Here is a 144,179-nt window from a genome sequence, read left to right as displayed (position 1 = left end):
GGAAATGAGACTCTTCCGCGACGATCCAGCCGATTGAGGAAAACACCGGCTTACTTACAGGACTATGAATGGGGAGGAAGCAACAAACAAACACACGGGGGTGGAAGCAATCCAGGGGAAGGGGAAGGGGTGTATTATATGTATATAGTTCATTAAGTGGTTCGTAACATGAGGTAAAAGCGTTGACAGGTGGACATGAGGTAAAGCGCTTGACAGCCGAACACGAGGGAGTTTTGACAGCTGTCAAAACTCCCGACTCACGCAGGCGCACTAGTTGACAGCTCGCAGCTGTCAAAGCAACACAAGCCGCCAGCACGAGGAACCGAACTGTCAGGCGTTCCGCGAAGCTGATTGGAGCGGAAGCAAAGCGGGAAAAAGATCGGCCGGTGATTGGACCTGACGACCGGCGCCAGACTATAAAAAGCCGAAAGGCTCCTGTTATTGTTGCTCTGTTCTAATAAATCTGTTAAGGTTACCAGCTGTCTTGAGTGGTCTGTTCCAGCCACTTCAGTAGCAGCACCATGCTTCATACTTGGAGATATCTATAGCCTCTCTCTCTCTCTCTCTCTCTCTCTCTCTCTCTCTCTCTCTCTCTCTCCCTCTCCCTCCCCCCCTCTCCCTCTCCCTCTCCCTCCCCCCCTCTCTGTCTCACCCCACTCCTTCACACCAAAACCAGGCTTTAACCCAGGCAAGGATTAAAGTACCTACCAAAATTAAGAAGCACATTTATTATGTGGGCCATTTTATCAAATGAATTTTTAACTGCCTGATGACAGCAGCAAAGACACTGTCTAGAGAGAGGTCAGGGGGCCAAAGAGAAAGGAAAGCAGCTGCTTCCTTCAAGTGCACAAAGGCTTTCACAGAGCCCCCATCGAGATCCCCACATCTGGCATTACTTCCAGTGACCAATCTTTCAAAAACAGTTAATCTCAAATTCTGGCTTCATACCTTAAGAGGGAATCAGAGAAACTGGAACAAGGCTACACATGCAAAGCTGGGAAACTATCCAAAGTCACTCTCACTTTGCTTCCTCTTTCGCCTGGACTTGTTGTAAACTTTAAATCTGTGGCAAAGTGGGGATCAAATCTTAGGCTGACTTTTGACAGTAGAAAAAGGGAAACAAAGTCCAAAGAAAGTTTTGACAGCGCGCACACGCACACACACACACACACACACACAAATCCTTTGTGTGAAAAAGAGGAGAGCAAAACCCCAGCAAGTTTTGACAGATGGCTAAATATATATGCCTAGCCATCTGTCAAAATTATCTGCCAACCACAACAGTATTATTGATTATAAATTATGCATTAGTTTTATGCATGTAGGAGATGTCACAGACATTATTTTATCACTTTAGTGGATCATGGTATCAGAAAATCTGAGAAGCCCTAGGTTACATTCTTAGCCAAATATCCAGGAATCTATGCAAACATTTCTGGATCACAACATTATGGCTCTAACCTAAAATTAGGCAGCTTTCTTCAAATGCTAAGAATCTACTTTGTCAATTAAAAAAAAAGAATAAATTGTGGTCCCCTATCCTACAATAGGGACGCGGTGGCTCAGTGGGTTAGGACGCTGAGCTTGTCGATCAGAAGGTCGGCAGTTTGGCGGGTCGAATCCCGAGTGCCGCGTAACAGAGTTGAGCGCCTGTTACTCGTCCCAGCTTCTGCCAACCTAGCAGTTCGAAAGCATGTAAAAATGCAAGTAGAAAAATAGGGACCACTACGGTGGGAAGGTAACAGCGTTCCGTGCGCCTTTGGCGTCTAGTCATGCCGGCCACATGACCACAGAGACGTCCTCGGACAACCGCTGGCTCTTTGGCTTTGAAACGGAAATGAGCACCGGCCCCTAGAGTCGGAAACAACTAGCACGCATGTGCGGGGGAACCTTTACCTTTACTTTATCCTACAATAGCAAACCTGAATGTGACTGAAATAATTAGCATACAAGACATATAGAATCACTCTGGTCCCTTTTTCTAATGATTATGTTATTACACACAGACATACACAGACACACACATATACTTCTGTGTTAATTCATTTAATGTGAATTGTTGTTGTTGTTTTAAAAAAGAAAGAAACAACTGAAAGCAATAAAAATGAAGAGAAGTCACATTTTTACAGGTATAATTCTTTTCTTGAAAAAAAAAGTTTGGGTTCCTGGGAGAAAAACCTAACTACATTTCCTTATGGAGGTTTGTAAAGGTAAGTCCTCAACTTATGACTACAATTGAGCCCAAAATATATGTTGCTAAATGCGACATTTGTTAAGTGAGTTTTGCCCCATTTTGCAACCTTTCTTGCCACAGTTGTTAAGTGAATCACTGCAGTTGTTATGTTAATAATACAGTTCTTCAGTGAATCTAGCTTCTCCATTGACTTTGCTTGTCAGAAGGTCGCAGAAAGTGATCACATGAACCCTGAAACACTGCAAACGTAATAAATATGAATCAAATATGCCAGACATGACCATGGGGATGCTACAGGGATCATAAATGTGAAACACAGACATAAGTCACTTTCTTCAGTGCCGCTGTAACTTAGAATGGTCACTAAATGAACAGTTGTAGGCTGAGGACTGCCTGTTAATTCTCCAGTTAAAATAAGTTAATACAACAATTAACATGGTGGCAATAAATGGGAAATAGAATAGAATAGGCACCATATACCCCTACAACCTAAACAAAAAGTGCAAAAGTGAAATGGAAAACAAACGTTCCTGTTGGTTTTATTGTAGAACTGAAAGTTTAGAAATTAGTTTAATTTAAACTGAAATGGAACAACATTCAACATTACATGGAAAACCCTAAACTGGGATTGTAGGACACATTTACTCATCTGCTACCGATGAGCAATTTCCACTGGAATGTAGATTGACTGTGCCTGCTGCATTTGAAGAGGTTTCTGAAAAATTGCTGCATGTTTCACAAGAATATAACATCATTCTTCTATCCATTAAAACAGTCCTTCTTTTGTCATGCTTCCCCAGAAGCCTGGAAAAACATGTGACTGTTTAGGGAGCCAGTTCAAAGTTAATGTAACTTTTATTTTTATTTATTTATTCAGTTTATAAGGCCTCCTATATAGATATATAACCCTGAATGGCTAATAATAATAATAATAATAATAATAATAATAATAACAACAACAACAACAACAATAATAATAATAACAATAATAATAATAACAACAACAACAATAATAATAATAATAATAATAATAACAATAATAATAATAACAACAACAACAACAATAATAATAATAATAATAACAATAATAACAATAATAATAACAACGTTGTTTGAACAATGTTCAAACTTTTTACAAGAATACTGGCAAATTCAGTATTCAATCATCAGATGGAAAACAATTTATATCTCGCAGAACAAAAAGGAAATTATAAAAAATCAAGAGGAACAAAAGATCAGTTGCTCATTGACAAAATGGTACTTAAAAATGCAAAACAACGAAAAACAAATTTAAATATGGCATGGATTGATTACAAGAAAGCATTTGACTCATTACCCCACAATTGGATTAATGCATGTTTGGAAAACTTTGGAATCAGCAAAAACATCTGCACATTTTTGAAAGCAAATATGCAAAAATGGAAAACAGTTCTAACAGCAAATGGGGAGAACATTGGTGAAATCAACATCAGACAACGAATCTTCCAAGGGGACTCACTTTCACCACTACTGTTCAACATCGCATTAATTCCATTGACAATAATATTACGAAACACAAAACTGGGATACATCTCAAGCCAGCATGGTAAGATAAACCATCTACTATACATGGATGACTTAAAACTGTATGCGAAATGCCACACTGAACCTGAATGAATACTCAACACAGTTCAGCTGTTTAGCAGAGACATCAGAAGTGACTTTGGACTTGGAAAATGTGCTATATTATCCATGCAGCAAGGAAAAATGAGAAAAATAGAAGGAATAGAACTGGGAAACGGAAGTATTATGAAAGCACTAGCAAAGGATGATGGTTACAAATACCTAGGCATATTGGAAGCAGATAACATTTTGAATGGAAAAGTCAAAGAGTCAACACAAAAGGAATACATCAGGAGAGTCCGCAAAATACTAAAATCAAAGCTGAATGCTGGAAATAAAATTAAAGCCATTAATACATGGGCAGTTCCAGTGATACGCTACCCAGCTGGAATTATCAACTGGACTTTGGCTGAATTGGAACACCTAGACCGGAAAACACGTAAACTTTTGAATATGCACCATGCTCTACATCCACAAAGTGACATCGACAGGTTGTACCTGCCAAGAAGAATAGCGTGCAGAGGGCTACTGCAAATCCACCAAACTGTAGAAGAATGGATCTTTGGTCATTCGGGTTTTTTCCCACGTAGAATTGAAGGTGTAAAAGCAACGTTTTGACGGAATCCCATCCATCATCCTCAGGCTGGTGGCTTCAGCTTCCTTCTTCTGGGAGAAGAATGTGGTAGTGGCTGTTTGTTCCTCTTTTTTAAACTGCCAGAGGGGGTGTGTTCTGTGGGTGGAGGTGTGCTCTGATTGGGTGGGGGATTAGGTGTGTTCTGATTGGGTGGCAGTGTGTTTTGAATGGGTGTGTGTGTTCTGATTGGTTGGGGGTGTGTTTTGAGTGGATGGGCTGGTCTTTATTAGCAATTTGAATATATATATATATATATATATATATATATATATATATATATATATATATAATGCTTGTTAACTATTTAGATTACCTTGCTAGGCCCCAAACATGGGACAAATCTTTATTTCCTGTTTCAACCTAACCGAAGGCCATCCACAGGCAGTAGTCACAACAGTGAAAGCTCATATTTGTGTAAATTTTAGATTGCTAACAAAGAATTAAAGGGAGACTGATATGCATTTCAAACTTATTTGTTTTCATCAGTCAGTCATACCCTTCTGAGATTCGAACCTGGGCTGATTGCACATTAGGCAGTTGTTTTAACCTCTAGGCCACAAGCTCTATCTCACTTTGTTAGCTGAGAAGCAAGGGAGATATGTGTTAAATGCTTGTTAACTATTTAGATTACCTTGCTAGGCCCCAAACATGGGACAAATCTTTATTTCCTGTTTCGGCCTAACCGAAGGCCATCCACAGGCAGTAGTCACAACAGTGACAGCTCATATTTGTGTAAATATATGCTGTCCATACAAAGCTTTGGTTATATATATATATATATATATATATATATATATATATATATATATATATATATATATATATATATAGGGACGTGGTGGCTCAGTGGGTTAGGACGCTGAGCTTGTCGATCAGAAGGTCGGCAGTTTGGCGGGTCGAATCCCGAGTGCCGCGTAACAGAGTGAGCGCCTGTTACTCGTCCCAGCTTCTGCCCACCTAGCAGTTCGAAAGCACGTAAAAAATGCAAGTAGAAAAATAGGGACCACTACGGTGGGAAGGTAACAGCGTTCCGTGCGCCTTTGGCGTCTAGTCATGCCGGCCACATGACCACGGAGACGTCCTCGGACAAACGCTGGCTCTTCGGCTATGAAACGGAGATGAGCACCGGCCCCTAGAGTCGGAAACGACTAGCACGCATGTGCGGGGGAACCTTTACCTTTACCTTTATATATATATATACACACACACATACACATATACATATACATATATATGTATACACACACATTCAATTTTATTTTCCCATTTCTTCCACAAACAAGTCAACAAATATATCGCCATACATAAATACATACTCATAAGTTTGGGTGCTGCTCGTCCATTTCCCCTTTCACTGTATCCACCCTTCTTCTCTCTCTTCCCTCTTCTCTACTTTCTTTCTTCCTTTCTCCTTTCTTTCCTACTTCCCTCTTCTTCCTCTCCTCTTTCCCTCACCACTCCCCTCCCATTTCTCCCCACTTCTCCTCCTCTTTCCCTCCAACCTTCCTACTTCCTTCCCCCTCCTCTACTCTCTTCCCTCTCTCCTCTCCTTTCTTCCCTCCCATTCCTCTTCCGATACAATTCAGGGGTGATGTCCGAGCAGCTCCTCTCCTTAGATTTTCAATGTCTATATTAGGTATGATAATATCCTTATCTCCTCATTTTTCTTCCATATAAATTAGTGTTAGCTGTCTTTTAAGCATATTCTCTTTTTCACCCACTCATAAAATTTTCCCCAAATTTCATAATACTCTGACTCTGTCTTATCTTTAATTATCATTGTTAATCTATTCATTTCCGTACATTCCATTATTTTCCTGATCACCTCTTCTTCTGGAGGAGCTTTCAGTGTCTTCCAGTTTTGTGCAAACACAATCCTAGCTGCAGTGGTTATATGAATAATCAAATATGTGTTCTCTTTGCTATATTTCTCTGGTAAAATACCCAACAGGAATATTTCTGGTCTTAGTTCTATATGTTGTTGTATCATCTTTTCTATCCATATCTGATTATATTCCAGTAGGTTTTAGCTTCTGCACACGTCCACCACATATGATAGAAAGAGCCTGGTATTTCCAACATTTCATAGATATGTCCTTAAACATTTTAGCTAGTCTTTCTGAAACATATGCCACCTGTAGAACATCTTGTACATATTTTCTTTATACGCTGTCGCCATTGTCAGTTTATAGTTTCTTTCCCACAATTGCTGCCATCTATCTAATTCAATCGTATATCCAAAATTTCTTGACCATTTTATCACTGACTCCTTAACTTGCTCCTCCTCTAATTCCCTATATAATAAGTAGCTATACATTTTTTAATCCATTTTTCTTCAGTTCCCATAAGTATTTCATCTAACTGTTCTCCCCAAATTAAAACCATCTATTTTAGCATCTTTTTCATATCTAGATTGTATTTGCGTTCTCATGTACCAATCCATCTTTATTCCTTGTTCCTCTAATTGTTGTTTGGTTTTCAGCTTCCCCGTGTCTGTTAGTAGGTCTTTATATCTTATAATGTTTCCCATGTTAAACATATTGGGGTGTATTAACGCTTCCATCACTGAGAGCCAATCTGGAATCCTCAAGTAATGCTTCCTCTTTATTTTCTCCCAAACCATCAATAAAGAATTCCTGATATGATGTCTCTGGAAATAGCTGTGTATTCTATTTTTCCCGTACCATATGAATGCATACCATCCCAACTGTACATCATGTCCCTCTAATATCAATAATCTAGTATTCCTCAGTAAAATCCATTCTCTCATCCATGACATTACTGCAGCCTGGTAATATAATTCCCAATTAGGTAAGCTAAACCCACCTCTGAGTCTTGCATCCTGTAACATTTTTAGATTAATCCTTGCCTTTTCCCCTGCCAAATATATTTCAAAATTATTTTATTTAGGCCCTCAAAATATTTATTTTCCAATCTTATTGGTATTGTTGAAAACAAAAACAATCGTGGTAATATATTCATTTTGATTATTGCAATCCTACCCATTAATGATAGGTGTACCTTTTTCCATTTATCCAAATCTACTTCAATTTGTCTTTTCAATTTGTAATAGTTATCTTCTTTAATTGTTGTACATCTTGCTGTCAGGTGAATCCCCAGGTACTTCTTATCAGTGAGTCCAGCAGCTGTCATTCAAAGTAACTTACTCTCCCTTTTTTTCTTAAACTTCACGGGTATTCTCAGCCGAGATACTTGATTCATTGCATTCTTTTGCCTTCCATTGTTATCCACCGCTGCAGTTCCAGGAGAGGAGCAGTTTAAAAATCCGCTCCCCACCCCCACTTCTCCACGGCTTCAAATTCTTCTTATTTCCCCCCCCCCACAGTTTCCAGTATTTAAGGATTCTCAATGTTCTCACCCAGGCAATCCTCCAAACTTACTTTCAAGATCTTCCAAGTGGCCTCCCTGGATTGTGATGGCTCGCAATGGCCGTTTGACAGCTGCTGGTCCGGGAAGCTTCCGTCGGCTCTCCAGGAGGTTGCCAAAACTGTACCTCCCTTCTTCACTGTCCCTACAGGACAGCTCTGATCTGTCTGAAACTCAGACAGATCCCCCAAACAGCTGAAAAGCAACAGTCCTTCAGGAGCTTCCAAAGGATGTTGTCCCGCCACGGCACTGGCGCTGGCTCCGCCTGCATGGACAGCATTTGAAAAACATTGAAGGAAAATGTGATAACAACTTGACATGGGCATGGCTTAAGATGGGAACCATCAAGAAAGAAACAGAAGGCTTAATACTGGCTGCTCAAGAACAAGCACTACAAACTAATGCCATGAAAGCGAAGATACAAAAATCTACTGACAATCCAAATTGCCGACTTCGCAAAGACAAAGTTGAAACTGTTTCACATTTAATATGTGAGTGCAGCAAAATCACGCAAACTGATTACAAAGCTAGACATGACCGAGTTGCTAAACTGATCCACTGGGCATTATGTAAAAAATACGACTTGCCTGTGTCCGAAAAGTCGTGGGAACATAGGGTGGAAAAAGTTGTCAAGAATAAGAGGGCAAAGATCTTGTGGGACTTCCGAATACAGACAGATCGTCATTTGGAACACAACACAACAGATATTGCACTCATAGAGAACTGAAGCGTACAGTTGATTGATATCACTGTACCAGGAGATGCCAGAGTTGCAGAAAAAGAACTGGAAAAAATTACAAAATACCGTGACCTGGCCATCGAAACTGCACGATTATGGATGAAACATGTACAAGTGATACCCATTGTCATCGGGACAGTGGGAACTATGTCCAAAAACTTTGCAAAATACATCAAGAAATTACAGCAAAGCTACAAAAAACTGCGCTACTCAGAACATCTTACATTTTAAGGAGATACCTGGTTGATACCTAGGATGCTGGCAGCAGCCCGTGTCAACCATTGGTGCCAGTCAATTTGAGTGTTCAGTTGACTGAGTTTCATGTTTTATGAATAAAATTTTATAACAATAATAATAATAAAGTTGGAAGGGACCTTGGAGGTCATCTAGCCCAACTCCCTGCTCAGGCAGGAAACCCTATACCACTTTGGACAAATGGCTGTCAAGTCTCTTCTTAAAAACTTCCAGTGTTGGAGCATTCACCACTTCTGGAGGCAGGTTGTTCCACTGGTTAATTGTTCTAACTGTCAGGAAGTTTCTCCTTAGTTCTAGGTTGCTTCCCTCCTTGGTTAGTTTCTATCCATTGCTTCTTGTCCTTCGCTCAGGCACTGTTGTGATTCACCGTCAGCCTGTGGTTCCGGCAGCTGAGTCGGATGATTCTGAAGAGGAGGAGGAGGAGGGGTTTGGAGAGCCTTTGGTGTCAGAGGAAGGTTCTGATGTACTGCAGAACTCTCAGCCTGGCCCCTCCCATCTTGTTCCTCCTCAGACTCAGCTGTGTGAGCATGAGGGATTGGAAGAAGACGATCCACAGCTGGCTCTGTTCAGGGATGCTAGGAGCAGGAGGCAATCTAGCAGAACAGAACAGAGGAATGCAATGAGGCAACTCGGGAGAAGGCAATGAGAAGCCACACCTTGGGACTGCTGATAAAAGGGGAATGTGTGGTAGGTGCTGGTTGCTGAAGGCAACCATTTGAAGATCTTCTGCTAGAGTCCTGGTCTGTTATTCTTGTTTAACTCTTGTTTAACCTTTTGGTTTAAGTCTTGTTTGAACTTTTCATTTAACTTTTGTTTGAACTCTTTGTAAATAAATTTGGTTGGGTTTTTTCCAGCCTGTTGATTATAAAAAGGGGTTGTCTCTGACATTCAAACAGGGCCGGTCATAGGCTGGAACAGAACAGGCGCTTTGGAAAATAGCTTGACTCCGTCTTCTTTGTGGCAGCCCCTGAGATATTGAAACACTGCTATTATATCCCCCCTCGTCCTTCTCTTCATTATACTAGACATACCCAATTCCAGCAGCCGTTCCTTATATGTTTTAGCCTCCAGACCTCTAATCATCTTTGTTGCTCTTCTCTGTACTCTTTCCAGAGTCTCAACAGCTTTTTTACATCATGGCGACCAAAACTGGATGCAGTATTCCAGGTGTGGCCTTACCAAGGCATTGTAAAGTGGTATTAATACTTCAAGTGATCTTCATTCTATCCCTCTGTTAATGCAGCCTAGCACTGTGTTGGCTTTTTTGGCAGCTGCAGCACACTGCTGGCTCATATTTCAGTGATTGTCCACTAGGACTCCGAGATCCCTCTCACAGTTACAACTATTGAGCAAGGTACCCCCTATACTATACCTGTGCATTTGGTTTTTCAGACCACACGCTGAGTACGGCCAGTCAGCCAGCTACAAATCCATCTGGTGGTGATGCTGTCTAACCCACATTTTTCTATCTTATGAAGTAGTAGGTTGTGATCTACTTTATGAAATGTCTTACTGAAGTCCAAGTAAATTATATCCACAGCATTCCTCTGATCCACTAATTTTGTCACTTGGTCAAAGAATGCAATAAGATTTGTCTGGCATTCTGAACAAACCAATAAATAACCAACAATATAGCAGCTGAAATAAAAGATCAATTAATACAGTCGCTATAAGGGTTCAAACCCCAGGTTTGTTAACAAAAACCAGGTCTTCAAAACCTAATGAAAGGTCAGAAAGATGAGGACAAGTCTAATATACCGGGTGATGTTTCAGAAAGTAGGTGCCACAACAGAAAATGTTTTCTGTCTGGGTCCTGCCAGAAGATACACTGTAAGTATCCAAAGTATGTCTTTCTTATTGGATGTGACTGGAAAGATAGATTCAACTAGGAAAAGACAGTCCTGCAAATAACTGAGCCCCACGCCACTTTGAATTGAACCTGGAAGCATACCAGCAACCAATGCAGCTTGCAGAGCTGAGGTATCACATGCACCAAACAAGCACAAATAACTGCCAAACTGCAGCATTTTGCATTGGCTAAAGCTTCTGAATGCTCTTCAAAGGCAGCCCCATTTAGAGTGAATTGCAGTGGCCCAATCTGGAGCCTCCTGGTCCAGAAAAGGCACACAACATGTAGGCATGCATAGGTATTTTTATGCAAAAGATGAGTCCAGAAAGATCCCAAAATTGCATACAGGTTTTACCTGGGATAGTAGAACCTCATCCAGAACTAATGATAGAAAATCTGCAGAACTAGGAGGCCTTAAAACCCAGAGCAACCCAGTCTTGCTAGTGTTGATATGAACTCTGTTGTTCCCCGCTATAATAGTATGTGGGAATCCCCTTGGAAGTCAGAAGCAACAGTCACAAAGTAGATAGCAGTCAAATGGCAGCTGAATCTGTAAGAAGAATGTGGTTATGGCAAACCTCTCAGAGGGGAACCCCCCCCCCCCCCCGGTTTCTTGGACTGTAAAGGTGAGAGGATGGAAAGATGTACTTTCAAATTTGCAAGATTTTGTTAATTTAAACTTTCAATAAATTTAGAGCTAATATTTGGGGCTATGCTTCTTTTCTGGACAACTTCACAAAGCTGACACCCACTTAGCAACCCACAGTCTCCAGATATTAAGGCAGGACCTACATGGGATCACTTGGACAACCCAGAGTGAAAGTTAGCTGCATATTAATAAATGCCTCATCCTGAACCCTTGGATGACCCCACCCAGTAGCTTCATATAGATGTTAAATAGAATGGGGGGGAATATACTGAATTCTGCAGAACCCCACAAAGCAGAGCTGCAGGTTGAACCTCTGCCCTGCATCAACACCAGCTGGAACCAGCTCTAGAAGAAGGAGCAGAACACTAAAAAGGAAAGATAATAATTTTATTATGCCAACTATCATTGGATTCCAAATTACAGAAGAAAATGGAACATTGTTACAGTAAAAGGTTTATCTCTAGATCAGACATGTCAAACACAAGGCCCGGGGGCCGGATCCGGCCCGCAAAGTGGTTTCATGTGGCCCGCGAAGCCACCCTGGAAACAGTGAGGGAACGGCCCCCACTGCCTTGGCCCTGGCCCAGAGACCCTCCTCCTGTCAGAGACCCTCAGATCTGTCCCACTCCTGCCCAGGCCCCCATAGGCACCCCTGATGCGAATGATGTAGAGCTGGCCATGCCCACCCAGTAGGCCATATGTACTCTAGCCACGCCCACCCAGTAGGCCATGCCCACCCTGGCCATACCCACCCGGCCCCTTGAGGGCAACCGCAATGCTGATGCGGCCCTCAATGAAATTGAGTTTGACACCCCTGCTCTAGATCAATGCTTCTCAACTTGGCAACATTAACATGAGTGGACTTCAAGAAGGTTGGGGAATTCTAGGAGTTGAAGTCCACTCATCTTACAGTTGCCAAGGTTGAGACACACTGATGTAGAATATTGGATCCCCAACATAAACAGGACAATTACCTGTTAATTGGATGGACTATATGTTGATTGGCTTGTCACTTCCTAAAAAGCCCCATCTTTTTCCAGAAGTTGGCCATGCAGAGTGATAAAAAGTGGATTCCCAATTAAGCAATTAACTTCAAAGAGATTACAGCAGATACTTTAACTGTTAGCTTATCGTTGTGAGGTTTTTTGCTAATAGCACAGGAAAGAATATGTTACTAAGCCTTGCATCAATTCAGGCAAAGACAGAGAAGGAAGTCTGCCTTGAGTTGACAACAAATGGAAAAAAAAATGTTAATGGAAGAATCTCTTTGCCTTGATTCACTCAAGAACAGAAAGATATCAGGGGAAAAATTTTCCTTTGGAACCAGACTTTTTAGTCTGGTTAGTCAAGGAATGAAGTGGGGGGGGGAAACAATGCTTTATGGAAATTTTTATTATCCTTTACAACCCGAACCAAGCCAGTGATGCCCTCGATGTGATGTCCCGTTGCTTGGAAGTGGTACGGATTTGGATGGGGAAGAACAGGCTCCAGCTCAACCCGGCCAAGACTGAGTGGCTTTACGTACCGGCATCTCGACTTGTCCAAGAGGTTCCATCTTTGGTTATGGGAGGAGAGGTGTTGCCTCCCGTTGATAGGGCGCGCAATTTAGGCGTCCTTCTGGACTCACGACTCAGTTTTGAAGATCATATTGGAGTTGTGGCCAGGGGGGCATTTGCCCAGGTTTGCCTGGTGCGCCAGTTGCGCCCCTATCTGGACCGAGATGCCCTACGTACGGTCACTCATGCACTCGTTACCTCTCGGATAGATTACTGCAATGCTCTCTACATGAGGCTGCCCTTGAAGACCACCCGGAGGCTTCAGCTGGTGCAGAATGCGGCTGCGCGGGTAGTGATGGGAGCATCCCGATACTCCCATATTACACCCCTCCTGCGTGAGCTGCATTGGCTACCAGTTGTCTTCTGGGCGAGATTTAAGGTGCTGGTACTTACCTTTAAAGCCCTACATGGCTTAGGCCCGGGATATTTGCAGGACCATCTGCTGCCGGGGACGACTTCCCATCGCCCAGTGCGCTCACACAGAGAGGGCCTCCTCAGGGTGCAGTCGGCCAGACAATGTCAGCTGGCGACCCCCAGGGGGAGGGCCATCTCTGTGGGAGCACCAGCCCTTTGGAACCAACTCCCCCTTGAGCTTCGGATGGCCCCGGACCTCCGGTCCTTCCGCCGCGACCTCAAAACTTTTCTCTTCCATCAGGCTGACCTGGATTGATGATGGGTTTTTAAATATGTTTTAATTTTTAAATTTTTAACTGTGTAGTTAATTTATTTTGGGGCTGTTATTTAATTCTTTTTTAATTTTTGTACTGTTGTTTTTTATTGTTGTTAGCCGCCCTGAGTCCTTCGGGAGATAGGGCGGCATATAAGTCCCAAAAATAAATAAATAAATAAATAAAATCTCTAAATAATTTGTACTTGGATTAATATGTGGATCTGAACACCTTCATGGCTCAATAGGTGACTTTCTCAAAAGTTTGCATTGGCAAGTTTTCAGGTTGAAACTATGAAAATCTTTCTTAAGGAAAAAAAAGGCACACAATAGTTCAGAATGCATAGGAATTTAAAAAGAAAAAAGAGGACGACTCCTGAAAAGAAATACGGTTCGCCCTTCCCGAAACCAAGAGAGATTAACCCTACTTGTTTGTAAGCACTGTCATGATTCAACTTATGCTGCCTGAGTCAGGCCACATAACAATTATGGGTGTGTGTATGTAGGATATCCCCATTATCTACAATCTTTCCATTATGGGAGATTCTGTTTTCTGTGCCCTTCGGGAGAAGCTCCTACCAGCCTCTGACATCTCTGATGGCGAAAAGGAGGGAAAACAGAAACCTGGGAGAGGGGGATGTTATCTCATGACACTGCTTTACCCTGACTTCTAGGTCACTATGAAATATAGCAGGTAAATATGACCCAAGAGAAATATTATTTTCAGAAGAAAGCAAACACCACTTGGAATTTCCAAAGGGAAGACAAATGACCAGATATGAAAGCAGTTTTTAATTATGTTTTTCCAGCCAAACCAGGTTTCCTTTTCTTGAAGTTTTCTTTCTTTTTCTAAAAACAGCTTGTTGAAAAAGATCCTAGCCTTCTTTTTATCATGGATGGTGGGGAGGGGGGGGTGGGAAGTTAAAAGTGCAGTGCTACGTTTTGAAACCACCTGTGAGCTCACGAAAAAAAGCCCTCAGACTTTAAAGAAACACATACAGTGGTGCTTAACCAAAAGAGTCAGACAATTTCCTGAATCACCACAAGAATAATTTCCCTTCAGTGTTGGGGAGATGACTCAACAGAATTGGCAGCTATGCAAATAACCTTCACAAAGTTTGATGATTTAAAAAAAAAGATTTCAAAGAGGGTGTTTGCTTTCAGGAGGAAAAAGTTCAATGTGACTCAAAAGCGTAAAATTGCAGGATGTTTTTTTTATTTATAAAGCTTACTTCTGTATGAATTTGGATCTATTTGCGGTAGGGCAAGGATGGGTATATCTAAACATATTCAAAGCTGGAGGGTTGCAGAAATGGAGCATTTGGGTCAATCTCACTCTTTTATCATTACACATTTCATTTTCATTTATTTGGTAAATGCAACTCTATGATTCAGGGACATTAATTCTTCCATTTAAAAGTGGAAAGCAGTTATCTACCCACCTACTGAACTGAAAGCTTGTCATGGTGTAATGTAAGCATTTTAAACTAAAATCTTGCAGTCTCCAAATGGAAGTTGGACTGCTTGATTCTGAACCCATAGCAATTTGTATGTCGTCTTCAAACCTCTATGCAGAGCACATCAGAGTAGTCTAATCTAAAAAAGATAAGACTTTGGTAATTGTTCCTAGGTCCTCCTGCTCCAGGTAGGATTACAAACTGGCACACCAGCCAAAGCTGGTGAAAGCCACCTAGTCAAAGCCTCCACTGCCCTTCTAGTAGTAGCCATGACCATAGAATGACCTAAGTCACAGACTTGTTCCTTTATGGGAAGTCTTACCCATTCAGAATAAAAACTGGATCCAAACAAGAGTCAGAAAGTCTCTCCCCAAATAATACTTCCATCTTACAGTATTTTTAATAATTTAATTTAATAATTTAATTTGTATACCGCCCTTCTCCCAAAGGACTCAGGGCGGTGAACAAGGCAATACATAATAAAAAACAGAATACAAAAATTAAAAAGTGATTAAACCATTATGCCCGTAATAATTAATACATATTAAAATTAAAACTATTTATAAAAACCCAACCCCATCCCGTCAGACCAGGCCAGCTTGTTCGAAAAAGAAGGTTTTGAGATCGCGCCGGAAGGAGCGAAGGTCGGGGGCCATCCGGAGCTCGACCGGTAAGCGGTTCCAAAGGTCTGGCGCGCCCACAGAGAACGCTCTCCCCCTGGGGGCCACCAATCGGCATTCTTTGATCGGCGGCACCCTGAGGAGGCCCTCTCTGTGGGACCGCACTGGACGGAGGGAAGTTGACGCCGGCCACAGGTGTTGCCGTAGGTAATCCGGACCCATACCATGAAGGGCTTTGTAAGTCATCACTAACACCTTGAACCTCACCCGGAGAGCAACCGGTAGCCAATGCAGCTCGCGGAGCAAAGGTGTAACATGGGAGTATCGGGAAAACCCCAAGACAACTCACGCGGCTGCATTCTGCACCAGTTGAAGTCTCTGGGCGGACCTCAAGGGCAGCCCCATGTAGAGAGCATTACAGTAGTCTAGACGAGAAGTCACGAGCGCATGAGTGACTGTACGCAAGGCATCCCGGTCTAGATAGGGCCGCAACTGGCGCACCAGGCGAACCTGGGCAAAGGCCCCCCTAGTCACAGCTCCAATATGCTCTTCCAAAGAGAGCTGTGAATCTAGAAGGACCCCCAAGTTGTGAGCCCTATCTACGGGGGGTAATAGCTCACCCCCCATGGCCAAAGATGGAATAATCGGAATTTCCCGGGATGCCGGCACAAACAGCCACTCAGTCTTGTCAGGGTTGAGTCGAAGCCTGTTCCTCCCCATCCAGACCCGGACCGCCTCCAGGCAGCGGGACATCACGTCGAGGGCATCACTGGGGTGGTTTGGGGTCGAAATAAAAAGCTGGGTATCATCAGCATATTGATGATACCCAACTCCGAAACCACGAATGATCTCACCCAGCGGCTTCATATAGATGTTGAACAGGAGAGGCGAGAGAACCGATCCCTGAGGAACTCCACAAATGAGAGGCCTGGAGGCCGACCTCTGCCCCCCTGCCAACACCGACTGCGAACGTCCCAGAAGGTAAGAGGAGAACCACTGGAGAACTGTGCCTCCCACTCCTAACCCCCTGAGACGTCACAGCAGGATACCATGGTCGATGGTATCAAAAGCCGCTGAGAGGTCTAAAAGGACTAGGACAGAGGAGCAACCTCTGTCCCGAACCCACCAGAGATCATACACCAGCGCGACCAATGCCGTCTCCATGCTGTACCCGGGCCTGAAACCCGATTGGTACGGGTCTAGATAATCAGCTTCATCCAAGAACAAAGGGAGCTGCTGCGCCACCACACTCTCAACAACCTTCGCCAGAAAGCGAAGGTTGGAGACCGGACGATAGTTGTTTAAAATTGCTGGGTCCAAGGCAGGCTTCTTCTGGAGGGGTCTCACCACCGCCTCCTTCAAGGCGGCGGGAAAACTACCCTGACTCAAAGAGGCAGTAATCACTGCCTGGAGCCAGCCTCGTGTCCCATCCCGGGCCGCATAAGTCAGCCAGGAGGGACACGGGTCCAACAAACACATGGTGGAGCTCAGCTTCCCCATGATCTTGTCCACTTCTTCAGGAGTCACAGGATCGAACTCTTCCCAGATTAAATCGACAAGGCCGCCCGTATCCTCATCGTCAGACTCTGCCCAGTCGGAGTCCAAACCGGTCCGGATCCGAGCGATTTTGTCCGACAGAAATCGACTAAACTCCTCGGCTTGACCCTGCAAGGGTTCCTCCCTCACCTCCTGATTAAGGAGAGAGCGAGTTACCCTAAACAGGGCGGCAGGGCGATTATCTGCGGACGCAATGAGGGTGGCAAAGTGGTTAGACCTAGCCACCCTCAACGTCGCGAGATAAGTTCTCGTAAACGACCTTAGTCGTAACCGGTCGGATTCGGATCGGCTGGATCTCCAACAGCTCTCTAGGCCCCGTCTCCGATGCTTCATCTCGCGGAGCTCCATGGAGAACCATGGGGCCCATTGGGATCTGCGTCGGGTCAAGGGCCGCATGGGTACAACTTGGTCGAGTGCCTCTGTGGCTGCCCTTTCCCAGGCTTCCACTAGGGCATCGACCGAGCTGTGAGCAAAGGAGGCAGGTGGGGGCCCAAGTGCCGTTTGGAACCGCTCAGGGTCCATAAGGCGCCTAGGGCAGAACCATCTTATTGGCTCAGCAACCCCACGACAGGGAGTGGCAAAACGGAAGACCAACTGCAGGAGATGATGATCGGTCCATGACAGGGGTGTATTAATTGGGGAAACCCCCCCCCAAGATCATCTAACCACCGTCCGGATAGAAAAACCAGATCGAGTGTGTGACACCCCCCCGTGAGTTGGGCCCAGAATAACCTGCATCAGGTCCATGGCCGTCATGGAAGCCATGAACTCCCGAACTAACTCAGATGATCCCCCCAGGGATGGTAGGTTGAAGTCACCCAAAACTATAAGTTTGGGGAACTCAACCACCAACCCTGAGAGGATATTGAGAAGCTCAGGCAGGGCTGCTGCTACACGACTAGGCGAAACGTACACCAGCAGCAAGCCCAACTGAGCTCTAGGGCCACATCTCAGGAGGAGGGACTCACACCCGACTATCTGGACCATGGTGGCCTCCCGCGGGCATAAGGTCTCCCTCGCCACTACTGCCACTCCACCGCCCCTACCCTGAGCCCGAGGCTGGTGCAGCTTTTTCTTTCTAATCCAGTTCTTCTTAGCAGCCAAGCCCCCTGTCAGGCCTTCCACAGTATCTGCAGCCCAACCCAGGGTTGCTGTGTCTATCTGAGTATCATTAACTTGTTGAATGCTAACCCGAACCAAGTCTCTTTGGGTTTTTTATATAGATCTTTAAAAAGCAGGAGTGGGAGAAACAAGCCATGCAGAGTGCCAGAAAAATGTAAAGCATCACTTCTCCTCTACCTTTCAACTGGAACTAGCCACTTAGGAAGAAATAGAATGATCCAAGCACAATGCCTCCAATTTCCAGCCCTTACAATAGTTCAGAAGGATCTCACAGATGATTCAGACAGTGCTGAACTTAGCTGAGAGATCTAACAAAATTAGGAAGGTCGCGTTACCCTCATCTAGGTTCTAAAGGAATTCAGATAATCCAGTTTGTCTAAAGCCCTCTGCAGCTAAAGTCCTATCATTTCTCAACCATCTTCCTTAAAAAAGGGAAGACTGGATACTGGACCATAGTACAGATAATCCTCGACTTACAACAGTTCATTTAGTGACTGTTCAAAGATACAACGGCACTGATTTATGACTGTTTTTCACACTTAAGTCCACTGCAGTGTCCCATGGTCACATGATCAAAATTCAGATGCTTGGCAAATGGTTTATATTTATGACGGTTGCAATGTCCTAGCTAGGGTCATGTGACCAGCTTTTGTGACCTTCTGACAAGCAAAGTCAATGGGGAATCCATATTCACTTAACAACCATGTTACTAATTTAATAAATGCAATGATTCACTTAACAACTTTGGCAAGAAAATTCGTAAATGGGACAAAACTCACTTAACAAATGTTTCACTTAGTAACGTAAATTTTGGGCTCAATTGTGGTTGCAACTTGAGTACTACCTGTATTCTAAACCAGCAGGATCCAAAGAGGCTTTCTTTAAGCGGGAATACAAAACTGAGTCTTTCAATGAAGCTGACATCACTTCCTCTCCCAGTGAGGAACTGACAACCTCCCTCACTACCGGTTTCATACAGCTAGCCATCTGATTGATTATCAATCTACTCTACAGACGGTAGAACTGATCCTAGAGATTACTTGATTCACATCCTCAGAATCAACAAACCAAAAATAATCCCAGGTAATATTGCAAGACATTTTTTTCCACTAATTTCCTCAGAACCTGCCCATGTAGAGTCCAGATTTAAACAAATTTGAGTTATTTTTATCAGCAAGATGTTGCACAAATATCTACCTCCAGCAATCCATACATTGAAATACATCCCAGCCAGATCTCCAAGGTATAGCTGACTATTCAGCTACAAAGAGCTAGGCTTGTTGCCTTGCGTTGCTGTCTGCTGAGGGAACTCACAAAACCGTCCTCTGTAAGTACTGTGACAGGTAGCTTTTCCCTCCCACACTGCTCACCTGGAAAAATCTGCACAAATATCAAAATCAAATTAAAAAAGAGGTCGGAAAATAAAAACTTTTCTCCTGCCATGGTTTCACAACCCAGAGAACCAGGAACTCAAACCTATCAAGGCCCAGTTTTTAGGTTCACTCATTAAGTAGTTCTACAGCCAGCTGGTTTAGCTACTTGGGTGTTTTCAAGATGAGCAGCCCTTTTCTCTGCCCTTCTCATTTTCCATTGTGCAACCACTCAGCTATCCCACAATGCATTTATTACAGACTATGCCTATTGAATTTGCCCCATAAGCTTATGATACTAATTGGATGGCACTTACAAGTTTCAGAACAAACTTTATAACCAGATAGTAGCACGTCTATGAAGATTCTCAGTCATCTCTGACTGGATGGTGGAGAATGGAAGGATTTATACTCCTTGCAGACAACTGGTCATTTTCATTCTTTTAGAGAGTCTGTAGTAGCACTCACCAAATGAAACCCACCATTAAATCAGAAAGTGGAGAGGGGACTTTAAACTATATAGTGCAAATGTTTATGTTATGGTCTGTTATTTTTGAATAAATATCATTGCAGGCAGCCTATGGACTATGTTTGATATGCCTGATGTAATGAAATATCCACAAACAGTCTATTTTCTACAGAATGATGTATTATAAGAAAATGATATAGCTTACAATCTGAAATAAGCTGATTTACCCGAGCTAAGGTTTAAAAAGAATCTAGCCTATAGCATCTATTTAAATAAAATTGATTTTAAATTGTGGCATTTCTCTGTACTTTGCATATAGTTTCTTCCATCACATTTCTTAATATATCAGCAAGCATAAGGACTTTCTCTGGAAAAATGATGAAAATCACAGAATGCCTTGGAAACCACATAAACTTTAAAGTCTGTGCATAATGAGCCCTTAAAATAAAATGCCAGTGTTTAAAACAGAAGCTGCATGGCAATATATGTTACAAATCTAAAATTTCAATATATATTTTCAGTTTACATAACATTTGTTCATGTATCACTTATTTCTTCTGGATATCAGCAAACTACAGTTTGTCTTGTACAGCATTACTCATTCTTGCATAGCTTGGTAATAGATCAATATGGACAGACATTTCTAGGATTTGATGTAATATAGCATGTGGTGAGATTTAAAATATCTAGTGCCAATTTCGTTTCTTCTACATCAATATTCCCCAATCTTGGCAACTTTAAGACTCGTGGACTTCAACTCCCAGAGCATCTAAAGAAGGGGATGGACATTCTGTCAGTCTTCCATATATACCTGGAAGATGCATTAATACATTTGCTGAATTTTTTAGCTACTGCTGCTAAGAGGCATTCAAAAAGAGGAAGAAGAAGGCCACCACTAACTCCTAAGAAATTAATGAATGGAGGAGGAATGTTTTGCAATGTCACTTCTAAGCCATCCCAGGAATCTCGCTCTGGTCTAAAACTAAATTAAAAGTGTCCTTATCTACATTTTTATCTACATACATGTACATGTACACACATGGCAATATTATTCCACGTTAGTAAATAAAGAAGAAATTAGATTCATTCACACTTTCATGCAATCCTATCTAATTCAAAGATTTCATACTCTTACCCAGAACAAAATGCTGCTACTTTTTGTTACGTGCATTTTTTTGGTATTAGAAATGTACACAAAATGTACAGGGATGTGCATAATAGGCTCTGAAACACAATGTGTTCATTTGGTGCTCATTAAAATAGTATAAAAATGCACTAAATACAGGGAAAGAGTTTGAAAAGATATACGGTAGACGTTAGGCAAAACTCCAAACAAAGTGCAGACATGATGAAATGTGCATGAAAATTCATTTAAATTTTAGCACCAACTTTACGAAAAATACAACAGATACTTCCCTAACAAATCAGTACATTTGTTAGGAAGAACACAAGAAATGAAGGACACAGACAGGACTTTCCAGATTTGATCAGGCCTACATTGGCTCCAGATCATTTCTATTTCAAAATTCAAGGGGGTGGTTTTCACCCATAGAACCCCTTCTTGGTTTGAAACCTTAATATCTAAATGAAAGTTTTTTCCCATGCATTCCTACCTATTTGAATGCCTTCCCATGCTAAGATATGGTGAGTGGCTATCCAGGAGCAGTGAATGCCAAATCTCCCTCTTCATTTATTATCCTTCTCCACATCGTTAGTCTTCTAAACTTCTTAATTACAGTAGTCTTTGTTCATCAATCCTAACTGGGACTGGCAATTCAATTGTTAACCAAAGCAGTCACTAAGTGAAACCCTGACAGTATTTTTAACCTTACTTCAGTTTTACTTTACAGACCAGAGAAAGTCAAAAAGTTACTTTCTAATGGCCATCTTAACTGTGAATGGTCACTAAACAAAGCAGTCAATAATCAAGGAGGCTTTACCTTGTTGGGATGTTTTTATGATGTTGTTTTAATTCACTGTTTAATTGTGGCCTTTGGAATTTGACATGAGGAGCAAAAGCTTAAAAAACAACAACACATAGACATAAAGCTTTAGGCTGATAGACCGGATTTATGTTTTGTACTTCTTTTGTACTATTTTTGAGTCATTTTTGTACTTTTCTGCCTCTCTTCTGATGCTTTAGGTTAGTGTTTTTTCAAACTTGGTAATTTTAAAATGTGTGGACTTCAACTCTCAGAATTCCCTAGCCATCATGCATCTTGAAGTTACCAAGTTAAAAACATTGTTTTAGGTTTAATTCGTGCTTCTGAATCCTTTAGTGAATTTCTATCATTCTTACCGTTACCTTCCTGTACTCCATAGTTTAAAATTTAAAGCTGTGTATGGTTTAATTCCCCAGCGGTTATCTCTCAGATAACTTTCAATGCTTTTGTCTTACTTTTAATAGACAATAGACTTCAAAACTGATAGGAATAAATGTATTTCTCTTTATCCCTTTCTTGTTCCAACTAATTTATACCAAAACAGAAGGTGAAATGGAGCAATTGCTAAAAATAAAATCATAAAAGACTCAAGCGTAAGGTCATCAGGAAATGCTTCCTCTTAATTAAGAAATGGCCAATTGCCATGCTGAATCTTGGAAAAAGCCACGAGAACCACATGGCTACTTAAAAGAAGAGAAGCTGCTGAAGAGAAAAAAGGAGAGAGGATGTGGTTTGTACTTTTGGTGGGGGGTGTGGAGACAAGAAAGCAGGCAGCTTATTTGTGGGGGGGGGCAAGGAATCTTCTTCAAAGACTTTGGCTTCTATAATATATATTTTAAGTGGGTTGCATGCACAGCAGTTTGTTATTACTGGAAGTTATTGCTTATCCTGAAGTTACTTTTGAAATGTTTTATTTTCTTCCCCCCCCTTTTTTTTTGCAACCCACTTAAACGACCTCCTTTCATCTCCTTTGCCTGCCTTCCAAAATTCTGTTCCTTAAAAGGAAATTTTCTGTCTTGCACATTCTGCATGGAAAGTAGCACAAAGGCTGGATATGGGAAGCACACCTGGAAATGTAGGTCACATGGTGGGAAAAAGCAAGTTGCACTCCACTTTCATTGTCAAGAATTTTATCAGTTGCTCCTCTCGCTGGATACTTGCTGACAGATGCAGTTTTAAGTCTGGATAGGGGGCCACATGTTAAAAATAACATATTGAAATACGATGGCAGTACGCAGCTGCTTAAATATTTAGCTAGTGGGAGATAGCGCGAGCATTTTCCAAATGTTTGGAAGTCTTCAGAAAGATGGTGGCATTTTTCAGCAGCAGCAGGACTGGATATCTTCAGTGCTTTCTTTGGGAGCGTTGGTGTTCTCTGATTAGGAAGAAAACCACCAGAGTTTTTTTTTTCTTCCCCCAAAGCCCAGTTGCTCTTGAATCAGCTGCATTGCAAGCAGTGTCATCATAGCTGCATTCCAGGAAAGCTGAGGTTTTTACTGAAACCAGATTGACAAGACCTTGGAAGCCTGTAATTATGCTGCAATCCTGTGCTAAGAAGCAAACAGAGCATAGTTGCAGGTTTCTAGGAAGGGTCAGAGTTTTCTGGCGACTTATGACAAAATTAGTTCCATCAGGTTGGAGGTTCTCCACTTTGCCTTCAATGACCATGCATTACACTAGTCAAAAGTAAAAGGGTAGCAGTGTGAAAGAAAGGCGTCCTGGAGGTAACAACAGATGAATAAACAGAAGTGGCTCCTTCTTGCTGTCTCCGGCAATTCAGACACCCAGAATGCACTTCACCATCCAGGCATGGCTTTATAGAAGAGGTAACTGCTACCCTTCAGCAGTTTCAATACACATGAACTAGAGAGGGCTAAATGGAAAAGCTGTAAACAAGTTATCCTGTTTCTACACTAGCAAAAAACTTGCCCACGTTTCTTTTGAGGCAGCCTTTACAATGTCATTAATGTTCCTTCACAAGGCAGAAGGTACAATTCAAACAAGAATGTCTTCCCTCATTTTTCACCCTGGCAAGATATCCACTAGTAAGAAAGCTAGACCCCATTCTGATGTCCTCTTGTGTTCCAAACAACACAGTATCATTTAGGCTTAAGATAGGGGTGTCCAGACTTGGCAACTTTAAGACCTGTGGACTACAAATCCCAGAATCCCCATTCAAATTCAAATCCCTTCTGAGACTTGAAATCCACAAGTCTTTAAAATTGCCAAGATTGGAGACCACTGAGTGGAATCTTATGGTAGTTTCCTAGCCAGAAATCCCCATAAAACACTAGAAACCTGGGAATATGCTGACAGAAAGTCAAAATGCCTGCTGTAAGAGGGAGGGCTTGCTCATAAAGCCATGGGAGATCTAAGTACAAAATATTGATTTACCAGAAAGCTATACAGATGCTTCCTATTACCATCATTTATCTTTTTTCTTGGCAGGTGAGCATATTCCCAAGCGAGGCACTAGTCAATAGCCACTCATCATCTATATTTTTGAGAAAACTTTTGGCATCCAGGGGCAATCTTGAAAATGTAGGAGATGCCAAAGGCTGGAAAAATTAGTTCTATCCTTTTTAAAAGAAATTGTTTTGTTATTGTAAAAAAAGTCATAATGTACAGGTTGATGAGAAGAGTCCAGACTCCAGGAACAGAGTAGTATTCCCAGACAGACCCTTTGGAGATCTTAACTCTAGCCTTTGAAATGGTTTGCTTTCTATGTAAGATATTCTGTTATGTTCACTTTCTCCAAAGCTTCCCAAGTTCCCTTGACCTGATGTTGCATCATATGCTACATTCACACCATTGGCCACATCCTCAAAATGAACTGAGCTTTTGAGAAGAAAACATTTCTGTATTTTTAAGGGAATAAAACAGATGCCTGATACTCACTGAAGACTTAAAGGACCCATCTTATTCCTTAACCACCATCCCAAAATGCAAAAAGAAAAAAGGCTCAAGTATATGACCTCATCCACTGTAGACAACCTCTAGAGGTCACATAAATGATAATAACAGGATGCTGTTCTTGCACTCATACATGTAAAGAGTACAAAGAACATGTGTATGGGAAATGGATGATTGTCCCAATTCACAGCTGAAACTTCTTGATGAATCTGGTATCCAGTTGAGCTTTTATGGTGATAGGATTGTACTTTTGTTTTAAGAGTGAACTGATTCAGCATCAGCTGAACATTTGGGGGAGAAGAATGGCCCAGAAATGTTTTCAGGACATACCAAAGTAGAAAATATTGTCCTTCTTTTCAGTGCTGAAGAAATCCTTCTGGAAAAAGGCCTTGGCTGGAACATTCCATTCTTGAAAACTGTACCATGTAGGGACTGCATGCCTGGGTAGCTGGTGAGCAAAACATCTCCTCCCTGTATCTAAGAGCTTCCTGTGCAACGTCATATGCCTTCTGTCACATAGCAGGTTACCGTGACAATGAGTGAATATGAAATAGGTACTGACAGGGCAAGAAAACTCAGAGTTGCTAATCACTCCTGCACATGATAGGTTTCCAAATTTGCTGAGAAATTTAATTTCCCTAATTACTAGGTAATGAGAAGGAGAGAGATCACACACAGGAGGTGCACACACAGACACACATAAGAAAAACACATTTAAGATGAGAACTGGATAAAACCCGCATATCTCTTTTTCCTAAATGTTGTAATTCTGCATTTCCTGGTTGTTGTTTTTCTGAAACCTTTATGAAAACTCCTCTTTCGTGATCTTGGCTCTGGGATTGCCATTGTTCCCAAAAGAAACGGCATCATCCAGGTTACAAATATACTAGAATTCAGCAAAAGCATTAATTGATTGCCCCTTAATTCCTATAACTAGGAATTAAATCTCCTGCTCCAAGCTGGAATCCACCCAACCAAAAGAAGCCAGCTGTGGGGCATTCTTTGCCCCCACCTATAACAGTTCTGATGTGTGGGGCTGGGAGCAAAATTTTCCTGCCTTTGGGACACATTACCCTTGAAAGCAAGAATGGCCTATCCCTACCCTACCTCTAGAACAGGGGTGTCAAACTCAATTTCATTGAGGGCCGCATCAGCATTGTGGTTGCCCTCAAGGGGCCAGGTGGGTATGGCCAGGGTGGGCGTGGCCTACTGGGTGGGCGTGGCTAGAGTGCGTATGGCCTACTGGATGGGCATGGCCAGCTCTACATCGTTCGCATCAAGGGTGACTATGGGGGCCTGGGCAGGAGTGGGACAGATCTGAGGGTCTCTGGCAGAAGGAGGGTCTCTGGGCCAGGGCCAAGGCAGTGGGGGCTGTTCCCTCACTGTTTCCAGGATGGCTTCGCGGGCCGCATGATACCACTTCGCGGGCCAGATCTGGCCCCCGGGCCTTGTGTTTGACATGTCTGCTCTAGAATATGGTTAAAACTTGCATCTTTTGCAGGGGCTGAACAGTAACAGAGTGCTGGAGGATGAAGGTTGACCCCAGGTATGGAATGTAGCACACCAGTTGAGTATTATAATTGGAGTTTTGTTTGTGGTGCTTTTCATTTAATTACAGTATGGCAAATCTTGGAAACTGCTTAGAGTTAGGAAGCTGAAGTAGTATGTAAGACCAGATAATAAACCAAGCAACAAGGGACATGAAAGGAAATCTGATAATGACTCACAATTTATGAAAACAGGGACTGTTGGGTGTGATGATAATCCAAAGCCCCATCCAGGTGAACTCTTATTTCCAGTAGCAATGAATCATTGTTCCACTTCTCCTGGAATGTTTGGAAGTTAGACAACACCCTAAACCTCGGTCATGTCCTCAGCTTCACATAATGAACTACCTGAAGTTGTTAATTTATGGTTATTTTTTCCCGTCAAAATCCATTACATACAGTATATAGACATGCCAATCTATTGTCCACTATCTGATATAATTCACAGTTCTCACATGCTTAACTGATAAATACCCAGGCTAAATTATCCATGCTTACATCTCCATAGATTTAAGATTTTAAGAAAACTACCTCCCACTGTGGTGGGCATGGAGTCATGGTGGCACTCTGGTTAGAATACAGTATTGCAGGCTAACTCACTGGTCACTGCCAGTTCGATCCTAACCAGCTCAAGGTTGGTTCATCCTTCCATCCTTCTAAGGTTGGTAAAATGAAGACCCAGATTGTTGGGGGCAATAGGCTGTAATAAACCACTTAGAGAGTGCTACAAACCACCATGAAATGGTATATAAGTCTAAGTCCTATTGCTATTGTTAGTGCTCTATCTAACAGCACTAGCTGATCAGTAGGGCGACTCTTTCTGTATGAACTGACTCTCCAGTTTTTGTTAGTGACATCATTAAAATATGAAAGTGAGATGAGAGGACAGGAAATAAACATAGATTTGGACATCAAAACCCACCAAGGAATACAGAGTTTAAATTGAAACACAGATGAGTGTTTTAGTAAGAATTGGCTGAAGTGAAGCACTTACAACATTAAACATACTTTGGGGAAAATCATATTCAGGATCCTGCTTTAGGATTCTACTTCCAAAATATTTAATTGGTGGACAGGTAATAGATGTTAACAAAGAAACAATACATCAACTCCCAGGAAACTGAATAGCATCAAGGTAAAGCTGCTTCTAGATTCCTCAGTGCTCATAAAAGTGGTGAAAAGATATTATAAATATAATCTGATATCTAATAGTTCTTGGAAATATTCTACCTTTGGGCCACTGAAGAGAGACACATGAGAATAGGCTGGAGGGCAAATACCTTCTTTTACTTAATACAGACCAAGGAGAATATTAAGTTGTTGATTGGTCCATGTGGACACTCCACCCTGGAGTTACTGTTGCTGTGGTTTTTTTTCCTGCAAAGGACTTCATGTAGCTTATTGTGTATGAATTCCAAACCACCTGCTGAAGAAGTGAGGCCAATGCTGGAATAAAAAGTGAGCAACACTCTGCAGTTTTCAAAGCCATATGGCATTATATTTGGAGACTCTTTAAAATGCTCCTCAATGAAAGGACTATTTTTGATTGATTGATTGATGAATTGATTGATTTTGTCCCAACTACTCTGTTTCAATGCTTAGCATCCATGTAGATAAATTTTCACCATGACATGATACCTTCTTCTCACCTGAAGATTATTTGGTTTTCTTCGAATCAACATTCTTTCTGAGGTTGGCCTAGTATTATTCTGAATACATCAGGTTTTAGATTATTTGAGGAATAACAGAATAATAGAGTTAGAAGGGACCTTGGAGGTCTTTTAGTCCAACCCCTTGCTCAGGCAGGAGACCCTATACCAGGCCTAGGCAACCTTGGCTCTTTTATGACTCGTGGACTTCAACTCCCAGAATTCCTGAGTCAGGTATACTGACTCAGGAATTCTGGGAGTTGAAGTCCACGAGTCATAAAAGAGCCAAGGTTGCCTACCCATGCCCTATACCATTTCAGACAAATGACTGTCCAATCTCTTCTTAAAAATTTCCAGTGTCGGAACATCCACAACTTCTGAAAGCAAGTCACTCCACTTATTAATTCTTCTGTCAGGAAATTTCTCCTTAGTTCTAGTTTGCTTCTCTCCTTGATTAATTTCCATCCAGAGGGCAATGCCACTTTAAGATTGAGAAACTGAAATATTATTACAGTTATTATCACTATTATGTAAAATCCACACATGGTAAAATCAATAGGGATCCTTTGCAAGGAAAAGGGAGCTAAATTCTTTTCTTCTGCAAGGGACCACTAATATGTTCACCGTAGCATGGCTTTAAAAGAATGGAGAGAAAATCTATAACTGACCAGGAAGCTACAAAAAGATATGCAATTTTTGCTCATCTGTAAGACTGAACTGTTGTTTTTTTCTGGCTCGTTCACTAAACCGTGTTGCTCAATCCATGATCTGGTAAAAAGCATGGCTGCAGCCACCGCACAAATGTTTTCAATAGCAAGCTACTTTAAAAACTATCATTGAATTGATTTTCCCTGATCCTCTCAAAATGTAAACTTCCTTTAAAACTTAATTGCTCCCCCCCCAGTCTTTTTTGCTGCATGAATCTATATGTTAGAACTCATTTCTCTAATGAAAACGTCAGAGCTTCAACTAAACTCATCTTGGCTTGGTTCTTAAATGCAAGCTTCCTAAATCCATGAGCACAATTTCTAGTATTTACCTACTTGCTCAGCTTTAATTTCTCCTGTACTCTTTGTCTCCTTGTTACTTAAATAAATGCCAAGAAGTTGAAGGAAGTTCAAAGTACAGTTGTTGGACTTTAAGACCAAGAAATATAGTATATGCACATTCCAGTCACTGGCATTGCTATAATTAGATGACATGACAGAAACCTTGTACAGAGTTGAATAAAAAAATTGAATGGCAATTTCATATTTAAATGTAAGACAATATTTGTAGCTCTGAATTGAACTTGGGGTCTTTGGTGCTCTCTGAACTTGGTGGGTTTTTTTGCAGACATTTCTTTACCAAACTAAGTAACATCATCAGTGTTAGAAGGGAGAAAGGTTTGCTGATTTTTATATACTAATGGCTTGCCCTGTTAATGTTGGAGGGACTGTTCTTGGTGGTTCATTTGGGGGGCCACCAAAAACATTCCCACTAACAATGACAGGGTAAGCTATAAGAGGAAACCCCACTCCCTTTTATTTCTGAGGCCCAACACTCAAGCTTTTCAGGGGCCACATACTTCAACACATGGTATACAATAAGAGAAGGGTAATCTGTGATTTATCCTTTCTGTTATTCATGGAAAATAGTTCGGCTTCCACCCTGAGTCTATGTGCTTTCTTTAGACAAAGCACCCTAAGAGCAACAAATTTAGAACATGTTTTCATCATCATAAATTTATGATAAGATTAAATTATGTGCCCAACTATTCATTTGAACCTCTGTCTATTTGCACCACATTGACTGAAATAATAATTTTGTAAAGAAAAAACTCTGACTAACAGATTTGTCTCTTGTGTTTGAATCCAGAATGGCAAATGTGAGACTGTTTGTTTTTCCTCGGACACATAGGAAGTATTTGCTATAAATCCCAAGATTTATCAGTTCTATGCCAAAGCTTTATTTAGTTCAGAATGCTTCAATACGTTGTGGTAATGTACTATTTGTGGAAAATGTGATGAAACCTTTGGCATTAATTTGCTCAGCACTGTTTGTTAGAGTGTCTGGCCAGTCACTGGAGTCTTTAAATGCAATTAGCTGAGGTGCCAGTCCTTGGCTAAAGAGAAGTTTATAACCCATGGACTCCAGACTGTGTGTCCCTGCCCCTCCCCAACCTTGGATGCAACCCCAAGAAGGCCCTCAAACATTGCTACTGAATATGAAAGTTGCAGTTATGTGCAGCAGTGACAATAAATAACAGTTTCTTCTTGGTGGCTGTCTGACTGATTTTTCTTCTTGGTGGCTGTCTGAATTTTTTCCTTCTGTTCTGGCTAGATCACTTCATTCTTCCATTTATGCAGTGGCAACATTGACATTGCCACATTCCAAGTAGTAGCTGGCTTGGGAAGCAGAAAGAAGCACAAAGTGGAGCAGTTATGTTGCCTCTTTGCCCCACCTCCCCCATGTAGCGAGTAGGGTTGGGTAGATAGTCCAATGCAACAGCCAGGAGAGGCTTGCCCAGAGACTGTACCAGTGCAGCCCTTGGTTTTCAAACTGAAAAAAGTAAATATCTAGTTACTGTAGAAACCAAATATATAGAGATATACAACACTTAATGTAGACAAACTATTTTGCCCTGTTTTCTAAGCAATTCTTTTTTACCTACCTCCCTCTCTCATTCTCACACTAGGCCATAGTGTTTTAATTCTGGTTTATTGTACAAGCCAACATCAAACTGAACCTTTCTTAAAGAGCAAACCACAGGAATCTGGGAGAAGAAAACACACTGGGAGAGGCCTGGATTGGAGTGGAGAGATGGAGATTAATTTGAGTTGCAAAGCTGAAATGAACGCTTAAATTCAATTGGAATAATCGTTCATACCTTAGACTATTGGCTTTTGATCATCATGGATCATATTTTAATAGTCAGTTGATCATGATATTACTGCCATGATTTTATTTAATGAGATCTTAGCCTCCTAATTTTAGACTAGCTGAGTTGAAATCATAGTGTGATATTCATTTCATTCAGCAAATATATAGTCTTCTAAGAGTTTGACAGCCAGTTTTTCTAGTACTCAAATTCTGCATGTTGATGGGATGTTGCATAACAGTTTCTGCTTATTTCTTTGCTATTTGGAAAGCTAGTGCTATTCTTTGTATGTTTGTTTCCCTTTTTATATATTGATTTTGTAAAGCTAAAGAACGTTATGACTTAAATGTACAATACTTTTATGACTCTGAGTTCTCTTGTATGTACAGAAAGTTCTTGGATCAACTGATTAGCCCAATGACATATCTTTTTCAACCTTATTTTTTTAAGCTTTCCAAAACCGACATAAAAGCGGATCATCACTTTGCATTTCACTCTGTCAGTATGTACAGTATTGCTAGCCTGTTAACATTTTAGTTAGATATTTGTGAATTGACATTATCTTTTCTATAAATATTTGCTGGTTTGGGGGCCACATAAATCACCCACTAATCTAGCAGAACTGTTATTTAGTAAGAATATTTTTGATTCCAAAAGATGCCATGAGAGATCATGCACAATAATAAAACTGTTAATGTCCTGGTAGGATGGTCTTATTGTTTAGAATTCCAAACAATGAAGCTATTCCCTTTGACTTGGCAACAGCCACCACCTGGAAGGTGAGAACTAAGGAACTATGAGCCAGAACTAGAAAAAAAAGTCAGGAACTAACCAGGACTGGAAAACAAACTAGGATTCAGGATCAAGATACACTATTTCAAGATACACTGGATCCGAGATACAACTCAGTAAGACTTATTTGTGTGGGGGGGGGGAATCCAGTGTGGCTCAGCAAAGTGAGACAGATTTATAAAGCTGGACCACCACACTGGTCAATAGCGATCAATGAGTGTGTATGGAAAGCCTCAGGCAAAAGGACTATGTGTGTGTGTGTCTCTGTGTGTGTGTTATTAATATCTATTGGATCATGTCATTTGACAGAACTGGAGAGCTGCCTGGAGCTTCATTAGCAGTCTTTTCTAGCTAATTCATAGAAGTTAATTGTGTTTGGCCCTTTATTAAGTTCTGTCTACTGCAAAACAACAGTAGCATGTCCACCTACTTATTTAACACTGATATGTTAAAGCAAGAAGAGTGTGTGTGTGTGTCTGATTGTGCACAAAGGACACTGTGCTTGTGCAAGACAGGGTCTAGTTTAACCTTCAGATGTACAGGTATAAAACAAAAGAATTCGTAATTATATAAGCAGGAACAGTACAATACCGCACATTTCTTACTACCTCATTCCTCTGAAATAATCTTTGCCAACTTTTCAGGTTTGTTGGGACTCTGAAAGTTTTTGTCTCTTCAAACCACCCCATTTAATGAAGACATCTAACCCTCCCTTAAAAAAATATCTGTTAGAAACATGGACTTTTCCTCAAAACTGCTCCTAAAGAACAGTTGCAGCAACAGGTTGGAGACTTTTATTACTGAGGACAAGAGGTCTTTTCTATTTAACAAGCTCAGATCATTGCCAATAATGTGGCTAAGAGGGCAAGCTTACTTTCACATTCCTCACTTTAATAAAATTGCTGAAAGCGTGAAATCAGCATGTTTAAGCTGGCATGGTGAGTGCATGATGGCTTTGCTTTTCTGTCTAGCTGTGGCTGAAGAATCTTATAAATTCAGTGTGAAAGTTCTAAAAGGATGCAAAAGTGATGTTGTGCCTAATACAGGTAGTCCTTGACTTACGACCCCAACTGAGTGCAAAATTTCTATTGCTTAGAGACAGTTGTTAAGTGAGTTTTGCCCCATTTTACGACCTTTCTTGCCACCATTGCTAAGTGAATCACTGCAGTTATTAAGTTAGTAACACCACTGTTAAGTGAACCTGGCTTCCCCATTGACTTTGCTTGTCAGAAGTTCGCAAAAGGAGATCACCTGACCCCAGGATATTGCAACCGTCATAAATATGAGACAGTTGCCAACCGTCTGAATTTTGATCACATAATGATGGGGAATGCTACAGGAGTTGTAAGTGTGAAAAGGGGTCATAAGTCACTTTTTTCAGTACTGTAACTTTGAAAGGTCACTAAACAAACTCTTGTAAGTCAAGGACTACCTGTACTAGCAATATTATGCAATAGGAAAACCATTATCGTTATGTATCTATTTTAAAAAGGTGAGAGAGATAAGAAAATCATAGGGAGCTTTTTGGCTGAGGTTTTGGGTTTTTTTTTGTTTTTTTAGAAAAAAAAATGCTGCTGTGCAAATTAGCAACACAGCTCATCTGAGAAACCAGTAGATCTTGTTTAGACTTGATGTTGAAAGCATTCTTCCTTACAGTATTCCCTTGCTATAACAAGTAATGCTAGTATTACTATTTTGAGCAGACTTTCCCAAGATATGTTTTAGTACTATGGTTTCCAAAAGTCCACTTAGTCAGTATGGGCTTTAGTTAGACCCTAGTCTGAAACCTTATTTTTAAAATTCACCTTTGAAGCCTTACTCTTTGGTCCACCCGTGAGAATGTTGGTATGGATAAGTTCAAAGCAGACCCAGGGCCTTTTCAACTGTTAATTACTGTTTTAACCTAGAACTAAGAAGAAATTTCCTGACAGTTAGAACAATTAATCAATGGAACAAGCTGCCTCCAGAAGTTGTGAATGCTCCAACACTGGAAGTTTTTAAGAAGAGACTGGACAGCCATTTGTCTGAAATGGTATAGGGTTTCCTGCCTGAGCAGGGGGTTGGACTAGATGACCTCCAAGGTCCCTTCCTTCTCTTCTCTTCTCTTCTCTTCTCTTCTCTTCTCTTCTCTTCTCTTCTCTTCTCTTCTGTAAGCAAATACATCTCTTTTTCCGTGTGGCTCAGTAATGGGAGCTGGCTAAAAAAAATTATTAACACAGAAAGCTATATTTGATTTGCAGCAATCAATTTGTTACACATGCTGTTAGTCAACTAATTTGTGGTTGTTGTTGTTGTTTTCCTAATGACAAAAGTGCAAGGGAAACTGTATGACAACTTAGGACTATTTATGACATAATTTTTCAGGCCCATTTTCTTTATTATTAGTTTTGAGTTACGTTATTTCATTAGTAATGTTTTGTGTATTGTATTTTCTTTGGTTAATTAGCACAGTAATATTAGATTTAGAAAGAAGCCATTTCAAAAGGAAATTCCAATTTGAACTTTGTTAATTTTAGAATATTGTTAAATACATTCTGCAGCTAACATTACTTCAGCCAAGGATGCATTGAATTTTAAGGACTATTTTTATGGTTTTGTTGTACAGTTGCTTTTAGAAAGATACAGGAGCCTGGTTTGTACTTATCCATACCACCAGTGAAATATATTTAAGGGTTCATAATAAATACATTTAACATTTATTCAGCAACTAAGCATGGCATAGAAGTTATACATAGCATTATAAATCTAATGTGGAACTTCAAAGAATCAATGTTAATTTCCTTTAAGAAATTACTTGAGGTACTAATGTAATCAGACTGATCCTGTGACAGAATATTCTACAGTACTTGAAGAGCTAAGCAGAGACTGCAGGTTTTCTCATGCCTTTTGTAAGCAGGATTTGAGTTTTGAGCATAACAGGTTGTGAAGAGCTGCAGGAAGAAGAGAAAAGCTGAAGCTGCATTGTTTTCTGCAGCCTTTGGAATATGCAGAGACGTGTATATCTTGCATCTCCAGCTGGTATTCGGTGTGAGAACTAAACCCTTCTGCCTGTTGGACCAAGGAAAGTAATTCTTGGGTTGCTTCTGAGTAAATGTGACTTAGAAAAACAACCTGTGTGCTCTGCATTCAAAACACTGTACTCTCACAGAATGGTTTCTCTGTGCATGATTTGATTATTCTCAGGCAGCAAATGTTATTCTGCAGCTGTTATGTAGCAATTTAAATATCTGATGTACAACAAGTCATGCAGTTAGATACATTCTTCCTGTTGCCCCATGCACAACCAGAGATAACAGGCTGCTGGCTGGTTCTTCGTGGAAGTTCAAGTTGCATGGGTAAGTGAACCCTCCATTGTAAGGACCATAACAACAAAGTGCAAGGAAGTGGGGAAAAGTACTCATGTCCTGTTCTCTGCACCAATGCTGCATGGTAGGTTTGCCACCAGCTCTCTTTTTTGCACCACTGGTGTCACGGAAGCATTTTCCATCCAAAGAATCCACCCTGTCTACCAATGATACACCCTATCACCACTCCTGTTCATCCAGGGCATGGAAACAGTGACTACAGACCTGCAAATATTGCACCCATGAACCTTGTCCTATGCCAACGATATTACGCTGGCTTGCAAGAGCCAGGATGGAATTGACCGACTGGTCAAACAAAGGAAGACACACCTCAATGAATTTGGACTGCGACTTAATTTGGCAAAAACTAAACACCTGGAATGCGGCATCAAGACAGATGGTATCATCAAAATCGATGGCACCTCACTTGTAAAGGCCTCTGATTTTCGTTACCTTGGATCCTGCATAACAACTGATGGTGACATGCTTCTAGATGCCCAGGCACGAGTCCACGCTGCCTAGCTGAAGTTGTGCCAAGTCACTGGCATCCTCTGTGACCAAAAAAAACACACTGCCCCTTAAATCAAAGATCTACCACATGGTTGTCCACCCAGTGGCACTCTATGGGTTGGGATGCTGGCCAATGATGAAGAGACACAGACACTGCATACAGTGAAAATGTGAATGATCCAATGGTCATTGAAGGTCACACAGTTGGATCATACTACGAACAAAGACATCCAGAAGTCTTTCCAAGTCGCCCAGAAAAAATGAAGCAAGGCTGCTATGGTACGGACATGTGGTCAGAGCTGATATGGAAATAATTGTGAGGTGGGCACTTGCACTCAGCCCTGACAGCTGATGCCCCCAAAGATGACCGAAAAAGCCTACATGAAGACATGAGAGCCAGAGGCGTATGCACACCAGATGAAGCGGTGAGTGAAATGTAAACCCACAATACGACTGGAATAACACAAAGAATAATATGAAGTCTTTCCTGGCTTCACTTGTACTCTGTAGAGCCATGCTGTCAGACTCTCTTCCAGAATTGGTTTCCTTTTCTTATAATAAGATCTAAACAACTATGATTTCCTGAACTTAGTGTTATGTCTCCTGTCACTAATCGATAGGGCTTACAATCCATTGCTGTGCCATTCTTTTTAAAAGAGTGATATTGCCTGCAAGAACAGCCACTCTATCACAACAGGGAAATCTCTGCATAACCAGACAACCTTCTAGTTGACATAGATTCATTTCAGAATAAACACATTGATTACCAAAACTGAACCTTTAGAGTCAACCTGGTGTGAGTCAACAAAAGTTTGTGTTCGTGCTATTGCTTGTGGTACTAAAGGTGATAGAGGATACATTTATTGTACAGTTTCCTGTCCATGAATTTAGCACTTTATTGGGGTGGTGGTGGAGAGTTCCAGACAATGATGAAATCTATTTGTAACTCTCCTTCCTTTTATTTCTGCATGGTTTTTTTTCAGTTCAGGAGAGGATGACAGATAACCTGCCTAATATCTTCTAATTAGAAGCCCTGAGAGCCATCTGTCTGGAAGAAAGCACGCTACAAAGAAATGAATCAAAATAATGTTGTGGATTACAGCTACTGGAGGGAGGGAGGGAATTACAATTCAGCAAGTGCTATTTCCAAATACAGAAGGATGGAGGGTGCTTATAGACTAATTTGTGAAGGCATATTGCATATGGTCAGCGGGATTTACTTTTTCAGTATTATATCCTCCAAGGTAAACATCAGGAAGTGGATTCTGGATTTAAATAGAGCAAGTCTAGTGAACCTCTTTGTGCTGCAGCATCGAATCCAAGTCCATGGAATACGCCTTCTGTGGCCCAGCAAGGAAGGATTTGTGTAGCTTTTGTAACAGCTGCGGTTCTTTGAGGGAGCACCTGCTGAATCCCTCTCTGAAATACAGAAGCATCTCATGGAACCCCAAAGCCCCATTAAAGTTTTTGGTTTCTGGGCTGGGCTGTCTTTGGGTGGCACGGCTTGCATTGTATGATTCTCTCTGAGTTGTGCCTCTCAAGGGACCAGGCACAGAGGGTCAAGTGGATTCAGACAGCTGGCAATCACCTGCTGTCCTACAAGGAAGGTGGCGAGAGCAGGGATTCCCCCCTCTCTGATGTTAGCATCAGGCAGCTGTGACTTTTGTGCATGGCTAAGATAACATCACAGCCTTAACCAACTGTCAATCAGCTATGGTTGCACCCAGCTCTCACTAGGCTTCTGTCAAAACTGCTCAGTCCCTTGATAGAGGATTGTTGGCAGGGTAAAGGTAAAGCTCCTTTAAATCAAGTTTCATTTCTGCTAACTTCAAAGAAGTGTATGTTTAATTTTCTTGGCAGCAATATGGATGTGGTTAGCCATTGTCTTCGGGGATGTTCTTTCAACTTTCCAGTCTAAGATTCCCTCTCTACCTCCCCCCCTCCCTCCCCCAATTCCCAGCCAAGCAATAATCAGGCTGGTTAACTTCAGAGAGTTTCTTGCACAAATGCCCAGGTAGTCATTAAAACATGGGCTCTCACCTACGTTCCATAGTCTCTGATTTTCTTCTATGTTCAGTTATAGAGATTTTTTTTCTGTGGGGGAGTGTAAACGACAGAAGATCTCCGCATAATGAAGTGGGAGAAAATGGGGGGGAAGCTGATTCAGTTCACTCCTCCAGATTTAGGGACACGAATCCGTTCTAGAACATGTGGGCGACTGAGAATTCCGTTTCTCAAATTGCACAGTTTATTATCTGTATTTGGCAATGAATGTTTTAGTTGAAGGATAGGCTATGACACAGCAAATTAGAATTACAAACAAGATGCATTTTCTTTCTTTGTTTGATTTAGTGTGATATGTAAGAGATTGACAAATATGGAGGAAAGCTCAAGATAAACTGACCAAGGTTTATGCAATGGCTTGTTCTGGAACCACAGATTATACAGATGGCATTCTAACACAAACTCCACCCCTTACATATTTGTGTGCATTGTTGTCACGCAAGAAGAAAAGGGCAGAATTTGCACTGTGATATCACAATGCATGCATCATCATTTTTGGCACAAATGTGGTTAGAACAGAGGCCCTTGTGAAGAAAATGTCTGTGCAACTAATGTTGCAAGTGTGAATTAGTTGATTAGAGCTCCACTTTCATGTATTAGCCAAAAGAAATCCATCATTCATTTAACAATGTATATTTTCCCAGCAGGAAAATACAGCCTTTCTTCAAAGTAATCTATATGCCCAGAGGCTTCCAAAGCGATCTTGTGCAGTTTTAAGGCTAGACCAGCATTTTTAACCTCAGCAGATTTAAGATGGCTGGTGAATTCTAAGAATTGAAGTACACACATCTTAAAGCTCCTAAAGTTGAGAAATACTGGATTAGATACTTAACACCAATGCACTGCTGACTAAAATCCTTGTTTATAAATGGTTTGAACAGTGCAGTGCAGTATATACTAGGGACCTTAATAAAAGTCAGATGCCTACTTGTAGCCTTTTTTCTTTAAAAATATGAGGGAAATTACCCATGTGCTTGTGGTCATGGTCATTCACCCAGGCAGACCCACACAGATAGCTGCTTCAGCTTAAGTATTTAGTATATATTTTTGTGGTGCAGCTAGTCCTCACATTACAACTATTTTGTTTAGAAGCAGTTCAAAGTTATGACAGCACTAAACGAAAGTGATTTACAACCAGTCTTCACACTTAGAATGGTTGCAGCATTCCCAGGGTCACATGATCAAACTTTGGATGAATGTATTTATGACAGTTGCAGCATCCCAGGGTCACATGATCTCCATGTGCAGTCCAAATTGTGGTCACAAGTGGAGGATTACCTATGAGCATGTGATGATCAAAGCTATTATGCTCAGTGCTCTCTCTATAGTACCTACCTTTTTGTGGATTATCATTTATACCAGGGGTGGGCAACCTTGGCTCTTTTATGACTTGTGGACTTCAACTCCCAGAACTCTTGAGTCAGCATGGCTGGTTCAGGAATTCTGGGTATTGAAGTCCACAAGTCATAAAAAAGAGCCAAGGTTGCCTACCCCTGATTTACACCCAACTTTTTTTGTACAGGAGTTCAAGATGGCATACATATGCTCCTCCTATTTTTTTCCCAACAACAATCTTGTAAGGTAGATTCAACTTAGAAAAGCTGGCTGAAAGCTACCCAATGAGTGCCAGTGGCTGAGGATGGTTTAGAACAGGGGTCTTCAAACTTGGCCCTTTTATTATTTATTGATTGATTGATTGATTGATTGATTGATTGATTGATTTTATATACCACCCTATTCCCGAAGGACTCAGGGCGATTCACAGGGCAGTTAAAACAGTACAAAATAGAATAAAATTAAATTAAATTAGTACAAGCCCACAATTAATAACAGTAAAAATTAAAATTTTAAAATTAATTTAATTTAATTTGATTTAATTTAATTAATATAATTTAAAATTTAAAATCCCTCAGTCCAGGCCAGATAATTCAAACAACCAGGCATGCTGGCTGAGGAATTCTGGGAGTTGAAGTTCACAAATCATAAAGGCCAAGTTTGAAGACCCCTGGTCTAGAACTTGGGACTTCCTATTCCTTGTTCAACACTTTAGCAATTACTCCATATATTTATTTATTTCTATTTCTTTTATGCTGTTTCAGTCAAAATGACTGGCTGACTGAATCGCCTCACACAGCTAAAAATCCACAAAACAACAGTATAGAATAAAGTTCATCATCAGTAGTATTTCAATAGAGTCCCTAATGTCCATAAGTACCATTCTTTCATCCCAGAGTTACCACACTGATTATTCTCCAGTGCTTGTGTGGAGTAATTACTGTAGGTCCTTGAATATTTTAAGGGAGGAAGCTGATCTCATCCTCAGCTAGGGAAGGGGAAAACGTTGTTCCTGAGGAAGGCAACCCCACAGGATGTACTCATTCCCATGTGGTCTCCTGCTGTACCACATGCAACTGGGGATACTTAGCATACATTCTCTGTACTGGGTGGGCAGATTCTAGCAGGCAAGGGATGCTTCTAGTTTAAATTCAGATATGTTTGGTTGCAACTAGGTCAATAGTGGCTCTTTTGGCATCACGATGCCCAAGGGACCAGCCATTTAGGTCAGGCAGAACCAGTTTGCTGACAATCACCTGCTCTCTCTGCCAAACAATCAAGAGGCAGACTGATCTCCACACGCATGAGTTGATACTATGAGTAGGCAGCTGCCTTTGGACTGCGAGAGAATACTACAATTTGCATATGTTTGGAATGGGTTACTTGTGTCTTCCTCCCCCATTGTCAGGGACTCTCTGCCCTTAACTACCAGTGTAGATTTTGGTGTATTTAAAGCAGTAGTACAGAAATGGTAGCTATTGCCAAATATTTATATGGAAGGATAATGAATCCACAATTACAGAGCACCCGTTCACAGCAATGGCCTGCTTGCTAACTTCTCGTCTATTATTACTGGCAATAGTAGAACCAATAACATAACTTCGCCATTATGATTTCCAAACTCACATGCTAGCCCTCTTTGTACTGCACATCTGAAATATAAATGCCAGCTTTAGTTCAGCCCCGGGTGGAAACTGAGACAGTTGTTAGAGAAGTGTTTCTCAATCTTAACAACTTTAAATCGAACAGACTTCAATTCCCAGAATTCTGAGAACTGAACTCCACTCATTTTAAAGTTGCTAAGATTGAGAAATGCTGCTTTAGAGCATTAGCCAAGGATTTCATGTGACATTACACTAGATTATCTGCTGCATCACAGAATCACATCTGGGAGGGAAAGCAAAGCCCATCTGGTCCTGCCTTCTAGGGTGTCCAAATTGTTCCTGAGCCCAATACACATCAACTCTATTTGTACAAGGCCCCAACCTATGGTTGGTTGGTTGGTTGGTTGGTTGGTTGGTTGGTTGGTTGGTTGGTTGGCTAGGGGGCCGTGAAAATGGCTGACTGGTGCACGCAAGCGTGGGTGCGCATTTCCCCCACTCGCTCTAGTGCCCGTGGCCCCATTTGCACATGCACACGTGCATGAATGGGGGATGCTAGTGCAGGGTGGGTGTCCATGGCCCATTTGTGCATGTGCAAACGAGGCTGCTAGCCATGGGGGGTGGCCATTCATGCATGTGCACAGCACTAGCGCATGTTGCTTGCATGAATGGGGCCACTAGTGCCGCACCAGTGTGTGTGGCCCCATGTGTGGGTGTGCACGCACACCAATTTTGAAGCTGCTCTCCTTCCCTCAGGTCCGTGAGCCCGGAAAGGTTGGAGAGCTCTGCTCTACGCAGACTGCAGAAAGGTCTGTGCAGATTTAATTCAAATTACTGAAGCTGAGCAAGGTAAGCTGATAAGACTTCAAGTGAAGCCCTCTTCCGTCTCTGAACAATTTGCCTTGTACTTCATAGTGGGAGTAATGTTCTACCATTGTGCAAACCATTTAAATTCTAGCACGCTTGTTTTTAGTAAGATAGAGGGGAGAATGGTGGGAAAAATGGTTAACGCTGTTCCCCTTGCCTAGCATGTACAGGTAGTCCTTGACAGTTCATTTAGTGACTGTTCAAAATTATGACACTTTAAAAAGTGACATGATTGTTTTTCACACTTAAAACCATTGCAACATCCCCATGGTCACGTGATCAAAATTCAGACACTTAGCAACTGACTCATACTTGTGATGGTTGCAGTATCCCAGGGTCATCTGATCACCTAAAAAGCAAAGTCGATAGGGAAGCCAGATTTGCTTATCCACTATGTTACTAATTGAAAAGCTGCAGTGATTCACTTAACAACTGTAGCAAGAAAGATTATAAAGTGGAGTAAAACTCACTTAACAACTGTCTTGCTTAGCAACAGAAATTGTTGGCTCAAATGTGGTCCTAAATTGAGGACTACCTGTATTTTGCTTAATCTTTCAAGGCAACTGCAGAAACTGTGTGGGGTTGCTTGTTTGTTGATGAATCTCAAACCAAGTTTCAGGTATATACTAAGGAATTGTACTCCACACCATTTTGATTTAAAAAAAAGAAGGTTGGATTTCTCAAACTGTATCTCTCCATCCCCACAAATGATGGCCTGAGAAATAATAGCTCCTTCTTGGATTTTTCTTTTTCCACATTCTTTTATCTCGGAGTTTGAACGATGCTGTTGGCAAATGTGAAGTGCAGAAACCATTTAATAGTGTAACAGCTTGGGGTCATAAAATTTATGTTCTACAAACAGGAGGAAAGGAAGTTGCTTTATTAACTTTTTCATATCCACATTAAGGAACCTACACAATTGCATTTTTGTTCATTTGGAACAAGCATTTCAAACACTTGTCATCCTTTGAGCTTTTCCAATAAACCTTCTCATATTTGGCTATAGTTTTCAAAACCATTTGATCTGCTGAACAAATTATCTCGGGGTTGTTCTGTACTTAATCATTTATGATTTTGCAGCTAGAAGACAAGTAGGAATATACAGGAATTAGTCTAGCACATCAGATGCTACCTAGATCAACATTTCCTAAATTGGTGTATTTCAGGTGGTCTTAGACTACAATTCCCATTTTCCCTAGCCAGCACAGCCATGCTTCCTGAGAGGGAAGGAAGCTATAGTTCAACATATTGGAACAACAACAGATCTGGCACAAGCTCAAGTATATTACATACTATCTTCTTTTGCACTACAGTATCGCCATTTCTTCAAATGCCTCTTCTGATCATAGGCCAAATGTATTCCAAGGTTAAAATAACCTGACATTTTCATCCTGCCTTCTAGAAGTCAGAAGCAGTCTGTTTTGTAAGATCTTGAAAACATGTTTACACTGTATTCTAATAACAGGTCAAAACACATTGTCCCAGCTGTAGTACTTATTTATTTCTTTGCCATTAATTTATTATTGCAACCAGAACTCACATACGGTATAATAATTTCACATGTCCTGAATGGATTTTAACTGAAATTTTCTACCTCATGCAATAATCATAACAGCAACTGTGTCCTTTAGATTATTTCTGTAAATCATTGTTTCCCTACCTCAGCAACTTTAAGATATGGAGACTTCAACTCCCAGAATACCCCAGTCAATGGGGTGAAAGTATTTGGAATTCACACTACCATCAACATCTAAAAGTCACTAAGGTTGAAAAACACAGTTTTAAATGATTATCTGCCTAAACGATTAGGCACTTTTATAAAGTACACACTAACTAAAACGGATTGTCAATTTTGATAAAAAAATAAAATAAAATAAAGTTGGATTGATTGTGAAAAAAAGTGGTTGGATACAGGAGAGGTGGAGCCAGTTACTAGTGGAAACTGTGTCGCCCTCCCCCCACCAAGGACCATGAAAACAGGTTGCATAAATGCTTCATCCAGAAGGACTCCAAGAATAAAGAAATAAGCAAGGTAGCTCCAGATATACCTTTTCTGATTCCAGTATTTATGATGTCATGCGTAAGCTTTCAAGTGTCAGAAAGCCACCAATAATAAATGTTATAGCCATGTGTAAACTATCTCCCTTGATGTCCAAGTATTCTCGAACACATTTCGACTTAGGAAGGAGGCTCACTCCCCCTTGTGTGGTCTGCTGTGGCACACTTTTCTGCTTCTTTGGGCCTTGCACTTAGCCATTCCTCCTCCTCCTCCCCCCCCCCTCCCTTGTCTCTGCCTAGAAGGTGCAATCTGGAAAGACTTCTGGAAGCTCACTTCGCTTCAGCTGCCAACAATGGCACCGTGGCAAAGCATGGCCTCTCTGCCTCGGTGCTCTGACGGGCCTCTTGTGTTCGTGAAAGGAGACTCTCAAATTTCTGGTGCAGGAGCAGCTGTTGAGGGAGCCGAAGCCCTCTTTTCAGAGACTTTCCCTCCTCCCCCTTCCCGTCTTTTGTCTCTGGTAAAGCGTGTGCTCCCCCCTTTGACCCCATGGAGAGTGCAAATCCAGCCCCTTTGTCAGCCGCTGCAGACAAGTTCCACCCTAAATCAAGCCTTGTCTTGGCCCCCAGAAGCTAGCACGTGCCCACAGCCCCCTAATCTTTTAATTTCACCCCAGGAAGGGGGGGGGAAAAACAGCTGTTCCTGAGTCGTCCAGGGCACAGCTGTCAGCTGCAGGCTTGTGGCCTCCTTAAGCGGCACACAAGGTGGGGGGAGAGAGTGGGCAGATAGAAAGATATACATGGCTGTAAATTTTCAACAGTTGGCAGCAGGAGCTCCCAAAGGCCACTTTTTGGCCAGCCAGAGTCAACATTTTCAGGCACGTTCAGACTTCAGCTTTGTTTGGTGGGGAACAAAAAGTACATCTCAAAAAGAGCCAGACAGGGTGCCCTGCCCTATTATAAACTTTGCCACACCGAAATGATCAACTGTGAAATTACAGGGTAAGAGGGAAACAAGAAGCTAGCCCTTAAGGTGTGCTCCCCTTAGGCCTACTGCACGCTCTTCAGATATAATGCCTGGCTGCTCTGATACAAGTGGGAGTGGAGTATGCATTCACATGGTGTGGTAGGATGGAGGGTTTGTTGTCACTGTGTGTTGGGGGGAGGGAGCACGGGGGGGAGGCTCAGCTAATCTCTATGTATACATGTTGTACTTTGACAATAAAGGTTTATTATTGTTATTATTATTGATATGTAAAGAGGGGGACAGCAGTATCAAGACCTGCACTCTTTTGCTTGTCTGAGTAAGAAAAATAAGACTGAGTTCTGAATATAAAATAGTTTGTCTTTCTTATTTGGCAGACGTGGGGATCCTTGAGCATGATTCATTTCCTGCACACAACTTGCATTTCTGCAGCTGAAAAAAGGTCAGTACTCATGTCTAAGTGGTCAAACCTGAAAACTGCACAGATTAAAAAAAATACCTGTGCAATTATTCCATGTCACTTTCTACTCTTATGATTTCCACACCTTTTCCACAGCAGAACCACTACAATAAATGTACGTAGAAAAAGGCTAAAAGCAAATTCAGAGACTCTCTGTTTGAGAACATCCCATTCACAGGATTAGGTGCCTATAAGAGCACAGTATGAGAAGCATCCTTTATATGTTATTTAAAAATTGTTGTTAATAAATTCATATATATTGTGGCATTGCGTATATAATTCTGGTTTTGCAAAACTGAAGGCTGCAGGGGTGCCTGCACTGTTTTACAGCAGTTAATGATACTCATGCAAGTGAAACCTCCTGTCTAAACAATTTAAGTAACTGAAAATTACAACCAACAAGAGTGAAAATCCTAAAGATACAAATTAGGTTTCGACTGTACTTTACTTCAATATAAGTAGAATAAAATGCAGCAGCAGCAGTCTTGGAGGGTAGGAAAATAGAGGACTTCAACTTAAATGTGCAGTTTTCCCCTCTTTTTTGTATGCTGTCTTTTTTCTGAAGTCTGTCTCGTCTGAGCTCTGGATTGGCAGCAACAAGACAGCAGCTGCACAAAGATCAAAGAAGGCTCCCCTGAGCATTTGAGACAATTCAGTTTTTGGAGTGGAGAAAGCATGCAAAAAACAACGCATTTACTTTGGTGTTTTTCAGCAGAGTTAAAATGTGTGCAGACAATCTATAGAGAAAAGTGATTAAGCAAAACCTTTTAATAATACAAGGCCTGAGGAAATTGAGAATAACAATTCCATCTGATAACGTGTCTCCTGGATAACTAAGTGGCCAAAGAAGAATCCTTTTCATGAATACTTCTGGGGAATCATGTTTATTTCAAGATAAGCACCAAAGAACCAGTATTAAATCACTGCCTATAATGATCAACCTTTATTAGCATATTGAACATGCATCTAGTTCCTCTCACCTGGCTTGCAATTTACAGAATTTTAAAGAAACACTATACTAAGTGCAACATATGGCCAACGGTACACCTGCCCTCCACTTAGCACCTGCTGAATAGCTCTGTGGGAGTCGGGCTTCTGCTTGGAGCTTTGAGGGCCAGGGGGCAAAAGCATTCCAGCTCATTTACATGCCGGACTGAGGCCACGTGCCTGGACTTTGGACACGGCTAACTCAGCAGCGTGGCAGGGCTTTTTCTGTATTATTAGCAAATCTGAAGAGCGTGACAGCCTTCTCTGTAAAAAGCCATTCGCACACAACTATACAGAGATCAAAAACATACAGTATACACACAGCAGTTCTATTGAAATGGCAGTCATGAACCAAAAATGCCACTTAAATTAGTTGGTTTGAGCGCTGATACCTCATTAAGAGCATTCATGTATTGGTCATACAACTGATAGTATGAAGAAAGCCAACATAGTCATGAGATTCGACAATGTAGAAATCAGAGAATAAAAAGATCTTCTTCACAGCCGTACCAAATTGTGGTCAACATAAATGCAATTAATTCAAGCAGAATTCTCATGGAGTTTGTGATCGCTGTTTAAAACATGGTTAAAACAGTAATTCTAACCATATTTAGAATTAAGTCCGACTTAATTAAATAGGTTAGATAAGTTAATTCTTGAAATTAAAAAACCCTTTCCATTCAAAGAAGCCCTAGATTTGAAGCTAATGAAAAACTGTGAAATGTTCAGTTATTATTCTATGACAAAGCCTGCCTTTGCTTTCCCTTCACTTGGTAACACAAACTCTACACACTAGCAACAAAACAAATATCTAAGAAGTCTTAAGTAGTCCATATATTCAGCAGGATATTGAAATAGGACTTCATATCTCATCTACAAAGATCTGGACATCCATTAGCAAAGAATTCTAAATCATTTAATTTCATTAAAATAGACATGTTGGATGATACAATAATACTTCCACCTAAAGAAGAGACTACTGGCTCTGATTAATCATACTTTTTATTCTGTCACTACTGTATACATTTACTCATATGTAAGGTAAAGGTAAAGGTTCCCCCGCATATGCGTGCTAGTCGTTTCCGACTCTAGGGGCCGGTGCTCATCTCCGTTTCAAAGCCGAAGAGCCAGCGCTTGTCCAAGGACGTCTCCGTGGTCATGTGGCCGGCATGACTAGACGCCAAAGGCACATGGAACACTGTTACCTTCCGTCCCTATTTTTCTACTTGCATTTTTACGTGCTTTTGAACTGCTAGGTTGGCAGAAGCTGGGACGAGTAACAGGCGCTCACTCTGTTACGCGGCACTTGGGATTCGACCCGCCAAACTGCCGACCTTCTGATCGACAAGCTCAGCGTCCTAACCCACTGAGCCACCGCGTCCCTTACTCATATGTACCTGGAAGTAAACCCCGATGAAATCAATGGGACTTTATTTGACTCTGAATAAAAATAAATAATCTCAAAAATAAAACACCAAACTAGTTAAACCCACAAATAGTAATAAAATATCATGTATATTTCTCATCTGAAAATCTACATTTAATAAATTTAAAAATTAAGCAATAAAATCATTCTATGCATGGTTATTGAAACCTATGCATTATTTCTGCAAATTGCTTGCTTTTAACTATCTAGAGCAGAATTGCACTAAAAAATTGTATTTACTTTTATGCACACTTGATCCAGTGGCAGCACATAATGCACATAATCATATGCAGAATTAAAATAAACATCTCCTCTTGCTGTTTTAATATACAACATAGAGTGAATGGCTGTCCTACAATATATGATCTAAGTCAGCATTTTTCAAACTTGGCAACTTTAAGTATGCTGGTTGGAGAATTCTGGTTGGAGCTGAAATCCAAACATCTTAAATTGCCAAGTATGAAAAACACTGGCTGAAGGGTATTTTTCCTTTTTTCAAACAAACAAAAAATCAGTATGTCCAAACACTGTATCGGAATTAAGAGAGATAATGGGCTTGACACTTCTGCGAGTACTGGAACACATATGTGTGATGAAACTGAAACCACATGACTACAGCCAGATGAGCAATAAATGTTTGCAAGACTCAAAACCCTATTGCAAGGGGGAGCTACTAAGGAAAATATACTTGCAATAGTAAAGTGGCTGGACAGACCACTCCAGACAGCAGGTAACCTTAACACGTTTATTAGAACAGAGCGAGCAAGTAATAGGAACACTTGGCTATTTATAGTCTGGTGCCGGTCGAATAGTCCAATCACTACCCGGTCTTCTTCCCGCTTCTTTTCTCCTCCAATCAGCTTTGCGGTTCGTTTGACAGTTCGGATCCTCGTGCGGCGGCTTGTGTTGTTTTGACAGCCGAGAGCTGTCAACTCGTGCGCATGCGCGAGTCCGGAGTTTTGACAGCTGTCAAAACTCCCTCGTGTTCCGCTGTCAACGTTTTACCTCATGTACCGTTTGTTAATTGTTTAACCTTTATGAACCATTGACGTTAACACATTAACTGCCCCCCCATAACTGTATTCTGTATACATATAATACACCCCTTACCCATCCCCTGGTTGGTTTCCACCCCCATGTGTTTGTTTGTTACTTCCTCCCCATTCGTAGTCCTGCAAATATGTGGGTGCTTTTCGTAATCGGCCGGATCGTCGCAGGGAAGCCTCATTTCTGGGTTCTGGTTCGTCTTGTGGTTGATGTGGCCCTGCTTCTTCGGCAGGTGGAATACTTGGTATGAAGGAAGGTAAAAGTGGTTGTTGTGGTGGTGGTGGGGGTGTAATTTGTGGTTTGCGGATACGTAGTTGGTCGACGTGTCGGCGTAACTGGCCTTGTGAGTCTGAATGAATTAAGTATGAGACGGGGCCGGTTTGTTTAATTATAACCCCCTCAATCCATTTTTGGTTGCTGGTGTAATTCCGTGCCCAGATGGTTTGGCCTGGAGAGAAGGTTCGTGGTAGTAGTGTTGGGGGTTCTTGGTGGTTAGATGTTCTATCAGGGTGCAGACGGTCTAATCTTGTTATTAGTCTCCTGCCCCATCGAAGCTCCGCAGGCGATTTCCCGGTGGTGGTGCCCGGCGTGGTGTGTTGGGCTAGGAGAAATTGACTAAGCCGCTGGTGCCAGTTTCCTTTTATGAACTTATTAAGTGCTTCTTTAGTGGACCTTACCATAATTTCTGCCATCCCATTCGACGATGGGTGGAATGGCGCTGACGTCACCAGCCTAATACAGTTCCTCGAAGCGAACATCTGAAATTCACGAGAAGTGAATTGTGGCCCATTATCAGAAACTATGACGTCTGGCAGGCCATGTGTTGCGAAAACTTTTCTAAGTGCTTGAATAGTGGAGTATGATGTAATTTTATTTAAGGGAATCACTTCGAGCCATTTGGAAAAACTGTCAACTATTATTAAGAAATTCTGTCCTCGTATCGGTCCCGCAAAATCTAGGTGGATGCGGGACCAAGGATTTTTTGTCGTTTCCCATTTATGAACTGGGGCCTGGGGTGGTTCACCTCTCGTTAGTTGGCAAGCATAACATCCCCCTACGTGTTGTTCTATGTCTTTGTCAATCCCAGGCCACCATACATAACTCCTGGCAAGAAGCTTCATTTTGACCATCCCTGGGTGTCCCTCATGAAGGGTTCTTAATGTTTGTTGTATGTTTGAATGTGGTATCACCACCCTGTTTCCCCATAATAAACAGCCTAAGTGTGAGGTTAGTTCTAATTGTTTGGAAAAAAATGGACGGAACCTTTCCTCTGGGCACTTGTGAGGCCATCCTGTTGTGACCCATCGCAGGACTCTGCTGAGCGTGTTGTCCTTAACGGAGTTGTCAGCAATGATTTTTGCTGTTAGGGGGCATTCTGGTAGTTCATTGATAGCCAGTATGCCGCCTGCGGGGGCTGGGTCTGGGTCGAAACGCTGTATTGGAAGTCTGCTTAAACAGTCTGCATGTCCAAGTTCCCTGCCTGGCTTGTATATCAGTTTGTAAGAGTATGCTGATAAGAAGGTTGACCAGCGCAGGATTCTAGGGGATAATATTTGGGGAGTTGTTTTATTCCAGGTAAAGATGCCCAATAGGGGTTTGTGGTCTGTGAAGATAGTGAAAGGTCTGCCATACAAATAGTCGTGAAATTTTTTAACTCCGGCCACGATGGCCAGAGCCTCCCTATCAATTTGGGCGTAATTCCGTTCAGTTTTAGTAAGTGTACGGGAATAGAATGCGATGGGTCTTTGAGTGTCATCCTGGTCTAGGTGACTTAAGACGGCTCCTATTCCATATGGAGATGCATCGCACGCGATGCAGACAGGGGCGTCCTCTTTGAATAAGGTGACAGTGGAGCTTTTGCAAATAATGTTTTTTAGTGACTGGAAACTATTCTCGTGTACTTTTGACCAGGACCAGGGGCTGCCCTTGTCTAATAATCTATGAAGCGGTTCAGCAATTGTAGTCTTGTGGGGCAGGAAGGCGTGATAAAAATTTAATAGTCCTAAAAACGCCTGAAGTTCTTGTTTGTTTTTGGGGCTGGGGGCTGCTTGAATAGCTTTTAGTTTGTCATTGGTAGGGTGGATGCCCTGGGCATCAATTTTATACCCGAGGAATTCCGTAGACGGAACTCCTATGGAGCACTTTTCTCTCTTTAGTTTAAATCCGGCCGTTCTGAACCGGTCTAAAACAGCTGACAGCCTGTCAGCTAAAATGGCTTCTGTTTCTCCGGCGATGAGTACATCGTCGAAGTAAGGGGAAACTCCTGGGATTCCTTTTAAAGTTTTTTCCATGATACTTTGAAATATGCCTGGGGCTGCTGAAATGCCAAATTGTAGTCTTGTCACTTTAAATGCACCGCGGTGTGTGACAATTGTCTGGGCGACCGCAGTGTCATCTGTCACAGGCAATTGCAAATACGCCTGCGTGAGGTCTAATTTCGCAAAAATGGCGCCTGAGCGAATAGAAGCTAGGACATCTCTTACTGCTGGAATGGGGTAAGAATGGGCATTAAGCGCTAAGTTCACGGTCCCTTTATAGTCAGCGCATATTCTGATTTGTCCATTAGGTTTTACTGGTGTTACGATGGGGGTTTCCCAGCTGCCCCCTTCCGTAGGTACTAAGACCCCCAGCTTGACGAGGCGTTCCAATTCATCCTCAATTTTTTGTTTGAGGGCGAAGGGAACCCTCCTGGCCCTAATTTTGACAGGTTGTATGGCGGGGTTCAAGTTAAGGTTGATGGGCGGACCTGTATATTTGCCTAAAGAACCGTCAAATACGTCTGCATACTTTCTGCAGACGGCCTCGAGGTTTGACGTTTGTACCGCGTTAACGCCAGTAATGGCGATTCCTAAGGGGTTAAACCAATTTAACCCTATCAGATTAGTGCGGTTTCCACTGGTGACTATTACTTCTAGGGGTCCCTTGAATTTTTTGTACTCCACCCAGACCTTAGCTTTACCCTTGAGCTGAATTGGAGTTTTCTGGTAGTCTGCCAATTGAACCTGAGGAGGTTCTAACGGTATTATTTTTTTACTGTTCCGGCAGACTTCCCTAAATGTCTTAAATGAGATTAGTGTTACAGCTGAGCCTGAATCCACCTCCATATCACAAAGGACCCCTTGCAGCCTAGTTTTGATTTTTACCTTAGGGCTCAAATTGTGCACCCTGTCGATTGCCTCTATTAACACTTCTGGCATTTTTCCCTTACTGGCTCGGTAGGAGATCGTACCTGGGGTGGTAGCCTCTACTTCATGCAGATTGTCACGGGGGCGGCTTCGGCAGACGGGTTTGATGTGGCCCGTCTTGCCACAGTTGTGGCATTTAGCGCTCCTAAACCGGCAATTGGCCCAGGCATGGTTGCCCCCACAACTGGCACAGGCGTTGCGTTGTTCACTTGGCGCGAAGTTTCTTGTCTTGGGCCGGACGTTGGTGTCACTGCGCCTGTTTTGCCTTCCTTCCATACGGCGTTGTATGGCATCCGTGTCGGTCAAGTCTATGGATTCTTCGTCGCTGAAAGATGCTTCGTCCTGGTGGACGCTGCTCTGGGGTTCCGTCACTGTTCGGTTGAGGGACTTCTTATGGTTGTCCTCGTATGCCAAAATCTCCCGTGAGACCTGGGCAAGCGTCATCTCAGGTTTTGACGTGAGTTTCTTTCTGAGGCGTTCGTCTCTCAGGCCGATGACCACCTGGTCCCGGATCCACTCTTCTAAATCAGGAAAGTTGCAGCTTCGGGCGGCGTGCCGGACTCCTGCGATGAAGTCGTTCGCAGCTTCATCCGGCCGCTGTCTTCGCTGGGCGAACTGTACTCGCCAGTACAGTTCCGAGCGAGCCGGCATGTAGTGTTTGCTAAGCCGGTCGATGAGTTCAGCATATGGGACCTCGGTAATCGGTACGGGGCTGAATAGCCCGACAGCAGCATCATAGACGGGTGGCCCGCTGATGTAGAGAAGGGCTGCTGCTTTGGCTCTGTCATCCGTGATCTTGCTGACGAGGAGAAACCCCTCGACCTGCCCCAGGTGCGATTCCCATCGCTCGGGGTGGTGAGTGTCGAATTCTCTCACTCGTCCGAAATTAGCCATGCTGTCAAAATTCGGTGGTCCGCTTCACTGTGGAAGTTAAAACTTCCAGTGACTAGCTCAGTTGGCCGGAACTGCCTTCCTGGCCGTGACTTCAGCTCGTGAAGCGGATCCCACCTTCGTCGCCAGTAAAGTGGCTGGACAGACCACTCCAGACAGCAGGTAACCTTAACACGTTTATTAGAACAGAGCGAGCAAGTAATAGGAACACTTGGCTATTTATAGTCTGGTGCCGGTCGAATAGTCCAATCACTACCCGGTCTTCTTCCCGCTTCTTTTTTCCTCCAATCAGCTTTGCGGTTCGTTTGACAGTTCGGATCCTCGTGCGGCGGCTTGTGTTGTTTTGACAGCCGAGAGCTGTCAACTCGTGCGCATGCGCGAGTCCGGAGTTTTGACAGTTGTCAAAACTCCCTCGTGTTCCGCTGTCAACGTTTTACCTCATGTACCGTTTGTTAATTGTTTAACCTTTATGAACCATTGACGTTAACACATTAACTGCCCCCCCATAACTGTATTCTGTATACATATAATACAAATAGAATTTAATGTAACAAGTAATGAATGCATCCACAGAGCAGCAGCACCCACAGGCTTTTGTTACCTTTTCAGATGGACAAAAGCAACATTTCAGCCATGTTCCCCAAGTTCTGTTCCTATCAGGTAACATGTGCAACAACACAACACAACACAGAGAAAAGGAATGAGGCTTGCATCATAATACTGCCAGCAATATCCACCTGCAGATATTGCTGTATATAGCTTTATAAGCATCTTCTAAATACTGCACAGAAATTCTCAAAAGGTTCTCTATATTCTTTGTTTGAACCAACACTGTGGTAACAGAATGGACCCAAGGGGGAAATGTTCACCAATGTTTCTTCTTCTAAAGCCTTACCATTAGGCAGACTGAGAGATTTGCCTTAGATATCACATGATGGGTCAACTGGAGACTGTTACTTATCCGAGGCACCTATCTTGTATTTGGGCTACTATCTTTGGGGTGCAAACATCCAGATGACCACTACATGGGAACAGATGGGATTGGTTGCCATCTACGGGATGTCTAGATGTGGTATCCTATCTCCCATGCCCTCTAACATAGTGTTGCTACCCTATCACCGGTAGGTGCAAATAAGATTTAATTAGCAGACCAGCTGTCTTCTGCCCATCTTGCTTTGGACAATGAAATCACTTCTACTGATTCTGAACACTAAAGCAAAGGAAGCATATTTCCTTGTTCTTGTAACTTTGCTTGTCCCACTTCCTCCAAACTAACACTACATACCGGTACCAGTTTGAGGCTTACCTACAACTTATGGTCAAAGAGCATTTCTCTTTTTGTGTATTTTGAGTAACTCTGGAGGCAAAACAAAAGGACCACAAACACAGGTGGTTTCTCTGGTGCACAACTGGTTGGGTTGAAACAGAGCTCCCTTAAGTGTCTCCTCCCTCCCCTCTGCCCCCCACCTTTTCTCTTGTTCACTGGGCTGGAACTGAGCTTTCAGCACATGCTCTCAGCCTTCAGTCTAGCCTTAAACTACTGTAACCTAGCCCCATCTGTCACTCTATCTGAGCCATCTTTGCACAAGGCTTGGAAAAAAAAAATGATGCCAGATAGGCCTTGTGGCAACCCTGGCCTACAGATGGCAGGGTGTGTGTTTGGGGGGTGGGGGGGGGAGGTTTTGGATGGAATGTTGGGACAGGAGGAGACCCAGCCTGGGACTTGAAGGCCCAATTCATTGCAGCAGCTGATGGCTGGAGAATGCTGCTGTGCTGCTGAACATCCTCTTGCTGCAGGCAGCAGACATTTCTGGCAGCCTCTTCCCATTTGCATCATTCATTTAGAGAAGCCCCTTTAAAAAATTCAAAGGGGGATTAGGCTCTTTTTCTTCCCACCCCCAAAGTGGCCTCAAGATAACTCCAAAGGCAACAGAGAGACCCACTGTAAGGCCATTAGCAAAGAACAATGGGAAACTGAAAGGGTAAATCTGAGTGAATAGAAGAATGAAAGTTGGCTTGTGCCAGAGATCCTGTCTTATCGCATTATGTGCAGCAGCAGATGGAGTGTGGTCTGGTTGCCAAGCAGAATTCTAGAGTTGTAGAGCATTCATGTCTGATATTCTGAAAAAGTACTCTAATAATAAATGACCCAAGTCTTGGATGCTTTTAACTCAGTGAGAGCTGCAATTAAAAAAAACACCGTGTTTAATGATAGAATTCACATTTCTAAAAGACAAAACAAAATGTGGACTTTAGGAAAAACAACACAAAATAAATGCAATAGAGTGTTATTCATTCAAGCAAAAACAGAGGGTTGTTTCATTTATTTTTTTAAGCCTACTATCCTTTGCAATAAAATGCATTGTGCGCACACACAAAACATACATCTTAACATATTTCTTGAAACACAAAAGGAAAGCAGTGGTACAGAGTCCCTGCATTCTGAAATAAACTGTGTTGCAGAAATTCTCATTTAAATAAACCTCTATCCAGATAACATCTTTAAAGAAAAAGCTAACAAAGAATTTTCAACATACATTGGATTCCCCCCCCTCAGGGATCAAATTTAATTATTTTAACTGTTTTTAACTCTTGTATTGTATTGATGTTTTAAAATACTTTGTAAACCACCCTGAGTCCTACGGGAAAAGGGCGGTATATAAATTCAATAAACTTAAACTTAAACTTATTTGCTGTCTTTATCCAATGCTATGCCATACAGTCTATAAGGATAAGTAAAGCTAAACTCTAAAGGGCTTTCAATTATTTTTTTCCCCAAGACCCATTATATAGACTTAGCCAGAATAGCAAATACAGCAAACCAATATGCTCACATTACATTAGGAATGATGAATAGGAGGCAGAGATGGCCTCACCATGCAGCTGAATGACTGCCATGTCCCATATTTTTCACATAAGAAAAAAATTAACAACCAGGACATTTCCCCAAATCATTAAAAGACCAGAGCATGCCTTGAAGCTCCATTCTACATCCACCAAACAACCTAAGATGTGTCAGAAACAATCTTACGCCATCCACAATGAAGGAAAACAGTGAACTCACTGTAACAGGAACACATATTCCCATTAAAACCTTCCACCAGCATTATACCAAACAACAATACCAAAGCATTTTCTATCTATCAGTCCAGTCTCACGGAAAGCAGCACTTTTGTGGTTGACAAGTCTCCAGACATTCCCACAACTACTGTTTCAAGCCCAAGACATAGAGACAGAAGAGCATCAAGGTGGAAAGCGAAACCTTCAGTTTGAAAAACGTTGTAGGGCCCTGATCAAAGAAGGTTATATGTAGCCCCTTAGGAAAGCTAGATATGAAAAGCATATACATCTATTAGATCAAAGTTCAAAAACTAGCAGGGAGGAGGGGAAACATATTTTGAGGAGCAGCAAAGAGAAGAGGACTATTGCAGGACAAGGAATACAGTAGAAGAGTAAGTTATCAACAAGAAAAGTTGGAGGAGTTACTCCGTTCATTTTTGCTTTTAATGTTTAGATTTAGGCACCATCTTTTCTCTAGGAGTTAAAACAAGCTTACATGGAGATCCTACTTCACTATATCTTCACAACAACCCTTTGAGACTTAGAGAGATTAAGCCAAAGTTTCTGACAGACCGCTTTGTCAGGTTTTTTTCATATGTTTATCATTTATGAACTATTTAGTTTAGATCCTTTCCTTCTCAAAGTAATTTAAAAAATGAACAAGGCTTATCACAAAGGATGAATACCTCTAGTACTGCAGTCAGTTTGCAAAGAAGAAAGATGGAGTAATTTAGGGAGCTGAAGTTGTTGTCATTTGAATAGTACCTTACACTCTTTTTTTCTTGGCAAATTAGCAGTAATAGCTATCCAGTTGGATTGGCAGGCATCCAGTGCCATTCAATCCAGGCTCTTTTCGAGAATCCAGGAAGTGTGCTCCCAGTTATGATAATCCCCAGCTACACTCAGCAAGAGAAGCCTATTCAAAATAAAAACAAAAAACAGGCCACCTGTTAAAACTACCACCCTCCCTTCTTTTTTCCCCCCCTCCTCTATCAAGTAAATTCAGATTTCCTGGAAAGGCTTGACTTGCCAATGAATTAGCAACAGCCAGGGCATAAATAAACTCTCCAAATGGGCTTTTTGAAACTTCCTGCCCTTGAGTTCCTGAATCAGTGACATGAAAGTGTTGCTGTGAAAAACCTAATTTTGGGAATTTGGTATAGATCAGAACGTTGCAAGTGCATTTCAAATACTGGAATAAGTATGCCAATAATGGGATGAAGATGTCAAGTTGTAAACATATGAGTGGTTGTTTTCTTCATCACATGTCGGTTGAAAGGCTTTGGAAAGGAAGTGGAGAGATAGAATGTACTTGTCTGGGTTCACATTTTAATCCACTGGGCAAGTACTTTGATGGTATTTCTTTGGAGCTAGATTTGTATAAAATATTCTACTGGGAACACCATAGGATCATTCAGTCTCCAATCCCCGTGCAGAGTCACAGAATATAAGGATTGGAAAGGATCTTGGATATCAAATAGTCCAACTCCAGGGTGGAGGAATCCATTGTAACAAAGATCCAGCAAAAGGAAGACAAATCTTCTTTTTTGTCCTCATTTATTCCTTCTAGCAGGCATAGGTTTAAAAAGCAAATATGCAGCTTTTTGAGAATCTCTTCCTGAGCAGCTTCACTCTATGGCCCAGCGCTTCTCTAATAAGTGCTAATCACAAGTTAACAAGCTCAACTCTGTGAACTTAATTAGTTGATTAGTACCCTTCAGCCAGCTTGCCTGCTGCCTGAAATTGACCAGACCTTAATCAGTTACATCCTGAAGGCATTTGTCTCTTAACAGGTTCTAGCACATTCCTCATATTGAAAAACCAGTCTTTCTGACGCTGGAAAAAGTAATTTCATGCATATGTAGGCTTAAGTATGAGGGGGGTTTTTTCTTTCGTTTTGCAATTTTTCACTGTAATTTTTATCATGAATGCCAAGAAAGGTAAATGGTTAGTGTGTCCTCCTTTCCCCCTATTTGTCCTCCTTTCCAATTGCACATGTCCTCCTTTGCCTGTTCAGATGTCTAGTAACCTTATTCCTACAACATGATGCCAGCAGAGCAGTTTTCTGGCACAAGCACTGTGGAAAGTTTTGAAGCATTTGCTGGATTTTCCACTGAATCCCCCTTTCAAAGCAGATTTGCGAAGTGAGGCTGAGAACCTTCACTGGGGTCCATACAGCAAATTGAATCAGTTGACTGGGAAGCAATTTGCAGCTTTGTTGTGATATTGCTGGCTTTTACTGCTGTTTTTTACAGAAACTATATAATGTTGCTTTACAACTGCATTTCAAATATGGAAAATGTTAGAGGTTTTGAACGGTGGGATGGTTTCTTAACAGTGGCATGGATCAATAGCAATAACAGTTAGACTTACAGTATATATCGCTTCACAGTGCTTTACAGCCTTCTCTAAGCGGGTTACAGAGTCAGCATATTGCCCCCAACAATCTGGGTCCTCATTTTACTAACCTCAGAAGAATGGAAGGCTGAATCAACCTTGAACTGGTGAGAAGTGAAGCCCATGAGCCCTCCTATTGGTTCCTCTGCTGTAGGTACAGTGAAAATGAGAGAATGTTCACCATGGGGCCTGTAGAGGAATGGGGCCTGAGGTTTCATCTCTTTTTAGAAATAGCCTTGGTTAGGATACACACTTATCTAATTTAATTATTTATTTAGAAAATTTACACAGCCGCCTATTCGCTCAGAGCAACTCTAGGCAGCTTACAAACAAAACACAGTAAAGAAAAATAAAATAAAAAATAAACCCCACCCACTCACCCCCACCCCTCTCCCCGCAACAATCCACAGTCAATATAAGTTTATAAGAGAAAGCCAATTGGCCCAGAATGGTGCAATGAATGGAGACATAAAAGCCAGTGGAATGGCTGCTCTAGGGACAATGATGGTGCCCCTCCACCATGCCCCCCAAAAGCACCTTGCATGTAAGGTAAGCTTCTACTGCCATTACCCCTCCCAGTGTGCACAAATTCCAGTTCTCTATACCACTGTTTCTCACATACTTGGCAATTTTAAGATGTGTGAATTTCAACTCCCAGAATTCCCCAGCCACACTGTTCTACCTAGACTGCTGGTGGTTTTGCTGCAGACTTCCTGGAAGGGGGCCAAGGACTGGACTGTATGGTGGCAACAGAGACTTCAGAGACCCAGACAGCTTCACCAGGGCTGGCAGCTCTCTTTCCAAGCCTCTCTTGGGGCTTTGACCTAGTAGCGTGGCAGCAGCAAGGAGGAAAAGGCCTTATGCCCCTGCTTTGTGCATCCTCAATTGTCACAGCCTAGGGCAGGGGTAGGCAACCTCGGCTCTTTTATGACTCATGGACTTCAACTCCCAGAATTCCTGAGCCAGCCTGGCTCAGGAATTCTGGGAGTTGAAGTCCATGAGTCATAAAAGAGCTGAGGTTGCCTACCCCTGCCCTAGGGGGTAGGTGGACTTGGCACCTGAGCTCTCTTACCATCAGGGAAGCCCAGTTTGCTTTGCAGCCAGAGAGTTCAATTTATGCTCTGAATCAACACAGTTGGATTACAGTCTGAATATATACCAAATGAGCACATGTTGTTCTATAAAAAGGGGGTCCTGCAACTGATGTGACAGCTGCAGAACTTCACAGGCAACTTTCATCTTACATAGTGAAAGTGGGGAAAATTATACTTTTGACTCCTCCCAAAGTTCAACTTTTTTTCCATTTGATTCTGAACCAGAATTTTATTCTCCATTGGAATGAAAGCACCTTCCCTTACGCTAATGGAAAGAAATTGGCTTATTTGTTTTTCCAAATGACAAGTCATGTTCAGTAGAGTTCTGATGGCTGGGTATGGGATTCTTTACACTTACTTACTATAATATTATCTCTCTGCCAGATTGCTGTTCCCTTTGGTTCCTACACAGCAATGAAGCTGTAAGTAAAAAAATCAAATGACAGTTAAATATCTTGGGAGAAGCCAACAGAATTTCTTTAGTTCAGAGCACTAACATAGAGGGATTCATACATTATAGAAAACATCATTGAAGTTTCTTTGCTATCTCACAACAGTACTTTCAGAAACACCACCCAAAAAAATTCTAAAATGCTTCAATGATGTAAAAAAATTCAGAATTCTTATATCAGATGTAGTCTGCAACTTTGGACTAAATTAAGTGGACTTGAGATCTGTGGATTTTGTTTGGCTTTTAAAATATTAAAATTGCTATTGGCCAGATCTGATTTGTATAGGAATGAATCATTGTGGAGATTTGGTTCTCTCCAGCCTTATTTCTGATTTATATTTATATTTATATTCAGTTTAGATCTGAATTTTAGTACTATATTTCCCCAGCCTCCTCCCCAAGAGCTAGCAATTTTTAAGGAGCAGAAAAGAATGAGGGTATTTAATCTTGAAAGGAAAAGCAATGGTGAGGTGGGTTTTGTAGGCAGTATTATAAATACATGGAAATTAACAATCATGCTCACTGTTTTTGTACTTAGACAGACCAGGAGGGGATTAGTATTTGGAAGATCATAAACACTGAACTCATTTCCTAGAAGTTAGCAACTAATTTCCTAGAGAGAGGTACCATATGTAATCAGAAAGTCTGTCCGAATCTGATACAGTTTTAAGAAGACACCCACCTGGTATGTTCCCAAACAAGATCACATGAGCATTCATGCACTCACTCTTGCCTTCTTTTAATAAGGCATATGTTTTTCTAATAATTAGCATGGAGAACACATTAAAAATGCAGTTTCAAGGCTATGAATATGAGACCAAGTAAAATAATTACATTTTCAAAAATGCATGCAAACACTTTTCTTACCTATGACCTGGGGAATTTAACTGGTATCAGTAATGGAGCCTAAATTCATACAGCTGACCTGAACACATAGAGCAGGGGTCAGCAACCTGAAACAGTGAAAGAGCCACTCGGAACCGGTTTCCTCACAAAAGGAAAAACTGGGAGCCGCAAAAAATGTGTGCACATGCGCGTACATGTGCGCATGTGCAGAACAGGGTTTGAAGAGTGGAGCCAAGGCGAGATATGCACCTACCCTGCATATTTGAATTGATTGGTTGAACTTTTTTAGTGCACATGGCAAAGGACTGGGAGCCGCAAGAGACGGCTGAAAGAGCCGCATGCGGCTCCGGAGCCGTGGGTTGCAGACCTGTGACATAGAGGAAATGAGCAACATACACTCATTCCTGGGTAACATGTAATACGAACTATGTATTGATTGGCCTGGGTGATCTCTCGAAGATGTTCACTGGCTGCATTCTTAAGAACAATACCTATATTGAACTGCAACCCCACAGGGCCCAAAAGTTGGGAAAGCCTGCTGCAGAGTAATTGCTCACGGCTGCTGTTCTTTACCCATCTGACAGTAAGCACCACTCGGCAGGAAGATTTACACCTAAAAAAAACAGGTATGGGAGTGCTGGCTGGCATTAGGGAGATAGGGTTCCTGCAGCAACTTGCATTTGCTGAAAGTCCCACTTCAACACAACTACACATGGAACATTCAGAGAGTCCATCCTTTAAAAAAAAAAAATTAAAGTTTCAGGAAAGCAAAGTGGTTTAGCCTGATGTTCTCCAAGATCAAGAAAATGCTCTGTGCTTAGCTAAACGGGTGAGGAAGAAGGCTTCTCTGCATGCCATGTGTTCAGACCTTGCAGTAGAATTTAGTCTGGAAACGAGAGCTAAACAACACAGGAGTTTCTCCACGTGCCAGAGCTTGATGACTGTTGTGAAGCAGCGAAGGATAGGAAACATTTGGGGAAGGGGAGGGGATTGGCTGCAAAGTTCCTATTTACAAATAACTCCCAGGCACGAGGTAATCATACCCCTCACATAATGACATCAGCATCATCAGGTAAACAACCCCAGAGCTCTAGCCGGCAAATCGTTTCCAAAAGAAAAACACGATTTCAGCTACTGGAGCCCCAGCCCGCCTCAGATCCTGCAAGCAGCTGGGCCTGTTGTTTGAACAGGGCGTATGTGATTATTGAGCGGCATTCAGTGTAACAATCGCCGCTGCCGTCCAAACTATAGGAGTTGCACGCAAGCAGAGGCCAGTCCTGTTAGCAATTACGGAAGGCCGTTTGAAAGCCAGGTTGTTACAAAACAGGCCTTGGCTTCAAAAGAGGCCGAGGAAAACTCACGAGCGTCGCAAACCTTGCTCTCCTTGGTTCCTTGAAACCAGGGCTTTTTTCCACAGGATTTCACATAGCAAGGAAGGACATACTGGAAGTTTCCAAATGTTCCGGCTGCAGCTTGTTTTTCCTCTGGATTTTTTTTTCACCACTTCATGCTCTCTGCGTGGTCCGTTGGGAGAAGAGATGAGAGTTCGGAGGAGAGCAAAAATAAACGAGAGATCCTCTTTCTCTTTCTCCTAAGATACGTTTTTGTTTACGCCTCCATTTGTACCGAGGGGAAAAAAACAGCTGAAGCAACCTTTGGTGTCATGACATTCTCTTGAGAGTTCCCTAACTTATCTCTCTCTCTACGATACTGCCACCGCATTCTGCAAAATTTGAACACAAATTTGTGGAGGGGATGGGTGGGGGTTTCGCAAAGGTACGAAGAGAGAAGACCTTTTGAAGATTTGCCAAAACAAAAAATTGCATTACTTGTTGAAATGCAAGAGCTCTGCTTTGCTCCGAAACCCCTTCCAAATTAGTTGGGATCTTTAATAAGGCTAAACATGATTTCCAGGACCTGTCCCTGGGTAACAAATAGCGAATGCCATGTGATCAAATCATTGCAATGACAGTGGCTGAAGGTTTGCATTTGATCAAATGTCATAACAGGATGTTCTGCCAAAAGGCAATACCATAGCAATTGCCATGGGTGTGTGTTCTGACAGAGGAAAGAAATTGAGAAGAGGATAAATACATTGTGCCATCTTTAAATAAAGAGAGAAGGTGAGAAGAATGAAAGATGTTGTGAAGGGCATCTCCCCAAGTGAGCATGCACAAATCGTATTCTGAAGTTCAGTGAATAAAATATAGTTTGAGTCTTGAGACATTGCCAATCTATTCTACTTGGATTCAGAATCTTATCTTCCCCTTCCCCCCAGTCCTTCAATTTCTTTGATTTCCTGTAAAGACTGAACAAGAGGTAGCATAACCAACAATATTATCTTATTTTTTATTACTTTTTGGGATAATCTTAAAAAAAACATAAGGAGATATATTGCACTGGTTCTATCTGAGAATTTCCCTTCTCTTTGAGTCAAGCTCTTAGAATGCCAAGCAAACGTCATGAGGGGATTCTTCTGGTAGAATTGACTACTCTTGACATAAATTGTGAGCTCTAAAAGAAATCAAGTGTTCTTGCCCAAAGTTAATGTTTTATATGTTTACAATGGAGCAGCTGCTCTGCTAATACTACAGCCAAGAAAGAATTTGCATTTAAATCTACACAGTCATACTTTTACTGCATGATTCAGCTGAAAGGACTATTGCTAGCTTCTGCTTAGATTGCAAACTACGTTTATTCAGAGACAAAAGTAATTATTATAATGCTGTATGTCCAAATTATTTTGGGAGAGTTTTTGAATTTTAAGGGTTGTAAGGAACAGACAAGTATTTTCTTGATCCTAAATCTAGATGCTTTTGTTTTATCTCATGGCCATAAGCAAGCAAATATGTTAGGCACTTATACTTCATAAGTGAAAAACAGGACTAAATTGCAACTCATCTTCAGCAGATTTAATCAGCATACTTATACTTACTGGGCTAGAGTACTGATATTACTGAACAATGAGAACCAGTTCATATCTAATAAGTGGAAATACTTCAGTGGCTTGGAGAAGCTCCTGGTGCTGCAGTGGTTAGAATGCAGTATTGCAGACTAACTCTGCCCACATACTGTACCAGCAGTTTGATCCCAACTGGATTAAGGTTGACTTGGTCTTCCATCCTTCCAAAATCTGTAAAATGAAGACCCAGATTGTTGGAGCCAATATGCTGACTCTGTAAACTGCTCAGAGAGTGCTGTAAAGCACTATAGAACACTATATAATTCTAAATGGTATTGCCAACTGCTATAAGGAACGTGCTACTGGCTTATAGATTCCTTCAGCCACATGATCACTTCTAAATATTTTCCTTTCTGTCTTTATGAGCTATTTTTGCTACTATTTTTCAATCTAGGACAACCACTGATTGCATCAAGATGAGAATGGGGAATCTGCAGCACAATTTCTCTCAGGCAGCTGCTTGCATGTCTTGCCTATTTCAATAATCCTTACTCGCCAGATTGCCCTTGTAGGAATTGCTTCATCTTTTGCTTGTGATCCTGTATATAAAGGTAAAGGTAAAGGTTCCCCCACACATGCGTGCTAGTCGTTTCCAACTCTAGGGGTCAGTGGTCATCTCCGTTTCAAAGCCAAAGAGACAGCGCTTATCCGAGGACATCTCCGTGGTCATGTGGCCGACATGACTAGACGCCAAAGGCGCACGGAATATTTACATAAAAAATAATTAAATTGCTTATTGAAAATTAAGTGCCTAACCCTTCAGATTTCATCAATTATTGTTCTAAGTTGCATTCATTTGATTTTTCCTGGTCCTGAATGTCCTTCATAGAAAAAGTTCCTCAGCCCCAACTTAAACCATAATATGCCTCCAAACAAGGAACGCAGATTTACTGTGAAATACTAATTTCAGTCCTATTTTGAAAATAATTTACAGTTAGTTTAAAAATTCAAAAAACAATGCAGGAATCTCTCTCTCCCTCCCTCCCTTCCTCCCTCCGTCTCTCTCTCTCTCTCTCTCTCTCTCTCTCTCTCTCTCTCTCTCTCTCTTTCTCTCTCTCTCTCTCTCTCGTTCTTTTATTTTCTTTCTTTTTACTATCTTTTTTTCTTTGCCATTGTCTATAGCTTTTCTTGTTTTTTCCTTATTTAATATATCTTTTTTCTTTGAATGTACTTATATATGTAAAATCTTTTTAATAAAAAACTATTTTAAGAATGAAAAGTGTTGAGTTTCTGAATGTTTAAATGCTTTTTGGCCATAATTGTACAAATGTGGAACTGTGGGCCTCCATAAGGCAGACCATACAGAGCAAATTATCTTGCATCATAACATCACTGCATAAATGAAACAAAGCTGTCATTCTATAAAGGCTTCTAGACACGATGGTTTGCTTTAGGGTAGCAATTGCTGATGGCTTTCCTTTTTAGGCCTTGAAATTTTCTTTTTTATAATTAGTAATAAACAACCTTCTCCCAGTTGAATTAATTATAGTGTCCTTTGGGATGGATGACTCCTTCAGCAGTTTTATCAAATTGAAAAAGAATATCTTAATGGATTTTATGAAAAAAAATTGACATACCGGTAAATGAAGCTCCTATTCTGCATCAAACTGATACTCTGGAATAAGTACATGCAGTTGTGAGTCTGCTGGCAGGACATGCCCATGTGTGCAGAATATCTTTTCCAAAGTCACTTCCCTAACTACCTGTAGATTTCTGAGTCCAATTCAAAATGCTGGGCATTACCTTTGAAGTTTTGCATGGAACAGCACCAGAATACCTAAAATAGCACTTTGGATCAGAATATCCATTCTGAACATTAAGGGAAGGCCTTGCAAAGTAGATTGGGTCTGAAAATCACACCAGGCTTTCTTGCCAGCACTCTCACTTTGCAGAATTCTCTCCCCACAAAGCTATAAGCACCTCTAACCATCCTTGTATTTCAAAACCAAAGGAGTCCTATTTCATTATGCATTTGCCCTAAAGTGAATGCAAGCATCATAATAGATTATGTATCAGCTTTATTCAAATGTTGTTACTTTTGTAAATTTTCATCCATGCTATTTGCATACTTTGGGCTAGGGAAGAATATCCCAAGAAATTATTTGAAATTAATGAATATTGAATAAAAACAGTTCCATGTTCAGCAAGGTTATTAATCAGGAGAGATACTCCAGGACCAATGCAATGTCACATTATGTTGATCACGATGTAGGTTTGTGTATAAAGCAAAACATGTGTTTGCCCCAAAATGTAAACAGTTTTGTGGAAATTTTCTCAATGTTAAAATGAACACAACTACTAAGTCTAATTAGAGGAAAAACAACCCCTCCTTTTCTTTTTCTTTTTTTCTTTTTGGAAGAAGAAGAAGGCAGTGACAATACATCTACTTAAACTATTTGATGGGGTGCAGGGAGACTTTTGTAGCATATAAGCTCTGAGCTCCAGTTTGCTTTCTTTACCTTGGAAGAATTAGCTGTTGACTCTGCCTATTACTTATCAGACTCTCTTATGAAGTCAGCAAGTCCAGTACAGAATCTATGTCTTACTTTGCTTCATCAGCATGCTATTCCTGTTCAGCAGACTTGGTTTCAAATATTACGTTAGTGACCAAAAAAAAAGAAAGCTCCCAGCATAATTGGAGGCACTAACTCAGGAGCAAAGAGCATATCTTAGATTAAGTTGCACAATTCAGCTGAAAGTCAACAAAATTCACTAAAGAACTGCCTGTACTTTGGCTAGCCACAATTCCACGGTACTATCAGTCATGGGGTCTCTTGTCCCAAGGTCCCTGGCAAACAGAATCTGTGGGATTAAGCGATAAAAGCATTCATGATGCCCTTCTAACACAATACGTTGTTTCTCATAACTATATTTCTCCATGACTTGATGGGGCAGTGCAAATGCTTTGTACAGGAGGGGGAGAGTTAGCTGTCTTTGCCGTGATCACAGCTGCTGCTGATATACTAACAGAGAACTCATTTTCCAATTGTGGATCCTTATGAGAGCCAACTGGCACCATCCCAGCACTAATCTACGCAAGCAGTAGGGGGAAGTAGAGTTAGCAGAATTTTTTAAAAAAATAGTATTTAGGGAAAAAAATAATGGGAGGAATAGCTGAATGAGAGTCAATGTTCTAACTGGCCATGATTTGAGCTATTGAAGCAAAGAATTGTATTCACATAACCCTTGCTTTCATAGCAGCCTTACAATTGTCACCAGCTTTTACCATACAATAATCGTATTTATTAGTACACATACACGTACAAAGTATACAATCTCTCCTCAAATAGTTCCAAGCTTTGATATGGGTCTTTCTTTTTATGTAATTTGTGGATAACTAAGCTACAAATTTGACAACTGATTTGCAGGAGGTAAATTTACATAGGGATGCAGATTTCTAGTGTTGGAACAGGTTAATTCTGTGCACATACAAATCTTGATATTACTTGCAGTGAGTTGCCTATTCAGCTGCCCATCCTATCCTTTCCCATACTATAGTATACTAATCACAACACTGTAACAACTACCTTTGTATGCAGCTGGATCTGTTGCACACTGTTGGTTTAGCACTAATATTTGCTAGGATATTAAAATCTAACAGAATACACCAGAGAATGCTAGTGACTGCATCACAAAAGCTAAGTACTTTCTGAGGTAATTTTCCTACACTATTTGAAAATTACATGACTCACTTGTTTATATTTTCAAACAAAATAATGGAGTTTATTCAAATTCCAAAACCCAATGTCTCAGAATCAATTGTTTAACTGCTTCGAGAAGGTAAATCTCATTTATAGATCAACCCACATACTTAACTCCCAAGTACACAAAGGAGATAATGAAAAGTATAAGGTAGCTAATTTCACTGTTCTAAGATGAATTCCCTTGACCCAGAAGGGTTGTGTAACTTTGTTATTGACATCAATATTAAAAGCTAATCCCATCTGCTATGCCTCTGTAATAATTTGAGAAATGGATTGTAACTTATATTTCCAAAATGCTTTGCAAATACCCTTTCCACAAAACTCTGAGCATTCCTTAATGCTCTACACAGATTTTAGCTGTCTTGTTTGCAAAACTGTTCATGAGGTCCCAATAATTTCTCAACTATTCATTAAATATTTGAAGAGATCATAGGCAGGGGAGATTCTGATCAGTCTAAATGCTTTATGAAACTCATGATTTTGACCTGCTTACCACTACCAAGGTGGCCAGATCGAATTGTATTCAAATGAATAGGGATAAATTTGCATGGCTTATCAAGCCAACTGCATTGGCTCAAGATATTTGCTGTCCATGCCACCTACATAGACTAAACTCTGGAGTGGTAACTGAATCAGGTAATTACAGATGAAACTCAAAAAATTAGAATATCATGCAAAAGTTCGTTTATTTCAGTAATGCAACTTAACAGGGGAAACTAATATATGAGATAGACTCATTACATGCAAAGCAAGATAGTTCAAGCCATGATTTGTCATAATTGTGATGATTATGGCGTACAGCTCATGAAAACCCCAAATCCACAATCTCACAAAATTAGAATATTACATGCAATCAATAAAACAAGGAGTGTACATAAAACAATATCGGACCTCTGAAAAGTATAAGCATGCATATGTACTTAGTACTTGGTTTGGGCCCCTTTTGCAGCAATTACTGCCTCAATGCGGCATGGCATGGAAGCTATCAGCCTGTGGCACTGCTAAGGTGTTATGGAAGACCAGGATGCTTCAATAGCGGCCTTCAGCTCTTCTGCATTGTTTGGTCTCATGTCTCTCATCTTTGTCTTGGCAATGCCCCATAGATTCTCTATAGGGTTCAGGTCAGGCGAGTTTGCTGGCCAATCAAGCACAGTAATCCCACGGTCATTCAACCAGGTTTTGGTGCTTTTGGCAGTGTGGGCAGGTGCCAAGTCCTGCTGGAAAATGAAGTCAGCATCCCCATAAAGCTCGTTTGCGGAAGGAAGCATGAAGTGCTCCAAAATCTCCTGGTAGATGGCTGCGTTGACCCTGGACTTAATGAAGCACAGTGGACCAATACCAGCAGATGACATGGCTCCCCAAATCAACACAGACTGTGGAAACTTCACACTGGACTTCAAGCATCTTGCAGTGTGTGCCTCTCCATTCTTCCTCCAGACTCTGGGTCCTTGGTTTCCAAATGAAATGCAAAAGTTGCTCTCATCAGAAAAGAGGACTTTGGACCACTGTGCAACAGACCAGGTCTGTTTTTCTTTACCCCAGGTAAGACGCTTCTGACGTTTGTTGTTCAGGAGCGGCTTGACAAGAGGAATACGACATTTGAAGCCCATGTCCAGGATCCGTCTGTGTGTGGTGGCCCTTGATGCACTGACTCCAGCCTCAGTCCACTCCTTGTGAAAGTCCCCAACACTTTCGAATGGCCTTTTCCTGACAATCCTCTCCAGGCTGCGGTCATCCCTGCTGCTTGTGCACCTTTTTCTTCCACACTTTTCCCTTCCCACATAACTTTCTATTAATGTGCTTTGATAGAGCACTTTGGGAACATCCAACTTCTTTTGCAATTACCTTTTGAGGCTTTCCCTCCTTATGGAGGGTGTCAATGATGGTTTTCTGCACAACTGTCAGGTCAGCAGTCTTCCCCATGATTGTGATTCCTACTGAACCAGACTGAAAGACCATTTAAAGGCTCAGGAACCCTTTGCAGGTTTTATGGCTTAATTAGCTGATTAGAGTGGGACACTTTGAGCCTAGAATATTGCACCTTTTCACAATATTCTAATTTTCTGAGATTGTGGATTTGGGGTTTTCATGAGCTGTAAGCCATAATCATCACAATTATGACAAATCACAGCTTGAACTATCTTGCTTTGCATGTAATGAGTCTATCTCATATATTAGTTTCCCCTTTTAAGTTGCATTACTGAAATAAATGAACTTTTGCATGATATTCTAATTTTTCGAGTTTCACCTGTAAATGTAGCAGTAGGAAGGAAAGGGTTCACCATGGAGCATCTCAGCAGTACAAGACAGAGTGTGTAGCACCCAGAGTTCTGACCCAAGCAGCATTTGTCACATTTGCCTCCCCCTAATGAGAAGGAAGGACTCACTGGAGAAGAGCCTAATGCTTGGAAAGATTGAGGGCAATAGAAGAACGGGACGACAGAGAATGAGGTGGCTGAATGGAGTCACTGAAGCAGTAGGCATGAGCTTAAATGGACTCCAGAAGGTGGTAGAGGACAGGAAGACCTGGAGGAACATTGTCCATGGGGTCACGATGGGTTGGACATGACTTTGCAACTAACAACAACAAATTTTACTTAATGTTAGGGAAGGTTGTCATTCATATCTGGTACACAGTGTTCATCAGCATTGTAGACCAAGCATGTTCAACCCATTACCCACGGGTTGCATGTGATCCTGGACAGCTAGTAATGAGGGCCCAAAATTTTTACATTATTGTGTGATTTTAATATATATTAACAACTGTGTATATTTTACATGTGACCCAAGACAATTCCTCTTCACTCAGTGCGATTCAGGCAAGCCAAAAGGTTGGACACTCAGGGGTTTGACAGTAGGTCTAAACTAGATAATTTGAAAGCTTGGGCATGTAGGAGTAGGAGCTACCACAAAATATTGTAGCATAGAATCCTTCTGTTCAGTCATCCGCGTCCTCTTTCAGGATGTGCCATTCTATCTCTCTCCTCCCTTTTTTCTTGCTCTCTTAAGAGTGATTCAGCGTTCTATAGCACTAAACAAACCTAGACTGAATGGTGTTATTTGTAGAGTTTTCTTAAGGTTTTTCTCCTTGGACTTATTTGCTGTATTTGTCTTGCATGACTGTTAATTACTCTTGCTTGTGCACCAGCAGTGTGTTTTGACTACAGAAAGCTGTTTGCATGCACACAACCCCTCTGAATATTTGCTATGGGAGGAATTATGCTTCCCAAATATCCCAGTTCTAATGATATGTTTCTGCACATCAGACCATGTAGCTGGAGCAATATGATTCATGCAATTTCCATGAAGCTGCAGTAGATCTAATCTGTTCTTTACTTACATAAAAAGTTGTAAACAGGTGCAGCCACGATTACAATGCCACAACCAGAGAATTAGAACCAAAGCCCAAATGCAACCATATTTTCTCCTGCAACAAGATAACCTGATGCTGCAGTACTGTAATACTGTGAGCAAGTAGTATTACAGAGGACTCTGATTTGAGATCTATTTGAAATCATCTCAAAGAACAGTGGCAAACATACTTGGCTACAGACAGAAAACTTCTTTTGCGCATCTTCAGAATCATTTTTCTTCTCAGTCTAAAATCAGGTTACATTGGATACTCTTTTATCGTTTGGAAGTACAGTACTACCTATTCACATGAAACCACAGAATGTTTTTGCTGCTGGTTCCTAGGAAATTGAGAAAACAAAACAGAGATAGTGTGAGCTGCTTCTCCTCCACAAAAGTGAATCTGAATCTCATAAAGGAGGGGGGAGGAGGAAAGAAACCCCATGCCTACATTTTAAATGAAGTCTCAAAGTAACTATGACAAATATTGACTATAGCTATATTCCAAAATGCACAGTAATAGCTGAGGATCAGCATGCATTGTATTGAGTAAGCATACAAAAGAGTAAACATGGGCTGACGGGACTGCAGGCTTCCCTCTGAGGGAAGTTTCCTGCTAAGGGAGGGCAGCCTGAGCTAAAATAACAAGTATGAGGAGAAGAGATTGGCCAATGTCCACAAGACCAGTTTTATTTTGCCTCTTGTTCCAAGAACTCTGCCTGACAGCTGGCTGACAATGAGAACAGCAAAACACTAGAGAAGGTGCTCTGCATCCTGTTCACAACAGCCCAGCCGCTTATAATAGAGAGATGGGAGAAAAACAAATCTGAGAGAAAGAACTATTATTCTTTCCTCAGGAACAGCACATTTCCACCCTTGCCTTTGCTGCCATTATAAGATGATGGTGACTTTCTGTCTTTCTGTTGGGCTAATTATATCAAATAAGAGTTTGCTGCTGCTGCTGCTGCTTTAACATAAAAACAAAACTTGGGTTATTTTTGTTACTGTATGCACAGCCCCAGGGAACATGCATATGAGAAGGGAAGGGAACATGCATTTGGTCCGTCAAGTTTTTCCATCAATACAAGAGTAGGCAATCAACCAGCTTACATCTGACACACAAACCTTCTGTATGTAATGATTAAATATTCCCTGAGAGCAGACCACAGAAAATCAGCAGTAAACCATCATATTCCAAAGCCATGACTTCCTGTTCCTTTTACATACATAAAATAGTTTTAAAGCATAATATACACATCTTATTTGTCTTCAAGACCCTATTCCAGCATCCTCCTCCTTCTTCTTTCAAAAAATTAATTCCTCAGCCACCACAAACTTTCCAGCTCTTGAACTGATGGGTGCGTTTATTTGGTAGCTTGTATGTAAAGTTGTTTCAGTATGGAAAATGCAGGAATGCAAAAAGTACAAGGAAAAATACAGTAACATATCTATTGGTTACTGAAAGCCATAAGATACTCCAAAGGCAGTTTTTGTAGGAACTATATAGGGTAGCTCTACTATTAGGCATTTCTTTCAGGTAGCTGTTTTTAGGTGCAATGAAAAATATTTTAGGTGCAATCATAGTATTTTACTATCAGGAAAAGATGATATTTGTGAGATTTTCTTCTGCAAAATAATTTGACCTTGAGGAATAAGTGCACATCTGAAATAACTTTCCCCTGGAGACCTCATTTAGCATAGTGGGCATTCTCCAAAGATAACATCAAATTCAGAGAAGTTTGTGAAAAGGGACATTTTTTAATGCACAAAATTGATAAAGCAAATTTGCTGTGCCACAGAGATCAGAGGGACTGGGAAATGGGACAAGAAGATATGTGACTGTATTATATTACAGACTACTACATCTCCAGGTTATGGGTTTTATTATAATAGATGTCTGTCTATTGAATAATGGTTGTAAAATATTAAGGAAGTGGTAGTTCTGATCTCATGCTTGTTTACTATTCAGTTCTCTGACTCATCGTTGGTGCTGTTCTTATAGACTACAATATAAGAATGAATGCTCAAATTTTAAGGCAACTGCCTTAAATTAAATCTCCTTTAGAACCAATACTACTTTTCTATGCTCTGTTTTATGAAATGAAGCAGGAAAGCCTTCCCCGATATTTTGTCATACTTTATTTGTACATGCAAGAGGATGACTAAACTTCTATGTATAATAAAAAGTTGACAATCCAAATATCCATCTTCCTCTTTATTGACCTGCCATGACTACTGCAGAAATTTAGCAAGATAAAGCTTTTCCCAAGCATTTGTTTGGCTGAATTGTTGCTGTTTCCCAAACTCCGAATCAACTTTCATATTTTAGAGCCTTCTTTTAAACACTCTCTGTTCTTGTTAAATAGTATGTCATTTTCTTTAAATATGTAAATTTTCATTCATTCCCCCCCTTTTTACCTCCCTTACTCTCCTCACATCAAATTTTATGACAAATTCATATCCTTTTATTTTCTATAATATGCTATATGCATATTAAGGAAGTTATTTTTAGCATCTGCACTCACATTGTCAAAATAAAATTAGCAAGCTTTGACAGAAGGCCAGGCTTAAATATCTAAGGTCATTTTTGACATGATGGAGAATTAAATCAGGGCTATCTTTAAATCCACTCCTCTTCTATATACTATAAGGACTCAAGTGAAACTAGGTCCAACCATGTTGACCTCATGGTACAAAAGTCAGTGTGTGGATGGTAGAGGACAGGAAGGCCTGGAGGAACTTTGTCCATGGGGTTGTGATGGGTCAGACACAACTTCACAACTAACAACAACAACAATGCCTAAGGAAGAATATTAGCCCTGGTGGAACAGTGGTTAGAATGCAGTATTGCAGGATAATTCTGCTGACTGCCAGCAGCTCGATTCTCCTTGGCTCAAGGTTGAATCAGCTTTCCATCCTTTCGAGGTTGGTAAAATGAGGAGCCAGATTATTGGGAGCAATATGCTGACACTTTAAACTGCTTAGGGAGGGCTGTAAAGTACTGTGAAACAGTATATAAGTCTAAGTTCTAGTGTCCAGCTGTGACCTCTGTTGCTCCAGAAACTTTCAGCACTATAACTCATGTGACATGGCCATCCTACCTTCCTACCATTTTGCCTTTGAATTCATTACATTAACAGGTGATGGAAAAAGTCAGCAAGAATGTCTCTAAAGCAGACATGTCAAACTCGCGACATCACGTGACGTCGTGCAACGTATTGGAGCTTTTTCTCCATTGCCGGCAATGGGGTGGGTGCGGTTTCCTGCTGATACGTCCGGCCAGCGGACCGGCAGTTTGACACCCCTGCTCTAAAGGAAGACTTTCTCAGGGATCTAGCAACAGCTGGGGAGGTTCATAAGAGAAAATGGTAAGACTTCTCTTTCAGTCATAGGGTTCATGCTGTCATTAAATGGTGTTATGGAAAGAAGGAAAACATAAATTAAAAAGGGTCAAATAAGCACCAATACTTATGGAGAGGAAAACAATGATTGCTCCCATGAAGCTGCTCTATCTTCTGATTAAAGGAAGTCAATTGGTTTGTTGTAAATAACATATGTTGCAAATTTAGCTCTTTATCTTGTTCATGAATTGAACTTGCTTTCTACAAAGAGCTTTACCTTTCTAGCAAAGCATTATTTTGTTCAATAGCCTCATATATGAACAAAACATGAGCTTAAAGATGGGGCTGGGATGTATTCACTCCAGCTGCTCGTTATTTTCTGCTATAATTGTTGACACAGGCCATACGCTCTGACAGTCATCTTAGCTTTTCCACTGGCTATTAGCTTTTAAACAAGAGAATTGAAAATAAATGCCAAAAATAATGACAGTGTGTCAGGTGTGAACAACCGGATAGTCATTAAAGAACCCACAGTAGCAGGTTTTTTTGAAAGCTTTAAAAACATTTTAGGGAAATACAACAAACATCCAAACACTGTCTAGAGTTTCTCTAGATTGCAGCACTGATTTCACTGAAGGAGCTCAATAGGAGCTCACATACTGTATTTAGCTAATATAAGAGTAAGTCCCAGAAAACTCAATCAGATTTTCCTTAAGAGGCACAGGATCCTGTTCTCATTCTCTGAAACAGAAATAAACAAGGCAAAAGCTCAGTTCTCTTCATTACTTTACATGACACTCAATGACACAGCGAGCTTTACTGTTTGTATATATATACTCTGAGAATATATGTTCTCAGAAAAATCACTCACAATGGTCAGGTTGTAGATAAGAGATTAGACTAAATGCAATCCATTGAAAAAGGAAATGACAGTCTTCCAAGTCTTTGCCAAGAATTCCAAATGACATTTGCAACTAAGACAAGATCAACATTATATGAAAAGATGATCTTCCCAGGTCAAAAAGTTTCCAACACGTTATTGGAGGAGAACAGAGGACAAGTGTACATAACACTAGTGCACGTGACATGGCTAGATTATAGCCAAATGGACACCCAGATGCTGGTATGCCAAGAAACAAAAAGAGAACTCAGTACTGCAAAGATAGGTATACAACTGATACACAGAATGCCAGACTTGTGAACCAAAAGAAATATGAAGTTGTGTCAGAATAAAAATGTCAAAACTGAATTTTGACATTCTGGGAATCAATAAACTGAGATGAATTGGAATAGGTTATTTCATATCAGAAGAGTATGGTGGAGGACAAAACAAAACCATACAAGAAATAGAGAAGTCATCATTATTATCAAATGAGCGTCAAAACCTATGTTCCAGTACAACACAAAAATTCCTCATTTGAATCCAAAATGAGTGAATGAAAATTATAGACCTACAGGTGTATTCTCCAATAACAGATGAAAACATTGGACATTTCCATGACAACTAGCAATGTCTTGTCATCAGAACTTCAAAACAGGACATCATGCTAATTATAGGAAACTGAAATTTTACAGTTGGAAGTCAAATAATATCTGGAATAGCTGAAAATTATATCTAATAGCCTTGGAGTATGAAATGGAACAGGAGCCAGAGTAATCAAATTTGTATCAAGATGATTTAATGTTTGCAGCAAATATTTTCTTCCAGCAGCCAAATGTGAAAACTATGGACAACACCAAAATCAAACCGATTATACTCTCTTTCAAGCAAACATGGATAAGCTGTAACTAAATGGGGTTTCACAATCACCCTATCCTAGGCCTGGAAGAAGAATAAAGTTTTAATAGCGTGTGTCTATGGAGATTCTCAATCAACCAGGTGATGGTTTTCCCAAAGGTGCTTTGTTCAAAAGATAACTGGACTTTCTTGGGGGGTTTTCTTTGAAACATTTCACTTGTCATCCAAGAAGCTTCTTCAGTTGTGAAAACTGAACTGAACAAAATTGAAGAAATTTCTTGGGTGAGAAGCAAAATGTTTTCAAAGAAGAAGAAAAAAGACCAGTTGCCTTTTGGGGGGAAAAACACCTTTGGGACAAGTGTTTAACAGTTTCCAAAATGTTATAAAAATAGGTGTTGCCTAAATTTCTAGGGGAACATCATTCCAGAGAGCAGGTGCTGCAATTCCCAGCAGATCCATTCATAATCTTAACAAGATGACCAGTGAAACCACTAACTTCAGTTTTTAGCAGATATGGGAAATGAGAGCAGTGGCGAAGGGGTTGGAAAAGGTCAATTTATATTCCACTACCAAAAAAGGATGATGCTAAAGAATGCTTAAAATACTGAACACTTACCCTTATCTGAAATGCTAGTAAGATAATGCTCAACATTTTGCAATCCAGACTTCAGCAATGCATGGAATGAGAACTGCCAGATGTACAAACTGGATTCAGAAGTGGCAGGGATCACATTGCTAGCATCTGAGGAATAACGGAGAAGGCAAGGAGCTCCAAAAGATACACTTTTTGCCTTATTATGCTAAGTAAATCACATGGATAGTCCTCCCCAAAGATGGGTGTACTCCTCTGCCTATTGAAATATTTGACTGTAAAGTAACAAAATAGGATAGGGAACAATTAACTTTTACTAAACTGGGAGAGTATTTATCTATTTAGAAAATTTATATGGCTGCCCACTCACTCTCAGTGACTCTGGGCAGCTTACAAAAAAATGAAAACCCAACATAGAACAATACAAATAATAACCTCACTTCTCCCCCCCCCCCGCCCCCCGGAAACAGCAATCAGTCAAACAAGCCACTTGATAGGTTCCATCAATTGCACCATGATTGTATGCTATCACCTTATTTATTTCATATATGTTTTGAGTATATAATAAGAACTTTATTTAATTAATAGATTTATACCTCTTATTTTCCTCACAATAACAGACCTCTGAGGTGGGTTGGATTAAGAAAGTGTGACCTTAATACTTTAACATTATACCAAGCTGACAAAAGATAAGAGAGCTAGATGTTATCATTAGTGAAAGAAGCATGAGCTGATAAGAACTCAAAGAGGAAGTTACTGGCAGATATTCCTGGCAAAATAATATCTATCTGAAGCAACTTACTGACTGAACAACAAAAGCCCCATCTACGTAGATCAAATCAAGGATTTATTTAGGCTCTTCATATTATTTTCTAAGATTCGATACCAAATTGTAACATACACCTCTCTCCTGTGCCCCAATAAAGCCACGATGGTGGAATCGGTTCAGTGCAGATGCTTGGAGAACCCTAGCATTTGAATGTAACATTTTGCTTTAATGCAAGTATTAAGGGGAAGGAAAGAGATAGAAGAGGATATTTGTTGCTCAGGGTTGGTAGGGAGGAAGATTAGAGGTGGGTTAGAAATCGTCTCAAGGACACATGTGTTATACAATCAGCATGTCATATGTAAATTGTGTATTAAGAAGCATTATTATAATTTAAAATAATGTAACATTAACTTTTCTCAGAAATTATTTGCAATTCCATTTGTTTCCCTCACTCCTCATTTTGCCCACTGTTTTTAAATTTCACTGTGTAAGCCTGCATGAACAGGGGTTCAAATATCATCCACTCTTTGCCAATGTCTTGCCTTTAACAAAAGCAATATTAAGGTCATCTTGTTCCATTAGGCAGCAACTAGAGAGTTTGTGTTTGCAGGAACTTCATATGCTGCCAATTTAAACAACCTTTGTGTCTCTACAAGAAACCCAAGAAAGTCTATAACTTTATACAAATACTAGGAAATGTTATGTTCAAGTACTCTACTGTTATTATAGAATAGTATAACTCCTACAGAGAAAAGACAGATAGAGATTGAAGTCTTGACCAGGATGATGGTCAGTAAGGGTGTGCATATTTGGAAAAGGTTCTTCAAGAAATGTTTCGGATCTCATTCCTGCATGTGCACAGCATCTCTTTATTATTTATTAATTTAGTCTATTTTTGTCAGGGATCCACATGAATGTGAAAAAACTGCAGCTGCTTTAAAGTATTCCATTAGCTTTAATGAGTAAATTTCTTAAAGCATGGGCACCTTTCAGGCGGAGAAAAGCATGGGAAAAAGGGGCAACTTTTGTTGAGAGCAAAAAAGCACAGTTTAGCACTTCCTAATACTTCAAGAACTTCTTCCAAAGTATTTCTGAAGTAGATACAGCCCTACAGGGCAGGATAGTTTCATGTGATGAATGATTAATTCTGTCGCAGAAGAATTGAAAGAATATACTCAAGCATTGGCACTTTCTAATGAGGACTTAAAAGACTTCTATTGAAAGTATTTGTACCATGCAGAAACCAAGATATCAGATGAGTGTATAGGAGCAACCTATAATCTACAACTAAATTGGAAACTGTTTGATTTCAGCATCAGATAATGGTGATTGTGAGTGGTGAGAGAATGCTGTTACACAGGGAATCCAAAGCATGTAGCAATGGAGTAAGGCCCCTGCAATCAATTATATTTTTAAGCCTGCTTTTCCAACTTCTGAGAAGGGCATCAGATGTTTAAGGACTGGGGCTCCCCAAAGTCTTAGTCAGTGAAGCTAGTCACTTGGAGCAGTGCAGTCTCAATTTATCTGAGGATTCCAGTTTGGAAAAAATCCACCTGAAAAATATGAGTCCTACTATAGTCAGATATTACTGCTGTGATTCTCTGCATGAGTGCAATATTTCTGTATTGAATTTCAGAGGACATTATTGTCCAAACCATTGAATGAACCCATCCACTATAGTGAAGGCAAAAGACTGGAGAGGAAAAAAATGTGATGTAAATTTAAAATCAGGCCAGATTAATTTCAAGCTCCAAGGAATTCAACTGAGCCATTATAATCAAAAATAGTTCCCTGTTCATCTCCATTTCAATAGTTATCACACACTTACCGGTAGTAGCCTAAGCACAGAATACACACTTGTGAATATGTGGGCATAAATAAAAGATGGGGCATAAATATACAATATTGTAAAATCATCTTGTGCTATCTGATCTTGGAGATGTTAGTCACTGAAAAGACAGAACCATATCTGTCCTTGTAGCAGCTGAAAATAAAGAAATGGGAAGCTTTGGGAAATTAATTGAAATTCACATGAACCAGATCTAGGCTGCAAAAAATTCAGGTAACACCAGATGGCCACAACAGGAGTATTCAGCATGTATTGTGCTGCCAAAAAGTGGGTTTCTGACTCTTTGTAGTCCAGATGTTGTAGCTCAACAATATCCTCTTTCACTGAATAGCTATTAAGTAGTGCCTTCTTTACAATTGAATCTTTCTAGTGATATAAAGTGACACGGTGACTCAGTGGGTTAGGATGCTGAGCTTGTCGATCAGAAGGTCGGCAGTTTGGCGGGTTGAATCTCGAGTGCCACATAGCAGAGTGAGCACCTGTTACTCGTCCCAGCTTCTGCCAACCTAGCAGTTCAAATGCACGTAAAAAATGCAAGTAGAAAAATAGGGACCACTACGGTGGGAAGGTAACAGCGCTCCGTGCTCCTTTGGCATCTAGTCATGCCGGCCACATGACCACGGAGACGTCCTCGGACAAGCGCTGGCTCTTCGGCTTTGAAACGGAGATGAGCACCGGCTCCTAGAGTCGGAAACGACTAGCACACATGTGTGGGGGAACCTTTACCTTTACCTTTTAGTGATATAAATTGTCCTTTAGTGATGAGGAAAGAAAAAAAGAACGCAGTTATGCTTCAGTGGCCTGGACCAAATCCAGGAAATAATCCTGAGTGGAATACTACTAGGCCCACAGTTTTAATCCAAATGGCTCATGTCACTGAAGGACCACAGAAAGGACACCTTTCCTAATTGCACTTCCAAGCCATGGACTAAGTGATTGCATTTTCTTAAAGAATTCCCCACAGTGGAATCACTTGAGAATAATGTAAAGGTATTAGTTGTAGGGGTTTGACTAACAAGTCTTTTTGAGGATGTGGTAGAATCTGAAGTATGAGCAAAGGGAGGTGTTTCAGACTTTAAGTTGGGGTCATGTTTTTAATATTCCATAGGAGTCGTGTTACATGGCAGTTTTAACATCAAACTTATTTATGTTCTGTGATATAGATTGTGTTTTGTAATATTATTCATTTAGGATGTGTATGGCTCAAGAGCAAGCCTTGAAATGGATGTTACAGTTGATGGTTTTAACCACAGAAATGAAGAAGAGACTCACCAGTAGTCAAGCAATACAGATCATCCTTTGTATATATAAATGAGGCTTGGTAAACTAGAAGCCATGTTTTGTTTCCCAGCATGCCACTAAAACCCTATAGTTGACCTATCATTACTTGTTTGCTTGTTGTTTGAAAGTTCTCAAGAAATCTGACAGAAAGTGCTTCTGTCACTTATAGCCAGAGAGTTGAAATCCAGTCCTTTTTTCCCCATATTTTGCAATCCATCAATAAAATGTGTGCTGCAATTCTACAACGTACAGTAAATGGGAATTTATGTAATCAAACAAAATTGGACTTGGAAAAGATATGAATAGGATTAGACGTCATGTAACAATCATGAGGTAAAGGTACGCGGTGGCTCAGTGGGTTAGGACGCTGAGCTTGTCGATCAGAAGGTCGGCAGTTTGGCGGGTCGAATCCCGAGTGCCGCGTAGCAGAGTGAGCACCTGTTACTCGTCCCAGCTTCTGCCAACCTAGCAGTTCGAAAGCACGTAAAAATGCAAGTAGAAAAATAGGGATCACTACGGTGGGAAGGTAACAGCGTTCCGTGCGCCTTTGGCATCTAGTCATGCTGGCTTGTCGTCGGACAAGCGCTGGCTCTTCGGCTTTGAAACAGAGATGAGCACCGGCCCCTAGAGTCAGAAACGACTAGCACACATGTGCGGGGGAACCTTTACCTTTACCGTTACCTTAACAATCATGAACATATTTAACAAGTCCAGGGGAGTTCAGTGAATTTTGCTACAAAAAAATTATTCAAAAGAAAAGCAATGAAACTTTCAGCTAACAGAGTTTGTAGCAGAAACATTCTTCTGTGAGCACATTTTGCAACAGTATAAGCTTACTATACCCACAATTCCAAATTTGGGGGATACAATTTAAATGCATTAATATATTCAGCTCTTAATTGCTTTCAAAGAAGTTTGTTCACTATAGTAATAGTATCTATCCTATAAGGAATTCCAAGTAGATCCATCAGTAATGTGTACTATCATATATACCAAAATTCCTTTAAATGTAATATAGCACCAACATAGAAAAAATAAAAGCCAGCCTTTTAAAATTAATCACAGTTATCAAGTGCAGTAAAACATACAGCTAATATTCCTTAAACCCTTAAAGTCATGTCTACTGCAAATTTATTGTGCAAATTATTATTTTTTAAATGGGAATAATACTTTTTTATATTCAGTAAAGGTCTTCTCTAATACTCCCAATGCCTCTGAAATTTTACAGCTGGGAGGTCATTGGGACCAAATAATATACATAACAAGTATTTTAACTATATGTATTACCATTCAGATTTTCTAAGTAAATTGTATTCTTTTAAAAAATCTCAGAAGTTTTAGAAGGAACATCATTGGTTTGTTTAATATATCTATATGCCCATTATCTAGAACAGGGCTTTTAACCTTTTCACCCATTGTACCACTTTTAGGATATGGCAATATCCGAGTTCCACCAGTCGCCTAGCAAGATGTCAAAAACGATGACAAAAAAGGAAAAAAGTGATGAAGTACAGGTAGTCCTTGACTTACAACAGTTTGCTTAGTGACTGTTCAAAGTTACAATGGCACTGAAAAAAGTGCCCCCCAACCCACAGCCAAGCAAGATACCTGCCTGCCTGCCTGGCGGCGCTCTTCCTCCTGTCCGAGTTTTTCAGTGTTGTGAGCATTTCTGTTGAGGATTGGCAGCGAGGGTGGGGTGGCGGTGTTTGGTTTTTATTCCCCCCATCTGCTGGGTGGTTGCAGCAGGTTTTGGTCACTTCACATGACCTTGGGACACTGTGACCGTCATAAATATGAATCAGTTGCCAAGCATCTGAATGTAAATCACAAGACCCTGGAGATGCTGCAACATTCCAGCTGGTCAGCACTTCTTCTGGGCTCAGAAGCGCCAGGATCAGTGCCGAGCTCCAGCTGGAGCCTGGCACTGATCCTGGAGCTTCTGCTGAGCCCTGACAGTCCCAAAGAAGTGCTCATCCTGGTGCTTCCGCTGAGCCCTGACAGCCCTGCAGCTTCAGCCATCTCTCGCTCAGGCTTGTGCGGTGCTGCCACTGGTTCAGCTCATTCCCCTGCCCTGCTACCACTTTTCTAGGATGGTCACATACCACCTGCCAGGTGCCAATGTACCACAGGTGGTACCCGTACCACAGGTTGAAAGGCCCTGATCTAGAAGGTATTAAGGTGGGCTGCAATGCATATAAAGCAGAATATTAAATAAAATAAAAAACTGAGGATAATCAATGGTCACTTGCAGTTTTCTGAGTAAGTATTTTAGAAGTGGTTTGCAATTGCCTTCTTTCTAGGGCTGAGAGAGTGTGACTGGCCCAAACCTCACCCAGTTGGCTTCATGCTTAAGGCAGGACTCCTGGTTTCTTTCCCAGTGCCTTTAATCACTATATGAAACTGACTGTTGAAGTTGGAATGGCAACAAAGAAAGCACTTTACTTGGTGCTAGACCAAATTGCCTGGAAGCAAAGTTGGATAATATGAACTCCAATAAACTCATCCACTCAGATTCAGTAATAAGCATTGTTAGTCTTCTCATCTTCAAATTACAGATGGAAGTTGTCATAAAATGGACTGACCTAGAATTTAAAAATAGCAGCACAAGATCAGAAGGCGTACTGCTTTACTTCTGAAAGGTTGGGGAGACCCTAAAAATAGAACAGCTGTCAAGCATCTACAATGAGTTTTCCTTTTTTTAAAAAAAATAGCCCCTCCTTCGATGATGTACCCATCCCTGCACAAAACACTTCAAGAGAGGCACCCCATCATGTCTCTCTACACTCCCCACCCTCATGCTGACAGTGAAATATTCAGTATAATGTGTTCAAGAAGCTAAATAATACAATGAGAAATGCATCTAGAAACAAGCCAATACAATCTGATGTGCCTTGCATTCAGCTTGCTGCAGGAGCTTCCCAAGTGGGAACTCAGTTGGTACCAAGGGCACTGAGTCCTTTGCAACTCATCCCCACAGGACCAATAAAAAGGAAGTGTTGTGTATTAAGGCTTAAAGAAACACCTAAGCACTTGTATAACAGTCACTACCAGTATGCATTTGAACTGTAACTGTTTTGGCAGGAGTCAATTATGGCGGGAGATTTAGGTTCAATCTGATTGGTTGGCTGTGTACTCAGAAAGGTATATAAAGAGTGCAAGTACCTCCTAACCCCTCAGTACAGTTATGGTCACCAAATAAAGAGCTGTTTGACTGTACTCATCTGCCTGGCATCATTCCTACTCTTCAGAACCCACTACACAACAGAAAGCAAATGGAAAATGCCAAGTCACAACCCTCAACTTCTCAAGGAACCCTAGTAATTCCATGCTCTTCCCAACAGTCCTTCTTGTAAGCAAAGGAAAACTTAATAGTCCAAATCTAAGCTAACCACCCAGGGATCGATTATTTTTCTTCCAAAGGTGGACTTCTATGTTCTTCCATGCAAGCTCCATTTTGTGTAGTATTGTGCAAGCAGTATGACTGATTTCTGAGTAAATTTCTTTTTTTTTAGAACAGACTCTAATTGTGTTAGCTTCTTATTCATTCTGCTTAGAAGAAATGATAAAACTTTTCAAAGTTATTCTCTAAACAGGGAAGTGCATTCTCATGCTACATTTTTTTTATTCCATAGGTAGACAGGATAATAAGCACTGAATCTATGCCTTTAGACAGTCATGAGAGAAAGAGATTATTGATAAAATGGATGCCCGAAGTATAATATAAGATTTTCTGAAGACTTTACAAAGCTAAAGTCAACCTAAACTCCTTATTTGGTATTTCTTCCTCTCTTCTGCTTTTCTTTTCTTTTCTATTTTTTTTACTGGAGGAGCTTCATGTGATGTTATCAGTCTAGTCTCCTCCAAGGCACAGAAAAGATACATTATGTTCAGACATTTAAAATCAAAAACACCTGAACTTTCTGTCAGGAAATGCAGCTCTGGGAACAAAATGGTAAAAACCTAGAATTCTTGTAAGTGAAGGAGCACTCAGTAGTCTAAAAAAACAAGCTGTCTCTACTTTCTCTAATTGTCAGTGTTCTGGAAATCAAAAGTTTTAGGAAATGATCCATGCGTTGACCCCCTGGTAAGGAATTTCACATGTCAGTTCAGGTTCTTTTATTTTGATATTATATTGATTGGAAATGTACGATAAGGTGGCAGCAATATTTTTACACCAGCTTTTCCTTTGGGAATCCAGATTCATCCTTTCACATTGCTGACGTTCCCACACACCCCAAGCCCTAACGCTAAAGCCTCCGCTCACTTGTTGCACATTGGAATGAGAAAGGCATTGGGACTATGAAGATGGAAATGAATACGGCTTGCTTTCATACTTCACAGCATACCAGTTGCAGTCCTCCCTTTCTGAATGCTGACAACTGGGTAGAGGTGTCCATGAAAGGCTTCGGGAATAGAAATAACGGATTTATTACAGTTTGAATTTATGAACTAGATGCTGATCAGCTGAAGTAACTTCCCAGTGTTGACGAGGAAGCTTTCACAAAACTCTGAGTCAGCCTAATCACTCTCTTCAATGGGGAAGAAAAACAGAAAAAGTATTTAAACAGATGTAGTAACTATCACAAGATGGGGGTGGGGGTGTAAAAAGAAAAGCAAGAAGAAGACCACGGCGATGTGATCATTTCCCTCCTCTCCTCTCCCTCCCTCCCCTTTTTTTTTTTTTGGTCAGGGATCAGCACAACACATTTAAAACTGATTCAGAGTTTTGATCACATTTTGAACATACATGCATTTGGCTGCATGTAGCACATGGCTGCCCAGATTTCATTGACAGTGATCAACAGTATCCCCAAATTCATTTGTTTTCAAAGTTGCCTCTTCTATACCAGTGTGTACACATGCCATTTCTAGCAATTAATTTACACATAATTCTTATAGCACGCGAACGTCTGTGAAGATGATTTCTATACAGGTACATCATTATTTATTGCTTAAGGAGGAGCAGGCTCAAAGTATCCTATCCTGTGAAGACGTCAGCCCTCCCACTCACCCATTCATGCTATAACACAGAGTTCTGACCAAGGACTATATCCAGACACCTCCAAGGCCAACTCTTTCTTATGACTCAATGTTGTGTTTCATAGGGAGTGAACCACATGGACAACACATGAACTGTTCATTCCACATATTGATTAGTCTGTGTCCTTTACAATCTGTGCCCTGCATGTTATGCTGCCTGGCAAAATACTTTTGGAATCAGTTCCTTAGTGAAATAGTTAGATAACTGTACGTTCTGTTCCATTTCAAAGCAACTTAATTGTGTATGAACTTCTTCATGTTTGATTCATGAATAATCTTTCATAAATATACTAGAATGGACAACTACAACAAGTTGGGATTGTGATCGGGTTTATGGATTAAAGGTAAAGGTAAAGGTTCCCCCGCACATGTGTGCTAGTTGTTTCCGACTCTAGGGGCCGGTGCTCATCTCCGTTTCAAAGCCGAAGAGCCAGCGCTTGTCCGAGGATGTCTCCGTGGTCATGTGGCCAGCATGACTAGATGCCAAAGGCGCACGGAACGCTGTTACCTTCCCACTGTAGTGGTCCCTATTTTTCTACTTGCATTTTTACTTGTTTTCGAACTGCTAGGTTGGCAGAAGCTGGGACGACTAACAGGCACTCACTCTGTTATGCAGCACTCAGGATTCGACCTGCCAAACTGCCGACCATCTGATCGACAAGCTCAGTGTCCTAACCCACTGAGCCACCGTGTCCCTTGTTTATGGATTAAAGCTGCATAAAAAGGAAGAAAGAGGAGGGGACTCAGACATCCATAGCATGTAGCACAGAAAACAATTCCCTTCCCACAGATGTGCCATGGATATTTAATATTGTATAGGTGACAATATGTAATTCAATCAGATGATCTGTATTTTTAAGAAATAAGGGTGGAACATACATTGAGAAATGGAGACTTATAGATCAAATTGCTCCCTTGTCATGAAATTAATCTGTTCAGTGCTAGACTTATCTGGAACAAATTAGGTAGGAACTCGTTGATCTTTCTAGGTATAGTACAATGTATTTCTTTTATTTCTCAATAGCAAACTTGCACTTTAGTCAAGAATTAGCAAAACCTCCATTCAGACACCTTCCCCTTTACCCTAAATAGCTCATTTTATAAATAAAGCCAGAGTAACATTTCCAAGCACGGCCTTAAAATTCCTTCATTTCCTGCAAATTGGAAAGCTTACATTGTGTCTCTCTAGACAGTGGATGAACCACAAAATGACCCAGAAAGAAATTGAATACTTTTTGCGATGGAGATGTTGTACATTCTTCCAGAATAAAGATCCATATAGTGAAAAATGAGTACTGTAGTGTGCAAAATTGGTGTCAGAAAGAATGAAAAATCATCTTAACAGACCTATACCTCACTCTATAGGACATCAGTCACAATGCCCCTAGAGTCTACCCTCTGAAGTTTTGTTTGTTATTCCAGAAGAAACATGTGACAATGACAAATGTTGCAAGTGTTCATACAACCTGTAAAGTGATAGGACCTTGAATGACCTTCAGTGCTATCATAGGAAGGAAACTTGACATTGCGGTTGGCTACCAACTGCTCTCTATTGAATTACCCGGTAGAGGGCTTCTTCAGAAGATTTGTTTACAAACACTAGATTGAAGAGTATCTAGTACAATTCTTCCCGGTACAATTTCCATTTCACTGCAAATTCAAATGATGAAGATCATTTTCCCTCCTAGTATAAAATTCAGATGTTGGTGACAGCCAATTTCAGCAATCATTACTTTGGCACTTCCATGTTTCATTTTCAAAGCACAGAACTACTACAAACTACTACAAAATTTCCAATGGGTTAAAGTTACTGTGTTAGAGCACTAGCACTAGCACTTAGACTTATATGCTGCTTCACAGTGCTTTATATCCCTCTCTAAGCAATTTACAATACCAGCCTATTGCCCCCAATAATCTGGGTCCTCATTTTACTGACCTCGGAAGGATGGAAGGCTGAGTCAACCTTGAGCCAGTGAGAATTGAACTGCTGGCAGGCAGCAGAATAAGCCTGCAGTATTGCATTCTAACCACTGCACCACCATAGCTCTTATTTTACACAACACAGATTGTATTGTATGTCTAAATTTGATCAGAGTATAATGGTATCAATAAAGGAAAATATTTGTAGCTGAAGGTTGAAATGAGGGCTCCTTGGTGCTCTCTGAGCTTGGTTGTGTTCTTGCAGACATTTCATTACCCAAATTAGGTAACATACTCAGTACTAGTAATGAATGGGATTTGTCCTCAGTTTATATTCTAGTGCAAAGGTCCCCAACCTATGGGCCGTGGCCCACTACCGGGCCATGTGAATAGCTGGACAGTGCACACAGATGTGTGCGCGTGCTCACCCTCCCTCGTGCCACCATTGCTGTGAGTGTTGTGTGGGCAGCGGCAGCTCCGCTAGTATTGCGCAAGCGATGGGATTGCCATGAACCTTGCACGGTGGCGGGAGCACTGCAAATGGCAGGTGGGTGGCAACGTGCCACATGCGGGTGGCAGCATTGCCAGGAAACTTGCACGGGCGGCAACAGCACCGCAAGAGGCAGGCAGCAGGCGGGCTGCAGCATGATCCTCGTGCCGGTGGTTGCATCGCTGCAAGCCTGGCGGTGGTGGCACCACAAGCCTCACAGCCGCCATTGCTGAGAGCCTCGCAAGCATGCTGACAGCCCTATTTGCATAATCTGCATGCTTGTGGCCTGTTTGTGCATGCACGTGCATGTGTGGCCACCTTCACGTTTGTGCATGCATGTGTAAGGCGCCTGCCCCTCCAGGCCAATCCAGAAAGATTGGGGATCCCTGTTCTAGTGGCTTGCCCTGTCAGTGTTGGTGGGAGATGGTCTTGGAAGTTCTTTAATTGGGCCATTTACTGTTAGCTTCTTTGGCAGTTCCTTGATTGGGGTATTATTTACTTCTTGATTGTTGGTCTGATATTAATTTTGGAGTTTATGTTCATCTGGATGTTAATTGCTTATGAGGAGCTGTTTTGGTCTTTTTATTCCCTTTTTGGCTAGTTGATTATCTCTTTTGCATAGCATATAGATACTGCTTATGTCTATGTGGCTCTTAATGGGTAATTTGTATGATGGTAGCTATCCTCAGGTTGGGATTACAAAGAGAATCCAATGAAAATTAACTTACTAACCTATTTCTCCAATTGTTTATTATGTTTCAGCTTATTGTTATGTCTTTCAGTTGTGCTATTCATTGTCAAACATGCTTTCTATTACATTGATATAAAGAACATTGCTATAGTCATGAGGTAGGCTGGGTGCAAATTAATGAATGCTGAGTTGTAAACAAATATGTCAATGAAAGTACTGTATAACATATGTACATAACAATGGTTATGTCTTTCTTAAACTTAAATGAAAGCTTTGAAGCTTTTATATGAAGAGTTCTAGCAAAGGAAATTGAAAACATTTTCCTCAAAACACTATTCCTCATATGTGTAGCCCTGAACTGCTATTGTAACAACAGTTTATCCTCGGTATTCTAATCCTGGGGTCCTCTTAGCATGCTGGAATAGCAGCTTAGTTATTTTTTTCAAATCATATATTTGAAATAAACAAAACTTCTTCTAAATGCTCATAAGTAAGCATTCATTTTCATTCTTAGGTCTCCATGTGGCCCAACTTCTTTATCTGTCTTGTCTCATTCTCAGTTATTCATGGAACTCAACAGAATATCCTTTTTTCCCCCCAGATCGCATCTTTCAAAATGTTGCACAATTTATCCAAAACTCAGATCTAGTCATTCCATTATCGGCATTCAAACGACAGCATGTAGTCATCACCTGCCAATGGATTCCTATTTTCACACCTACCCACAATACTGTAAATTCATATTTTTGGACATACACTTTAGACCTTTTGTTTATAATCAAACCTACAACATCACTTTCCTGAATATTTTTATGAAGTCCAGAGCAGGTCATTTTCATTCTAATGAATTATATTCTTCTCCTTCCTCTTAGTTTCACATATAAACACTTCATGTTCCTTGTTCTTGGCTTACTATCACAACTGGGACCAGAATTTCCATTTCTAAGCTAGGCTGTAGTTAAGTGCATTGTGTCCAATTTTATCTTTTTTGCCACGATTGTTAAGTGAATTACTACAGATGTTCAGTAAATCATGGAATCATTAAGTGACTCTGGCTTCTCCTAATTGACTTTGCTGAATGGAAGCTGGCTGGAAAGGTCACAAATGGAGAATCACATAATCCTGGGACATTGCAATACAGGCCAATTGCTAAGCACTGAATTTTGTTCTTGTGACTGTGAGGATGCTGCAATGGTAGTAGTGCAAGGACTGGTGATAAATCACTGTTTTCAGTGCCGTTGTAGCTTCAAATGGTCACTAAATGAATGGTTGAAAGTCAAGGATTACCTGTACAGAATTGGTCTTTGTCTGGTCTATAATAGGATTATACTGCAACAGGAATACAGGGTCAAAAAGTACATGTACTTAAAGTACATGTATTGAATATTTGTAGGCCATTTTAAAAGATAATAATTCAGCAGAAATATTCACAGACGTTTTGGAAACTCCAACAAAGATTTGGGGTGGAAAAAACCATACTGGAGGCCCTGAAGTCTCATATTATAATCCCTTAGTTTAAGATCACAGTAAAATGTGAATTGTAGTTTTGCAACCCAAGATCTTAGGGAACAATTCCCCATAAAAAATCAGGTGATTATGATCACTGTGTCTTTATAGCTGAAAATGTGAAGTTCAGGTGGTTACCCTAATGGTGGTGTAGTTGTGAGATGTCACAAAAATCATGTTACCTAGTCAGGAAGAAGCTTTCCATAGGAGCCACATGACTGAACGTAGCCATAGATTACACATGTCCTTTAGATGTGCGAAAAGAGAGGTCAATATTGTCTTCCCAGATACAAGAATAGTATAGCAAAATGGTTAGAAGGGAGGAGAAAATACATTTTTCTCAATGCCCCAAAGTTATTTATAGCCAACAGAAACTCAGTTATATCTAGCATTTCTGTCCCTTTGCATGAAGTGGGCAAAGTCTCGCCATATTTTCTAATCTCACACTACTTGTGTTTTTCTATGCTCTGGCTGCTGTCAGCTTTGATGGTATCCAGCCACCATGTTCTTTGGTGGCCTGGTTTACTTTTACCATTAACTTTTCCAAATATAATTTGTTTCTCCAGTGAATTCCCCTGCATGACATGACCAAAATAAGTGAGATGCAGTTTTGTGATTTTTAAGACAAGTCTAATTAGTAGTTACTATAAGGCAGGAAAATGAAGAGCCATATTTAAACCTACTGGGCAATTTTGACCAATGAGTAATTTCCTGTCTATCCATGGATATACTTACAACTGGAATAAACAGCAGGAGAGCAGGAAAAATAATGCCTGCTGCTTTGAGTTTTTAATAGCAAAGATAAGATACAAATGTAATAGAAGCTCCTGCCCCAAAGCCTGGAGAACTGGGGCTGGTCAGTGTAAAAATACACTGCTACTTGAATCAGTGACTTGATCTTATCCCTAAGGCAATTGCCCGTGGTTTGAACTGTCTGCATCCTCTAGTCTAGAAGGATTCCTGGCCTTTCTATAAAGACACAAAGAGCCAAATCTAATCCTGCAGGGCCTTTTTGTTCTCCAGGGCAGAGAAAGGTTCACTTGCAGAATTTCAGCCTAAAAACCACTGTTAAAGGTACAGAACTTTGATTAGAAGAAAGTGGCAACTGTATGACTCAGCAAGAGTTTTTTCGTCTTTGGAGAGAGGAGGGGTAAACCCAGTGATTGCTAATGCTGATTTCTCGACTTTCAGAAACCAGTTGAAATAATTATGGTGGCAAGAGCGGGCAGGTATCAATTAATCTTGGAGATGTTTGCATTTTTCCCCATGGTCTATTTTTAAAATTGGAAAAAATCAAAGTTGGGAATTGAATACTCCCTGAACAGATTGGTTGGCAGCCCTTGCTTGGAAGGAAGTTGCTTCTGACAGGCAAAAGAGGCCACGTAATTGCTCAGAGAAAGAGAAACTGAGAAATTTTCAGTTTCTCTATGACTTGCTCCAGGAGTTGCCGGGCAGGGCAGAGAAAGCTTTCTCAGTGATTTGTGTAAGTGTGTTTGGTAATCTGAATTTGTGGCTGCAGCCTGTTTATTTCTCTGAAAACAAGGTGACTATGGTGGGTAAAACTTTAGGTGAATCAAGGGGCTTTTTCTCAGCTAAAATAAGAGGGCAGGGTTTTTCCTGCTTTCTTTGCTATTATTTTCTCCTGGGCTCATGAAGATTTCAAAGAACTAATTTCTAAAGTATATATATATCCATCCCTAGGAAAACACACACATATCACTTGAGCTAAATCAAAATACTCAGTTTTAGAAAACAAATCTTTCTAGGCACCTGGATTAAGTGTGTCCAGAGGCGGAATTGAGATGACCCTTGGATGCAACAAAACAATCTATGTCATGAGAAATTCAGAAGTAGAGTACAACACTGGGGTTTAGAAATAAAGAGGTTGTTACCATTGTTGAGGGCCTGCTGAGGGCCTGATTTACAAGAAAGAAGAACCTGAAGAATGGAAAGCAAAGGTCTTATAGAGGGCTATAAGGTGGGAAATTCTAGGGATCTGATTTGCCGGCCAGTTTGGGGACAGATTCTTGTCCACTTGGGATATAATACTATTGTCTTGTTAGGCAAAGCAGGCCTTTTGGGAGGGGCAACAGAGCTGGGAAAGTCCTTTGTTAAGGAGAATGGAATGTTGAAGATCATCAGGTGACTGAGAATGGAATGTTAGCATTTCTCACCTGGTTACTATGCAATTCCCTTATTAGGGCTTCCCTTGGCCTTGGTTGGAGCTAATGAGCAAGGGTTTTGTTTTTCCTATGTAGATTGGATTGCAGGGGGCTTTGTCTGGGGGCAGGGAGGATCAATTGGGGTCTGGTAGGATTAGGCAAAGAAGAGCTGGGTTTGACTCTGGTCATGCCCAAAAAACATGAAGGAGAAAGAATATAGCCTCCACTTTGTTAGTTAGATTTCTTTTCTCCATCACATCTGGACATTCTTTGCTACATTTGGTGGCCATCTGGATCTTTGTATGTCAGACCTAGGAACCCTAAGCAATTTTTTTTATATCGTAAACTGCTTGGGTTAATGCTGTAATCAAAGTGAAAAGCCATTGCTTTTTAGAACAAGGGTTTATATACATGAACAGAAATCATAACTGTAGAATTACAGCGTTGACGTGTGAATTTCAATATGTTGTGATTCAGGGTCAGCCTGTGGGTTCGGCAGTTGGGTCGGACGACTCAGAGGAGGAGGGGGGTGTTGAAGATCTTGCTGATGAAAGCCCTCAGCCAGGCCCCTCCCACCTGGTCATGACGGAGACCCAGCTGTGTGAGCATGACAGCGTGGATGAAGATGACCCACAGCTGGCCCTGTTCAAGGACGCCCGATGCAGGAGGCAGTCAATCAGGAGTAAACAGAGGAAGGCAATGGGGCACCTCGGAAGGAGGCAGAGAGAAGCCACGCCCTGAACTGTATAAAAGGGGAATGCGTGGGAGGGCTGGTTTGCTGAAGGCAACCACTTGATTAGTTCCTGTTTTATAGCTCCTGTTTCATGGTTGGTGTCTTGTTTTGCTCTGTTTTATGTTAATAAATTTGGCAGGCTTAATTCCAGCCTCTTGCCGTTTGTAAAGGGGTTGTCCCTGCCTTTTCTGCAGGGCCGGTAACAGGCTGATACAGAACACAATAGCATCCATAGCTTATTTGGCAATCATCTTTCCTATCTTGCTTTGACAGTTATAAAGAGATACAGCAGTAATGAAACTATGTAAGGATTTATGGTATTTATATGACTGAAAGTGGTCCATAATAAATTTAAAGTTTTACGGGACTCCTGAAAAACATCCTTAGGATGGAATGTGAAGGGATCTTTATGGTCAGCAGGAACAAAACCAAGTAGCCAGTTTCTGATGTGAAATGTTAATCAGAGATGCAATATTTACATGACATATTTAATAATAACAACATATTTTCAATAATGAATCATCAATGAGTGAGAGCATGTTTTGAATTTCTGTCCCGATTAGTTAGTTGCCATATCTGAACTACAAAAATCTGTATGACCACCAAACAGCAGAGATAAAAATTGGAAAATTCTAACACTTTTGTGCCATATTGTGGTTGTCCAGAATGTTTTAGCTCAGATGTGGTAGGTCTACATTATCATCATTCAGAAAGACTAATGGAAAGGAATGATGTACGTTGCACACCAAACCAAAGAATTACCAACCTTGTACAGCCTTATATTTCATTTTTTAAAAATTTTATTTCCATTTATATCCCGCCCTTCTCCAAAGACTCAGGGCGGCTTACAAGCTTAGCAGTAGCCTTCATTCTATGTATATGCCTGCTTATTAGGGCTTTCACACACACCCCAAGCGGCATTATTACAAAGTCAGCTTATTGCCCCCAACAATCTGGGTCCTCATTTTACCTACCTGGGAAGGATGGAAGGCTGAGTCAACCTTGAGCCTGGTGGGATGCGAAACTGCACTAATTGCAGGCAGCTGGTCTTACTTAAGGAGGCATTAGCCCACTGCTCCACCAAGGCTCCTTAGGGTGATTGTGTTGCACCTCCATCATATCCAACTGAACAGATTGTGATGGATATAAAAAATGGATGGAGAGAGAATCTTGCCCGCCCTCCTGAGGGTCTTGTAGAAATCAGTGATATAGGGAGGGAGGAGAAGCCGAGATAAGTCCTTAGAATGTATACCACTCAATGACATGGATATATTTACGAGTATAGCTACATTCAAGTATGATCCATATTTTGCTTAAAACATTGCATGGTTTAAGCCTTCGACTTTAGCATGAAGAGTGGTTATTAGTAATTCTGAAAAGAATAGTCTGTATTTTGGCTGGGGGGAAAAACAGTTTTCTGTCATGGTTTTCTTCTGGTGGACTTCCAGTTTTTTGCAGCCCAACCCTGATACGTTTACTTTCTAACATGCTTCCATAGTATAATAGCTTAATGCAAACCATGCACTTGTAGATACTGGATTCGAGCTTGCTATTAATTATCAGACATAACATGTCCATTCAAAGCCAGGAAAAGAAAGAAAGGCAATCTTCTCATCTGGAGTTTCCTGTTTCATTCCTTATTTATTAAAGGTAGCCTCTTCCATGTCGATGCTTCCCAGATGTCATGGTCCACAGCTTCACGTTTTAATGGCATTTACTAGGAAGGATGGGAACTTTAGTCCAACACTTCTGGAGGGCACCAACTGGTTTAAGGAAGGCTGATGTAGGGACTAATTACAAAACATAATATCCATTGTGCAGATTTACTGTATGCTATTCTACATAGGGGGTGAACAGGAAGTGATGACTAAGTGGCCAGAAGACAAAGCAAACTCAGAGATCTCCATTTCCTGATAATTTGTGTTGTCCTTATGAATTTATCTCATTTTTTAAAAAATCTGTATGCCGAACTTCAAAGCTACATTATCATAGGGCAGTTTTCAGCACACTCGATCAAATTTATAGTAAAATGCTTCAAATACACAAGAAAGTGAAGTAATTGAAGAACAAAAGATTAAAGTGATGAAAAGAAAAATCAGCACCGAAGTAGCTTAAAGCTAAATAACAAATACAGTCAAAATCACCCTTATTAATTGATTAAAATACCTGGGGATGGTGCGAAACAAACTTTGCTTTGGATACTTAGCACACTGGATAACCCCTAATAAGCCTAATGGAACCAGTTCATGTTAAATGACAAAATACTTCCTTGCATGATGTGTCTGTTCCCTTTTGGGCTGCAATGAGGAATCAGATGTTTCATTGGGTTTATTAAAAAAATAAAAAATCATGGCACATAGAAGATGACCATACTAGATAGCAAGGTAGTGAATTATATAAAGCCAGTAGAGCTCCCTCAGTTCCCTCTACCCACCTCCCCTCCCTATGTCTTTTCAGGAAGCAAAATCTTCATCTCTTCTGCAGTCAGATGTGATACAACCAACCAAGAGAAGCTGCACATTTGGATCTTAAGGACAGTGGTATGCACAAAGCTAAATAAATGAACCAGTTCACTAGTTTGGAATGCCTCTAAAGCCTTTGTCCAAGAGACAAAGTCTGCATATCATTCTGATCAGGGGTTTTAGATTTGGACTTTGCATACTGGCTGGGGAATTCTGGAAGCTGAAGTCCACATATCCTAAAGTTGCCAAGGTTGAAAACGTTGGTCTGCTGCTTCTAACATTACTCTGCCTTAGCTTTGGTTTTGGGGAGATAAATACCTGAAAATAATGTATCTAGAAGGTAGGGATAGATGTACAATCCTTTTGTGTTTTGCTCATTTCCATGTATTGGTTTTATTTATTTCATGGTAATGTACTGTATATCCACTTATGTGTAAATACACACATAGCACACATATCCCAGTTTTCCTTCAGCTAAGCCCTGTCTGTAAAATCAGATTTCCTGACATACCTCATTACACTTGAAGGATAAAATAAAATATTGTCCAAGCATATCAGAAATCAGTTCTTACTGGTTGTTACAATATGTCTTACTCTATGAAGGATTCCATTGGTCTACTCTAGGTGATGTCAATCTTTGATTAATGGATGCATGCAATGGGACTGTGTAATATGCTCAGAATGCAGATGCTATCCTTCCCGTCTCGATACTGATCAGATAGGTCATAACACACACTTCTATTCAGTGATATGAATCAACACGCTATGTAATTTGATAGCACTTTTGCTGCTGATGTTTGTTGAGGATGATATTGATATTTATTTATTTATTTATTTATTTATTTATTTATTTATTTATTTTTGGGACTTATATGCCGCCCTATCTCCCGAAGGACTCAGGGCGGCTTACAACAATAAAAACAAAAATACAAAAATTAAAAAAGAATTAAATAACAGCCCCAAAATAAATTAACTACAGTTAAAAATTAAAACATATTTAAAAACCCATCATCAATCCAGGTCAGCCTGATAGAAGAGAAAATTTTTGAGGTCACGGCGAAAGGACCAGAGGTCCGGGGCCATCCGAAGCTCAAGGGGAAGTTGGTTCCAAAGGGCTGGTGCTCCCACAGAGAAGGCCCTCCCCCTGGGGGTCGCTAGCCGACATTGTCTGGCCGACGGCGCCCTGAGGAGGCCCTCTCTGTGTGAGCGCACTGGGCGATGGGAAGTCGTCCCCGGTAGCAGACGGTCCTGCAAGTATCCCAGGCGCAGACCTGGCATGCATCACTGAAACCTGGTTGGGCCCGGAGGGAGGGGTCCCTCTGATTGAGTTATGCCCACCAGGTTTCCATGTGCTTCACCAGCCTCGGGCTCAGGGTAGGGGCAGGGGGGTGGCAGTTGTTATTAAGGAGGCCCTTTGTCCGCGGGAGACCACTGCCCCGCAGATTGGCGGACGTGAGTCCCTTCTCCTGAGGTGGGGTCCTGGGGGTCAGTTGGGTCTGTTACTCACATACCTTTCTCCCAGCCCTGCCCGGGCTACTCGACGCCCTCTCAGGGTTGGCGGTTGAGTTTCCCAGGCTTATGGTTCTGGGAGATTTTAACCTGCCTTCCCTGGGTGGTGCATCGGGGGTGGCCCGAGAGTTCATGGCTTCCATGATACCAATGGACCTGACCCAGACTCGCGAGGGGGGAAACACGCCCAACCTCATTTAGCCAGTACAACTAATGGTTAAGGATGATGGGGTTCAGCAATAACTAAGAAAATGGGTTGTCAAGTTCAGATGTAGATAACCGAAAACCAGTATATTTACTGTGCTTAGTTTAAGGATTTGGGGACATTTCCAATCCAATATGTGTGTGAGGTCCAGTGAACCTTAGAGATAGAACTGCCTGGATTTTCTATTGAATAAATGTGTTCTAGGATTAGTGTGCTAGTACATTTTGGAGTGACTTATCAAGAAAAACAACCCCAGCTTTCATCAACCTATTCCATAGTACATCTTTTCATGTGCTTGAAACAGTGTCACCTCAGGGCAGCAAGTTCACTGAATATTTTGCTTTCTTGCTTAGACAAATGAAATATAACTTTGCTCTTGACAAGTATAACTAGTGTACACAACAAATTGTCTCTCCAGTTATAGCACAAGATGCCTGCTTTGTTCTAAGGTCTTCTTTCCATCTTATCAGTGCAACAGTTTATTAAGTTATTTAAGGCCACTGCTTTTGACTCATGCTTTGCATAAAGTTATTACAGGATAGTGTTTTGTTTTTCCCCAGTTTTTGGGTACAGACCACATCAGGAGAGATATACAAACTAGCAGAATCCCATAAAGTCCTTGAAAATATATATTTATCAACCCAAAAGTAATTGAGGTCTCCTATGCAATCTTCTGCCTAAGGCATGGTCAAAGAGTTACTTAAGCAACTTCATCCAGATGTTCACCAGTGAATATTCTTAGTCATAGCCATTTGTGAAAAGGCTTTAGAATAGTTTTGAGCTTCAGTACATCTGGCAATAAAAGAGTTTAAAATGATTCAGAATCTCTGTTTGAATTTATTGGATCATATTTAGGAAATATGATTCACTAATTGTATCACAGATTCAGCTTGACTATCAAGAACTAATGGAATTTCATTTCACGGAATCTTTCACTGATATACTGTAAATAATTCTGTTGCCCTTGCATATTGTACAATTCAGATGACAAGAGTTTAAATCATAATAGGGAACCAGTTTGGCCAGGTAGTTGAGGCACCAGGCTAGGAACTGTGAGACTGTGAGTTAAGCAAAAAGTCAGCTTGGGTCAGTCACTCTCTCTCAGCCCTAGGGAAGAAGCAGTGACAAACTACTTCTGAAAAACTTTGCCAAAAAATTGCAGAGATTAGTCCAGATACTCACTATAAGTCAAAAGTGACTTGATGGCACACAGTCACACATGCGGCCATGTATGCACTCACACATAGTCATAATTACATATGAAGGGGTAACAGTGAACTATTAACTTGGAGTATATATTATTTACATGGTGCAGGGCCCTTTCCTTATGTCAGCTGCAACACCAGTTAAAAGGTTTTTCATAGTTAGTGAAAGCATTTATCAAATGGCATCATGGGGAATGTGATATATACAATCATGCCTAGTTTTGAATGCCAGGGCTGCAAATGATTTTTCTCCCCAAGATGCAAACAGCTATTCAGGTCCAAATGTAAGGATAAATAATATCAGACACTGGTGAGATAGCTTCATGCTCATTCACTGGAGTGAAATGAAGACAAAATGAGGATATTCATTCTCCAAAGGCACCTAATGTTGGGTTCCACTGCAACATTTTTAAGATGAAAAATTGGAGTATATATTATTTACATGGTGCAGGGCCCTTTCCTTGTGTCATCTGCAACACCAGTTAAAAGGTTTTTCATAGTTAGTGAAAGCATTTATCAAATGGCACCATGGGGAATGTGATATATACAATCACACCAGGAATAGTTTTAAATGCTAGGGCTGCAAATGATTTTTCTCCCCAAGATGCAAACAGCTATTCAGATCCCAATGTAAGGATAAAGAATATCAGACACTGGTGATACAGCTTCATGCTCATTCACTGGAGTGAAATGAAGACAAAATGAGGATATTCATTCTCCAAAGGCACTTAATGTTGGGTTCCACTGCAACATTTTTAAGATGAAAAATGTGGCTGATCTTCTATAGATTAAAAAAAGAATAGTGAAGTGTTTATACTCCCAGGGCAAATAAACCATTCTTTGAAGAACCAAATGTCCACATTTATCATTATTTTGCCTTTTTAAAATGTTCTTCCAGCAACTGGGAAGCTAAATGATCAATTCTGTTGCTACGGCAGATGGCAGATGGACAAACAAGCAGACAACTTGAAGCAGTTGCAAGTTTTTGGCACTCATCTGCATATTTCCAGTGCAATTCTATCCAATGCTTCAGCCTACGTCTGCTGCTCGTATCTATTGAAAATCAACTGTGCAAGATAAAAGTATTTGAAGAGAAAGATGGGTATGAAATATTTCTCCATTGCTTTTATCTTTGAATGAACAGTGCTCATCTCACTGTCAGGAATCTGATCCTACAAAACCATTTTTGTAATGTTTTATTCCTTCAGTGTTTTGAATGTTCAGCTGGCCAGTAACATGTGCTGTGCCTTCAATGCACAACAAAGGCGACCTACATTAGCAGGACTCATTAAACATGCAGCTCTTTAGTCTTGCAAGCTGTTGAGAGAAGCAGCTGTTGCAATGTGGTGGGTGAAAGGTCATGTCACTTCAATGGAAGGCATTTCCTTTGTCCAGCCACTCACTGCCTAAATCCTTCCAGCCAATGATACAAAACTATGTTGCTCCAAACCTTAAAATTTTAATCCGTATACAAGGTATTGTGTTGACTTACAAAAATAACTAAGTCACATTCATTTTTATTCTTTATTATAACTTTAAATTTATTTCAGGGAGCTCTGGTTATCTCCATAGTATACACTAATGGGAGCATTTGAACCACTTTTAAGTGTTCTGGAGCTACACACTGTAGATAAATACACTCTTATTTTAAAAAGCAACAAGTTTACAGCCTATGACTGTATCAGACAATTGTGCCTTAGCCCCTAGTACTGGAGTACACCTGTTACACCATTTGAAGAACATTTCTTGTGTGTGTTAATGTCAGTAAATAATGTCCCCATCGGCTTCATTGAAACTTTGATTGCAAATCCATTTCCCCACCACCACTCATAAGCAAGACCATTACTACATAGAAGTTAATCTTCAAAATTTATTACAAAATATATAAGATCTTCAACAGCAACATCAATTTAAATCAAAAATAATTATTGCAAAATTGATCAATATAGAATATAGTCCAAAGGCCTCTGATAGATCAGTCTTCATTAAACTTTTTATATCAATGCAATGGTACCAATGTGTACTATGCTTAAGAGTCTTTTGGGGCACTTTTAAGTACCCCCATCAACCATTCCTGATTACAGTGTCCACATATTATTCACATGCCACTTGTATCCAGTTTTCCAACTTTCTCCCTTATTTTGCTACCAAACGTTTCATCTCACTTGGAAACCTGCAACAGTTTTTCTTTTTCTTCTGCTCCTTAAAACATGAGATACTTTTTCAGCTCCAGACGTGTCAGCTTCCTTACCAACTGCAATTTAGTGGGGACTTCCTGTTGGCATGAGCCATCCCCGTCCCTCCTCTTCTCCACAAGATCCCACCGTATGCTGACTGAGCGACTTAATCCAACACAAGCTGTTGACCGGGCTAATCTCCAGAATCAGCCACTTGTTGGGTTGCCTAGATGTGTAACTCCAGGACAGAGGGAATGCAACAAAAGGTGCGAACCTCTTCTATGCATTGGATGGTCAGCCTCCATCACTCAGGAAGGGCAATATTGGGCACCCAGTCATTCACATTTCGACTCTCCTCACAAAACAAGTTCAACTTGTCCAAGGCTGGATCTTTCCAGGCATCCTCGTTGGGATTCTATAGTAAAACAAACAAAAAACAAAAAAAAAACACCAGAAGCTATTAGTGAAAGCTGTCGACCTAGAAATCATTTAGTATTTTATATAAAACATTTTCCTTACTTGTAATAATAAAACTATGATTTCCCAAATACCAGTTGTAATGCTCTTGCATGGAAACCAATGTATTATTTAAGTTGCTCAGTATTTGCATACTATTTCTGGGGTGTCAATTAATGTACAAAATTGGTTCCCTTGAGGATAATCTATTGCTGGAAACTCAGTTATGGCTTTGGATATCTCCAAGAGGCTCAAGTTGCTCTAACAAATCATTATTCTGCCTGAAAACTGTGACTTAAGTGACACAAAAGCGACTCCAAGGGAGGAGGGAGGAAGAGAGAAGTAGGGGAAATCCCACTCTCTACATAATCCTGCATAAAGGTCAAGTATTAAAAGTCACAAACATAACGGGAAATTTTGCAACCCTGAGGGAGTACAAGCCCTCTCTCGACATTCTCTAAGCAGACACAAAACCACTTACCGTAATGAGGATGCAGTGCAGATCTCGGGGCTCCCCAGATTCCTCCCCGGCACCCACGATGGCAGCCAGTTTCTGGATGTCATTTATTCTCACAATGTCGATGTCGTTTTCACAGCAGAAAGCCTGGATGAGGGTAAAGTGGATCTGGAGGGCAATGTCTCCCTCGTCCTCCTCATCTGCAGCCAGCACACAGAAAGCCACGGTGTCTGGATCGCTGCGGGGGGGGGGAATGAGGGGAAAGCAGATTAGCAGGGATCCCGGGATGCTTCCAACCCAGGGAGGGAGGGAAAAGCGAGCTTAAAGCCCCTCGCTCCAAGGACCAAGCTGGCGTTTAAAGGCCGGCCACCCACCCACCCACCCTGCGCCGAGCGAGCCGGATACTCACACGTTCATCAGCTTGGCAGATTCATAGACGCCGGCGGTAAGGCAACCTCGGCGCTGCGAGGCGACGAGCAACTCCTGGAGCGCTTTGCCGGCGCTCTGCATCCTGGTTCCGCTTGCGCTAGTGCTGCTCGCGGCGCCACTGCAAGAGAAGCGGAGAAGAGCGGGTCAGTGTCGGGAAGAAGGAGCCGGGCTACAACGGACGCACCGCTCTCTGGCTCAGCCTCGCCACCTAGGTGAGGACCGGCTTTGCGCGAGATTCCCTTCCCGAGCGTCAAAAAAAAATGCCCCGTCCTCTCTTTTTTTTCCTTCCTTCCTTCCCCGGGCTGAGAAGCAGTGCCGGCGGATAGTAGTTACCTGTCGCTCGTTTCAGGCATCGGTTCCTGGTCGTGAATTTCTTCCAGAGTCATAATGGTCCAAAAGACGAAGGGAAAAATAAAATAAAGCACCAGGGTTATCCACACAAGGCTGGCTCTGCAGTTCAAAGTAAAAATAATAATAATAATAATCTTCCGGAAAGCGGTTCGACAAAAGAAAAGGGGATGGGGGCAAAAAAAAAAAAAAAAAAAAAATCCAAAGCCGAAGTTCCTCTGCTTAACCGTCTGCTCTCAAATCCCAAGCGCGTCTGAGCGGCGAGGAGCAGCGTTTGCCCTATATATAGGCTGCGGAGCTAGCGCGCCGGCAGCTGCCGGAACCTCGCCTCCTCTGATTGGCTGAGCTTGGCGTGTATTGTTATGTTAAGCCGACAGTCGGGTAGACCCGGCTCGTGCCGGGAGGCCACGTGGGAGGAGGGGGCTGGCGGGCGGGGGCAAGCGGGTAATGGCGTGGAAAGGGGCCGGGGGATTTCAATGCCTCGAATTCGCTTTTGTTATGATGTTACTAGGCAGACTGCGGCCGACGTACTAGATCTTTGAAGCGGGCGGAGGGAAGAGCGGATGACTCAAAAGGAGGGAGCTCGCCTTAAGATGGGCAACCTGTGGCATAAGTTCCGCCAACTGCGCTGTAACGTGATAAAAGAGTTTTTTTTCCTTGCGTGCGTTGCTTTTCCAGAGACAATTCCATCAGCAAAGTCTCTCCCTCCACCCTGCTCCCAAATCAAGTTCTCTTGTCCTATTGCCAAACCCAAACCGAATGAACAAGGCTTGGGCACTCCATGGGTGTGTGTGTGTGTGTGTGTGTGGTGGAGGGGTGTCCCGCATCTCTGCATCTGTCCCAGCAAGGGCTCACAGGTTTCTTAAACGCCTCGGATCTCAAAACGTCGGACTTTTTGCAGAAGCAATCCGAATTAGGTTTTTGCTAGAAGTGGAGATTGGGGAGGGTGGGGGAAGGGGAGGGGAGGGGGGGGGCACGGACAGTTCCTGCAAAGTTCACCAGAATGAGACTAGATCAGCGTTTCCCAACCTTAGGAACTTGAAGATGCGTGGACTTCAACTCCCAGAATTCCCCAGCCAGCTATGCTGGCTGGGGAATTCTGGGAGTTGAAGTCCACGCATCTTCAAGTTCCTAAGGTTGGGAAACGCTGGACTAGATCCAGGCCGGCATGTCTAATGAGCTGCTGCTGTGAGCAGATTGTGGAAGGCACACGCTGCTCGTTTGCATTTCTATGGAGACCTCACAATAGCGGAGGTCTGGCGTGTGGCAGTTTGGAGCGCAGACAATTGAGGCTTTCTCTTCATAGCTGCACTGTCCACCTGCCACTGGGTGAAGATTTGCTTTGGGGGTGAAGGAAGGCGGGAGCGGTGCGCGGAGGGAGGAAAGGAGAGGGGGGGGGACAATTGCATTACTCTCTTGGGTCGGCCAATCTGCTCCTGCTGATGAATGTCTCCACTTGCACGCACACACACACATTTCCAAAGTGCAATTGAATTTGGAGGCTTTCGGAGCACGCGATCGTCTCCTCCTCAAAAGGCTCCGTTATTCGGCCTTTTGTCTTTGCCCCCGAGCCATGCTTTCATTGGCCTTTTGTCTTTGCCCTGAGGCCACACATTCAGACATTGCAGGACATCCTTTAAGCACACTTGGCCTGTGGCCGCCTCGGCTTAACCGGGCCAGTCTAATGAAGCAGAAAGCAAAAAAGGGCTACTACACCTGTTCTCAGAAAGATGGACTCCAACTTCATCTTTGGAAGTGAGAAATGAAGATTCAGATCCAAGTGAAAGGAAGTTGGTTGGGGGAGGGGGCATGATTCACTTACAGAATTCACTGCAACAAGACACCAGCTTGGAAGATAGGAGGCAGATCTTGGATGAAGGGTGGGCAACTATTGCAACTTTACCACGTGCAGACATGGACTTGCAGAATTCCTGAGCCAGCCACGTTGACTCAGGAATTCTGGGAATTGAAGTTTGCAGATTGCCTACCTCTGTCTCGAACAATGAAATTATCAGTGGCTGTTAGGCATGATAATGAATGGATGACTGAGGAACATGAGTGCAACTTTTATATTGTCCTCCTGGCCTGCTTGTAGAATTTCCACTGAAGCAACAGAATGCTGGTCAGGCTGGCAAAGCGTTCTTTGCAATTAATGATAAGGCTCAAGAGAGGAAACGTCTAATTGTTTATTTAAAAAAAAAACTTTTTCAAATAGAGAAAAGAGCACAATTTGTCTTGTGAATTAAAGAAATGAACATCTTATGCTGAGGTCTCCCTTTTTTCCCCTCTTGTGTCTTATTTCTTTCATTTCAGCAATTTTAGGCTAACAGCGCTACCTGCTGGATTAATGATGCATATCTTTCAGATTATAATAATTGGCTAAAATCAAGTTTCTAAGAGGAAAAGAAAAAAGTCTCCCATTGGATAAAATGCAGGGGGTATTTTTCCTGCTTACAACAGATTAAAAAGCCGGTATTAACTCTTTTTTGCATATTCTACCTACTCTCTGGGGTTTGTAGTCTTTTTGTTCTGGCACATGAACGCAGCTGTTTCTATGTATTGGCTCCTTTGAAAGAAGAACCCTTTCTATATCAAATAGAATTGTGCCACCTTGTGGACATACAAATCATGGCTTCCAGAAAGAAAAAAGTTGGATGCAACTTAGCTTACAAAATCATAACCAAGTTCTATTGAAAATATGCTCCCAAGAGCATTTACCTAAATTACATACTGTAGATAAGAAATGTCATAATAGTTAATACAATCAATTTATGAAGTTATCCAGTCTGTTCCTAGCCAGCACTCTTTCAAAAAAGAAGAGAGGCAGATGGAAGCTCCCAATCAGAGCAATTGTACTAAAGAGCAAATAGGACCACAGACATTTAGCAACAAAAGAGGAGTGAGAGAGAACCACGCTGGCCTCCCACCTCCAGAGATAATAGCTCCAAAGTAAATTTAATAACCATGTGAGGAACGTAGAGATCCAAATGCTGCAAAATGGTAACATATGGCTTTGAGAGCAAGGAGTATTTAAAGAAACAATCCAAGTTGCTAGTAATAATTTGTACGACATTGCCAGTACTAATTAGCATGACAAAAAACTGAGGACTGGGTGATTTTCAATTAATTGCAATGTGGATTTCTGCTTGGGGCAATGAGGTCTAAATTCTGAAGAAACCAGTTTGCTCCACTGAAACAAAGGTAACTGAATTAGAGCAAAGATGTGTGCAAATAGAACTCGCTGGGTCAGGCTGTTTCATCCCATTCCCAAGATACCAGCTGTTTGGGAGAAGAAAGGTCTTAAGGGAGAAGGACATCATTTCAAGTGTAACAATGAAGTTTCAGGGAAAAGGTCTTTGGAAAAGGTCTATGAACTCACATTCTCATATCAAGGATACACTTCTGGAAATGGACAACTTTTAAGATAAAGGTAAAGGTTCCCCCGCACATGTGTGCTAGTCGTTTCCGACTCTAGGGGCCGGTGCTCATCTCCGTTTCAAAGCCGAAGAGCCAGCGTTTGTCCGAGGACATCTCCGTGGTCATGTGGCCGGCATGACTAGATGCCAAAGGCGCACGGAACGCTGTTACCTTGCCACCATAGTGGTCCCTATTTTTCTACTTGCATTTTTATGTGCTTTCGAACTGCTAGGTTGGCAGAAGCTGGGACGAGTAACAGGCGCTCACTCTGTTACGTGGCACTCAGGATTCGACCCGCCAAACTGCCGACCTTCTGATCGACAAGCTCAGCGTCCTAACCCACTGAGCCACAAATTATCTTGGAGTCAAGATGAGATATTTGAGTGTTTAGTTGCAAAAGGGTACATAGAGACTTTCTATAATAAGCTTGGTGGGATAAATTGAAATAGTGGAACATAATGATTACTAGACGCAGACTTTAAAAAAAGAACAAGATTTAGTATGCTGTTGTATTTATATCAAAGAAGGTATACAATTTATAGTAGTAGAAAACATTGCAAGACAGAATTGCTGTGGATTGCAGTAACTGGCCACACATGTACCTTGGGGTCTAGAAAAATATCTGATCAAGTGCAAATTTAAGAAAAAGCCAGGAAGGTACACAAAGGGGAAAATATTAAAATATTGATTTTTACACATATCCCCACATAGCTTTGGTATATTCATGCTCAGGCTGCAGGTTCTTCTGCAATAAAGTTCCCCAATGTTAAACAAAAGCAATGTGCAATAATACCATTATTATATCATATTACTAATATCAAAGAAATTGCATAGTATATTCAGTGGCCACGAATGAAAACAACAAGTCCAGATCACCCCTAAGTATTTTATAAGCTGGGTTCACATTGGAAGGTAGGAATGTTGGTTTTCTGGAAAAGCAATTAAAGTACACAAGTGAGATAAGTAGCACAACATGAGATATTACACAAAGCTCAGTCACTTGTTCAGCTAGAGCAGGGGTAGGCAACCTCGGCTTTTTTATGACTCATGGACTTCAACTCCCAGAATTCCTGAGTCAGCTATGCTATGCCATGACTGTAAAAGAGCCAAGGTTGCCTAGTTTTGTTTGTGTCATTCATCTAAGAAAGAAGTGCTGCATCTGATTTCTTCCTCCCGCAACAGTCTTAAGGATAGCTCTTTAAAAGGCATATTTAGATGTAGACTGAGCAGCTGGGAGATTGTTTGGAGACCGTATGCTTTGCCTGACCTAAAATAAATGACACAAAAGAGAGCTTTCAAAGGTCACCAAATGACTTTTTCTAAGTCGCCATTTCTCTGGCTATAAAAGGCCATTAGCGAACATTTTTTAGAGCACCGAGAGAAGGAAAAGGAAATAATATCTTCAACAGGGACATATATCTTCCCTTTCTATTTAATATGATACACCCACCAGCATCTGGGCTAAAAACAAAAGTAGTACTGGTTTTCTTTAACAGAACCTCAGCTGAAAAAAAATGAAGAGTTCAGTTCACATTTCTTTTTTAGGGTTAATCAGTGGATGTGCCTTTTCATAGAATCATAAAACCAGAAGAGAGCATTTAGGCCATCAAATCCAATTTCTTACTCAGTGCACGTTTCCAATGTAAAACATATACACCAGATGCATGCTTGAATGTATCCAAAGAGGGGATGCTTAGTAAATAAATAAAATTATTAATAAACAACTACATAATAATTCATAGAAATTCATCCTGATATTACAGTTGCAGCCAAAACCTAATTTCTAATTCCATCCAAACTGAAAATTCAAAATTGCAATATAAGCAAACAGGCAGAAAAACAAAGAATCCTAAATCAGACTGGACACTTGGTTCCAACGTTGAACTCCGTTACTGTTAGTGTTCCAGTTGAAGTGGACTCTACCTTTCTGTAATTTAAGCCAGTTAGTCCAAGAAATGTTGCTGTTTTGTGTAACAAACTTCAGATACTTTATAAGTACTTGATGAACCTCCTCTCAATCTTCTCAAGGCAAGACTATTTTAATTTCTTCACATTTTCTTCATAGGACACAGTTTGCAGGCCTCTGGTCATCTTCTGGGCCCTTCTTTGGACATGTTTTAGTTTATCCAAGTTAATATAAAAGTGTGATGTCCAATTCTGGCCACCCAACGTGAAGTCAGTTCTACCCAATACAAATAAAATGGATCATAGTATGCACTAGAGATGGTGGAACATAGAGAAGAGGGAGACATAACAAAAAGTCATAATACAGCACCCTAAACATGGATTTTTTTTAAAATAAAAAACTGTAGAAAGCAACAACAACAACAACAAACTTTGGGGCTAAACAGAGTAAGTGCCTAAAGTTGAATCAGCTTGGTAAGGCTATTGTGACCTGTTTTCTGCTGAGTCACCATTATGATAAGGTCCCCATTATGAAATCATCTGGCACAAGCAAGGTCAGAGAGGCCCTTTGATAGTCTTCTGGGCCAGTTGGATTTGTGAGCTTTTGAATCACTTCTTTTCAATATGTTATTACATATTTATTATTGATTGGTTAGAATGCTTGAATTTGTATATGTATGTATGTATTTTTTATTTATCCATTTTCTTAATAAAGGGAATAATTTATTCCCTTGATTTATTACATTACCTTTTTACAGCTATTTGTTGATCATGCATAAGTATTTATTTATTAGGTCTGTTTGTTGATTGGTTGCTTTGGAAAGACAAGGCACTGAAAGATACACAAAATGTAAGTACAATTTTTTTATGGCTTCTATATTCCAGAGCAGTGTGTAAAAGGAGATAAGTGCAATAGCAGTCATAGGAGCTAAAACTGTCTGTTCATATACACTTTTTTTAGCTGTGGCTGCTCCCTTTGACAGTCCCCAGTCATGAGGAAAGAGTTGTCTCTATGGAGATGCATCCCAACACAATTGGAGATAGTGACATACCCACAATCTCAAATCCTGAGGAAGCATCTGCAAAAAAGCTGTTAGGATCTTTCTATCATACTTGATGTATTGAATTACAAATGAATTGGTGTTATGTACTGTAAGAGACAAAAGTGCATTAATTCATGTTGCTCATCCCCTTCCCCCATTGTTCTAGGATAGAAGTGTGGTCCTTCTTTCGTAAAATGACATCAAAGGTTTCCCCACTCCAGAAAGAAGGAAAAAATAATCAAGAAAAACACACCAGCAAACAGGACAGCAGGGAATATATTCCACCAGTATATTCCCCTGATATCCAGATAGATAACGGAGAAAAGGTATTAAAAAAAAATCCTCTCCCAATGGATGGCTACTCTGGGAAATGGCAACGTGGTGCAAGTTAACATCACACATGTCATGACATCGTTGTACAAATGATGCAAGCTATATAATTTGCATCCCTTCTAGACTGACAAAATTTACCTAGTTCACAACAGGAGCCTGATATCATGATTCAGGTGGAATCACTACTGTACATTTATATCTCTCCTCATTAGTATAGTAAAAGTAACAATAGGACTGTGGGAAAAATATTAACTACTGGAAACTTGCACTGATTACCTAGCCCAGTGTCAGCCTGTACCTACTTATAGCTGCAAAGCTGCATCTGTTGGATTTTTGACAGCTATTCTCCTTAGCCAAGTCGGGGGATCAACTACCTCTTGTGAAGCAGATTCCAGCTTTCCTGGTGATAATGGCAGCAGAAAGTGAGCAGTCTGCATTGGTTCTGCAACAGGAAGGAAGAAAGCTTGCTTCTTTCTTCCTTCCAGTAAACTGATTAATTCAAGTTGGGTGAGATTTTGCAGTAATTTGCAACTAACCTGTTGACATTAATACAACAAAGGGAATGTCGTGTGGTCAGTGAAATACGACATTAGTCATTAGTGAGGTCTTGCCAAACAGCAACATGGAAATATGGATTCCCAATCTGGTGTTATTCAACTGATTTTTAGAGTACCAAGACTGGTGGCAGAATCAGTTAAGATTTTACATTCTGTTCAATATCAGGTCAGACTTCAGTGGGGATTGCCATCTTGGGTTTTTAATTGTTTGCACTGCCTGTGCACTTATCAAGGATAACACTTTTGCTCTCTTTGATGTATAATTATACAAGAGATAAAATTTTGAAGTTGGGGAAAAAACGATTTGAGCCACACTAGCCATTCTTCCATACTTCCTGCAGTATTCCATGATGTCACCTTCGTTTTCTTCCACTAGGTCGTGTGTGTTCCCAATATCATTCTTAATATTGAATTAAAAGTAATTTGTAAATACGTAATTAAATACATCTATGAAGTTATATCTAGCAATACGTCAAAGGCAGAAATAAGAACCTAGTGGACATTAATTTTGCTTCATTCTCTACCTCCCAAGTAAGGAATTCTGTGTCTCAAACCTTAATGAGATAGCTCCACAGAACAAGACGGTAGTAACTTTATTATTATTATTATTATTTTAATCCCATTTATATCCCGCCCTTCTCCGAAGACTCAGGGCGGCTTACAATCTAAGCACAAATCAAATGTGCTTAGCAATAGCCTTCATTCTATGTATATGCCTGCTTATTAGGGCTTTCGGGGCGCCCCCCCAAGCGGCATTATTACAAAGTCAGCTTATTGCCTCCAACAATCTGGGTCCTCATTTTACCTACCTCGGAAGGATGGAAGGCTGAGTCAACCTTGAGCCTGGTGGGATGCGAACGTGCACTAATTGCAGGCAGCTGGTGTTACTTAAGGAGGCATTAGCCCACTGCTCCACCAAGGCTCTTTTACTGAAGCTGCAACAGTGCTTGATACTATAGGAGCAGATATATGTCCAAACAATGACAGTTAACTTGGGCTAAAGCAAAAGTTGTTTTTGACCAGTCCACAAAAATTCCTAAAATTCTTCTTTCCTCGTCAGCAAATTTCTACAAGAAATTAAAATTTATTTTCTTTTGATGCCTTTTAAAAGTAATCATAGAGATCTTTCAGATAATTGTGGATCAAAATAAGGAGGTTGTATGCCACATTTCAGGGACGCGGTGGCTCAGTGGGTTAGGACGCTGAGCTTGTCGATCGGAAGGTCGGCAGTTTGGCGGGTCGAATCCCGAGTACCGCGTAACAGAGTGAGCGCCTGTTACTCGTCCCAGCTTCTGCCAACCTAGCAGTTCGAAAGCACGTAAAAATGCAAGTAGAAAAATAGGGACCACTACGGTGGGAAGGTAACAGCGTTCCGTGCGCCTTTGGCGTCTAGTTATGCCGGCCACATGACCACGGAGATGTCCTCGGACAAGCGCTGGCTCTTCGGCTTTGAAACGGAGATGAGCACCGGCCCCTAGAGTCGGAAACGACTAGCACGCATGTGCGGGGGAAACTTTACCTTTACTTTTATGCCACATTTGTTGTGCTAAATGGCATGCATGGCAGTTGAAGCTGTAAGATTTCCATCACCTTTTTGTCTGTAGAGGCTTCCAAACTCCACTGTACAGGACAAAAAATGGAGAAGTGTTATCTAGGATAAAGGATGCACAGTTCTCTGAACTGAATTCTGAGTCAGGGAGACACTTTTCCAATATCATTGGAATATGTGACTGCTTTATTATGGGCATATCCAAAAAATGAACAATAACCAAACCTTGAAAACCATAATCCTATCTCAAAATTGCCTTTTGTATTCAGGAGGGCTATTTTCCAATCACCTGAACTTTGCTTTGGGATAGCACCTACGCTCTCTTTTTCATTGGAATGGATGAGTTAACTGGCTTTTGTATATCCACATTGATATATCTTAGATATTTCACTGTCTGAAAACATTTTGTCTGTATAATTCACAGGAAATGATGAATTGTGCTGTAAAGATGATGGTGGTAATATTGTAATAATACCATTACTACCACAAGAAGAATTTTATTCTGTGTTCACTGCTTTGTCAGTACGCTGGAAAATTGTCGGCTCACCAGCATTCAGGATTTTAATTCTTTTGACTTTCTACATTTGTCCTATACATCTCTGCGTCATTATATCTGCCAAACATTTCAGTCCAGTCAAGACAGTTATCCTTCCCAAAGGAAGGCACTCTAAGAAAATCTATGATCGGCTGCTTAGTGTGAGAATAGTGTATCCCACTAACAGCAGGAATGGGAACAATCCATGAAGGCAGCAATGTCCCATCTTTGGCCCCATCTAGTGCCAAAACCAATTACAAAAATCAGGAGAACTTGCAGAGAAGATTTAATGTTACCATACTACAGTAGTAGAATCTAGGTAGTAGAATCTAATCTATACTATTGGTCACTAGCAGCTGGAAAGGGCATTGCACTTCAGAGATTGGTTGGATGTTAATGGTTTTAATGTTAAAAGCAGTCAGGTTGTATTTCTCAAAAGTGTCTTGCTCCAAACTAGGCCTTTTATAAAACTAAATAATATTCTGCTTTATAATAGAACTAGGCAATGCTTCGGATTCAATTTGGAAGAAGTGCTTTGAAAATGTGGAAGTACAAATGCAGCCTCTCTGCTTTAAGGAGGGCATTTGCAAAAAAGAACAGTTTTTTTTTTAAAGACTTATTGCTTTACTAGGCACTTTTATTGTAACATTCAAGTGTGGTTAGAAATGCATGGCTTAATCTCTGAGACAAGAATAAGTATTATTTGTTCACTCAACCAGATATTTAGGACAAATACTGATTTGGCCCTGGTTATTAATGTATTGTTTTCTTAAATTTATGCCATATGACTTGAGAAAAAAATTATGCTGGGAGAGAGAAACAAAATAAATGAGTAAGTTGTATAGGGAATAAACAGTGTCCCTGTTTTTTTAACATATTGGCAGGTGCACAACTGGAAACCACTATGATATATTAAGAAATCTGAGGCACATGTTCCACAAAATGCATGCATGTTTCTTTTTCTGAAGGATTTTATAAATCTGCTGCTTGGCAGAATTTGAGGAACTGAATGCAATTTTACAATGTTTTTTCTTGGATTTCTGTTGAGAATAATGCAACAAAAGATTTTGAAAATGAACTACTCTTCTAGAGAGAGATGAACTTCATTTATGCAGCAATTTTGGAAATAAATACTGTCTTGGATCGTCTATTTCATTTTACTATGCCAACTCTGAAAAGAAGATATTTTTATTCAACAGAAAGCTATTATTTAAGATGAAAGGAAGATGAAAGTAAATCATCTTATTGGCTTTACTGGCTTTTAGGTCCTCCAAATTTTCTTCTGCTCACAAAGCATCCATGCTGCCTTCTGGGTAATACTGCCCTTACTGCTCTATATGATCTCCTTGGGTAATTCCATTTTTAGTACCCAAACAATATCTTCTGTAGGAGTTATCACTTGATTGCATTCATATTTACTATACAGCTAGTCCTTGACTTACAATCATGCCTGCCTGGACCTTCCATCACTAAGTGATGCAGTTGTAAAGTGAGCCAAGCCCAATTTTATAATCTTTTTTGCTACAGATATTAAGCAAATCACCATGGTCACTAAGTGAATCACACAATTTTTAGGCAGAACCAGCTTCCCTCACTGACTTTGCTTGTTAAAGTCCCTGGGAAGGTCATAAATGGTGATCACATGATTTCAAGGTGCTGCAACCATTGTAAATACAAGCTAGTTGCCAAACATTTTTTTTTCATTTTTAATCCCATTTATATCCCGCCCTTCTCCGAAGACTCAGGGCGGCTTACAATTTAAGCACAAACCAATGTGCTCAGCAATAGGCTTCATTCTATGTATATGCCTGCTTATTAGGGCTTTCGCTCCCCCCCCCAAGCGGCATTATTACAAAGTCAGCTTATTGCCCCCAACAATCTGGGTCCTCATTTTACCTACCTCGGAAGGATGGAAGGCTGAGTCAAACTTGAGCCTGGTGGGATGCGAACCTGCACTAATTGCAGGCAGCTGGTGTTACTTAAGGAGGCATTAGCCCACTGCTCCACCAAGGCTCCACCAATTGAATTTTGAACATGTGACCTCGGGGATGCTGTGATGGTTATTAGCGTGATAACCTGTCATGAGTCACTTTTTTTTAACACTTCATAACTTTGAATGGTCATTAAATGATGGTCATAAGTTGAGGATTATCTGAATGTGCAAAGGAGCGATGTCTAGCTAGCTGTGATGCGTTCATTTTCTTTCTCTCTTTCCCTATATTCCCATCACTTTCCCATCAGGTTCTGTGTGCATATCCAAATTAAGGATTGCCTACGTGGGTTTTTCTCCCAGGATAAGCACCCATTTCTACCTATCCACCTCAAAAATGACTATCCAGCCAATCAGGAACAATAAGCATGTAAAAACAGCATGTACTCCCTGATGTTATTTTGGTATTGTTTTTTTCTTAAGAGTATCAAGCTTCCCAACTGTTGTAAGTCTTAAGTTATTTTTATAACTATGACTGTGTGTAAGTAAAACCAAGGAAGGAAGGAAGGAAGGAAGGAAGGAAGGAAGGAAGGAAGGAAGGAAGGAAGGAAGGAAGGAAGGAAGGAAGGAAGGAAGGAAGGAAGGAAGGACTTAAAACAGTCTTGGAGTCTTTTTAGACCATACTGCAAACTCATGTTGTTCTCCAGTTTTCAAAGCAATGCATATAAGCAGTTTCTCTGTGACTTTGGTTGTCCAGAAAGAGATTCTACCATAGCAGAAAGCAAAAATCTGTACCAGCTTCAACCTCATATATAATTATAGAAAGCATACTTTGATCCTTTTAAACTTTCTGACTAACATTCTGACTTTTGTAACTTGCAGGGCATTGATATATTTATCAACTTTTTGAATGCCATGAATACTGTTTATGGCCCATTGGCAGAAAAAGGAAAGATTGTAGAAACAATTGTGGTGAGTCTATCCTTCTGTACCATTTGAAAACCAACAGTATCAGAGCTATGATTATATAATGGTAGTCCTCAGGTAACAGCAGAACTTGGGATCAGAATTTCTGTAGCTAGGTGCTGTGGTCATAAAGCAGGATGTCATAAATCCAGCACTTCCAGTTGCCATTGTTAAGCAAATCACTGCAGGTTGTTAAGGACACCATGTGATTGCCATCTGCTACTTCCTGCCAGCTTCCCCTTTGGCTTTGCTTATAGGAAGCCAGTAAAGAACATCACAAATGGTGATCTGGTGACCATGGGATGTGACTGACATAAGTATAAGCACTGGTTTAAGTATCACTTGCTCAGAGCACTGTACGTTTGAACAATCACTGAACATACTGTTAAGCAAGGATCAGCTATAAAAGTTTATGCATACAGAAATGTATGCCTGCTTAGTTTGTGTGGAAATATTGGTGATCAGAATAGAAACGTCAGTTCAACTTCCGGATGGCAAGGCGTCGCCGGAGGCAGCCATTCTTTGGCTGTCAGCCTCGCGGCTCCGTAGAGCCACCAAAAACAGCGCCAAACAGCTGTTTTGGCGGCTCCGAAGCTCCCACCTCGGGAGAAGAGGAGGGGGTGAGCGCCCAAGTAGGGGTAGAGCTCTCCGGGGCCGCCAGAACTCAGAGTTTTGGCGGCTGAAGGATTGAGCCCCCCCGAAGCCTGGGCATACTCCGGACTGTGAGGCGCCTCTGCTCCGGGTTTTTTGGACCAGAACAGGGCGTTCGCAACCATCCCTGCTAGCAAGGAAGAGCTATTGAGAACGAGGACGCAGGCAGAGCGATGCAGGAGATTTCGGTGAAGATGGTGTTTTGATCTTTAACTCAATGGACTTTGCTGAGCTCGTAAGTGAAAGTGCGTAGCTAACAATAGTGGGTGAAAATGGCGGCTATATCTTCTAAAGTTCCTGCTTTGGTGCAGCAGTCTTCGCTGAAAACTTTATTGTCCCCTGCACCCGTATCTGCATCAGCTTTTACAGTAAAAGATTTGCAGAATCTGCTGCAAGAGACTATGGAAAAGCAAATGCAACAATTCGTTGAGATAATGGAGAAAAAGTTGGAGGAGAAGTTTACAGAGAAATTAACAGAAATGAGAGCAGACATCACATCTGCAATGCAAAGCATGGTTAAATGTATTGAGAATTTGGATGAAAGAGTGGAAGATCTTGCTCAAAATGATATTAGACTGGAAGCCAAAATGACAGAAACTGAAAATGTGGTAGAGAAAATTGATTATGATTTGATTTCGACACAGTATTATCAGATGGAGTTTGCTTTAAGGATTAGAGGCCTAAAAGAAAATCCTGAGGAAAATTTGAAGAAAATGGTTTCTGAGGCTTTGGAAGGGGTGTTGGGGCGACCAGCAGACGAAATAATGGAAGATATAGATAAAATCTTCCGTGTTAATTCGTGGATTGCAAGACAAAGGAAATTACCCAGAGATGTGGTAGTTTATTTTTCAAAGAGAATGATTAGAAATGAAGTTATCCAGGCCTCCTACAATATTGATTTTGTAATTGCTGAGCAAAAAGTTCTGATTTTAAAAGAGATCCCTGCAAGAATTTTAAGAAAAAGGAAGGAATTTGCTTTTTTGACACAAGAATTGAGACGATGTGATATCAAGTTTAGATGGCAGATACCAGTGGGTATGGTGGTGACCTATGAAGGTACGAGGCATTGTTTTACCACGGTGACTCAGGCACGTGATTTCTATAGTAATGTTTTAAAAGCAGTCCCCATACCATTTTTGGAATCTACAAAGAAAAAAGGTGAGAGAGAGTCTCAACGTTCCAGAGAGAATCTACAAGATGCTGAAGGGTTAATGCAGACAGATGTGAAAGCTACAGGAGTGGGTCAAATTTCAGTACCACTGGAGAAGGCCAGAAATTGGAAGAGGCGTGCTGCTTCTGAACGAATGAATCAAGCCTGAAGATTTAGTTGCATAACTGCAGGAGATAATAATGTAATAAGGACTATGGGAATTGGAATTGCTAGAAGGACTAAATATTTGGGGATATATTTTTCACCCTTATAAAATAATTACGGTATGTAATATTTTATGTTGCTTTAGTTTTAAGATGATTATGAAAATTTAATTGGGAAGATTTGTAGTAGTGCTTACTGATATTCTGTAGGTTATGATTTGTTATTTGGATGGTATGTATAGTTACGGTGTGATAAGAAGGTGGATATTGTGTGTTAGGTATGTATTTTGTGATATGCTTAGGTGCAATTTTGGGAAAAATTATAGATGAAATTAACTTGTAATTTTTTTATGGGTAATAATGAAATAGGTAATAGAAAATATAAGAATGATGTGATTATATAAAAAATTTTAAGTTTGGAAGGTAATGTATGGTATTTTAAGTTGTATAATATATTAGGAGAAGGGAAGGTTGTATAAACCTGGTCTTAGTATGAATTTAAAGCCTAGTTGGATAGAAGAATAGTTTTATAAAATTGATATAAATTGTTTTATCTGTGATTGAAGCTAATTTGTAATATTTTTAGGGGTAATACTGGAATAGGTAATAGAAAATATAAGAACGATGTGATTATATAAAAAAATTTAAGTTTGGAAAGTAATCTATGGTATTTTAAGTTGTATAATATATTAGGATAATATGAATTTAAAGCCCAGTTGGAAAGAAGAATAGTGTTAGAAGATTGATATAAATTGTTTTATCTGTGATTGTTTTTATTGGGTATTAGATTGAAAAGTATTATTTTGTATTTGAATAATCATTGATATGATATATATATATATATGTTTGGAGTTTATCTATATGAGTTAAAGTGCGATAGTTTAAATAGTTTAGGATTGTTTGCGTAAATTAGATTATGATTGTTTGTATTTTTATACCCTGTATTTTGCTCTGGGAAGTGGGGGGGGAGGGGAAAGGGAGGGAGGGGTTGGGGAGGGGGAAGAGGGTGGGAGGGGAGGGGGTTGGGAGGTTTTTTTTTTGTTAAAGATAAAATGTATTGTAAAACTTTTTAATAAAAAAAAAGAATAGAAACGTCAGTTTAGTCTGTTCCTTCGGAGAAGAGAGGGTAGCAGAAGGCAGTGAGCAGAAGATACCTTATATAACAGGGATGGCGAACCTATGGCACGCGTGCCACAGGTGGCATGCGGAGCCATCCCTGTGGGCACGCACTCCATCACCCAAGAGGGAGGTGGGGCCAGGCTGCCCCACCCCCTCTCCACGTGCTCCTGCGCTCTTGCTCTCTTTCTCTCTGCACTGAGAGTCAGGGAGCAGCTGCAAGAGCTGGGTGGATCCGGGCTGGATGCTGGAGGCAGCTGCAGCATGAATCCAGGTAAGCCTCCGGAGCGATTTCGCCCCCCCCCCCCGATGGCTGATCAGGGTGGCAGAGGCCTTTTCAAAGCCTCTGGACCTTGCATCCATGGCCGCAGAGCAATTGTGCAGTGCGCCAGCAGCCCGATCCGGGCTCCAGAGGCCTGCAAAAGACCTCTGCACAATGATTTTGTGCCCTCCCCACTGCCGACCCAGGCCACTGAGGTGCCACAAAATGGCCCCACAGCCATGGATGCAAGCTCCAGAGGCTTCAAAAAGGCCTCTGCCACCTGGATCGGCCGGGGGGGCACAAAATCACTGTGCACCCTGAGATCCATGGGGCAGAGGCCTTTTCCAAGTAGTGGCAGGGTGATCCATGTGGGGGGTGGAAATGGTGGAAGCAGCAGGACAATCCATACAGGGGGGAACTGCGGCCTGGCAGCCGTTCTCCGGAGGGAGGCACGCGGCCACTGTGCACCCGAAACTGGCCCTCTTTGGCGATGCGCCAGGCAGCCATTCTCCTCCGAAGGGAGGTGAGTGTCCACTGTGCGCCCAAAACCAACTCTTCGGCAACGCACCTCCTCCTCTGGAGGAGAACAGCTGCCTGGCACATCACCGAAGAGAGCCAGTTTCGGTGCACAGCGGTCACTCGCCTCCCTCCGGAGGCACGTCGTGGCACAGAGCTGATTTCTGGTGTGTAGTGGCCGCTCGCCTCCCTCCAAATCAGCCGGGGGGGAGTGAAATCGCTCTGCAGCCCTAGATTTGGGCAGCAGAAGCATTTTTTAAGCCTCTGGAGCTTGCACCCATGGCCGTGGGGAGATTTTACAATGCTCCAGTGGCCTGATCCGAGCATTGGAGGCCTGCAAAATGCTTCTGCTTCCTAGATCTAGGGCTGCAGAGCAATTTCGCTTCCCCCCCCACACACAGCTGATTTGGGCAGCAGAAGCATTTTTCAGGCCTCTGACGCCTGGATTGGGCCGCTGGAGCATCATAAAATCTCCCCACAGCCATGGATGCGAGTTCCAGAAGCTTCAAAAACACTTCTGCCGAGATCGGGCGTGGGGGTGTGTGAGCGAAATTGCTCTGCAGCCATAGATCTGTGCAGCAGAAGCGGCAGAGAGAGAGATTGAGCCAGCAGGGAAGCAGAAGTGTGAGGAAAGGAAAGCATTACAAAGTAAGCAAAGTTACAAAAAGGGGAATCTCTCTCTCTCTGTGTCACACACACATACACACACACTTCCCTACCCCTTTAATATCATGTCTTCCCCCACCCTCTTTAATGTCTTCCCCCACCTTTAATATCATGTCTTCCTCCACCCCCTTTAATATGTCTTCCCCACCCCCTTTAATATCATGTCTTCCTCCACCCCCTTTAATATCATGTCTTCCCCCACCCCCTTTAATATCTCTTCTCCCACCCTGTTTAATATCATGTCTACCCCCACCCCCTTTAATATCAGTGAGGCTCCTCCAGTGGACCATGACCTGGTGCTCGCCCCGGTCCCATCCCCCCTCTGCCAGAGACCCTTAGATCCGCCCCAGTCCTGCCCAGCTCCAAACAAGTGCCCCTGATGCAAGTGATGTTGAGCTGGCCACGCCCACCCAGTAGGCCATGCCCATGCCAGCCATGCCCACCCAGTGGGCCACGCCCATCCGGCACCCAACGATAAATAAGTGGGGTTTGGGTTGCCAAAGACAAGAGCATCTACAGTAGACTCTTTATCTGTAGTATTGTCTGTTTTGAAAATGCTGGAATATCTTTAAGAAGTTGTAGGAACATGGGCCAATGCCTGCAATAAGCACAGGACTAATTTTCTGTTCTCTGTTATTTTCTTCTAGGAAACATTGGAGGAACACTATAACCACCCTCTTGCCCTTTTTCTTCTGATAAATTGTATGAATGCGATTGCTAACTTAAGGTGGGTTTTATCTTCAACAGTCCTTTTATAAAGAATATTAAAGTGATGTGGAATAAGATTAGAAATAGTTCTCTGTTCATTTGTTCATATGAGGATTTCTACTCGCTTTTCCATGATGAATACACGGGAAATTGCCCATCTTGCAAAAAGTGTATGAAAGAAAATATTAGAATATGATACTGCGTATCTGTATGTAAACAGAACAATGTTGATGTCAATACAGCTGCACCTTCACAAGAAGGAATGTGAACTGTCTAGGACAGGGGTCCCCAAACTTGGCAATGTTAAGACCTGTGGACTTCAACTCCCAGAATTCCCCAGCCAGCATGGCTGGCTGGGGAATTCTGGGAGTTGAAGTCCACAAGTCTTAAAGTTGCCAAGGTTGGGGACCCCTGGTCTAGGACCATGGTCTTATAGCAGGTTCATGAGCAGATAATTAGGCTTTTGGCAGCATCAGGAACACAAAGTCTCTCCTAATAGCAGGCTTTCTGTATATGTGTATAGTTACAAGCTCTGGTCAGCATCTTGTTAACTCGAAATCTCACACCTGCCAGCAAAATCCAGCCACCCATAACATCAGACGTGGAAACACGGTTGCTGAATATTGTTTTGAGACGCCTCATAGGAAATGGACCTGAACGGCAACTAGAGATCTGTGATAAGGTAAATTTCTATTGAATTTGAATATATTGGAACATTGGCACCTATCAGATCTGTGATACTTATCTGATTAAAAGTGTGAATTTATATTTAACATTGAACTAGGAGGGAATTTTGTATCTTTCAGGTAAAGGGAAGAAGCCAACATACCTACTCCATTATTGTTACCACACGGTTCTTAGAGTATAAGAACAGGATTTCATTTCATGAGGCAAAACAATATAGTTTTCTGTAGCATATTCCTGAGAACCCGTTTGGCATAGTGCTTTAAGATAACACTCTAGAAACCATGAGTTCTAATCCTGACTTAGGCATAAAGCCACCTGGACGACTTTGAGTCGGTCACTCTCATTCAGACACAGAAAGAAGGCAATGGCAAACAACTTGTCTAGGCAATCACCAGAAGTCAAGACTCACTCAAAAGAACAACCACTTGCATAATGCAGGCGCACTATTTCTAGAGAGCAAAACCTATAATTCAGCAATGATTTGCTCTGTTTTCTTGCAGACCCTCTATAGACAAGCTTCCCTGGCTTTTGCAGCAATGCTCAAGGGCTTGTTGGCTGAGGCACCAACAATAGAGCATCTCCATAACATCCTGGAGGTAAGTGTTTAAAAAAAGATGAGGGTGAATAATAGTCTGTAAATAGACAGGAGAAAGGTAGAACCAACCAGGTTCTTATCCTCACTTCAGGAACAGAACAGAAGAGAATAGAGAATTGGAAGGGACCTTGGAGTCTTCTAGTCCAGACATGTCAAACACAAGGCCCGGGGCCACATCCGGCCTGCAAAGTGGTTTCATGTGGCCCACGAAGCCATCCTGGAAACAGTGAGGGAACGTCCCCCACTGCCTTGGCCCTGGCTCAGAGACACTCCTTCTGCCAGAGACCCTCAGATCTGTCCCACTCCTGCCCGGGCCTTCATAGGCACCCTTGATGCGAACGATGTAGAGCTGGCCATGCCCACCCAGTAGGCCACGCCCACCCAGGCCATACCCACCCGGCCCCCTTAGGGCAACCGCAATGCTGATGCGGCCCTCAATGAAATTGAGTTTGACACCCCTGTTCTAGTCCAACCCCCTGCTCAGGCAGGAAATTTATGAGAGAGCAGGTTTGGCATGTGTCATTGAAACAATGATGGAGGGGTGCCTCTTTCTGAAATTTGTCTGATGGAGTTTCATGCGGCAGCTACCCTATAAAGACATTTATGTGATTAAATTATTCTAAAATAGGTTTTTCCCTTCTTCCACAGCATTTCACAAAGTACATAACATCCAGCAATCGTCTAGAAAAAGTCCAAGCTATCAAGGCCACCAATTATCTGTTTATGGAAGCTTACCATAACCTTGGTCTTCATTATGATGTAAGTATCCCATCTTTGTACATGCACCTGAGGATCTAGGATGGGAAACAGTTATAGAGATGAGTTACAAAACATCACTGCTTCCACTTAATCTATGAAATCTACAGCTATGGAGAGCCCTCCTAGAGATGGCTTTACAGGCTTTGCTCCTTGCCACTTGGAGAAGGGAAGTGAAATTAGCATTTCTTCAGTCAAACCTTAGTTAGCAGACCAAAACAGTAATAGAAACAGAAGATCAAATATTATTGGATAGAAGGTAAGAAGTTTTCAAAGGCTGGTTGAACAATTCTAATTCTTCAAAACTGTCTCTTCGTTCTTCCAGGCTTATGAAATGCGAGAATATTTGGGAAAAATCTGGCACTGCCCGAACAAAGAAAAACAATGAGAAATTTTCTTTCCTCCTTATCTATCTGTGCACGCTCTCCCTCTCCCTCTCCCTCTCCCTCCCTCCTTTCTCTCTCTCTCTCTCTCTCTCTCTCTCTCTCTCTCTCTCTCTCTCTCTCTCTCTCTCTCTCTCTTTCTCTCTCTCTCCCTCCCTCTTGTGTGTGTGTGTATGTGTGTGTGTACATGTGTGTGTGCTTTTTGCTTTCTCCTTTCTTAATTTCTTTGGTCCTAAATTCCAGCTTTCTCTTGGTTTTCCTATTCCAGAGGACTCACCTCTAATCCATTTTTCTTAGCTGAAATGGGATAATTATATCTTTTAATAGCCAAAGCCTCGGATTACAGTTTGATGCCTTGTTCTGTTGCCCACCAGGCTTTCTGTCTTAAGATTTTTTTAAAAAGCTTATCGATTCTAAATAAATTGTGTGTGTATGTGCATTAATTTAGGATATTTTTTATTTTTACTTTCTGTGAGTAATCACGATCACCATAGCAAGAATACCTACAATATACTTTCCAAATTCCATATGTCCCCACAGTCCTAAAAGTAGTTAGGAACTATTGCTACAATGCTCTACTGCCCCATCCACATTAGGGATCAGGGATGCCCATAGGAAGTGATAAAAAGGGTCAAAATGGCAGCTGTGCACATAAAAAGCCAGTAAAGCTTTGATTACACCGTCAAAGCTACCATATGGACTTTTTTGACCGCACCTTGTAGACATCTTGCAAGGGCTTCTTTGATAATATGAGCAGTATTTTTTCAATTGGAATTGCAGCTTAATGGGTAGATGACAATAACAAATAACTAATAGCAAAGCCTTTTTTCATGGCTGGTTTGGGTTTGGATTTGATATTCTCTGTTCTGATTTTTTCATATGGGGAGAGGTGGAAGAGAAAACTACATCATACTTATATGAAGATTGTTTTCCCCGTTCTGTCAACCTGAGATTACAATAGTGATCATTACATTAAAAAAAACTAATTTCTTTACTATTTTATAAAGAATCTTTATTACCTTCACAGTGACTTGATTTCCTGCTATTAAGAAGGTTCCCTAGAGAGGAATTTTCTAATGAAATGAATCTGATGAATGTATTTGGCTTCAAATTTACTCTACTTCTCTCTTGTTCATCTTTTGGTCAGTAGCTCACATTTTATCTTACCCATTTGAAAATATTTAGACCCAAAGATCCAAATCCAAATGTCCAAAGGTATAAATGTTCCAGAGTAATTCACTCCTGTAGAAGTTTGGGGTCAATTCCCCTGCAGGGCATGTTCTTTTGTTGATACACTGTGCTCTTCTTCCACCTTTCAATGGTATAGAGTCTCCTGCTCAAGGAAGGCATTGAACTAGAAGACCTCCAAGGTCCCTTCCAACTCTATTATTTTATGTTCTATGTTCCAAGTGAATTATTCTGAACAGAAATGTGGGTGTAGTTCTAACTAACTGTATTAGTATCACTTTCTGTTACAGCATGTACAATCTTATTGCATGAGATAACCCAGGAGTAAACACAGTAAACAGTAGTTTGTATTGTAGATAGTGGTTTATCTTACACTATCTACAATATCATACACCAGGAACAATATACATACATGTGCTATCACAGCAGGATCCAACAAACAGCAGTTACAGCAGAACAGAAGAGAGAGCACACATCTGCGGAGCCTTGCCTTTTATACAAAGCTCTTAAAGAGACACAGACCCTGCTTGCTCTTAAAGAGACATAGACCCTGCTGAGTCATTCCCATCATTACATCATATATTACATCAGCTGGTTAGCTATTAAATCATTACCTTGACACTTTCATTTCTTTATGGATTCAAAAGCATGCTGGGATAAGGATTAGGATAGATAAGTGTAGTGCTCTTAGGGTGAGTTTGGCTTAATGTTAAATATCACCAAGGTTAAATTTATTGTGAAAATTAGTACTATGGCACATATTTATGGCTAGTGCTGGGTTTAAGTTACAGTTGAGACTGATGTTACTAAGGGTTAAGTTGAGAGGGCTCAGATTTATGTCATCATGAGAACTAGCTCAGCACCCATGGGTGGCAATACAAATGCCTTTTTTACATGTAGATATAAACATCTGTAGCAATTGTAACATGAAGAAAGTAAAGGACATCAGAGGATAATATTAAATATAAATTTATTGAATAAAACTTTGTGGAAAGCAAAGTTTTGGGTTTTTTTATATATATTCCACTTTCACCATGATCTGACAATATTTTTCCTTAACCAGAATACCTCCATTATTTGTTACATTTTGAGATAAAAACAGTTTTGGTGTTGCTTGCGATGATAAATTTGTTACCCTTGACATCAATATAATTTGTTTCTTTTCATTGATAAGCAAAACTGTTTACATAGATGTAGAGACATGGCAAAAATAAGGCTTGTAAAATGGCTCAGGTCTGGCTTAGGCAAAAATAAGTTTCAGGGTCTTGTGAATCATTACTCCTGCTACGTGCAGATGGGATAATCCGTTGAAACACGTAGGCAAGGAGGCAAGAACGATGAGCTTCCATATAAGGCAATAATTAAAATGTAACCATTTAACTGCTTGTTGTTTGTATTGTAAACTTTGTAATTGCTTTTGTATATTGACTTGTTGACTTTGCAACCTATGTATCCAATTTGCTGACTTTGTAACCTATGTTAATTTGCTGACTTTGTAACCTATGTTTCCAATAAAAGAGAGCTTAGGACTTCGGTCTGGGCCCTCATCCCGAGAACACTCAGAGAGACGTGTCCTCATTTTTTGGCAAGTCATGAGGAGCCCGCCGGGTGCGAAAAACCTGCGCATAGATACTGTATGTATTTTTAAATGCTATTAATATCCTAGTAGGGAATAATGTGGAAAATCTTTTTGTACAAATTTAGAATTACAACTTCTATATGTTTCAATTCTAAAATGGTATCACACTAAGTTTCCATTAACTCCATTGTTTTCTTCTGCAGCACTATCAATTTCAGAGCATATTGTGATAGCATTGAATCAGAATTATAAAGAATATTCCAAATTATATAGTCAGTGAAGATTACTCCCATTTTGATGTACACAGAACCATCTCATTTGGATGCATATTTATGCTCAGGTGTTAACTCCACATGAACCCAGTAGTACTTACTAAGTAAGCATCCTTGGCTAATACCTTGAGAATAAATAATATTGAACTTTTTTTTCAGCATTCAGTTACAGGGTAGCACACTTTGTCATTAAGTTTCCCCAAATCCTCTTAAATAACATTCTTCAAATTCCTCTACTTTTAGCTGTGTTAGATTTTAATTCCCATTATTGTCAATCCCAAAGATCATGCTGGTTGGGAATTCCAGAAAATGAAGTCCAAAACATCTAAAGTACCAATTGAGGATGGCTGCCCTATCGCATGGATGAAAACTAATCTATTCCAGTTTTCCCTGTGTAATACAGAAATACAGTTCTGTAAGTTAAGTATGTCAAGATCTGACCTGGCTACAGAAGCTATTATTAATTCCCTAATCTATTGAACCTTAATTTAATTACACATAGACTATGCTACTACAAAAAAAATTTCCCAGTTGCTAGGAGACATGCTAGGGAAAAAGAAAATGGATTTTCTCAAGTTGAAACTGTAATACTATATTTCCACCATTAGATGGCAGAAGAGGCCTATTCTTTCTTAATCTCAAAGCCTCAGGAATACAATAACCATGGGTGTTGCAGCCTGAAAAGAAGCACTTTTTAATAAACCTTTAATAATTTGTTTCCTCTTTCCTAAAATGAACACCCAAAAGTTTAAATATAAAACAGCCAGATTCATTTTGGTCCCATTCCTAGAAATGCTTTGGTTTTATTTTTATGTTTATTCAGTCTATAAAGCTCTAAGTAAAACATTCTGTTATTCTAACTTAGGAATCACACTTGGGCAAAGTATTTCATTGATATATAGCACAATCTGATCCAGTTTTGTTTACTGATATGTTATTACATGTGTGCCTCATTTTTCATTTAGGATCTTAAGACAAAAAACTTGAAGATTTCATCCCATGTTAGTTTCATAATAACAACTCTATGAAGTTGTTGGGCTGTAAAATAATAAGCCTGTAAACTCTTTGTGTAAACATGACTATGTAATGATTGGAGATAGAGTTAGTAGTTGGGAATGGCTAACCTCAGTACCTTAAACATGGCACCGAGAGCTTAAATTGGCTCTCACTCCAATAAAGCCTTTCAATGACAGAACAAATGAAGGTCCAGAACAAAATGTAATATAAATTTCTGGACTAAGGTCACCATTAGAGCTCCTGATCTGACAGAAATAAGCTAACAAAAAAAAAAACCAGTTGGTTCACAATGCTGGCTGAGTTGCACACAAGGAAAACCATTTTTATAGTGGTTCTACAAATGCTTCATAGACTAGAGCACATTTACTTCTGAGTAAACACACATGCCTCAAAATGTTGTCGCATTGAATGAATCAAGTATTTAAACTTTCCCCTGCCTATTAAAGCTTTTTTTCAAGTTGTACAGATTCATTCTCCAAATGTTGAAGTTACAGACCTATTCCAAACTTTTGAACGTAGGGGCAATTACATGGTGATGGCTCCCATCTTGAGACTGTCCAGATATGCAACAACAGCATTTGCAATCTGCTTACTATGCAGATCAAACACACTGGTGATAAGGTTCCCCGGAGTCTACTGAACCTTGTGTGACATCTCTTCAGCTAAAGAAAAACTTATGAGTAACTATTAAAGAGACTTTCATTTTAAAGGCCTAATGATGGATGGATTTTGAGTCAACAGCTGCACTAACAGCTGTAAGTACTGGTAGGAGGCTGTCTTGCTATAAATATGTAAGTTATCTATCTAAAACTAAGAAACAAAGAAAACACTTTAATATACTGGTTCCACAGTAAGATGAGACATACATTTAGTTCTTTCATATCAGAACAGTGCATTCATCAAAACATTATTCAAGCATATTAAATGTCCCTACATAGCGTGTAAACTAAGACTTTGATGTCATACAGATAGCCAAAAAAATGAAATTTTATGCATTGTAAATAATTATTTGTAGCTATCCAAAAGATGTTAATCAGATAAACTCTTTCTAATGAAATATGCTCTTTTTAAAAAAATTTCTTTGAATCGGTCGGAAATTTTCTGGTACATTTCCAAGAAGGCTAATTAGATTTAGAGTAGATTTAGATTGCATTAAAGGCTCTCCTCAAATGTGCTGAGAAGAAAAAAACATTCAAATGTGTGCCTCATTTTTAGAATGATAAATTCCAGCTGTTATGGTTACATTTTTATATTATTTATCTATAGTATTACCTTTGTCTAAATCATATTTCCATGCCCATTGGCCTCTAGATTGGTGGAGTATATTTCTCATGACATATAATAATGTAATAAAACATACCCTATTTTCCCGCATATAAGACGACTTTTTAACCCATGAAAATCTTCTCAAAAGTTGGGGGGGGTCGTCTTATACGCCGGGTTGTCTTATACACCGGAAAATACTATTCACGTCTCTGATCTTTTCTGCTGAACGGCGGGATCGCTGGGTGAATGGAGGTAGGCGATGGCGACCCATGGTTAAGCAGCCAACAGCGAACGGGTGATGGAGGGCAAACTCTTGTCAGATCATGGGGCGGCTGCTGCAGCTGCCGCCATTGCTCTCTCTAGGACTGGCCATGCTGGCGCTTCCAATGCTAGCTGTCAGGTCCCCGACGAGAGGACGAGCAGGTGGTCCCCAGAGATGCGCCGCTCAACAGTAGGAAGGGAGCACCTTTGCTCCCGCCAAGGCACCGCCTGACCCGCGCCGACCAGAAGAATCGCTTGCCCGGTCATGGAGTGCGGAACTGAGAGCAGCAGCGCACCAAGCAAGAGAGCTCAGAGGAAAGAAGGCGAGGCGCCCATTTGGCGGGGAAGGAGCAAAGCTGGGCAAATCACAGAGCAGGCGGAGCAGGAAAATGTTACAGGGGAAAAGGGGGTGGGATTTAAAAGGTGAGGCAGGCGGGACGTGGAGACGTTCTGTTAGAAGTAATGAAGGAGCCTCCGGGCGCTTTCTGGATCGGATTGTGCGAACTGAGGGTGCCGCTACAGTCCTCGTGTTTCCCAGGGTTGCCTGTCATGCCAGAGGTATTCCCTGTAGCCCCAGATTCTTTAGTTCCCCACTTTCCTTAATTCGGGTGAATTTTGTACTCCATGGAGAAACATTAATATGCAAATGCCGTTTGTTTAACCGCGCAAAACTCGGGGGAAACCTTGGTATTTGGGAACGGAAAGGGTTAAGCCTTTTCATTTCTGTTTTATGCACGAGCTGGGAGGGTCACGAAGTTTACCTCTTTTATTTTAGCAACATCGTGGCACTTATTAAAAAAAGGGTACTAACACTAAACGAGTTGTTAATATGCAGATTGTGTGCCAGGAAGTGAAATATTGAGTTATTAGCCCAAACCCTATAATTTAACACAAAAAGTAGGGGGTCGTCTTATATGTTCGGTCGTCTTATACACCGGAAAATACGGTACATGGAAGATACTAGACTGAGAAAACCTGCTTTAAAGACTAGATCTGAAAATTTCTTGTTTGTAACATTTATTAAAATCTTTTGTAACGTTAAGCTCAATTCCTGGTGACTCTATGCACAAGTCCAATTAGATCCTTGCCAACAATATGGAAATATTTTTTCTGCTGCCTATTTCCATTTTTAAAAAAGTTCTCCATAAATCATATAGGAGAAGTAAAAATAGAAATCTTCTTAAATTCTACCCTAGATATTTGTCCGGATCAGTTTTCCTACATTTACTTTAAAATAAGGTTTCCTAACCTTGGCAAGTTTAAGATGTATAGACTTCAACCCCAGGAATTCTGCATGCCACACATGTTAAAGTTACCAAGATAGGGAAACATTACTTTAAAGTCAGACAAGAAACAATATACAATTAACTGTGTCTTGAAAATAGCATGTTAAGAGCTTCTTGTATCCCTCTGCTTCCATTTAGTGGTTGTATGGATTTCTGCAGCCCACATCTGGTAGGCCTAATCATAGTTAAGATGGCATTTTGCACAAAGTGCTAGCACTCAGCAATTATTTCCTGGCTAGTAGCCCTGCTCTCAGGTATTGGTGCAAACATATCTTGGGAATCTTAACACCAGAGTCCCCTCACCCGAAGGCTGCAAGCAGTGCTTTTTTTGTAAAAGAAAAAGGTGCCGGAACTCACACATGTCATACAACGTGCCTTGCCTACCCTACAAGGTTCCATCCAAAAAAGGTGCCGAAACTCCGTTCTGGGCGTTCTATGAGGAAAAAAAGCCCTGGCTGCAAGAATAAAAAAACCTCAACACAGTCATTTTTATCTTGGAGACCTTCCTGACTACACTTTAGAGTCCCTCTTTGAGGGAGATGTGTGGTTCAGAAATGTAATTGATAGAAAATACATACATACATACATACATACATACATACATACATACATACATACATACATATTAACCTGAAACTGATGGAGGCAGTTATGACTACTTTCTTATCTACTGCAGATATCTAGTTGGCTGGGCCTGAGGAATGAAGGATGAGAGCTGGAGTACCAGGAGGTCTTCCCAAGTGGAAGGATGGAGTTTCCCATTACTTTCCTCCTCTCTACCCTGATACGGAGTCATGCATGCGTGTGCAAACACACACAAAATGCAATTTACTTCCTTCCTTCCTTCCTTCCTTCCTTCCTTCCTTCCTTCCTTCCTTCCTTCCTTCCTTCTCCTCCATCTTCAAATTGTATAATTTTCAGGCAATTTTATAAATATTGCCCGGGACATCTGAATACCATTAGACCAGATTGAAAATTTGGGCATCTTTTGGGAGGGGGGGGGAGAAAGGGCAAGACAGAATCATATACAAAAGAGGTGTAGTTTCAACTACAAACTCCATATGCCACCATGCAGATTTTGCTGATTTTCCCCATAGATGGTCCTGGAAACTTTATCCCCTTCCAAATTGTTGCCTTGAAATGAAAGTTTCTCTTTCAAGGAAACAAATATAAATTATTTGTAATAAACAGATTCCTCAGTTCAGACCAAATTGTTATCTAATAAGCATCAATAAACAAGGGAGCCAGATGAAATCAGGAACAGAGCTTGCCCACCCCTGCTCTAATGTATGCAAAACAAACATAGCCATAGCATATCACCTAAAGGTGCACTGCACTCTCAATAATCAGATGACTATTAGATAGCAAAGGTTGCTCTAAAAGATTATTGGTTTAGGAGGTAAGAAAATTCTGAGACTGTTTGCAGTTAATTTGTGTAGGCTGCAACCTCAAATTTTGTGACAGCTGAAGCTGTACACTGAAGAAACCGGAGCAAAAATGAACTTGCTGGAAGTAGACACACAATTTATTTGTTGCAACAAACTATTATCATTCCAACTGAGCTGGATATGAAGTTGTATCATTAAAATCATTTCCTACCTCACCCATGGGCTGTTCAACCTTTCACAGCTAAATGATATACAATTAAAGAATGTATTGCCTGCAGTGCAGACACACCTTGGTTCAAAGATTAGTATGTCAACTTGGGCCCTCTACGCATATTTTGAAATTTACTACTCCTGTAAAATCACACACACACACACACACACACACACACACACACACACACATTTATATTTGGATAGACATTTACTCAGGAATAAGTCACAACCAGCCAGGCTTTTGAACAAAATGAACAAATGCACAGAAAATGGCACTACTTTGCTGACAGCAGAGGAAAGTGTTGGACTGATTAGCTCACCTCATGTATTCAGTATGCCTATAATATGAAAAGGGATGCAGTGGCTCACTGGGTTAGGATGCTGAGCTTGTCGATCAGAAGGTCGGCAATTTGGCTGGTCGAATCCCGAGTGCCGCATAACAGAGTGAGTGCCTGTTACTCGTCCCAGCTTCTGACAACCTAGCAGTTCGAAAGCACGTAAAAATGCAAGTAGAAAAATAGGGACCACTACGGTGGGAAGGTAACAGCGTTCCGTGCGCCTTTGGCGTCTAGTCATGCTGGCCACATGACCACGGAGACATCCTTGGACAAACGCTGGCTCTTCGGCTTTGAAACGGAGATGAGCACCGGCCCCTAGAGTTGGAAACGACTAGCACGCATGTGCGGGGGAACCTTTACCTTTACCTTTATAATATGAAAAGTCTGATTAATGTTCAGTTAATGAGTGGCTTACCTCCAGAAGTTATGGGTGCTCCAACACTGGATTTTTTTCAAAAGAGATTGGACAACCATTTGTCTGAAATGGCATACGATTTCCAGCTTGAACAGAGAGTTAGACAAAAGGACCTCCAAAGTCCCTTCCAACTCTTGTTATTCTATGTGAAACAGAATTCTTGCGTACCATGAGGATACAATTCTGTCAGTGCAACAGCTGTGAGTGGGTTATTATTCTGTATCCTACTTTTCTCTATATCTAGTTGTTTATATCAACCTATGAGCCACTCCTCAGAAAAACCAGAAAGGCTGGGTAAACATTTTATGGAGGCATCCCTGCATGTATTTTTTTTCTCTCACCCACGTTATTTTTTCCCCTTATTGCACTATTCTGTATGAGTTATGAAGTAAGATAGTGGCATTGCCCTTACTAATTGTAACCTTTCTGAACATCATCAGTTGATAAGATGTCTTCTGCCAAACACCCCATTGGTGTGAGTGGAGTATGATTTTGACATCTGACTACACCTGCATAGGACAGGCTTGCTACCTGTCATTTGATTACCTTTTCAAGCCCCATGGATAACTGATTGCTAGGTTAAGAAATGCTGCCTAGTAAGGCTCTCCCACTTTACTTCTGCAGCTTCCCTAACCTGATAACTAGAAGCGTTGAGAACTTGTTTTGAGGCCGCATTAATACCTTTTTGACAGAGCACTAAACCTACTGTCAAAACAACTCCATCCAGATCATCGGAACTGCCAGGTAAAGCAGGAGAACATCATTTCTTTGCCAGACAGCACCCACAAATCAGATGTTTGATGGGTTTGTTTAGACTAGAGCATTGATTTAGCACTCTTACACGCCCAAAACACACCAGATTGTTGATTTGGAATACTTGGATGTGGACAATAGGTGAGCCCAATTTGAAAGAGCAATTTTCTCTAGCTCTCCAAATCAGAAGAGTCATGGAGGGTATTGACAAGGGCTGGAAGGAAGAGGACTGTGCCTGCACCAACCTAAAGTAGCTGCTAAGTAATAATAAGATAATTAACAAGATAATTAGGTGCCATGGTTAAAGGCATCAGGCTAGAAATTGGGAAACCATATATTCTAGTCCTGCCTTTAGCATGAAGCCAGCTGGGTGAACTTGGCTCAGTCACTCTCTTTCAGCCCTAAGACAGAGGCACTGACAAACCACTCCTGGAAAATCATACAAAGGGATTTGTCTAGACACCCACCAGATGTCAGAAACTGACTCAAAGGCAACATTAATAGCAACTGAATTTGGACTGTACACATTTCTTCACTTTTATAATGTATTCACTTCTAATCCTCTTAAACACACTGAAGCCAAGAAGGTTAGAAGTGAAAACATCATGACAGTGAAGAAGATCTTAAAGTCCAAACTCAGCAGAGGGAAACACCACCAAGCCAATTAATACCTAGGCAAATGTAACACCTTTTCCATACGCAACTGGAATCGTGAACTGGACTCGAGCAGAACTAAAAGTCCTGGTAGGAAGACAAGAAAAATAATGACAATGAATCTTCCATGCTTCATCCATGCAGTGTTGTTGACGGACTCTACTTATCCAGGAGCATAGGTGGGTGTGGAATGCTGCAAGTAGACCAGACAGTTGAAGGAGAAGAAAAAAAGGCATTTGAAGAGTATCTAAAGCACAGTGAAGAAGACACACTGAAGCTAATATACCATGAAGATTCGTGAGTACTGGCAAACCAAACTGGCCTACAAGAAAGACCAAGTGAATAAAAAAGACATGGCAAGACAAACTACTACATGACCAACACACACACACACACACACACACACACTTCTAGCAGGCAAGACCTGGCAATGCTAAGAGCAGTAAAGTTGAGGGCAGAGCCAGAGGGATAATTCTGGATCTAACAAGCATATAGTTTGCATTAATGCTATAGATCAAATCACCAGAAGTTGAGCTCCACTTGAAGGAAATATTACCTTTTAAGAAGTATTTTCATTGCTCTATTTTTATTTAGGCTAGCGATATTATAATAAATATTATAATAAATGGGATTAAAATAAAAAATAAAATAAATATTACTTTCTGGACTTAACTGTGGATTCCTTCTCTAAAATTTATGATCAGCATGGCTGAATCTAACAGTTTATTGAGCTCCCATCAACAAAAAGTATGGCTTATAGAGCCATAAGGATCCCTGCCTGCTTTTCCTACAGTATGGGCTAGCTCAGACATGTCAAACACAAGGCCCGGGGGCCGGATGCGGCCCGCGAAGTGGTTTCATGCAGCCCACGAAGCCATCCTGGAAACAGTGAGGGAACGGCCCACACTGCCTTGGCCCTGGCCCAGAGACCCTCCTTCTGCCAGAGACCCTCAGATCTGTCCCACTCCTGCCCAGGCCCCCATAGGCACCCTTCATGCGAATGTAGTAGAGCTGGCCATGCCCACCCAGTAGGCCACGCCCACCCTGGCCATACCCACCCGGCCCCTTGAGGGCAACCACAATGCTGATGCAGCCCTCAATGAAATTGAGTTTGACACCCCTGGGCTAGCTGATGAACCTGATGGGCAGGAAATATTTTGCAGATGTCATCCTGCCATTAATAGGAGAAAATCAATCAATCCAGTCTCTGCCAACCAGTTGATCAAATCACAGCACTGGTTTTCCACAGCTAAAGAGAACTGGAATGAGATAAACAGTATATAAAGGGATATGAATAAAAGTGTGCATGGACAATGAACAACTTCATCCTTGCAATTGCACAGTGTTCAGAAGATTGCAGACCCATGCCACAAGGTGATATACAAGTAGTCCTTGACTTACAACAGTTCATTTAGTGACCGTTCAAAGTTACAATGGCACTGAAAAAAAGTGACACGACCATTTCTCACACTTATGATCACTGCAACTTTCCTCCGGTCACATGATCAAAATTTGGATGCTTGGCAACTGACTCATATTTATGACGGTTGCTGTGTCCCAGGGTCATGTGATCACCTTTTGTGACTTTCTGACAAGCAAAGTCAATGGGAAAGTCAGATTCACTTAACAACCATATTACTAACTTAACACCTGCAGTGATTTACTTAACAACTGTGGCAAGAAAGGTCGTAAAATGGGGGCAAAGTTCACTTAACAAATTTCTCACTTAGCAACAGAAATTTGGGCTCCATCGTGGTCGTAAGCCGAGGCCTACCCATACTACACATTAAATTAAAATTCAGCCAATACTAACAATTTCAACCTGCGGCCGGCGTCAACTTCCCTCCGCCCAGTACGCTCCCACAGAGAGGGCCTCCTCAGGGTGCCACCGGTCAAAGAATGCCGACTGGTGGCCCCCAGGGGGAGGGCGTTCTCTGTGGGCACACCGGATTTATGGAACCATCTTCCGGTTGAGCTCCGGACAGCACCTGATCTCCGCTCCTTCCGGCGCGATCTTAAAACCCACCTTTTTGAACAAGCCGGCCTGACCTGATGGGATGGGGTTGGGTTTTATAAATTGGCCTTAACTTTTAATCTGTACTAATTTATTACGGGCATCACTGTTTAATTACTTTTTAATAATTTTTAATTTTTGTATCTTGTTTTTATTATGTATTGCCCTGTTCACCACCATGAGTCCTTCGGGAGAAGGGCGGTATACAAATTAAATAAATAAATAAATAAATAAATAAATATTCATCACTGTATAACTTTTTCTTTTCTTTTTGACATAAAGGCTCATCCACAGAGCAGATGGGAGTCATACTAATGCAGTCACCAAATAATCCAATTCCTCTGCAGCTTTTAACCTCTAGGTCTTCTCATTTCAAATGCCTATCCTTAGAAAGTCTCTTTTTTTCCTTCATTTTTTTCCCTTCCCATAAAGTTAAAGACCATGTTTTGGGCAGCATAATACCTATAGAGGTTTTCCTTGAAGCTAAGAACAACTTTTTATATTACAGAGTACTGGATGCTTTAGTTATTTTAGCAATGCCTCATGGTTAAGGATGACATGGAGAGCTTGCTTGTTTGTTTTTCTAACAATTCTTTTTTTTCCCCCTCTTTTTTCTTTTTAATGCTGTGTGGAAGATTTCTACATCAAAAGCTGCCAAAATATTCTTTTTAAACATTAAGAATCAGAAGATCAGGTCTTGGATAGTAGAAGGACAATTTAAATTGACTCTCAGAGATTTCCATTAGGAAAAGATCGGTCTTGTTGCAATTAAGCTAATCGAATCAGAGAAACACAAGTAGACTCTTAGGTCATCTTGTCTACCCTGGGGGGTTTGTGCATCATGGTTTGTTTGTTTTTTTGCTTCCACTAACCTAATTTGGAGCATTCTGATCTGCTAATACTTTTTGTTCTTTGATTAATGTCCACTGGAGTGAATAATTTATGCTCTGGTGTGTGTGTGTGTGTGTATTTCAAACACGAGGCCTAAAAACCTTTTCCACTCACTAAATTGCAAACCAAGCAAAATTATCCGCAACCTTTGTAACCTCCCGGATTCCCTCCCTCCCTCCCCAGTATTGCTCAGCTAGGAACCTGAAGGCAGCTCCCTCTCGGGGAAAACAAAGTGGTTATTAGGGACCAGACGACAGCCTTGAATTGACTGTGTTACAGCATCAGTTGTTTAATATTGCAGGGTATCTTCTAGCATATATTTTTGTCCTTGCGCAGGTTATAATCATGTTAGCAAAGGCAACTCTGGGCCGCTGAGACACTCCCTTTCCTGCCTCTAATCTGTACCCAATGACATCTGGTGAAATCCACAGAGGCCGAGCTAACAATCTCATTTCCGTGCATACCATGACAAGGAGAAGGGATTATGCTGGCATTCCCTCAGAGGTGTGGACCTGCTGCTTTAATTGTTAACCCCCCACTGTAGACTCTGCATCAGCTAAGGAAGAGAGGAATTCAGTTATCTGGGTGCTGGTGCACCAGGCAATGTTCAGGTTGCCAACTGTCCAAATCAACTTCTATGCCTTTTACAGTACTTTGATCCAAAAGAAACTAGAGAAAAATCAGATGGAGTCTGGTATCGCCTTTTCTGACTAACACATTTTATTAAAAGGCATAATCTTTTGCAAATAAACATTCCCAAAACTCTGTAGATGATACTTTCATAGCAGTAGAGGGGGGGGGGAAAAGTATCTTCTGCTAATGGAGAATCCAGATAACATGTGTGGCTGATATGTGGTTGGCTTCTTTGTGTTTCAGAGTATAATGTCATATGAACCAAGCGAACTAGTTATTTCAATAAACCATAGTTAAAGTGTCATGTAAACACAGCTATTCCCACCCACCTGCTGTTAGATTTTTTTTTTTTAAAAAATGGTAATTTTAGGCACAATTGGCTATAAAATACAATTAGTAGAATAGCAGTTTTTTCTAGCCAGGTGATCTCTGAATATGTTGGTCTACAATTCCCATTAGGTATATTTTCCCATTGTGTGTGTACATAAATATACTATATTAAAAAGTTCCCTTTTTATGACCCTGTAATCCCTTAATTCAGAGTAGAGTTGGGGCAACTGGGTAGAGCTGAGCATTTACAGACTGGATGCCCTTCCTGACGTCATGCAGAGTTCACAGCATTTTTTCTTTGCTCCTTAGGACAGAAAAATCGGCCACTACCTAGGACTGTACTCTCAACCTACCAAGCAGGAAGTGAGCATCTTTACCACTACGCCACCACACCGCTATAAATATACTATATATCTACAGTATATAACATATGTGTGTGTATATACACAGACAAATACACAGACACACAACTTGATGGCACTATATATGCCACTGAGAGATATGAGTGACTTCTAGTCTAAAAGTGTGCAATACAACAATGAAATAATCAATTGCTATTTTTATATAAATGACTAAGGGTTAAAATTATGGACCAAGTACTACATATTTCAATTGATATAATTCCAAATCAATAGAGAGATTCACGTGACTGTGTCTTACCTATAGCAAAATAAATAAATTGCAGAGAATCTTTGTGAAATTGCTCAAATTAAATGAACAAACATCAGAAGACTAAGAAGCAAGCACTGACCTCTATATTGCTTTTGACTGAGGAGAGGCTTCCTGCTATTTCCTTTGAAGATAAAACACTTCTGCAACTTAGCCTGCTGAGGAAATCAACAGCTATGTGTCAAGTGCTTTTTTTTTTAACTTCAAGATTCCATATTGTGTAAACCCCATCCCAATTAAGGGGAAAAGATTTTAAAAGATAGGCCAGGCTTCATGTTCCTCATTTGAATGCAAGTTTTGAAGTTCCCTTTAGAGGTTTCAAAAGCCAGGATCTGAAAGCAAAAAAAAGGGCTATTCTTCCCTGTGTAGGTTGTACTGCAATCATATCCTTTATCCCTGAATACATGACACCTTCTATTAGCAAATGCATTAACCTAAAAAAATGCCATCCCAGGGTGATTCTGAACTGCAGAAATGGGAGTGCAACTAGCCTTAGCTAATCTCAAAAAATATAAACTGGGTTGGAATTTATTAGTACTTTATGAGGAAGCATCAGGAAATGCCAAGCTAGACTGGAAATTTTTTAAAAAAAAATCCTAGAAGACAATAATGGTAAATCACTTTTTGTATTTTTAACATTTACAGTATGTGACTGGCTGCTAAAATATTAAATAGAACAAATAGGTCTTCCTCTTTTTTGTGGATTTTCTGTTTGCACTCTCTCTTGCTCTCTCTCCCCCTCCCTTCTTCCCTCCCTCCCTCCCTCCATTGTGTGTGTGTGTGTGTGTGTGTGTGTGTGTGTGTGTGTGCCCGCGCGTGTGTGTGCATACTATAAATGGGGATCAACTGAATTTCTTCATGCTCCTGCAATCTTCTCTTTACATATTTTTTCCAAAGTTGCTTCCCTCAAAATGAAACAAATTCTCTTTCCCACCCCAGGAGTTGTACCAGAGGAAAGATCTGTTACCAGGTCACCAGGCAAAACCAAGAAAGCCTTTTTGTTTAGAATGGATTTGAGGGTCCAAGCCATTGTCTTTTGATATAGAAGTGACTTGTTTCTGAGAGAGAAGCAATCCAAGCTGTATATTAACTAGGGATATGGAACAGTGAGAAATCTCTTTGGCCTAATAAGCAACCAAACATTTGAACTAACTGGCAGGTGTCCAGTCTTGTGCACATAGTGGTGACCAGGGCTTTTTTTCTCATAGAACGCTCAGAACGGAGTTCCGGCACCTTTTTTGGATAGAACCTTGTAGGGTAGGCAAGGCGGGTTGTATGACATGTGTGAGTTCCGGCACCTTTTTCTTTTACAAAAAAAGCACTGGTGGTGACATAAATGAAGGTGCACTATCATGATTGGACTGCAATATATCCATAGAGCAACGAAATTAACTTCCCATCCTCAGTTTTTACTCTCCATCATTTCCTAGTTAAATATGCTGGCAGACTTTCCAGGCCTGGTTGAAGTCAAATGGTGTGGAAGTTGGAGGATCATATTTTCACCTTGTGAGATAAGCCAGTAAACATAGGATTTCAAGATTACAATTGGGATGCTGCTCCCATTTTTCTGATCCTACAGTGATAAAGGGGAGAGGTTTTACGATGGAAATGCTAAGCAATCCATTCAACTGCCCTACTGCACAAACCACATTAACAAGTGTTTCCAAGCAATCTCAGTGGGCAAGAGAACAGGTTCCTTTAAAGATGCAAAGAAATTCACATTGATAAGAGAATAGAGGCACAAAACAGTGAGGCATGAGATAGCGTAAGAAATCATGTACCCTTCCCCCCTCAAAAAAAATGTTGTAACTAAATGTATAAACCAAAGCAAGGTAAACCTATTCAGGGTTTTTGATATTTATCTTCTTATCCAGTAACTTCTGATACAAGATACAAGCCAGGAATATCAGGAATAGGCAAGAACTAGGGGGAAAAAACAACCAACCACTAAGGCCCTCTGGCTAGGTTTTCTGCTGTTCAAAAGGGATGACTTTAATTGATAGGTGTCTGTTTCCTTTAGGCAATGAAATAATTATTGTCTATTTTTTTTTTCTTAGGTGGGTGTGAATGAGCCAGGAAATGGCAACCTTCTGCCAGTCCACTTTGTGTATTTGTTGCAAAGGAATGTTGGCAGAAAGTGACCAGAGAGAGCCAGGCAATGGAATAGCTTTCCCAGAAAATTCAGAAGAGGTTTTAAGCATGGCTGGCCAGCTAGGGTTCAGTTTCTTCACAGAAAGGTTAAGTTAAAACAAAATATATTAGAGAATACCCACCAAGGGGTTGATAGATAGAAGAAGCTGTCTCTTCACTCTTGCTGTAAATAACCTGATATTCAGCCAGATTTGTAGACTTTTTTTTTTAAAAAAAAAGCAATAATATCTGTGTATATGAACATGATTATGATTGCCAAATTATATGGAAGTTAGGGAAGTTAATACTGTGGGGATGGGATACAAAAGATATTTGTTGAATAAAACAAAGTGATATGATGTCAAGAAAAAAATGGGTAATGAATGTGTATTGAATAGAAAAAGTAACCAGTGCAAAATAAGCACTTTAGGATAGTTGGTCATACAAAGAGAATGACTGAGGAAAGCAAGTATATGAAAAAAAATAAGAAAGGAAAATCTGGGAATATTGTGTTTAGATGGAGTTATGTGATCTTCAGAAAGGAAAGCTGAGGAGTTCATGAAAGAGCATAAAAAGTCAAGGATGACTTGCAATGACTGGAAAATATGGAGAGGCATACCGAATGGTTTGGGGTAAACCAGCTTTAGCTATATTTCTTACTCTTCTATATCTCACGCCATAATTAATTTGGCTGCCAAGTTGGGATTTCCCCTTTGTCCCACTTTTGTTTACAGAAGCCAAATAGGTTTGTCATTATTCTTTGCAATGCTCCCTGACAAATCTATGAATAGTCCCTAAGCTTAGGAGTAATTAGACTACATGGATGGTACATAAATCTCTTTCTTGAAATCCAAGGCACACAGTGGTTCTGTCCAGCAAGTGGCAGGGTTGCAAGCCATCTATCCGTTTGTTGTCTGTAAAGCTGCAGCTAGAAGAAAGTAACACACCGGTCTTAATTCAAATCACATTTGCATTCACAATACTCAGCATTAAGAAGCACAAAACATGTTTATGAATAAATAATATTTACCTTCCATCATTTCATGTACATAAGCCCATTATGTAATTCTGCCTCTTCACTTCCAGTATCGGCAGCTGCTTCACTTTGCATAAAGGTATTTATGGATTTGCTGTTGGTTTCATTTCCTCAATTATATATACTATTATAATATATTTAAATATACTGATATATTACTTACATGTAAGCTCTTTGTGAGATATATCTTGGTTTTTTGAGACTAGTACTTTACACTCATTTCCAAAAATATGTTCTCAGGTGCAAACCTAGCACCTATCTCCAACTCTTTAAAGCTTCTATGTCATTTCCAAGGCTGACACATTAGCTGCAGGGGCATCTGCATAATCCTGAGAAAAGCTGGCATCTTTAAAGATTTGCGGACAGGTATTATATATGTAAGGGACGCGGTGGCTCAGTGGGTTAGGACGCTGAGCTTGTCGATCAGAAGGTCGGCAGTTTGGCAGGTCGAATCCCGAGTGCCACATAACAGAGTGAGCGCCTGTTACTCGTCCCAGCTTCTGCCAACCTAGCGGTTCGAAAGCACGTAAAAATGCAAGTAGAAAAATAGGGACCACTATGGTGGGAAGGTAACAGCGTTCCGTGCGCCTTTGGTGTCTAGTCATGCTGGCCACATGACCACAGAGATGTCCTCGGACAAGCGCTGGCTCTTCGGCTTTGAAACGGAGATGAGCACTGGCCCCTAGAGTCGGAAACGACTAGCACGCATGTGCGGGGGAACCTTTACCTTTTTATTATATATGTTCTCTAAAGTCCTCTTTGGCCTTATCCATCAATCTGTCTATGTATCTGTCTGTCTATCTATCTATCTATCCACAGTAATTCATACCTCCCGATCCAGAATGTGGTTAAAATTAAAACAAAAAGCCAAAACAATATTAGATCATACTGAAGTTTTATATAGATTAGCAAGCAAATTGTAATAGTGGGGAGCCCCATGCTCTATAGGCGGGATGTTTTCTCCAGGAACTGTTTTCAGAGCTGTATTACCTTTGTGCACTTAGCTATCAAACCCCATGGTTCTTGTTATACAATTTCCACTGAATTAGCTAATCCTGTTAAAATTAGCTAAGCTTGTGGGCATTTCCATGACACATGGTAATGAATCTTAGAAATTGGCATGTCTTGAGTCTATTTCCAGTGAACTTAATTGGGTAATTCCAATCTTCTAATATTGCACTCTGATGATTCCACATAAGATGTTATGCAACAAAGACTTCCTATCTGTTAACTGAGAAACCTATACATAGACATTTTTTTATTAGCATGAACAGACCTGTCGGTATGCTATTGAAATGAATGGCAACCACTAGGTGTATGCATTAGAGTGCCTGAATCTATATGGACATTCTAGATTGTGGAACATATGTCTAATAAAGAAATATGAAAAATTATTCTACAGTAACACATTAACTGCACAAACTAATCAATTGGAATTATCATTTCTCATGATGAAGCTACTGGAGCTACCCTAATAAACATTTCCAAAATGCAAATTAAAAATCAGAGGGGAAAAATGTACTTCCTGGTTTTGAACCTGATATGTATTGGAAGCAACATACCCAAAACATTCTCCCTTCTTCCTCCATCAGAATCATTAAAATAACTGATTAGAAGAATTTTTGTTATCATATAATTTTAAAGCAATAAATGGAAATTAAAAGTGCATTTTCCAAAACATTGTTTCTCAAGTTTTCTGCATGCATTTAAAGTTTAGAAAATGTGAACACCGAATGAAGCCCACGCTACCTCTGCACATCTTTAACTATGGAATATAGAAATACTTTTTTTTGGCAAATAAGACAGTGATAATGGTTGAATCTGTATATCCTTTCCCATCCCAGTGATCTTTTAAAGGTCTGTTTAAACAAAATCATATTCGAAATATTCACTCCAAATTTACTTGAAATATTTTAATCTACCTCATATCATAGAAATTACTAATAGCACAAACTTGCTGGAATCTTTGAATAATAAGGAACTACAGACAATAAATTTCCATTTTAATATGCTCATTACACTTGAACTGCTTATGCAAGGTCACAGTTCCACTTAGGAAATTATATATGAATTCATATTAATAACTGCAATTGAAACCTGTTAGCTATTATCAGTTTTCTGAATTTTAATATTCAGTCTTACTTGTAATGTATTTCAGAAACCAGCTCAATGGTAGTGATTGCTAGAAGGCTGGGTTGGACCACCAGATGACCTATCTTCTCAGTATCATAAGGTAAAGGTAAAGGTTCCCCCGCACATGCGTGCTAGTCGTTTCCAACTCTAGGAGCCGGTGCTCATCTCCGTTTCAAAGCCGAAGAGCCAGCGTTTGTCCAGCATGACTAGACGCCAAAGGCGCACGGAACGCTGTTACCTTCCCACCGTAGTGGTCTCTATTTTTCTACTTGCATTTTTACATGCTTTGAACTGCTAGGTTGGCAGAAGCTGGGACGAGTAGCAGGCGCTCACTCTGCTACGCGGCACTCGGGATTCGACCCGCTAAACTGCCAATCTTCTGATCAACAAGCTCAGCGTCCTAACCCACTGAGCCACCGCGTCCCTCTCAGTATCATAGCCTGTCATTTTTAAATCCACTTTCAAATCGTTTCAATCATGTCAGATAATACTTGTTCCCCTTCCATAACATTTTAAAATACATTCTTTCTATAAATGCAGACATTCTTAACATTAACTTCTGGATCCGTTGTTCAAAAATATCTTTCAATGGGTCCAGTGTTAAAATGTTTTGCTTTATTCTGTATTGGTAAATTGAATTGGAATGTCCTCCTTCTTTAATTGCAATCTTTAGTTCCTCTCATTTCTTTTAGTGTCCAGTTTTTAAAATCTCATTTTTTAAAGAATTCAAACAAAAGCATGTTTTTAAGTGCAGGATTTTTGATAATGAATTCCAAAATCTTATTTCAGATTTATCTGGACCCTTAGTCCATCTATAATTTTCAAAAATCAAAGTTTTAATTACTCTTTTGCTGTTTATTCCAGAAAAAAAATATTGAGCCCTTAATTTTTGTATCTAAAACTGAAAAATTGCGGATCCAAAGGCCCCTAATAGTTGAAAACCAATTAACAAGCAATTAGCAGAAGTGATTAGTAAAAGAAGTATGTTAACTCAGCATCCTTTCTGTAATGTATTGGGCTTGCTTGTTAACACCACGTGGTAATGGCTGGTAGGCTGCTTGAGCAGGGAGCTACCTAACGGCTCCCACCATCTCAGACAACCCGTCTCCAGCACTGCTATTGGTTGCCCCTAGGGCAGCAATAGGTTGCTTCAAACCTATTGGCCGCCGCCTAGGGGCCAGGGTATAAGTTGCTGCATCTGCAGTCCTGTTCTCTATTTCAGATCCTGCAAGCAATAAACCATGATCTTTCTTGAACACACTCACCTCATCTTCATTCCTGCGCAACGAACCCAGACACAACACTGGTGATGAGGGTGGGATCCTGCTTCTCCATCAAAGCTGAAAGTCATTAGGGGAGAGGCAGCGCACGCCTGGCGGGAAAGCAAATTTCCCCCCCTACGGTCGGCTAGCTAAGCCACGCTAGCAACCACGCGCTCAGAGGACCAGTCCCTGTGCAACAGAGAGGCAGGATTCGAAGACAATGAGATCCAGCCGCGAAGACCAGCAGAATGCCCAAGGTCGGAAGGCTGCAAGAATTCGACATCAAGCAACCAGAAGGATGGCCCTCGTACCTGTACCCTGAAGGTTGAGAACTACCTTCAGGTGAACCAGGTCACAGAGGATGGACTGAAGGCCACCACACTGCTTTGTGTGTGCGGCCCAGTGTTGTTTGATCTGGCCGAAAACCTGTTTGCACCCACACCATTGGAATCCATCTCCTACACCAAACTGAAGAAGAAGCTCAGAGAACACTTCCAACCAAAGATGTCACTGATTGCATGGCGCTACGCCTTCGAACAACGAATACAGCAGCCAGGAGAGACTGCATACAAGTACATTGCAGTCTTGAGGCAGGCCGCACACCTGTGTCGATTTTCAGACATCAAAGAGCGACTTTGAGACCGGCTCGTCTGCAGCCTCCGCAGCAAAAACTTTTTTCCAGAAAGGTCCTGTCATTCACAGATGCCCAGAACGAAGTCATGGCGGATGAAGCTGCTGGTGGAGCCATCTGAATGATCCGGCCCGCCAGAATGATGCAACACAAAGAAGCCGTCCACCACGAGAATGCA

General features: G+C 41.0%; 1 protein-coding gene and 1 long non-coding RNA gene across 2 annotated transcripts; both read right to left on the bottom strand.

The window, feature by feature from the left end:
* Positions 1 to 99,497: 99,497 nt before the first annotated feature.
* Positions 99,498 to 101,989, bottom strand: GADD45G (growth arrest and DNA damage inducible gamma). Its single transcript, XM_083356163.1, has 4 exons — positions 101,739 to 101,989; positions 101,386 to 101,523; positions 101,001 to 101,214; positions 99,498 to 100,478 (listed from the first exon to the last, which is right to left on the bottom strand). Exons 1-4 carry the CDS (start codon positions 101,789 to 101,791, stop codon positions 100,368 to 100,370), a joined length of 516 nt encoding a protein of 171 aa, XP_083212289.1. The 5' UTR covers positions 101,792 to 101,989; the 3' UTR covers positions 99,498 to 100,367.
* Positions 101,990 to 107,244: 5,255 nt separating this feature from the next.
* On the bottom strand, positions 107,245 to 140,022 carry LOC310633955. The gene is made up of 3 exons (XR_014491124.1): positions 139,970 to 140,022; positions 121,239 to 121,297; positions 107,245 to 107,352 (listed from the first exon to the last, which is right to left on the bottom strand). It is a non-coding gene; the product is annotated as an uncharacterized lncRNA (long non-coding RNA).
* Between the last annotated feature and the right edge of the window lie 4,157 nt (positions 140,023 to 144,179).

The sequence above is a fragment of the Vipera ursinii genome (genome assembly GCF_947247035.1).
Source record: "Vipera ursinii genome assembly, chromosome: 2".
In the NCBI taxonomy this organism is placed as follows: domain Eukaryota; kingdom Metazoa; phylum Chordata; class Lepidosauria; order Squamata; family Viperidae; genus Vipera; species Vipera ursinii.
The sequence above is the reverse complement of the archived record's forward strand: the minus strand, read 5'-3'. Positions and strand labels throughout refer to the sequence as shown.

Bases quoted from the DNA above. Each gene is read 5' to 3' on its own strand.
- GADD45G (XM_083356163.1), bottom strand. From the start codon at position 101,791: ATGACTCTGGAAGAAATTCACGACCAGGAACCGATGCCTGAAACGAGC. The intron at 101,215-101,385 runs GTGAGTATCCGG...CCCCCCCCGCAG, and splicing joins TCTGCCAAGCTGATGAACGT to CGATCCAGACACCGTGGCTT. The intron at 100,479-101,000 runs GTAAGTGGTTTT...GTTTTACTATAG, and splicing joins TGCACTGCATCCTCATTACG to AATCCCAACGAGGATGCCTG.